Raw genomic sequence first — 144,179 nt, 5'->3', positions numbered from 1 at the left:
AATGGAATTGTAGAGAAGACTCAGTAGGCCAAATGGCCTAAATCTGCTCCTTTGTCTTGTGGGCCTCAGCCCAAAACATCAACTGTTTATTCCTCTCCACGGATGCTGCCTGACTTGCAAGAGTTCCTCCAGCAGAGTGTGAGTGAACGAGTGAGTGAGTGAGTGAGTGAGTGAGTGAGTGAGTGTGCGTGCGTGCGTGCGTGTGTGTGTGTGTGTGTGTGCGTGCGTGTGTGTGTTTGTGTGTGTGTGTGTGTGTGCGTGTGTGTGTTTGTGTGTGTTGCATCCGCAGAACCTCTCTTTTTGTGTTCTGGTACGTTCTCGAGGGTTTGTTGATTTGGGATTACACAATGATTCCCATTCTATTTGGGAATAGTGGTGTCATTTATATGTAAATATTTTGGGCAGGAGATGGTGTTGAGCAAGCAGTTCACACTTACTTAAGTAGCGATTACCCATTAAACTTAATCACTTCTAAGTGATGGCAGCTAATAGTGAAGGTGTTTGACAAATGTGTGAACAGGGGCAGTTTACATCCCTTCGCCTGTTTAATTAGTGGATAGGAGGGGATTTCACATGCTGGGGTGTTAGTTAAAGCTGCATTTTGCTTCCCAACGCAAATAATTCTGTGCCAAGGTTTACTGGTGGTAATTAAAGCTGCTATTTTGGTTCTTCTCATTTACCTGAACAGAAAACAACATGTCACATTTCACATGCAGTAAGTGAATACTGTGTCGAGCATTTTTTTAGCTTAATGTTGAAATTTATTAGCCGGCATGAGAAGCAGACGTGAAGGAATGATTTGATCTGTAGCAAAGCATTGTACAAGGAGCACAGATTATTTATTTATGTATATATCCCAAGCTGAAATAGTGTCATGCTAACCACTACACTATTGGCGCCCTTCTATTATACACTGCCCCTTCTAAAGCGTCAATAGCATTAGGCTCCATCATCCTATGACCAAGACAAATATGTAGAGGACATGCACATTAAAGCCTGCTTGCATTTGCCCTATCTGTACCCCTCTTAGAGGTATACTAAATTATCAGGGGGTATAGGTAGGTAATTACAGGCAGGCTGCTCCCACTGGGGTTGAGTGGGGCTATAATGAGAGGTCATGGGTTAAGGGTGAAAGGTGAGAAGTATAAGGGGAAAACTTCTTCACTCAGAGGGTGGTGAGAGTGTGGAACGAGCTGCCAACTTAAGTGGTGCACGCAAGCTCGATTTCAACGTGTACATGGATGGTAGGGGTATGGAGGGCTAAGATCCCGGTGCAGGTCAATGGGAATAGACATCCTAAATGGTTCAGCATGGAATAGATGGGCTGAAGGGCCTATTTCTGTACTGTATTTCTCTATGGTTCTATTAACTGACTGGATTTAACATTTTACAATTTGAACATCTATTTCTCCAAATTTCAGTAATTTCACCCTTTCCCTGCTGTCCTTTTTCATTCCCCATTCTGGCAGCCCTCACACCCCTTCCCTTCTCCACACCTGCCCATCACCTCCCCCAGCGAGCGCCCCTCCTCCTTCCTTTGCTTCCACAGTCCACCGAACCGTCTAATCAAATCCCTTCTTCTTCAGCCCTCTACCCCTTCCACCTGTCACCTCCCAGCTCCTTGTTTCATCCCCCCCACCCACCCACCTCCCCCCTCATTTGATCTCATCTATCAGCTGCCAGCTCGAATTCCTCCCTCTCCCCAACTTCTTATTCTGGCTTCTTCCCCCTTCTTTCTACTCCTGGTGGACAGTCTTGGCTCGAAACGTTGACTGTTTATTCCTCTCTATAGGTGGTGCCTGATTTAATGAGTTCCTCCAATGTTCATCTCTCTATCTAGTTAGTTAGCTGATTAGTCAGTCAGTCATTTAGAGATAAATTGTGGAACAGCCCCACTTAACCCTAGCTAATTCACAAGATGAATTACAATGACCAATTAACCTACTAGCCAGTACATCTTTGGACTGCAGGAGGAAACCCACTCCACTATGGGGAGGAAGGTACAGACTCCTCTGGAATGGAATTTCAATACCAGCGCTGAGCTTCACCAGCACAGTGCTAACTGCTATGCTATTTTGTGTCTGTTGCTTAAGATTTCCAGCATCTGGAGAATCCGAATCTCTTGTGGATTACATGTTATCAGCTGTTTGATATTGCACGCACATGTTAAACATGGCTCAACTTGTATCTCTCTTTCTGCTGCGCCAGGCCTTGAGCGTCAAGATATAGCCTGACAATCCAACACAGCACAGAGGGACTGATTTACTGTGATGTGAACCACTTGGAATCGGAATTGGTTGATTATTGTCACAGGAGATACAGTGAAAAGCTTGTCTTGCACACTGTTCGTACAGATCCGATCGTTACGCAGTGATAGATGGTAAAACAACAATTCAGAGTAAAGTGTGACTTCCACAGAGAGAGTGCAGTGCAGGACACAGGTATATGATCAGATGCAAAATCATAACATCACATTTTTTTTGACTAAGGACATAAACCGAAGCCCCATCTGCTCTTTTAAAAATTGTTTTTATTTATCACATACACAAGAAGCCCCTTTTTACTGGGCATCTCTATAGGTGCAGCCCGTTAGCCCCCCGCTGACAGCCACTGAACCCAGCAGTGAGAAAACCACCTTCCTCAGACTCCATACGTCTGGGGTAGACCTAACTGGGTCCCACCAAACCCGTGGGGTTGGGATTCTCGCCCACCCAAACCCCGGTATGTGTGATTTACTGCCCCTCTGCAATTGCTCATCCACAAGAAACAACAGACCGTACACTGCATACAATCATAAAGAGAGTAACTTTATGAACGTTAACTTAACCAAAGAGTTATTAAAGAAAAGAAACCAAATATCGCCCATTATTATTAAACATTCAAATGTGCACAGGTGGAGCTCAAATCATCCAAAAGCTGATGTGTCCAATGGACTCATGGCACCAACTCCTGTTCACCGATCCCCGGTAGAATTTCCCCTCCTGTGCTCCATTGGGTAGCGCATTCCCATCAGATTGAATCTTACGGCCAATTCTCTCGAGCTCCTTCTCTCCCCATCTCCCGCCGAAAAAGACCTCAACTTCCCTCCGTGTCCATCACAAAAACCTCTCCCCCCAGCATTCTCTAGAACCTTCTCCCAGTTCCACTCTCCTGATTGGATGACACAACATTCCTAAGCATCCTTATTTTAATGTTAATCCAAACACTGCTAGCAGAACACAGAGATTCTAAAGAAAAACCATTACATGAAATGCCCTACAACATTAGCAGTAAATTCTTCACCAGGGTGTTACCTACGTCAACACATAAAACAGAGTGAAATGCGTTATTTGTGTCACATCGAATCAGCGAGGATTGTGCTTTGCAACCTACAGGTGTCACCAAGCTACCAGAGCCAAACTAGTACCCCAGCAACCCACTAACCCTAACCTGTACGTGAGTGGGATATGGGAGGAAACCAGAGCACCCAGAGGAAACCCACACACTGTCGTGGGAAGAACATATTAACTCTTTGCAGACCACAGCAGGAATTGCACCCTGATCTAACAGCCTGTGCTTTAAAGCGTTTGCACTTAACACTAGGCTACCACATTGCCCCATTTAGGAGATGTAGAAGTTCTCATGTCAGTATTTTGAAGTGGGCAGAGTATTTTAACCCGGCTAATACTCGACCCTCGATGAACGTATCTGAAAGAGATCCGAATGACTCTGATCAGAAGGAGGCAGTGGCAAACCACTTGCGCAGAAAAGTTTGCCAACAACAATCATGGTCATGAGACCGTGAAGACCTGCGTCATACGACACGGCACATAATGCTGACGATGATGATGAATATTTGTCCCTCCCTGAAGCAGCTAAAAGAGATCTGACCGATCAAAGTAGAGTCAATCGTCACTTGCACGAGTGCCTGAGTGTGCTGATGCAATGAAAAAGTTACTGAATCACAACCGAATCACAGGCACATCACATCATTTGTAACTAAAAGGAGCGTTTGATGACTCCGGGCCTGCACTCGCTGGAGTTTAGAAGAATGAGGTGGGATCGCATTGAAACCTATTTAATATAGGAAAAACTTCTTCACACAGAGAGTGGTGAATCTGTGGAATTCTCTGCCACAGGAAACAGTTGAGGCCGGTTCATTGGCTAGATTTAAGAGGAAGTTAGATATGGCCCTTGTGGCTAAAGGGATCAGGGGGTATGGAGAGAAAGCAGGTACAGGGGTTCTGAGTTGGATGATCAGCCATGATCATACTGAATGGCGGTGCAGGCTCAAAGGGCCGAATGGCCTACTCCTGCACCTATTTTCTATGTTTCTATATAGAAAGGCCCAGAGAAGATGTTTCCAATAGTGGGAGAACTTGTGACCAGAGGGCACAGCCTCAGAACTAAAAGCTATTGTTTGCTATTTAATATTTCATAATATTTGAGTAATCTTGATTAAGCATTCTTGTTCATTTAAATAATTCATGATGGGTTATATGCATAAATACGTGGATAGCATACGTCACGGTGTTACCGCCCGATATGTACGCTTCACTTTGAAGTAAAGACGCTTTTGGACTGCTGTGTATTCCTTGAATTGATTTAATGTCTCAAAGCTACAAAGCATTATAGCCGCCCCTTTAGAACAGAGGTGAGGAAGAATTATTGTGGAATTCATTTCCAAAGATGGCTGTGGAGGCTAAATCATTGAGTATATTTAAAATAGGTCCTTGACTAGTCAGGACCTCAAAGCTTATGGGGAGAAGGCAGGAGATTGAAGCTGAGAGAAATAATAAATCAGCCATGATGGGATGCTGGAGCAGATTTGATGGGCTGAATGGCCTAATTCTGCTCCTATATTGTCTTATGGTTTTATGGAATCTGTATTGGAACTGGTTTATTATTGTTAGATGGATTGAGAAAGAGTGTAAAGGATTTTTTTATGTGCCATCCAAATAGATCAATCCACACAGAATTACATTGAGACAGGAAAAAGCAAAGAGAATGTAGAAAAGAGAACTGCAATTGGAGATGAAGAGTAATGCTGGTAAACAAATAAACTGCCTGAGCCTCGGTGCGATAGACTGGGATATGAAGAATTAATCTTTAGCCTTCAGAGGTCTGTTCAAGAATCTGATAGGAAAATAGAAACACAAACAAACAAATTGCATTTTTAAATATTTAATTTTGCATTAAAATCATCTAAATTTCTTGTACAATGAAAACTTTGCCAAAATATATAAACCAGAACCCTGTCCAACTGAGCCTGGATGAGAGTGATTTATCACTGTTACCCTGTTTGCTCAGTCTTCTCCCTTGTGGAGTAAATCCTCTCTGGGAGGTCTTTCTTCAGGGACAGACCACGGCTTCTCAATACTTCTGCAGCAGAGGATGACACTGCCTCAGTTGTAAAATTACTCTCAGTTAGTAAAATAACCCTCAGAATATGCGGCAGTTGGTAAAATCACCCTCAGAACGTGTGGTAGTTGGTAAAATCACCCTCGGAACGTGTGGTAGTTGGTAAAATCACCCTCGGAACGTGCGGTAGTCGGTAAATTCACCCTCGGAACGTGTGGCAGTTGATAAATTCACTCTCGGAACGTGTGGCAGTTGGTAAATTCACTCTCAGAACGTGTGGCAGTTGGTAAAATCACCCTCGGAACATACGGCAGTCGGTAAATTCACCCTCGGAACGTGTGGCAGTTGGTGAATTCACTCTCAGAACGTGCGGCAGTCGGTAAATTCACCCTCGGAACGTGCGGTAGTTGGTAAAATCACCCTCAGAACGTGGGGCAGTTGGTAAAATCACCCTCGGAACGTGCGGTAGTTGGTAAAATCACCCTCGGAACGTGCGGTAGTTGGTAAAATCACCCTCGGAACGTGGGGCAGTTGATAAATTCACTCTCGGAACGTGTGGCAGTTGGTAAATTCACTCTCGGAACGTGTGGCAGTTGATAAATTCACTCTCGGAACGTGTGGCAGTTGGTAAATTCACTCTCAGAACGTGTGGCAGTTGATAAATTCACTCTCGGAACGTGTGGCAGTTGGTAAATTCACTCTCAGAACGTGTGGCAGTTGGTAAATTCACTCTCGGAACGTGCGGTAGTCGGTAAATTCACCCTCGGAACGTGTGGCAGTTGATAAATTCACTCTCGGAACGTGTGGCAGTTGGTAAATTCACTCTCAGAACGTGTGGCAGTTGGTAAAATCACCCTCGGAACATACGGCAGTCGGTAAATTCACCCTCGGAACGTGTGGCAGTTGGTGAATTCACTCTCAGAACGTGCGGCAGTCGGTAAATTCACCCTCGGAACGTGCGGTAGTTGGTAAAATCACCCTCAGAACGTGGGGCAGTTGGTAAAATCACCCTCGGAACGTGCGGTAGTTGGTAAAATCACCCTCGGAACGTGCGGTAGTTGGTAAAATCACCCTCGGAACGTGCAGCAGTCGGTAAATTCGCCCTCGGAACGTGCGGTAGTTGGTAAAATCACCCTCAGAACGTGCGGTAGTCGGTAAAATCACCCTTGGAATGTGCGGTAGTCGGTAAATTCACCCTCGGAACGTGTGGCAGTTGGTAAAATCACCCTCAGAATGTGTGGCAGTTGGTAAAATCACCCTCAGAACGTGTGGTAGTCGGTAAAATCACCCTCGGAACGTGCGGTAGTTGGTAAAATCACCCTCAGAATGTGCGGTAGTCGGTAAAATCACCCTCGGAACGTGCGGTAGTTGGTAAAATCACTCTCAGAATGTGTGGCAGTTGGTAAAATCACCCTCAGAATGTGCGGTAGTTGGTAAAATCACCCTCAGAACGTGCGGTAGTTGGTAAAATCACCCTTGGAACGTGCGGTAGTTGGTAAAATCACTCTCAGAATGTGTGGCAGTTGGTAAAATCACCCTCAGAATGTGCGGTAGTCGGTAAAATCACCCTCGGAACGTGCGGTAGTTGGTAAAATCACCCTCAGAATGTGCGGTAGTCGGTAAAATCACCCTCGGAACGTGCGGTAGTTGGTAAAATCACCCTCAGAATGTGCGGTAGTCGGTAAATTCACCCTCGGAACGTGCGGTAGTTGGTAAAATCACCCTCAGAACGTGCGGTAGTTGGTAAAATCACCCTTGGAACGTGCGGTAGTTGGTAAAATCACCCTCAGAACGTGCGGTAGTTGGTAAAATCACCCTTGGAACGTGCGCCAGTTGGTAAAATCACTCTCAGAATGTGCGGCGATTGGTAAAATTCCACCTTCCCCAGAGCATTCTGATGCAATTCTACACCGCCATCATAGAGAGCATCCTCACCTCTCCCCATACCATCTGGTCTGCTGCAGCATCCTCTCACAATATACAAAGACTACAAGAAGCTATCAGGCCAGCTGAAAATACCACTGGCTACAGTCTACCAACACTGCTGGACCTATATGTGTCCAGGACAAAGAAATGGGCAGGAAGAATCATTGTGGACACTGCCCATCCTGCAACTCCCTTCTGGAAAGCACAATAGGGCTATTAAAACAAAAATTTACACCATCATAAAAGTTTCTTCAGCCAGGGAATTAATCTGAGCAACATTCCAGTTAGTCCGTCTCACTCCCCTCTATCTATTCCCTCAGTCGCTGCACTGTAAACACTTATTAATGCTGTTTGCATTGTAAATACATGCTGGCATTTGCATATTGATGTACATTTTATTCCATATCCATAGTTTAACCTCTAACTTTATCTTTATACTGTATAATTCTTTATTCTGTATGATTGTTGAATGTTTTTTTGTTGCATGTTCCACCAACACACCACAACAAATTCCAAATACATGTGAACGTAGCTGGTGAATAAAGTTGATCCTTGGTTGCTAACCTTGTCCTCATCCCGTCTGTTAGTATCTGCACCTCACCGGACGATGAGGGAGGTATTGCCCCTAATCCGCGTCGATATTGTAATGGAACAGGGATTGTAAATAAGCCTTTTTCCACAGGGAACCTCCCAGTGAGTTCCCAGCAACAACAAGCACTTGGGTAGTTTAAACTCCGGAAATTTCATGGAGTCTTTTGTTACTTTTAGCTTAGATTTGAATGGGTGCTTCTCACTAAAATAACCTACTGTTTCAGAAACTCTTTTTATCTATGCAGAAAAATAACTCACCTTTCATCTCAGGCCAGCTCACTGTGCTGGAACATATTCCTGCTGTTAACTTTGCCCTTTTCACATCTTCTGAAGCAGAATGTTTCATCGTATGATTTTATAATCTCCCGTACAGCCACAATATGTAGGTCCCACCAGCTATTTACCACTCCATCTTCCCCGAGCATTGTATCCCTTGGCAATACCTTCAGCAGATCATCAAAGGGAACCTGAGATTTGAACTGCACAGGCAAGCATTACAACAGATGTTAGAATACTGGGTCAGGGAGATGAATCCTGAGTAGGAAAATTAACATTTCTTCTTAAGGAAGCAAGAAGACAATTTTAAAGTTCAGGCAAGACCTTTAGAAATAGAACATCAAACACAGACATAGAGTAGCTCATCACAGGAACAGGCCTTCGGCCCAGAATGTTGTACCGAACCAGTTAAATTAAGATTCAAACGGCCAACTAAACTAATCCCTTCTGCCTACAATATGTCTATATCCCTCCATTTCCTTCACATTCCTGTGCCTATCGAGTGAGGACTCCTTCTAGTGAACGTTGTAAATCTCCATCTTGGGTACCAGCCTACAAAGTACCCAGGACAACTCTAGGGAGCGGTGTCTCAGAAAGGCAGCGTCCATTATTAAGGACCTCCAGCACCCGGGGCATGCCCTTTTCTCACTGTTACCATCAGGTAGGAGGTACAGAAGCCTGAAGGCACACACTCAGTGATTCAGGAACAGCTTCTTCCCCTCGGCCATCTGATTCCTAAATGGACATTGAATCTTTGGACACTACCTCACATTTAAAAAAAATATACAGTATTTCTGTTTTTGCACATTTTTAAATAACCTATTCAATATATGTAATTGATTTACTTGTTGATTTATTATGTTTTATTTTATTTATTATTATTTTATTTCCTCTCTCTGCTAGATTATGTACTGCATTGAACTGCTGTTGCTAAGTTAACGAATTTCACGTCACATGCCGGTGATAATAAACCTGATTCTGATCCTGGTCAGGGTGAACCATGGATACTGCATCCTAGCTGTCTGGATACGCGTGCCTGGGCAGTACCAAATGGAGAACAAGCTGGGCAAACTCCCCCCTCCATGTGTCTGAAGGAACGGCAGAGACTGATACAGTTCGACACCAGCAGTGTCACGGGAGTTGTCAGTCAGTGTTGAGCTCAATGTAGGACTGCCTTAGGGACTCCGGCTTTGGATTTATCCCTCGGGATTTACTCCTGAAGCCTTCCCCGTGAGCAAGACAGTGGAGGTTTGAGTTCAGAGTTTTCCTGCGAGATGAGCTGCCAACCAGGGCTGACGAGCTCCATCTGCCCAAAGCAACTACTTTTAAGGCACCAGTAACCCACCTTTGCCCCTTCTCCTGTCAGTAGAAACTGTTCCACTCTTAGTAGCTAAGCCACTCATGAAGGCCAGGAGCTGGACTCAGTTGTCAGAGGCCATTTGAGGTGCACGCCATTGGGAGCGTTTAATAGGTAGTGGGAGCTTATCCCCATCATCACCCCGACTATAACATCCTTAAAGAACTAAATGTCTCTGCTGTATCTGCCTCAACCATCACCACAGACCATGTGTTCCAGGACCTCACTACTCTCTGCGTAAAATAAACTTGGCCCTCACATCTCCTTTGAATTTAACCCTTCTTGCCTTAAATGCATGCAATCTGGCATCAGACATTTCAACCCTGAGGAAAAATACGTCTTTCTACTCAATCTGTGCCTCTCATAATCTTATAAACCTCTATCAGATTTCCCCTCAGCCCCCGCTCTCTGACTACTTACCCCACGTTTGTCCGACTTCTTGTTATAGCGTGTGCCCCCTAATCCAGACTGCACCCTGATAAACCTCTTCTTTGCCCTCTCCAAAGCTACCACATCCTTTCTTTCATGGGGTGACCAGAACTATACACAATACTTCAGACGCGGTCTAACTAGAGTTTTATAAGCAGCAATGCAACTTCCTGAGGTTTTGAACTCAGTGTTCTGACTAATAAAGCCGAGCAATGCCATTTGCCTTCTTAACCACCCTGTCAGCCTGCGTAGCCACTTCCAGATACATAGATTTATTAAAACTGGCGTTCCTCAAGAAGCTGGAATTGGAGCAAACACGAGGAAATCTGCAGATGCTGGAAATTCAAACAACAACACGCACAAAATGCTGGTGGAACACAGCTGGCCAGGCAGCATCGATAAGGAGAAGCACTGTCGACGTTTCGGGCTGAGACCCTTCGTCAGGAATTGGAGGATGCTTTGAAATGGTGGATCAAAGACTATGGAGTAGTGTGATTAAAGGATTTTACCGAGTTATGTCAGCAACAGTACACGCTGGGAAACTTACAGCGTGAGAGCTACGAACCGCATCTGCCGAAAGGGGAAACACACGCGTGCACTCGAAAGCCTGCGCCCAAAAGAGTGAGCCTCTCACGCAGAGGGGCCCCGATCAATTCATTGCAGGATTGATCAGTTACACGCACACTTGCCACCTTCTCACACCTGCTCTGACACGGTACAGATGGTGGTGAGATCGCACGGGACGTTGAAGGTTATGAAGATTAGGAAAGGCAAGGCCAGAGGAGGAATGGTTACGTTACGAGACTAGTGATCGGTAACTGGGTTAGTACTGGGCAGTACCATGCTTTACAGAGATCAGGGTTCAACTCCCGCTGCTGCCTGTGAGGAGTTTGCACGCTCTCTCAGTGACCAAGTGGATTTCCTCTGGGTGTTCGGGCTTCCTCCCACGTTCCAAATACATACGGGTTCGGGCTAGTAACTTGTGGGCATCCTACAGTACGTGGACACCTGAAGCATTTGACCTCACAGGCTTCCCCCAGCATATCTCACCTCCATTGCACCGATTGTTCACGCAAACAATACATTTCAACGTGCACGTACGCTCTCCACACAGCCACAGGCAGAGAGGACATGCAGACTCCTTACAGACGGTGGTGGAAACTGAACCCTGATCTTACAGCTGCCACCCTGAAACCAAACACTGGCCATTACACTACCGTGCTGCCCCTACCTGTAGTGTATTTAATATTTCAGTAATACTGTGAATATGTTGTTTGATTAAGCATTCTTTGTTGCTTACGTGATGCATTATTAGTATTATTACGCCACCACATCGTGAAATTAGGCTCACGCACCTGTCTCCCTGGCTTTCTCTTCAATTAGTTTTTAATGTTTTGGAGTTACAAAACATAACATTACACTTAAGGAAATCACATCCTTCGTGCTTTCTAAACAAAGACACAGTGCATTGGCTTATAACAAGTAGGCCTGCTGAGGAAAACACTAAAAATACAGCAGGCCGCTGTCATAAGGCAGGTGATATAACAGCATTTCTTGTGAAGGGGGCTGGAGTTCAGTATGCTTATAGAGGGTAGTGAATCTCTTCTCTTGCAAACTTCTGGAATTCTCTGCCCCAGAGCTGTGGGGGTCATTTATATTTGAAATGGGGGCAGATACTTTTTTTGAAAGACTGCAGGATTGAGAGCGATGGGGCAGTGACACAGGGGGCATAGGTAGGCCAGGTGTAATCACATTGACTGATGAGGCGGGCATGAGAGGCTGCGTGTTGGAGGTGGTGAGGGTGCAGATACAGCCAGCCCTCAGGCAAGGTCACTTGATTCCAAACAATTGGTTTATTGATCATTACAGAATGTCTCTCTGGTGCTTCTCACTCCTTCCCCTTTTCCCCCCAACCATGATTCCCCTCTCCCCATCCTCTTCCCACTCTCAGTCCACAGTGGAGACCCAGATCAAAATCAGGGTTTATCATCACTCACAAATGTCACGAAATTAGTTTGTTTTTAGCGGCAGGTGTACAGTGTAATACATAAAATTACCTCCTGTACCTGATAATGTGGTCACTGAGTGAATGTTCATGGTCTTCTGCTGCTGTAACTTCAAGGTTCGATGTGTTGTGCATCCAGAGATGCTCTTTAAACAGTTTTTAAACTCCTGCTGTTTATTACAGGCCATCTCCAGATTAAGAACATCCTATTTATATGTGATCAAGCTCCCATAATATTATTAAATTCTCTAGTCCAATGAAGATGCATACATTTGTTCCTACGAAGGAAACTAATTTACTCTCTCCACTTTAAGTACTTTGTTTTAAGTCTGATGTGCTATTGCTGCCATTCGTTACATTCGTGTGGAGATACAATTACCACATCGATTCATTTCCCAACGTAATGGAGAAAATCGACTTAAGGGCGCCTGCAAAACAGGAACTTGTTCACCACACGGACAGTATTCGATGCCATGGATTGGTGGCGCGTCCAATCGATGTAACCGAGGGGTCAGGTAGAAGCCGAAGTTTGCCAGAGTGGGTGGTGGAGCCTGCAGAGACACTGTCTCACAGTACCAGGGACCTGGGTTCAGTCCCGGCATCAGTGCTACTCAATTAATTTGACCCCTTCATCTTCACTTGCATAATTAAATAACTTATTATTAATTTAAATAACGGGGTTTTTTTTTGCATCTGACCGACAATGTCCTCAAACCCAGCCTTGGGTCCTAGAATTTCATTTCTAAACCTTTCCCACCGTTATTTTTGTTTTCCTCTGTCTAATTTTTTCAGTATGTCTAAATAGGTTAAACAATATCATCTCAAAAAATCCTGTGCAGATGTTCCTTTGCTGACTTCCTGAATCCTCACAGTCCCTGGTTTGTTCCTCCTCTGGGATGTGTCATCTTAGTAAGTTTATATAAAGTTAAGTTTTCTCATTAGACTGTGAAACAAGGTAAAGAAGTAGGTGGAACAACTGTTCCCTCGAAGTTGAGTGGGTGCACATCCGCACAGTGACTGAAATACTCCCACACACATACCCTTTGTTACCACGCAGCTGGCATAAGGGCAAATTAGAAAAAACTTTATGAAACGTGGAAGAATTTTGTTGTAATATATTTCATTATCTCCTTCAGTTAATAAATTAAGTCAAAAGTATTTGATTTTTTAAATCTTCATTCTAAATATTCTTAATATGCAAATTACGACAAAAACATTTAAAGAGCCACGCAGTTTTCAGGCCACGTACAGATTTCCTGTTCGGAGCAATGACTGGCGCACGCAGCTGTAAAAGAAATGGGGAGGGTTGAAATGACTCTGCGAAGATTGCAGAGCAGCAGAAAGTGGGAGAAAGTTTTTGGAATGTGGGAGGAAACCAGAGCACTGGAAGAAATCCATGCAGTCGTTGGGAGAACTTACAAATACCTTACAGACAGCGGTGGGAATTGAGCTCCTGCTGTAATAGCATTACGCTAGCAGCAACACTAAGGTGCTGCCTTGTGATCAAACAGCAACAAACAATCGGCAGGAAGAGCTCAGGGGTGGGGGGAGTCGAGCAGCATTTGTGGGAGGGAGAGGAACTGTCACACCATATCTGATAGTGGAGAGGGGAGATGGCTTACAGAAGAATGGGAAGGGGAACGGAGAAGGACAATTACACTGCTGTCCGGAAGGAGCTTGTACATTCTCCCTGCGACCATATGGGTTTCTCCTGGAGTGAGGAGGAGAGATGGTCAGTATAAAAACAGGAAGGGGAATGGAAAAACACAATTACTGCCATTGTCTGTCAGGAGTTTGGACACTCTCCCCGTGACTGAGTGAGTTTCCTCCCACATTCCAAAGATGTACGGATTAGTAGTACGGCTGAGTGTAAATGGGTGTCCCAGATTCGTAAGGCCAAAAGGGCTTGTTACTGTGCTGCATCTCTAAATAAATTAATTAAACAAAGTACCTCATTGCTTAGATAGGCAAGGGGTGCATCCTGGCCAGTTCTCATGAAGGATCTCTAACCTCAAACCTGTTTCTCTTCCAACAGATGTAGGCTGGCCTGCTGAGTGTTCCCAGCACTTCCTGGTTTCACGGTAGTGTAGCAGTTAGCATAAAGCTTTTCAGTGTCAGCAGTCCGGGTTCAATTCTCACTGCCATCTAGAAACAGTTCGTATGTTCTTCCCATGACCACGTGGGTTACCTCCGGACACCCCAGGTTCCTCGCAAATACCAAAGACGTACGAGTGAGGGTCAGTAAGTTGTGGGCATGCTGTGTTGGTGCTGGAGGCAAGGCGACACTTGTGGGCTGCCCCCAGCACGTCCTTGGACCTTGTGGTCATTGACACAAATGTCTGTATGCTTCAATGTCTCTGTGTCAAATAAAGCTAATTTAAAAAAAATAATTATCTGGGGTATATAATGTTAGGAACGAGACGTGGGGATGAAATTTAAAAGTAAACATGAGTAAAGATGTGGGAGTGAAATTTAAAAGTGGACGTGAACAGGACATTTCTTTTGGTGGGGGTGTCTAGGACCAGAGGGCACAGCCTCAGAACAGAGGGATGTCCATTTAGAACATAGTCTAGGAGGAATTTCTTTAGCTGAGGATGGTGAATCTGTGGAATTCATTGCCACAGGCGGCTGTGGAGGCCAGGTCACTGAGTATATTTAAGAGAGAGGTTAAAAGGTTCAGGGCATGAAAGGTCATAGGGAGAAGACAAGAGAATGGGGTTGAGAGGGAAATGGATTAGCCATGATGAAATGGCGGAGCAGACTCAATGGGTGAAATGGCCTGGTTATGCTCCTATGGTCTTATTTGTAAAAACAACGAGACCCAGAGGCTAACTTTTAAGATATATGCGAGTAGCCTCAAAAGATTGGTAGTCATTTTAATGCCTGGCCATGGTGAAAATGCACAATATTGAACTGGTTGCCCACATGGCACAATTTCACAACTTCCATTGACATTGGTCAAGGAAAAATTTCTAATCTTTAAATGTTATCCTTCAAATATCAGTTCACAGCAGTCAGTGCTTCGACAGTAATAGATCTCCAACAAACCTGAAGGATGATAAAAGGATTAAATTTGTACGCACAGCACTGGGTGCTGCGTCTGAAAACAATATAAAGACAAATCTGAAATTGAAGAGCAGCTAAAGCAAATTTGTTTCCAACATAGGCGAGATTCACTGAGTCACATCTCATCCTGTCTCATCTCTGTCTGGGTGCTGAACTCAGCGGGTCAAGCGGTATCCGAAGAGGGAAGTGAACAGTCGATGGTTCAGGTCAGGGTACGGGGGAGTGGGCCAGTATAAAAATGTGAGGGAAGGGCTGGAGCAGGAGTTGGCAGGTGATGGGTGGGCCAGGTGAGGAGGTGGGAGAGGGGCGAGTGGGTAATTGTGATGGAGGCTGGGAGGTGGGGGTTCAAAGGGCTGAAGATGATGGGAATCTGACAGGAGAGGAAGGAGGAGTATGTGACTGAGTGAGGCGAACAGATCAAATCAAGTTTAAGTATCAGTCAACCACACATCAATACAGCTGGTTTCCTCAGGGGCCAAGGTGCAAAACATACACAGCAGATTCAAAATAACGAGCCAAAAAAAAAAAAAACACCTATATATTTCCAAGACCCTGAACAACATGTCTCACAAATTGACGGGATGGTACAGTTCCCGGCAATTCAGCATGTCATTCCACTGATCAAACACTGGAGGGTAGCACTGACAGGCCTGCCCCCAACCGAGCATGGACACCACACTGCACCGCGGGGCAAATGGGAAGAGTGAGGGCGGGGAGCCCGAGGGAGAAGTGTGGGGGTGATGGACAGTTGGAGTGAGTGGAGGGGCAAGGGGTGATGGTGGCTGGTTGAGTGTAGGAAGAGAAAAGGGAAATAGTTTACCTGGAGAACTGTGTGCTCATGCCATCAGGCTGTGGACTAACCAGGTGGAACACGAGGTGCTGGCAATATGCTAACGTCTCAGTCCTGAAACTTGACTATCGTTGCTAACCTCCAGATAATTGTGAGAGAGAATTTCACTATCTTTTGAAAGAATATTAATCATAAGGTACCATCTGCTCCTTTACGGTGGGAGAGTAAGATCCCACTGCAGCAGTTCACAGGAGAGTTCACCTATAATTCATTCTGGTTTCCTGACCAACAACATAATCAACACAGCACAGAAGCAGGCTTTTCAGCCCACTGTGCCTATGCTCACCATCAAGTAACACATTCACTTTGAGAGGACTAGAATATAAAAGCAAGGATGTAATGTTGAGGCTTTATAAGGAGTGGTCAGACCGCACTTGGGAGGATTGTGAGCGGTTTCAAAGGTTTGGGCCCCTTATCTAAGAAAGGATGTGCTGACATTGGAGAGGGTCCAGAGGTGGTTCATCAGAATGATCCCAGGAATGAAAGGGTTAACATATGAGGAGCCTTTTATGGTTCTGGACCTGGACTCACTGGAGTTTAGAAAAATGAGGGGGATCTCAATGAAACTTATGGAACTTTGTAAGTCCCAGATAGAGATGCTGTGGAGAGGATGTTTCCTATAGTGGGGGAGTCTAGGACCAGAGGACACAGATAGAGTGGATGTGGAGAGGATGTTTCCTATAGTGGCGGGAGTCGAGGACCAGAGGACACAGATAGAGTGGATGTGGAGAGGATGTTTTCTGTAGTGGGGGAGTCGAGGACCAGTGGACACAGATAGAGTGGATGTGGAGAGGATGTTTTCTGTAGTGGGGGAGTCTAGGACCAGAGGACACAGATAGAGTGGATGTGGAGAGGATGTTTCCTACAGTGGGGGAGTCGAGGACCAGTGGACACAAATAGAGTGGATGTGGAGAGGATGTTTCCTACAGTGGGGGAGTAGAGGACCAGAGGGCACAGATAGAGTGGATGTGGAGAGTATGTTTCCTATAGTGGGAGAGTCGAGGACCAGAGGGCACAGATAGAGTGGATGTGGAGAGGATTTTTCCTGTAGTGGGGGAGTCGAGGACCAGAGGGCACAGATAGAGTGGATGTGGAGAGGATGTTTCCTATAGTGGGGGAGTCCAGGACCAGAGGGCACAGATAGAGTGGATGTGGAGAGGATTTTTCCTGTAGTGGGGGAGTCGAGGACCAGAGGGCACAGATAGAGTGGCTGTGGAGAGGATGTTTCCTATCATTGGTGAGTCGAGGACCAGAGGGCACAGCCTCAGAATTCAGGGATAGCCATTTAGAAGAGCGATGAGGAGGAATTGCTTTAGCCAGAAGTGGTGAACCTGTGGAATTCTTTGCCACAGACAGCTGTGGAGGCTAAATCTTTGGATATACTTAAGGCAGAGGTCAATAGGTTCTCGATTAATCAGTGTGTCGAAGGTTACAGGGACAAGGCAGGAGAATGGGGTTGAGATAGATAATAAATCAGCCATGAGCAGACTTGATGGGCCAAATGGCCTAATTCTGCTCTTATGGTCTACATTAATCCTTGGCTAATGCCATTCTATTCTTCCCGCATTCCCATCAACTCGTGTGGGGCGGCACAGTAGTGTAGCACTTTGTGCAAAAAATACTGTTACAGCATCAGCGATCACCGACTGGGGTTCAATTCCTGCCGCTGCCTGTAAGGAGTTTGTACGTCGTCCCTGTGTCTGCGATGCTTTCTGCCATGTGCTCTGGTTTCCTCCCGCATTCTAAGGACGAGCAGGTTGGGGCGAGTAAGTTGTGGGCATGCTATGTTGGTGCCGGAAGAATGACAACGCTTGTGGGTGTCCCAGCACCATTCCCGCTGACTTGATTTGACACTAATGATGTACTTCACTACATGTTTCAAAGTACGGGTGATAAATAAATGAATTTCAATCACAACCAACACAATCTACGGATATACTTGGGGTAGCCCACAAGTGCGCGACAAATAAATCCAATCCTTTATCTTTAACTCCTCCCCTCTCCAGATTCAACCACACATTTTTACACAGGGAATAATTTATCGTGGCCAATTAACGTAACAACTAAATTAGATGCATGGGATTTGCATGGGTCACAGGAGGAACTCACAAACTCGACCCAGGCAGCACCCAAGGTCAGAATTGCAAATCGTGCAGAAGATACAGAGAGTCTGCAGAGAGATATAGATAGGTTAATTGAATGGGCAAGGGTCTGCAGATGAAGAACAATGTTGGTAAATGGGAGGTCATTCACTTTGGAAGGAAACATAGAAAATAAGATTATTATTAAAATGGTAAAAAGATTGCAGCATGCTGCTATGCAGAGGGACTTGGGAGAGCTTGTGCATGAATCACAAAAGGTCAGTTTGCAGGTGCAGCAGGCCATCATGAAGGCAAATGGAATGTTGTCCTTCATTGCTGGCGGGATTGGATTTAAGAGCAGGGAGGTTGTGCAGCAACGGTACAGGATGGTGGTGAGGCCACACCAGGAGTACTGTGTCCTATTTCTCATGTTCTGTGTCACCAAAGACATGAGGCAGCAGCTGCCCTGTGTCACTTCCACGATCTCGTGACTCTTCCCCGAACATAGTAGAACAGTACTTGTAGCGTAACTCTAGGGATAACGTGGAAAGTTTCTCAAAGCACAACTCTTTTAAGTGCATCTCTGTTTCTCATACACTGACTTGTCAGCTATCAGGAAATCTTACTTTTTAAAATATTTTATTGAGATACAGTGTGGAATAAGCTCTTTGGGAATGCCCCGATTTAATCCAGCCTAGTCATGGGACCATTTACGATGACCAATTAACTGTGGGAGGAAGCCCAGACGTTCACGTGGAGAATATAAAAACTCCTTACAGGCAGTAGTGGGGATTTAACCTGGGTCACCTGTACTATAAAGCATTGTGCTAACCACTGCACTACCTCTCTATGCACTTGGGAAGTACTGTCGGCCCTCTGTATCCATGGGTTCCGCATCCGCGGATTCAACCAACTGCAGATCGGGATCGAAAAAAACTCGGAAGTTCTCTCTCCAGCACTTGTTGTTTGAGCATTGTTCGCCTCGTGTCTCGGTCGATCGCTACTTGTGTTGTGAGTGAGAGGAAGGAGTTTAAGGCCTGTAAGGGATGGCTAGCTACATAAAGCGCTACTGCGTCAAGAATTTAAAGATCACGGGAGAATCGAGATTGGCTGATACTGAGGCAGCATCAGCGTTCCCAGAAAAGCTATGATGGTTGCGTTCATACTGGACATGTACAGACCTTTTATTTCTTGTTATTATTCCCTAAACAATACAGTATAACAACTATTTACATAGCATTTACATCATATTAAGTACTATAAGTAATCTAGAGATGATTTAAAGTATATGGGAAGATGTGTGTAAGTTATATGCAAATACTACGCCATTTTATATACAGGTCTTGAGCATCCATGGAATTTGGTATCCACGGGGGTCCTGGAACCAAACCACCATGGACTGCCCAGAAATGAACCAACTTGGGAAGATACATGCAAGATTGTACAATCTTACCCCAGGTTAATGCAACTTCGCCAGTATTCCTTAACTAGGGGATGAAGATTATATTTAAAAAAAATGCCAGGTTCAGAGGAAAAACTTGATCTGTATGAACAGGATATAAGGCATTTCATTACAATATTCTATTGAGGTACAGCACTGCGCAAAAGTCCTGGGCACTGTACTGTATCTGTCAACATGGAGCAGAGAGCGAGTTTGTAAACCTGGCTGGAGCAAAGGATGTTGGGAATGGTGTGGGTGGAGCACCATGAGGTGAGTGTAGGACAGAGGGTTACAATTACAAGGAAAAACAATAACTGAATGCAGAATAAAGTTTTAGTTACCAGAGAAAGTGTAGTGCAGGCTGACTAAAGGCGTGAAGGCTCGATGAGGCAGATTTTGAGTCAAGAGTCCATCTTATTGTAGAGGGGACTTAAAAATAGTCTTATAGCAGTGTCCGTGAGGCTGGTGTTACGCGTTTTCAAGCTTTTATGTGATGTGATTACCTTTAGGAGTGCTATTAAACAGAATACTCGTTCTGTTTTATTTCAACAGCTCAAACAACATCTACGGAGGCAAAAGGTGCAAGTCAACATTTCAAATCTTTAGGTCCTGGTTCAGGGTCACGTCTCAGAATGTTGACTTACACCCTTTGCCTCCACTGATGCCCGTCGACCTGCGTTCTTCTGACGTTCTGTTTTTGGTGCCAGTCCCTGAAGGAAAATGACACTTTCCAAATGAGCAGCAATGCCAGTTACATACAACTTATCGTACAACGCCAACATCCAACCTCATCATCCATGCTGGGCACATCCAGCTTCCATCTTATTGTACAACCACCATCCAGGCCATGCTGTCTTCTCACTGCTGCCATTGGGAAGGAAGCACAGGAGCCCTAGGTCCCACACCACCAGCTTCAGGAACAGTTGTCACCCTTCAACCATCAGGCTCCGGAAACAGCGTGGATAACTTCACTCTCTTCAACACAACTGATTCCACAACCTACAGCCACATTTTCAAGGACTTTACAACTCACGTTCTCAGTATTATCTATTTACTTACTTTTTAAAATTATTTACAAAATGTCTTCTTTCGCACATTGGTTATTTTTTGGTAGTCCTTGTCTATAAATAGTTCTTCATAAATTCTATTGTATTTCTTTATATTCCCATGAATGCCCACAAGAAAATGAATCTCAGGGCTATATATAATAAATTTACTTTGAGGTCTGTTCACTAAACTTAAATGAGCAGGATAAGGCTGCTCTGGAACCTGGTGCTACGTGTTTTCAGGCTTCTGTATCTTCTGCCAAATTTTGGGAAGGGAAAGGGGTGGCGGTGTCCTTGATAATGCTGGCTGCTTCACTGAGGTAGTGAGAAGTCCGCCCGTGGTGGGGAGGGTGGTTTTTGCAACGCGCTGAGCTGCGTCTGTAACATTCTGCACTCCCTCGTGGTCTCAGGCAGAACAGTCGCCGTACGAAGCCGTGTTGCGTCAGGACAGGAGGCAAACACTCACTCCTTCTACCGCTGGGGTTTCATTACGCGCCCTTTGCGGCACGGTGTCTCAGGTTGATGAGGGAGCCGTCGGCTGGCAGCACAAGAGTAGCAGCAACGTAGTAAAGGCATTAGCTGCACGATGCTCTTACCTCATTCTGACTTGTGAACACACTGCCATTTCCTCCATGCCTCCGGGCCCTTTACAAGTAGCTACAACACCACGAGTACCACGGTTAACAGAAGCAATTTACCAGCAACTTTTCAAAAACAATTAAAGGGCAGGAGATAGATTGAGCCCAGTGTCAAAGTAACAGATTTCCACACCCACAAAAAAACAAAGCGTTGTCAGGCACATTTGATAAAATGGTTGCCAATGTAGTGTCCCGTTATATCACATATCCATCTTCGTGACAGTCATGGGATATCGCCCTGACAGGGAGAGAATGAGACCCTCCAGCAAATGGGAATTCACTTGGTGGTTTTAGAAGTTTATTTTATTTATCAAAAAAAAAGTTCATTGTCACCGTTTTCAATCCAGTATCTTACAGACTTAATCCCTTTATCGACTCTTGGCTTTCATGGAAATCTTTTACCTCGACACCAGTCTCTAGCTAGTATGAATTTATAGCTAATGCTCACTGTTGTATGGCCTAGATTTGATCTTCTTTCTCAATTATTTCTTTGTGTCTTTGTTGAGCTGCACCTTCCTGGGTGCTATCCTAATAATATCACAGATAGAGCAACGCATTAAATGCTCATAAATGTAGTTAATGCTAACCTGAACATCCTATTTATTGATGTACATGTGATAAATAAAGCTAATCAAACAGATTAGAATCTAAGCACAGGAGACTCTGCAGATGCTGGAAATCCAGAGCAACGCACACAAAATGCTGGAGGAACTCAGCGGGTCAGGCAGCATCTGTGGAGGAGAACGAACAGTCGACACTTTGGCCCGACACCCTTCATCAGGACTAGAAAGGAAGGGGAAGAAGCCAGAATAAGGTGGTGGGAGGAGGAGGTGGAATACAAGCTGGGAGGTGACAGGTTAAACCCGGTGAAGGGGAAGGTGGGGGGGGGGGGGTGGAATGAAATGAGAAGCTCAGAGATGATAGGTAGAAAAGTTAAAGTGCTGAAGAAGGAAGGAATCTGATAGGAGAGGGGAGTGAACTGTTATGTTTTGTAACCCCAAAAACTAATTGAAAGAATAACATGGGAGTCCGTGGAATAACACATCTACTTTGCGTTACTTTGAGAGAAGCATGCACACGTGATACAGTGGCATAATACCGTGTTCCATTCATGTCCTTCTTACATATGTGTAGGCCTCCGTTAGTCTCGATAGACCATGGATTTGCACCTTGGGAAGTTTCCAGGGCGTAAGCCTGGGCAAGGTTTTTTTTTAGAAAATGGAAGACCGGCAGTTGCCCAAGCTGCAAGTTTCCCCTTTCCACGCCACCGATGTTGTCCAAGGGAAGGGCATTAGGACCCATACAGCTTGGCACCGATGTTGTCCAAGGGAAGGGCATTAGGACCCATACAGCTTGGCACCGATGTTGTCACAGAGCAATGTATGGTTAAGTGCCTTGCTCAAGGACACACATGCAGCCTCAGCCAAGGCTCGAACTAGCGACCTTCAGATAGCTAGACAAACACCTTAACCATGTGGCCATGCGCCAACACCCTTCTTACATATAACCAATAATTAATGATGTAAAAAAGAATGATTAATCAAACATTTACAATATTACTCAAATATTACTGAAATATTGAATGCACTACCACCCCTTCTTGCTTAGCTATAAATCTAACTCAATATGGAACGTATCTCAACTCAAGCATTTTATTTATTTATTTATTTATATACACACATACACACCCCTATACATACATATATATTTTACACACACACACAGTATACTATATAATACAACTACCATATAGACATCCACAGCAACATTGTCCTAGGCCTAAAGATTTAATCGCTGTAGAGGATTTCTTACTTTGTGGGATAATATCTTTCCTGACTGGGGGTTGGGGGGCGGGGGTGTCTCTCTATGTGGCAGTAGAGACTTGTGGCTATAAAACGATCTGAGGTTCTGGGGCTTTCTCCGTGCTGGCTGTAGGAGTTGAGTTTTGGACTGCAGGAAGTGGTTCTGACTGTTCGGTACAGCTTTCTGCTTGAGGTGTTGGCATCCTGAACAGTGCACAGCTAGCTGCTCAATCTGAAGATCTATCACAGGCTAACAGACAAAGCGTTGAGCCAGCACTTTCACCTGGATGGCCGGTACACGGGACCTCCAACACTTTTGTCCTCAGCTTGGATGATAAAACAAATCTCAATCCCTACAGAAGCAACCCCCATCACAGCACTGGTGATAATGGGGGAACTGGAATCTCTGCTGCACATTCTCATGTAGACCTGAGACAATGGGGTCTTTTCTGGTTTCCCTTTGGATCATCTCTGCAGTAACAGGGAGATGCCCGATTTGCATTGGGGAGAATACATTCAGAAGAGTGTCCTCTTCTGTAAATTTTTCACTTATTTCCTTTTCCAAGGGTAAACAGAACAATCCATCAGCACTTCCATGATTTGTTGTCCTCTTAAATCCGATCTTGTAACTGTGGCCTCCAAGAAACAGAGCCCGTCTCTGCATTCGTGCTGTTGCTGTTAGTGGAACAACCTTCTGTGGATTGAAAATGGACACATATGATTGATGATCAATGATGAGGATAAACTCTTTCCCATACAGGTACTGGTCAAAACAGTTTACACCCTAAATTGGACTCAAGGCCTTTCTGTCAACCTGTGTATATTTTTCTCTGCATTGGTAAGGGAACATGATGCAAAGGCTATTGGGAGTTCACTTCCATCATTCATAACCTGTGACATAATTGCTCCTATACCATAAGGTGAAGTGTCACAAGCAAGCTTCACCAGACAATGGGGATCACAATGTGTGACTACAACATCTGACGTCACCATTTCTTTACTTTTGGAAAGCCTCCACACATTGTGAGTTCAGGGGGTGGAGCACAGTTGCCAGGGTTGGCAGGAACCTGTTATAATAATTGACAAATCCTAAAAAAAAATTATTACAACTGTGACACACCCTTTGGTCTTGGAGCACTGCTTGCATTTTCTCTGCACACTTGTGCAATTCTTGTGCGTCAATGGTGTGACCGCAGTAAGTGATGCTTAGTTTAAAGAATTCACATTTGTTGCATCATGCTCTGAGCCCAAAATCTTCACTTTTTAGCACTGTCTTGAGATTTTGGAGATGTTCCTTGTCATCCAGGTAATACTGAGTGCCTGGGCAGCTTTCTGCCAGAGTGCAGGTGTTACTCCCAAAATAAACCTATAGCAATAAAGCCCTTAGTGTGCGTGTGTATGGTGAGAAACACTTTGGACTCTCCTTCCTTCTCCATCTGTAGGTAATCCTCAGCTAAGTCCACTTTGCCGAAGTGTAAATCTCAGTGCCAGCCAGTCCTGTGTCACTCTCATTATTATCTGATTTTTCATCAACAGCATGCAGTTTAGTGCTCTTTTAGAAACTGTAACCTGGCTTTTTATCTTTCACTCTTCCCTATGCAGTCCATTTATTTTTGTCAGCCTGACAGGCTCTTTGTATATGTCTTATTTTGTCGCATTTTCTGCAAGTTTCAACTTTAAAACTGCATTGGTCTGATGTATGTAAACCCTTGCCATAACGGTAACACAACTTATTTGGCCAGGCAGGTTTCTGTTTAGACATTACAATTTTGTTCACTCTCACTTTCCTTCCTGACCGCAAATTCAATTGCATGTCTGGCTACTGTTTCATAGCGATTTCAATGGCTCTTTTAAATGTGAGTTGTGCTTCAATTAGCAGCCATTTTTGAATACTTTCTTGTAAGATTCCACAAACTAAACAACCTCTCAGTGCATCATTAAGCCCATTGCTGAACTGACAATGCTTTTCAATGCTTGACAATGAATTTCTTCATTTCAGCCATGCAAGCTGAAATGAACTCCCCTTCCTTTTAATTCAACTCATGAAACCTAAAGTGTTCTGCAATCAACAACAGTTTTGGTTCCAAATGTTCCTGCATTACATTTACAAGATCAGCAAAGCTCATTTCAGCTGGTTTGGCTGCAGCAGTTAAACTTCTAGCAAACTTTGCTTTTCCATGTATTTCACTCAGTAATACTGGTACTGGCTTTTCATTGGCTTCAAAACACTGCTCCATTTGCTCAGTGTAGCCAGCCATTTCCGCTCATTTTATTATCATCACTTGGTACTTATTGTATACGAACCCGTGAATTTCACCTGTTTTCTGCTTTTTTTTAAAAAAAAACTCGACCACCTGTCCCTTTCTGAAGAAACAGGAGATGCATTTTTTAAAAATGCATATATTGCTCTTCTCTTTTGAAGTGGTTAAGGCGTTGGTCTAGTGATCCGAAGTTTGAGCCTCAGCTGAGGCAACGTGTTGTGTCCTTGAGCAAGGCACTTAACCACACATTGCTCTGCGACGACACCGGTGCCAAGCTGTATCGGCCCTTGCCCTTCCCTTGGGCAATATCGGTGGCGTGGAGAGGGGAGACTTGCAGCATGGGCAACTGCCGGTCACCCATACAACCCAGCCCAGGCCTGCGCCCTGGAAACCTTCCAAGGCACAAATCCATGGCCTCTCGAGACCAACGGATGCCTATTTTGAAGCAAAAACAAGCTGCGCTTAAAACCACGTCATTGCCACTGTTACATTTTGTAATTCTAAAAACTGATCAAAAGAAAAACACGGGAGGCCAGGGATAAATGATTCTACTTAGTGTTAGTTTAGTAAGGCGGCACATACGACATGGTGGTTTAAGTATGGCATTCATGTACTTCTTACATATAACCTGTAATGAATTATGCAAACATATAAAGAATGCTTAGTTAAACCATATATTTACAATATTACTCAAATGTTATGAAATATTAAATACGACATGGACTATGTTTTTTGTGGCGCATCAGGCAGTATTTTTTGTCACTGTGTAGCATTTATCTGTTTTTTTTTTACGAGGCTGAGTTGTTAGCTTGATGCTCAACTCAGCATAGGTGCTAAGAGTGCAAGGGGCCAGCTGAATTTGAACCTGGAACCATTTGCCTGGCAACATGGACTAGGGCAAAAAAGGGAATGAGGGAATGAGGAGGGGAAGCAGGGTAAGATGATGGGAAGGGGTGAGAGGGGAGCCGGGAAGGGGAATGGAAAAAAGACGGGGTGGGGAGGGGAAGAAACTCTAAACTATTCGATGTGACACAAATCCAGCATCTGCAATACATGTGAGTTTAAAAAAAAGAGATTTCTCACTGTTTTTCTTTAAAGTCAAGAATCTTGGCTTTTCTTTAAGAAAAAAAAGAACAGGATTTTGTCAGGGTTATGGATTGGGTTCAATTTAAACACATATATTACATATGTTCCACTTATCTTTTTAAAAAAATATCTCTACAGAGACAGTGTTAGAGGATATTGCTGATGGGAGATAAAACTGACCACTCCATTAACACAATCCTCTTGAAGGTTTGGAAGTCTTCACATAACCTTACTCTGTTCTACAAGATATAGCTACTGGCAGTGAAATCAACAATCATAGACTATCACCAGTAGTGTGATAACTCCAGAAGATTTCTGCTTCTTATTAACTAACTGAACCCACTGTAAATATGGTTTGACATAGCATTGATGTGAAACCTGGTATCTCACTCTTCGGGTGGAACTTCACCCTAACCTGGTTGTTGTTTCTTTAGAACACACACAACTTGCAGAATGGTTCTCATCCAACTAGTAAGACTAATTTTTATCTTTATTCAACATTTCACATGGATACGTCCCAACAGGATTCATTTCATAGGAGTGGGCACTGCTTCCAACACAGTCGCTGAAATAACGACACAGAGTCGGCGAGCTGCAGTTGCAAAAAAAGATGTATTCAAACTTCGCGGCCTCGCTTTAAAGCCTTCCTGATCCTGCCCTCCCCGGGCGGGAATGCTTTCTTTCTTTCTTTTTCAATCTTTTTATTGATTTTCACATATACACAAAAAAAATAACATAGTAATAAGTAAATTATAAATACAATAGACTTGAAATCACATTGATAATAAGATAATAATATCCTACTAAACATCAACAAAAGAAAATACCTTAATCAAGTCCACATGATTATATGAAAAAAAAACAAATAACCATTAAAAAAGAAAAAAAAAATATTAAAAAATATGTGAGAAAAAAAAAATATATTAAAAAAAAATAAAACACTAAACTAAACTAACATAGGCAATAATAACAGTTTACAAGTATAAGATAGTGTCAAAGAACTCCGGAACTCCAACCTGAACATGAATAAGCAGAAAGGTCTGGAGAAGGCCAAATTAATTCATATGAAAATGTCGAATAAACGGTCTCCGGCGGGAATGCTGTAGGGGACGCATATTCACAGTCACGTCCCGCGTGTGGGCTTTTCCCCTTGCGAGTGAAGCAGACTTGGCGCCCTCTTTCGGACCGGCCTCAATGCCGGTGTGCGCCACTTTGTGAGCCGGTTTGAGTATGCTGGGAAGTGGGTCGCCACATAACACCCCCCCCAGAACCGGCGATACACCCCCCAATGTCCTCAGTCTGGGTCGGTCTCTGTTTGGGAGGTCTGCCTCTGCGCCGCGGTGCCTGAATCTCGACCGGCTGCGCCAAGTCCACATGGGCTGGTTTGAGTCGGTCCACCGTGAAAACCTCCTTTTTCCCCCCCAATGTCCAATGTGGACCTGTTGTTTCTGATCACCGTAAACGGCCCCTCGTAGGGCCGCTGTAGCGGTGCCTGATGACCGCCCCGTTGTACAAAAACGAACTTACAGTTCAGCAGGTCTTTGGGTACGCAGGTCAGGTTCTGCCCATGCTGCGAAGTGGGCATGGGGGCCAGGTTACCGAGCTTCTCGCGTAGTCTGCCCAGGACTGCTGCGGGTTCTTCCTCTTCCCCCCTTGGGGCTGGTATGAACTTTCCTGGGACAACCAGGGGTGTGCTGTACCCCAACTCGGCCTACGAGGTGTGCAGATCCTCTTTGGGCGCCGTGTGGATTCCAAGCAGGACCCAGGGAAGCTCGTCCGCCCAGTTGGCTCCTCGCAGGCGGGCCATGAGAACCGACCTCAGGTGACGGTGGAAACGCTCCACCAGACCGTTCCACTGTGGGTGGTAGGCAGTTGTGTGGTGCAGCTGTGTCCCCAAAAGGCTGGCCATAGCTGACCACAGGCTGGAGGTGAACTGGGCACCTCTGTCGGAGGTAATGTGGGCCGGTACACCAAAGTGAGATACCCAGGTGGCAATCAGTGCCCGGGTGCAAGATTTGGAGGTGGTGTCGATAAGCAGGATCGCCTCTGGCCATCTTGTGAACCGGTCCACGATAGTGAGGAGGTGCCGCGCTCCACGTGACACTGGCAGGGGGCCCACGATATCCACATGAATGTGGTCGAAACGCCGGTGGGTGGGGTGGAACTGCTGCGGCAGAGCTTTGGTGTGCCGCTGCACCTTGGCCGTCTGGCAGTGCATGCACGTTTTGGCCCATTCACTGACCTGCTTGCGGAGTCCGTACCAAACGAACCTGTTGGAGACCATCCAGACGGTTGTCCTGATGGAGGGGTGCGCTAAGTTGTGAATGGAGTTGAAAACGTGCCGCCGCCAGGCTGCCGGAATGACGGGACGGGGTTGGCCGGTGGTGACGTCACAGAGTAGGGTCCTCTCACCTGGGCCTACGGGGAGGTCCTGGAGCTGCAAACCGGAGTCTGTGGTTCTGTAACTTGGGATCTCCTCGTCTGCCTGCTGCGCCTCCGCCAGTGCTTCATAGTCAACCCCCTGGAACAGGGCTTGGATGCTAGGGTGGGAGAGGGCGTCCGCCATGACATTGCCCTTTCCCGAGACATGCCAGACATCCGTCGTGTATTCGGAGATGTAGGACAGATGTCACTGCTGGCGGGATGACCAGGGGTTGGATGCTTTCATGAACGCAAAGGTAAGAGGTTTGTGGTCCATGAACGCAGTGAAAGGCCTACCTTCTAAGAAGTACCTGAAATGCCGGATTGCCAGGTATAGCGCCAACAGTTCCCGGTCGAAAGCACTGTATTTGAGCTCAGGTGGTTGTAGGTGTTTGCTGAAAAACGCCAGGGGTTGCCAGCGGCCCTCGATAAGTTGTTCCAGCACCCCACTGACTGCCGTGTTAGATGCGTCCACTGTGAGGGCAGTAGTGACATCCGTTCTGGGGCGCACTAGCATCGCGGCATTTGCCAAGGCTTCTTTCGTTTTAATGAAAGCGGCAGTGGACTCCTTGTCCCAGGTAATGTCCTTGCCCGGACCCGACATCAGGGCGAATGGGGGCACATGATTCAGGCAGCTGAAGGGAGGAAACGGTGGTAGAAATTCACCATACCCACGAATTCCTGAAGGCCTTTGATTGTGTTGGGTCGGGGGAAATGGTAGACTACGTCCGCCTTGGTGGGCAGAGGGGTTGCCCCGTCTTTAGTAATCCTGAGGCTCAGGAAGTCGATGGTGTTGAGCCCGAACTGGCATTTGGCCGGGTTGATTGTTAGGCCGTATTCACTCAGTTGGGCGTAGAGTTGACGGAGGTGGGACAGATGCTCCTGACGACTGCTGCTGGCTATGAGGATGTCGTCCAAATAGATGAAAGCGAAGTCCAGGTTGCGTCCCACCGCGTCCATTAACTGCTGAAATGTCTGTGCGGCATTCTTTAGGCCGAACGGCATGCGGAGGAACTTGAAAAGGCTGAACGGGGTGATGAGTGCCGTTTTGGAGACGTCGTCAGGATGCATCAGGATTTGATGGTATCCCCGGACGAGGTCCACCTTGGAGAAGATCCGTGCGCCATGCAGGTTTGCTGCAAAGTCCTGAATGTGTGGCATAGGGTAGTGGTCCCGTGTTGTAGCCTCGTTCAGCCTGCGGTAGTCGCCACATGGTCTCCAGCCCCCTGTTGCTTTGGGCACCATGTGCAGGGGGGAGGCCCATGGGCTGTCAGACCGCTGTATGATCCCCAATTCCTCCTTCGCCAGTCAGAGCTTGTCCGGGGGAAGCCTTCGAGAACAGGCGTGGAGGGGTGGTCCTTGTGTTGGGATGTGGTGCTGTATGCCGTGAACTGCGGTGCCAGAACCGATGGGAAATCTGCCAGGACTCTGGTGAAGTCGTTGTCGGACAGCGTGATGGAGTCGAGGTGTGGGGCCGGCAACTGGGCTTCACCCAGGGAGAACGTTTGAAAGGTCTCGGCATGTACCAGTCTCTTCCTTGGCAGATCGACCAATAGGCTGTGAGCTCACAAAAAATCGGCACCCAGGAGCGCTTGGGCTACGGCGGCCAGTGTGAAGTCCCACGTGAACTGGCTGGAGCCAAACTGTAGCTGCACCGTACGGGTGCCGTAGGTCCTTACTGTGCTGCCGTTCGCGGCCCTCAGGGTGGGACCCGGATCTCTGTTGCGGGTGTCGTAACTTGTCGGAGGTAAGACGCTGATCTCGGCTCCAGTGTAGACCAAAAAGCAGCGTCCCGACCGCTTGTCCCACACATACTGGAGGCTATCCCGATGGCCAGCTGCCACCTGGCATTTCCCGGGAACTTGCAGGGCGGGCTACAGCGGCGGGTTTCTGTGCCCCACCGCTGGTGGTAGAAGCACCATTGTTCATTGGCTTCCTTACCTCTGCCTCTGGGGTTAGTGGGCTCTGCGGCCGGGCCTGGTCTGGTCTGTTGCTGGGAGCGTGGTCTGGTCGATGGACGCCCCACTCTCCTTTTTGGCTTTCCACAGCACGTCCGCCCGGGCCGCCACCTTCCGGGGGTCGCTGAAATCCGCGTCGGACAGCAGCAGGCGTATGTCCTCGGGCAGCTGCTCCAGGAATGCCTGCTCAAACATGAGGCAGGGTGTGTGTCCTCCAGCCAGGGACAGCATCTCGTTCATCAAAGCTGACGGTGGCCTGTCCCCCAAACCATCCAGGTGCAGTAAGCGGGCAGCCTGCTCGCGCCGTGAGAGTCCAAAAGTCCTTATGAGCAGGGCTTTGAATTCTATGTATTTGCCGTCCGCTGGGGGAGACTGTATGAACTCCTCAACTTGGGCCGCTGTTTCCTGGTCGAAGGAGCTCACCACGTAGTAGTAACGGGTGTCCTCTGAGGTTATCTGCTGAATGTGGAATTGGGCTTCTGCTTGCTGGAACCATAGGTGAGGTCGCAGCGTCCAGAAGCTTGGCAGTTTTAATGAAACTGCGTGAACAGATGCGGCGTTGTTCATCTTCGGCCCAAATATCATTTGGGCCGTCGGGGTCACCAATTGTAGCGGTGTGCTACGCGCAGCGCTGAAATAACTACACGTAGTCGGTGAGCTACAGTTGCAAAAAGAGATTTATTCAAACTTTGTGGCCTCACTTTAAGACCTTCCTAATCCCGCCCTCCCCGGGTGGGAATACTGCGTATTCACAGTCCCGTCCCGCGCACGGGCTTTTCCCCTTGCTGGGGAAGCAGGCTTGGCGCCCTCTTTGGGACCGGCCTCAATGCCGGCGCGCGCCACTTTGTGAGCCAGTTCGAGTGCGCTGGGAGGTGGGTCGCCGCAATCCCACCTACCTGACGTTTAAAGTTCAATGTGCATATGTGTCTCCATATACAACCCTGAGATTCATCTTCCTGTGGGCATACTCAATAAATCCATAAACGAATCAATGAAAGACTGCAACAACGTGGGCATTCAACCAGTGTGCAAAAGACACAACCTGTATAAAGAGAAAGAAATCTGTCTGAGGTGACAAGTTCACAATTGCACAAGACGGGATAGAGCCCAAAGGCTTGAAGTCTATTGATTAGTTTTGAGGGGATGATGGCATTGAATGCTGAGCTGCAGTCGATAAAGAGCATCCTGACATATTCTCCCTTCTTTCCATTCCGGTCGGGCAGAAGATACAAAAACCTGAAAGCACATACCATCAAGCTCAAGCAGATTCCACCCCGTTGTTATAGGACTACTGAATGGTTCCCTACTGTGATAAGATGGACTCTTGACCTCACAATCTACCTCGTGTATGATCTTGCATCTGACTGTTTCCCTGCACTGCACGTTCTCTGTTGCTGTAACACTTCATTCTACATTTTGATATTGGCTGTGAGAATGCGCAAGAGTGTTAAAGGGTAGTGAACCATTGGAATCATTACTTTAAATTTTTATTAAGTTTCTAAAAACATTATTTAAGGGTAAAGGCCCTTCTGTCCCAATGATCCTCCGCTGCCCAATTAACCTAGTAAGTCTTTGCAATGTGGGGGGAAACAGGAGAAAACCATATAGTCACAAGGAGAATGTACAAACTCCTTACAAACAGCAGTGGAATTGAACCTGGATTTTTGGCACTGTAATAGTGTTATACCAACCATGCTGCTCTGAAATGTGGAGGCCTTGCTTGTGATAGTCCACTGAATGTAGCTTGGCAACTTGAGAATAACCCCTATAATCACAGGTTTTCTATATAAAGTAATGTTCAACACATCAAAGGTACATTTATTATCAAAGAATGTATGTAGGATACAAGCCTGGGATTCGTCTTACCACAGACAGCCACAAACCAAAGAAAACATGTTCGGCACAACTTTGTGGGCCGAAAGTCCTGTACTGTGCTGTAAGTTTTCTACATTTCTATGTTTCTAACTCATTCAACGAAAACATCATGCACCCAATAAGCAAAAAAAAACAAGAATAAATTGTGCAAATTGCAAAAAATAACTGAAAAAACACCAAATATAACACATCAAATCACAGAGTCATTGAAACAATCTAGACACATTTGATTCAGTGCAGTTCAGTTCAATTAAAAACTTATAAGCTCAGACAGCGCCAGTCTGCCTCAATCAAAATCGCACAAAATAATAAGTAACCAGAAACACATCCAGACAAGATGGCACCAGCGTATAATGTTCCCTTGGTCGACATCTTCCAGACAGTTCACAAAAATGTCTTTTTTTTTTAAACTTCTGTTTTTCACCTTACATGTGTTTCTGGGATGGTGAGAGCCTACGATTTAGCTTGGAGACTGTTTGAGTGTTCCAGCACTTTGCTATCTCCAAGAAGATTCTGGAAAGTGAGTGTATTCCAAGATGGCCTTGATGTGAAGAAACTTCCGGGGGGTGGGGTGGGGTGGGTTTGATGTTTATCTCTGAACGACTTTCACGCTTTTACTTTGTTTTGTGGCTATCTGGAGAAGACAAATTTCAGCGTTGTATATGAATACATGCTTTGATAATAAATGAACCTTTGATCATAACATGAACTACGTTGATTAAACCTTGCCCAAGACTCAAGACTCTGGCAGCATTGAGTGAGCGGGAGAGAGACGGGTCAAACACAAGCACCTTCCTTTGGGGACAGCAAGCAAGTGAGGTGGAGACCAGCTCACCTTCCACTTTAGTCCTCACTGATCTCAATCTTGCTCAATACTTTAATCTGTGAGATCGGTGAGAAATGGCGAGACATGAAAAATCAGCACCCCATCTCCAGGCTTCTTGGCCTCCAGGCCACACACCGCTCAAAACCTCACCGCAGTCCCTTGGAAACAGCAAAATGCCAAATCACTCAATCAGCCTGAAAACTTGCTATCAAAATATAAATCACAGGTTCCAACGGTAGCAGAGACATATTTGAAGGAAGTAGTTTCGTGAACTGTCTCAAGGACATGGCCTTTGGTCCTGTTGTTTGCTGCTGCCATTGTAGAGATGTACTACATACAGAGCTAGAAACAACGACACGCAGTCGGTAAGTCATTTCGAGACTAGTTCATTCAAACTTGGCGGCGCTGGCTTTTAAATCCCTAGTTCCCGCCCTCTCTGGGCGGAAATGATGTCAGAGGTGCATTACCAAAGTCTCTCCACGCGCGCGGGCTATTTGTGAGCTGGTTTGCCTGCGCAGAAAGTGGGTCGCCACACCATCTTCTCTAAAGCTCGTGTTATCCAGGACACCACGAGCTCAGAGAGTCACAGCATAGAAACAGGCCCTTTAGACAACTGCTTCTGTGTCAGGATCAGGTTAACACTGACGTACATCTGGAAATATTATGGGGCACCACAGTGGCCAAGTGGTCAGTATGACTATAACAACTCCATGTCTGAGGTCAGAGTTCAATTCTGGCATCCTCTGTCAGGAGTTTGTACACACCCTGCATGAGCACATGGGGTTCCTCCCATAGATGTACAGGTAGGTAGGTTCATTGGTGAATTGTCCTGTGATTAGGTCAGTTGCTGGGTGGTGTAGATTGTTGGGCCAAAAGGTCTTGTTCTCCACTGTATCTCTAAATCAATAAATGTGTTGTTTTGTGGCAACAGTACAATCGGAGACAACAAATTACCATGTCATGAACATTTATTCCACATTCTCATCAGTACTCCCAGATTCAATCACTCACCATTACACAGACTGAATTTTAGTGGCCAATTCAGTCCCCCAAGCCTTGGGGGAAACCTACACGATCACAGGGAAATCGTGCAAACTCCACTCAGAAAACTGAGCTCAGGATTGAACCTGGTCTGTGCACTGAGGCAGAAGCTGTATGCCTCAAGTTTTGTGTGGAACTCTTCCAGTGAGATAAGAAAATAAGACCATTTGGCCCATTGACTCTGCTCTGCCATCTCCCCATATTCCTTCATGCCCTGACCAATCGAAAATCTATCAACCTTCACAGAAAGACTTGGCCTGCACAGCCACCCGTGGCAGTGAATTCCACAGGTTCCCCACCCTCTGGCAAAAGAAATTCCTCCTCATCTCCAATCTGAATGAACGTCCCTCCGTTCTGAGGCTGTGCCCTCTGGTCTTAGATTCCTGCACTATAGGAAACATCCCTTCCATCGTGGCCTTTCAACGTTCAAGTCATTTATTGTCATTTTGACCACAGACTGCTGGTACAGTACGCAGTAAAAATGAAACAACGTTCCTCCAGGACCCTGGTGCTACGTGAAACAACACAAAACATTACAATAGGCTTCATAATGGATGCCTCAAGATCCAAATATGCATCACGTGTAGCAGCTCTCCTTTATCTGCCCTGCTGGTTATAAAAATTAATAAATTTTTCAAGTTTATTTCCTTTCCATAAATCCTTCTGGCTCTGCTCAGTTCTAAATGCCACGCTGCTACCTCCTTAATAATAGATGCCAGCACCAATAGGCAATTAGTTGAAAGCAAAAGCTGTATTACTTTTCTCTAAAGTCACTTTCATTCCTTGAGGTTTCACACAGTATTTATTATGGCAAATGACAGGCTTCTGACATTGCTTTCTTGAACAAACTGCAAGAGACAACAGGCTGTTTGTCCTTTCCAATTACTGGAAGCACCAGTTCCACCCAAAGCAAAAGATTAGCAGTTGGTTTACACTTGGCGTTGTATTTTTTATTTTATTTTCTTGAGCTGTACAGTGTGGAGCAGGCCCCAGATTCCCACCAACCCGATTAATCCCAATCTAATCGTTGTACAATTTTCACAACCACCTACCCAATGTCTTTGGACTGTGGGGGGGGGGGGGCGAAGACTGGAATTTCCGGGGAAATCCCACGCATTCCACGAGGAGGTCGTACAGAGACTCTTTACAGAATGATGCCGGAATTGAATCCCGGACTCCGAAATACCCTGAGCTGTAAGAGCATCTCACTAACTGCAGTGCTGTCTGGGCTCCAATCACCACGCATTTGTGGACACTTAAAACAACATATTTCATAGCCTCTGGACACACAATGTGCAATAACAAAACTAAAATCAAGAATAAAATTCATGTACGGCAAATTTTGCTTTAAAGCATTATTGATCCACAACCGAGCCAGGTTAATTCCCATTTATATGTCACAGATCTTTTCACTTCTGAAGTTTGAAGTTTAGATTCAAATTCTGTGGGGTTGGGTCAAAGCTCAGACAGCTCAACAGTAGCTTTCAACCTTGTCCTTGAAACACAGAACATTCCAGCACAGCAACAGGCCTCTCGACCCATAACGTTGTGCCAAACGAATTAGTAATCAAACGGCCAACTAAACTAGTCCCTTCTACCTACGCAATTAACCTATCCTTCCATTTTCCCCACATTCATGCGCCTATATAAATGTCTCTTAAAAGTCCTTACTGTATCTGCATCTATCATCACTCCAGGCATCCACATTTTTTTTTGCATAAAAAAACTTGCCCCCCCACCTCTCCTATAAAATGAACCCCTTTCATCTTAGGTGCCTGCATCAAAAAAAGATGTTGCCTGTCTACACTATCTATGCCTCTCATGATCTTACAAATCTCTATCAGATCGCCCCTCAGCTTCCATCGCTCCAGAGAAAACAACCCAACTTTGTCCAACCTTTTGTTATAGTACATGCCCTCGAATCCAGGCAACATCAAGGTAGACCTCTTGGAAACGTTACATAAGATATCTATTGCTATGCTGTTGGCATTTCACTTTAGCACTTTTCTGCGCAAAACGGTCCCGCTGGTGGAATGTTTTGGTTTCGGCTAAAGGTAAGAAGCCCTGCTGTTCAACTTAGGAAGGTTGTGTCAGCCGATAAGGATGTTGGGGTCTGGAGAAAGTTCTAGACAGAGCAGGACGGAGAGAGATTAGTGACGGACAGTAGTCTGGTTTGGGTTTTTTTTTGGGCGGGAGCTGCAGAGTGGAACAGAAGGCTGATAGTGCTGTGGGACGGAGAGACTGCTGCAAGGAGGAAGGGCCAGTACTCCTCAGAGAGCCAGTTTTGAGATTGACTTTGAGGGGATGTTCCGACTGTGGAGGGTGCTTTCACGCAGACTGTGAGTTCGCCGCCATGAGTAACAGTTATACTCAGCTTTGGGAGAGATGAGCTCCAACAGTCGTATAAGAGGGAAGTATTCCATTGTTCAGACATGACCTTCCCATCATACCAAAAATAATTTTAGTTGAAGGCCTTGGCACTAAAAACAGCTAACAGCACATTGGGTGTACATAGAACATAGAATAGCACAGCACATTACAGGCCCTTTGGCCCACAATGTTGTGCCGACCCTCAAACCCTGCCTCCCATATAACCCCCCACCTTAAATTCCTCCATATACCTGTCTAGTAGTCTCTTAAACTTCACTAGTGTGTCTGCCTCCACCACTGACTCAGGCAGTGCATTCCACGCACCAACCACTCTCTGAGTGAAAAACCTTCCTCTAATATCCCCCTTGAACTTCCCACTCCTTACCTTAAAGCCATGTCCTCTTGTACTGAGCAGTGGTGCCCTGGGGACAGGCGCTGGCTGTCCACTGTCTATTCCTCTTAATATCTTGTACACCTCTATCATCCCCCTTCTCTCCAAAGAGTAAAGCCCTAGCTCCCTTAATCTCTGATCATAATCCATACTCTCTAAACCAGGCAGCATCCTGGTAAATCTCCTCTGTACCCTTTCCAATGCTTCCACATCCTTCCTATAGTAAGGTGACCAGAACTGGACACAGTACTCCAAGTGTGGCCCAACTAGTTTTATAGAGCTGCATCATTACATCGCGTCTCTTAAACTCTATCCCTCGACTTATGAAAGCTAACACCCCATAAGCTTTCTTAACTACCCTATCTACCTGTGAGGCAACTTTCAGGGATCCGTGGACATGTACCCCCAGATCCCTCTGCTCCTCCACACTACCAAGTATCCTGCCATTTACTTTGTACTCTGCCTTGGAGTTTGTCCTTCCAAAGTGTACCACCTCACACTTATCCGGGTTGAACTCCATCTCCCACTGCTCAGCCCACTTCTGCATCCTATCAATGTCTCTCTGTAATCTTCGACAATCCTCTACACTATCTACAACACCACCAACCTTTGTGTCGTCTGCAAACTTGCCAACCCACCCTTCTACCCGCACATCCAGGTCGTTAATAAAAATCACGAAAAGTAGAGGTCCCAGAACAGATCCTTGTGGGACACCACTAGTCACAACCCTCCAATCCAAATGTATTCCCTCCACCACAACCCTCTGCCTTCTGCAGGCAAGCCATTCTGAATCCACCTGGCCAAACTTCCCTGGATCCCATGCCTTCTGACTTTTTGAAGAAGTCTACTGAATGGAACCTTGTCAAGTGCCTTACTAAAATCCATGTAGATCACATCCACTGCACTACCCTCATCTATATGCCTGGTCACCTCCTCAAAGAACTCTGTCAGGCTTGTTAAGACATGATCTGCCCTTCACAAAGCCATGCTGACTTTCCCTGATCAGACCATGATTCTCTAAATGCCCACAGATCCTATCTCTAAGAAACTTTTCCAACAGCTTTCCCACCACAGAAGCAAGGCTCACTGGTCTTTAATTAGACTATCCCTACTACCTTTTTTGAACAAGGGGACAACATTCACCTCCCTCCAATCTTCTGGTACCATTCCTGTGGACAACGAGGACATAAAGATCCTAGCCAGAGGTTCAGTAATCTCTTCCCTCACCTCGTGGAGCAGCCTGGGGAATATTCCGTCAGGCCCCGGGGACTTATCCGTCCTAATGTATTTTAACAACTTCAACACCTCCTCTCCCTTAATATCAACATGCTCCAGAACTTCAACCTCACTCATATTGGCCTCACCATCATCAAGTTCCCTCTCAGTGGTGAATACCAAAGAGAAGTATTCATTGAGAACCTCGCTCATTTCCACAGCCTCCAGGCACATCTTCCCACCTTTATCTCTAATCGGTCCTACCTTCACTCCTGTCATCCTTTTGTTCTTCACATAATTGAAGAATGCCTTGGGGTTTTCCTTTACCTCACTCGCCAAGGCCTTCTCATGACCCCTTCTTGCTCTTCTCAGTCCCTTAAGCTCCTTTCTTGCTACCCTATATTCCTCAATAGACCCATCTGATCCTTGCTTCCTAAACCTCATGTATGCTGCCTTCTTCCACCTGACTAGATTTTCCACCTCACTTGTCACCCATGGTTCCTTCACCCTACCATTCTTTATCTCTCTCACTGGGACAAATTTATCCCTAACATCCTGCAAGAGATCCCTAAACATCGACCACATGTTCACAGTACATTTCCCTGCAAAAACATCATCCCAATTCACACCCGCAAGTTCTAGCCTTATAGCCTCATAATTTGCCCTTCCCCAATTAAAAATTTTCCTGTCCTCTCTGATTCTATCCTTTTCCATGATAATGCTAAAGGTCAGGGAGCAGTGATCACTGTCCCCCAGATGCTCACCCACTGACAGATCTGTGACCTAATACTAGATCTAGTATGGCATTCCCCCTAGTCAGCCTGTCAACATACTGTGACAGGAATCCATCCTGGACACACTTGACAAACCCTGCCCCATCTAAACCATTGGAACTAATCAAGTGCCAATCAATATTAGGGAAGTTAAAGTCACCCATGATAACAACCCTGTTATTTTTGCACCTTTCCAAAATCTGCCTCCCAATCTGCTCCTCGGTATCTCTGCTGCTACCAGGGGGCCTGTAGAATATTCCCAGTAGAGTAACTGCTCCCTTCCTGTTCCTGACTTCCACCCATACTGACTCAAGAGGATCCTGCTACATTACCCACCTTTACTGCAGCTGTAATAGTATCCCTGACCAGTAATGCCACTCCTCCTCCCCTTCCCCCTCCCATCCATTTGAAAGCACTGAAATCCAGGAATATTGAGAATCCAATCCATTGAGTACCTACACCTCAGGGACTGCAGCGGTTCAAGAAGGCAGCTCATCACCACCTTCTCAACAGCAACTAGGGATGGGCAATAAATGGTGGCTTAGCTAGTGATGCCCACATCTCGAAAATAAAAAAATAAAAAAATTTAAAAATTCAAGAGTTGTTAGTAACACACACAAATGCTGGTGGAACTCAGCAGCTCAGGCAGCACCTATGGAAATAAAATGAGTCAGCATTTTGGGCCGAGACTCATCCGGACTGGAAAGGAAGGGGGAAGAAGCCAGAATAAGAAGGTGGGGTGAAGGGAAAGAGTACAAGCTGGAAGGTGATAGATGAAGCCAGGTGAGGGTAAAGGTAAGTGGGTGGGAGAGGGAGGATGAAGTGGGAATCTGGGAGGTGACAGGTGGAAGAGGTGAAGGGCTGAAAAAGGAATCTTCATTTCACATTCCACAATACAGAGACAGAAGAAATGTGATACATGCATTTTAAAAAAAAAGTAGATTAAATGTACTCGCATAGACTTACAGTCACAGCAGTGATAATATACTGATGGATCTCCTAGGGAGCAGTGCTACAAGAGATAGGGCACTGATACTGTATTATGATGGACTGCAGCCATTATCTTACAGTAAGGCAGAAAATTCCATCCAAAAATCAGTTACCTATTCAATTACTTATTGGCAGTGTTGTAACTTTGCAAATAGCGAAAACAACAGAATGCTACAGGGAACATGTACTATTTACACAGCTCCACACCATCAGCTCTGGCTGATCACTGACAGTGCGTAAAACTATGCTTACATACATTACGATCAGTTCAAAGCAACGCAGGCATTTTGCAAGAACCAGAGTGATACTGTGGTGTAGAGATTAGCACAACTCTATTACGGTGTCAGTGACCTGGGTTCAATCCTTGCCACTGTCAGTTAAGAGTTTGTACGTTCTCCCGGTGACTCTGTGGGTTTCCTCTTGGTGCTCTGCTTTTCTCCCAGTCCAAAGACGTAGGGGTTAGAAGGTTAACTAGTCACATGGGCACAATTGGGTGGTACAGGCTTGTTGGGCTGGAAAGGCCTGTTACCGTGCTGTACCTCTAAACAAAATAAAACAAACTTTAAAGTTATGCTAACACAAACATAACCCTCTATAGATTGTAGATTAAAATTTCTGGGTTCTTCTGTATAGACTAACACAAATGAAGTGTTCAAAAGTGAAAAAAAAACCCTGCAGATTCTTGAAAACAGCTTTGACAGGAAACAAAAGGGCATATTTCAATTGAATGACTTTCCACCTGAAATGTTAACTACTTTTTCCATTAGAAAGTAGAACAGTATAGCATGGTACAGGCCCTTTCCCCCACCACGTGGCCTCATCAGATCTAGGAAGCCATATGGCCCATTGAATCTGCTCTGCTATTCCATCATCGTACAACCCGTTACACTGCTGGCATTTAGGGCAGCAATGAAGATCACCCATCTCTATTGGCCATCACTTACAATGCGACCAGGGTCCTCATTTCTGCCTTTATGGTATGGCTCCAAGTTCTCCCTCATTTCATGGGTCCAGTGAAGTGCTATGTTGGAGTTGGCCTCTCTACTCATCACATGTCCAAATCTATATTCAACACTTCCTCATGAAGGTTGTGGCCATGCCATTCCTTCATGGCTGATTTATTATCCCTCTCAACCCCATTCTACTGCCTTCTCCTCATAACCTTTGTCATCCTGACTAATAAAGAACCTACAAACCTCCGCTTTAATAGAAGGTCACAGGACAGGTGCAGAATCAGGCTATTCAGCCCATAGAGACTTCTCTGCCATTTCATAATGGCTGATTTGTTATCCCTCTCAACCCCATTGTCCTGCCAACACAGCTGTGGAAGCCAAGTCACAGACCTAATGACTTGGATTCCACAGCCATCTATGACAATGAATTTCACAGATTCGTCCTCATCTCTGTGCAGCCAAGGAGATGAAGTCAGATGTATCAGTATTACAAAGGGAGCAACAACACGAGAGAGGAGCTGGCCAAAGTTGACAGAAAGGGGACATTAGTGGGGATGACAGCAAAACAGCATTGGATGGAGTTTCTCAGGGCAACTCTGAAGGCACAGCAGAGATGTATTGCAAAGATGAAGGAATATTCTAAAGGGAGGGTGAGGCTGGCAAGGGAAATAAAAGGTAACATAAAGAGAAAAGAGAGGGTATATAAAATAGCAAAAATTAATGGGAAGTTAGAGGATTGGGAAGCTGTTAAAAACCAACAGAAAGCAACTAAAAAGCCACAGGGATACGATAGGGTCTTGTAAGACTTCTGGATAGATACACAGAACTTAGAAAAATAGAGGGCTATAGGTAAGCCTAGTAATTTCTAAGGTAAGTACATGTTTGGCACAACTTTGTGGGCTGAAGGGCCTGTATTGTGCTGTAGGTTTTCTATGTTTTTAAAAGATGAAATATGAAGGAAAGCTAGCCAATAAAATAAGACACCAACATTTTTTTCAGATACAAGAGGAGCAAAAGAGAGGCAAGAGTGAATATCAGACAGCTGGAAAACGACACTGGTGAGGTAGTAATAGGGGGACAAAGAAATATCAAACAAACAAGTATTTTGCATCAGTCTTCATTAGCAGTGTGTCAGATGTCAGTGAGTGTAGTTGCTGTCACCAAGGAGAAAGTGCTTGGGAAGCTGAAAGGTCTGAAGGTAGCTAAGTCACCTGGGCCAGGATGAACTGCACTCCAGGGTTCTGAAAGAGGTGGCTGAAGACATCAGTTACAATCATTCAAGAATCACTAGATTCTGGAAGGTTTCCAGAGGACTGGAACATTGCAAATGTCACTCTACTCCTCAAGCAGGGAGAGAGGCAGAAGAAAGGGAATTGGAGGTCAGTTAGCCTGACTTCAGTGGTTGGCAAGATGTTGGAATCTATTACTAAAGATGTGGTTTCAGGTAATTTGGAGGCACATGATAAAGTAGGCCAAAGTCAGCATAGTTTCCTTAAGGGGAATTCTTTGAGGAAGTAACAGAGGATAGACAAAGGAGTCAGTGGATGTGTTTACTTGGATTTTCAGAAGTTCTTTGACAAGGTACCACACATGAGCATATTACAGGAAAGAAACTATAATAGTTAGAAGATTGGCTGCAGTGCAGGTAGATAAAAACTTGCAAGGCAATAATGAGAAAGATTGTGAGGGTGAGAGCCCATCGTATTATACTAGGGAAACATTCAATAGTCATTTTGTCAGCAAGAAGTGTAGACAAAGCCCCTGAAAGGGAGGCTTGTTTCTGTGACTGTGCTGAGCTCTGTCCACAACTCTGCTGTCCCTTGCATTAAAGGGCAGAGCAGTGGCCGTGTCAAAGCTATGATGCATACAGATAGGTTGCCTTCTGTGGAGTATGGATAAAATTGGTGAAGCTCAAAGGGGACATGCCAAATTCCTTTGTCCTCCCCAAAAAGCAGCACTAACCAGCTTTCTTGGCCATGGCATCTCTGTGACTGGAGCAGGAGATGATGTCCATTCTTAGGAACTTGAAGCTTTCAACCCTTCCAACCTCAGCACCGCTGATTGGTTGGGACATCAATGTGCAGGCCAGTTGGGCTGACTGGCCTACTCTGTACTATAAAGTCTATGTAATTCTACACTGGATGTTGATACACAACTCAATGAAAACATACTTTATATGCCAATCTATAGCAGTATGGAGTCCTAACCAAGTCACGCAGACTCAGGCAATGCTTGTTTTTATACTTAGTTTATTTTACTATTTGTCACAGCACTTTTCGCTACTCCAGATCTGCACATTCCAATGCCATGCTGGATCCCAGTACTGCATACATGTTACCTAAAAAGGGGTGGGGCAGCACAGTAACATAGCAGTTAGTGCAACAATACTACTGCAACTTTGGGTAGATGGAGCTCGTCAGCCTGGGAAGGCAGTCCATCTAAGACAGGGAAAACTCTGATTTCAAACCTCCGCTGCCTCGCAGCCATACCCACTCATGGGAAAGGCTTCGGGAGTAAACCCTGAGGACAAATCCGGAGCTGGAGTCTCTAAGGCAGTCCGACGTTGCCTTCAACCTCATTCTGGCAACTCCTGCGACATCACTGGTGCCAAGCTGTATCAGCCCTTGCCCTTCCCTTGGACAACACTGGTGGTGTGGAGAGGGGAGACTTGCTGCTTGGGCAACAGCCAGTCTTCCATACAACCTTGCCCAGGCCTGTGCCCTGAAGACGACTTTCCAGGTGCAGATCCATGGCCTTGTGAGACTAACGGATGCCACACATACTACTGCACCAGCGAGCTGGGTTCAATTCTTGCCGCTATCTGTACATTTATACGTTCTTCCACCATGGGTTTCTTCTGAATGCTCCAGTTTCCTCCCACATTTCACACGAGTTAGTGCAGTAATTGGTCACGTGGATGTAATTGGTTACCGTGGGCTTGTCAGGCCGAAAGGGCCTGTTACTGTGCTGCATCTCTAAATGGAATTTTAAAAAAAACAGCCATTTAAATGATAATAACTTTCCTCACAAGTCTCCACTATCACCTTAATAATAAATCCAAAGCTCTTTAAATGGAGATGTCCAAATGTGCCACTGGCCAACTCTTTAAACAAAAACACAACAGATAAATCCTGTGCATTAAAAATGCAACACAGAACAATTTCTTACACCGATTTCATTTGAAGGACAAAGAACTACCTATGCCAGAAAACACAGAGGGCAGAACAAGTGAAAAATACAGCCTGTACAGCATACTCAACCACAGGACGTAGGAGCAGAACCAGGCCATTCAGCCCATCAAGTCTGTTCCACCATTCCATCATGGCTGTTTTATTATCCCTCCAAACTCCACTCTCCTGCTTACTTCCTGTAATATTTGCCGCTCTTGCTAATCGAGAACCCATCAACCTCTATTTTAAATATACCCAATGACTTGCCTTCACAGTAGATTGTAGCAATGAATTCCACAGATTCACCACCCTCTGGCTAAAGAAATTCCTCCTCATTTACAACCGATTTGTCTCAAAATGAATTTTAGAAGTCATATGTTTAATTATGTACATCTATTCAATTAGACAAAACAGTTGTTTCAGTTTTCTGCAAACCGACAAGATTATATGACAACCAAGGTACAGGATGAACTCAGCAGGTCAGGCAGGATCTGTCGAGGGAATAGACAGTCAACAGTTCGGGGTGATTGTTTTCATCTGCTCAGCTGAGCTCCTTCAGCATCTTGTTTATAGCTCCAGATTCCAGTATCTGCAGTCTCTTATTAAGATTATGCTACACATCAAGGACAGGACTGACATTCTGAAGCCCCAGGGCAAGGTATCAACCTGGTATTAACTAGATGTCCTGGCCATTTTGCTTCATTAGGAGTCCTTGACAATGGCAAAGATACTGAACAGTATAATAACAGTATATATAAGGACTCTTGAGTAATAGAGAGTGAACTAGCAGAACACAAGCAGGTACTTAGCATCTCAGGCTTTCAGCCACTCAAGTAGAATGTGACTTGTTCTCTAAAACTTTACCAGCCTTGGTCTTGAATACTCTTGCCTGTCATTTTTACATTATAACTGCTTCCTAAATATTAAAACAAATAACATACCCCATACTACTACATTAATAAACACACCAAGCAGTTGCTTTGGCCTTCAAAAGGGCCAAACTCAACACTTAAGCTTTAAAAGCAAACTGCTTCATATATTGCTGGTATTTTCATTCCTGACCAGCATCTTAATATCTTACACACAAAAATGCTGGAGAAACACAGCAAGTCAGGCAGCATCTATGGAGAGGAAAAAAGAATTGACGTTTTGGGCTGAGACAATCATGGCCCGAAATGTCTACTCTTTATTCCCCTCAATAGTTAGTGCATGACCTGCTGAGTTCCTTCAGCACTTTTGTTATGCACCCTGGATTTCCAGCATCTGCAGAATCCCTTGTGATCTTAATATCTTTTTTGTTATATACCAAATTTGACACATTGAAAGCACTTGGACATCTTTAACTAGCAGATTATCCAAGAAGCAGAAATAGCTATAAACAATGCAACTGAGGTCAAATTCTGGCAGACTCGCTTAGATACAAAGGTAGTAACATCAAATCTATAAGGTGAACCCTAGGGTTCAATTCAAGTGTCGAATGGCTTCAAGCTTTAAACTTTTCTTTGTATTTGGCAAAAGGATACAAGCTGCCTAATTATGACATAGAATAAAGCTTACATGAGGTTTTCCTTGATTGCAATCATGAAGAATCACACCGGTGGTTCTACTTCATGAGAAGTTGGAGAGATTTGACATGTCATTAAAGACCAACAAATTTCTCCAGATAGCTGACCTGTTGCATCAAAGCCTGGTATGGAGGTGCCAAAGTACATGATCATAAGAGGCTGTAGACTCAGCCATCACGGATTCAACCCTTCCCACCACTGAGGACATCTTCAAGAGGCAGTGTTTCAAGGTGGCAGCTTCCATCATTAAAGGCCTTCAACATCTGGGATATGTCCTCTGTGTTACTACCTTCAGGGATGAAATACAGGAGCCTGAAGACCTACTCAATGTTTTTAAGAACAGCTTCCTCCCCTCTGCCATCAGATTTCTGAATAGCTCTTGAACACTACCTCATTATTCATTTTAGTACACAACCTATTTATTTTACAATAGAGTAATTTTATGTCTTTTTCATTTTTGTGCTATCTTGTAACTTGCTTGTTTTCTTTAAAGTCTTACACTGTACTGCAGTCACAAAACAACAAATTTCATGCCATATGTCAGTGATAACAACACACAAAAATGCTGGAGGAACTCAGTGGATCAAGCAGCATCAATGGAGCGGAATAATAGTCATCATTTTGGGCAGAGACCCCTCATCAGGTTTCAGCTTGAAATGTTGATTTTGAATGTGAATAAACATCCATTAACATAGATGTTGCCTAACCTGCTGAGTTCCTCCAGCACTTTGTGTGTGTGGCTCTGATTTTCAGCACCTACAGAATCTTTGGTGTTTATGTCAGTGATAATAAATCTGATTCTGACTTTATGATCAGATCTGCTATGTTAATTCCTCACCTGAATCCAAGGCAAAGCTATTGGCTTTTTGGGTGGGGGTGGGGTGAGCATACAAATCCTATGTATTCTAGACCATGCTTGAAGGATCTAGCTTGTACAAGGTCAAAGAAGATAAGCCCCTCATCATGTTCACACTTTCAAGTGGGAACAATTAGTCTGCAACTAACTGGAACACTCTCCCAGTGTGGCAATGGACCGGAAATTCGATTATTTGCTCAGGTTTCCAGAGCAGCCTTGAAAACACAACTTTCTGATTCACTGAGCTACTGATAACACCAGAGAAAATAAAGCTGAATACAAACAGGAGAGCAGTGGGAAGATTGAGTACGAAAGAACAAATCAAACAGAAAACACATTTTTGATGCCACAGAAAATCTGCAGTGAGCATTATCAAATAGATGGTTGGACATCATTTTCATCAACAATTTCCATTCTGAAATAGGACTAAATCAGTCGAATTTAGGTTCTTTGTCAATGTTTATTAGAATGTAGAACTAGAATAATTTGTGCAAAAGTGGAAGGGGGACATTGGAGATAAATGGCTTTACTGTCCATCCTGTGATTAACTGTACTAAGGTAGGAAAGCCTATTTACATAGGTGCATATTCAATCTCGTCATCTAGCACAAGTTGACCAGAATTCAACAAGCTCTATTTCTATAATCCACACAGCCAGCATTTCTACAGCAGTTCTAGAAATGCAGAATTCTGTAAGTGATTCCAAATTAAAATTGTCTTCCATTTTCACAGGCCAAAAGAAAGTGTGTTTAATTGATTATTTGAAGCACCCGGTTTCCACTGGCGCTCGTTCTTCACATCTATTCAGCATTCAGAAAGCTTGTGTAGCTGCATGTTTCCTAATATTCATTATCAGCCTCTTGCTGTACTCCTTATGGTCCACTGGTTTCACATCCATCATTGTCGCTTTGATGCGAGATTCATCCTGCAAATATGAACCAGAAACAATTAAAATCTGTATCACAGACTTGCTCTCATTGCCTTATTATCATAGATCACTCCAGTTGTTCAACTTGCATTAAAATCTTCTTAATGCACAATAACAGATAACAAGTGGTGTTTTCTCTCACTCAATCTACTTCTAAAGAATGGCTGCTGGTAGGAAATGTTCCAGCAAGCTGCTACACTTTAACGAGGTGAACTAAATCACTGCTTACCTTAAAGTGTTATAATTTCAGCATTCTGACTTGTTCTGTTGAATCCAGAAGATACTCACCAGTAAGAAAAAAAACCTGGATCCTTCACACATTTCTTGCTTTAAGATCAAGTGTCATTAATGTCTTCTTGGACAGAGTCTCCAGTCAGCATGGGGACCAAGCCCATCCCTTTACCAGCATTTGCAGTGTTGGTACTTACACAATACTGTACATAATCACTAAAAATCACAGATAGGGATTGTGGAAAGAAGCCTAGAACTGAAAGACTATCAAATACCCTCTCTGCTTGACCATCAACAGCCAATCCTAGTACACAGCCAGGTGAAACACTTACCAGAAACTGGTTCTGATGGAAGTGTTTCAGGTTGATAATCTTCTCTCTCCATATACACTGAGTATTTCAAGCAAATTTAGTATTTAGTAACAACTTCTGAACCTTCTATAACATTAACAGCAGTTTCTCACTAAACATTAAGGATATTCTTGTCATTGTTCGGCCTGCAAGACTGATAAAACCTTGCACAGAGCTGTCCTATAGCCTGTATATGTCTATATAAACTTTCAGGATACTTATGAATCAGCATACAAAAAAATCAACTCATAACTATTATTGGACATAATGGCACGAGCGACAAGAAAGGGATTTTAAGGTCTGGCTTGAGGACTTCTGGCTCATAGCAATGATTTATTCAGCGTGACCCATCACAGTTAGAAGAGAAAAGGCCAGTCTGACAAGGTTTACCCTAATAAATGATACCCTGGAGAAATATTTTTAAAATGTTTTTATTAGTCAAATCCCTAGAAATAACTATAGAGCCTGCACCTGTCACAAAGATCCTCTAAGCACACAAACTACTTGGATTATGCAAAGAAATGCATATATGGCAGGATAGAAGAGCAGTAATCTGATTATCTACAATCAAACTTTTTAGAAATTCTGATTGTTCACTAGGTAATCGTTTCCTGATCCATTCTACTATTTGATTCCTTCTTCAACCTGTTACCTTTTCCACCTATCACCTATCCCCACTCACCCGGTCTCACCCATCATCTGCCAGATCCCCTCTTCCCACCTATTCTGGCTTCTTCCCCCTTCCTTTCCAGTCTTGATGAAGGGACTTGGCCCAAAACATTGGCTCTTCATTCTTCGTCATCGATGCTGCCTGACCTGCTGACTTCCTCCAGCACTTTTGTGTGTTGCTCTGGATTTCCAGCATCTGCTGAATGCGTGTTCACTTTCAATTCAGAGGCCTGCTTCTCAAGCTACCTTTCAACTGACCCGGGAGTGGGGGGAGAGAAGCAGCACAGGTTTCAGTGTTCATTTCAACTTCGTTCTCATTAGAAAAAATACAATATTGCATAACATTTAAAAAGTGAATCAACTACTTTGGAATATTAATAAGAGCCAGTGGTCTGGAAAATCTGCCAATCAAAGTCCCTAATGTGCCAGTAAACCAGTTTCAAAGAGATGGTGACAGATCAGAAGGGTTTCTCAAGCAGGATTTCCTAACCATTTTGGCAAGGAGCCTATTATCTGAGGGGTCTGTGGAGCCCAGGTTGAGAACCTCTGTTCTAGAGGGTAAACATACACCCAGTGGCCACCTTTAGGTACAGAGGTACAATTCAGTGTGGTTTTCTGCTGCTGTAGCCCATCCACTTCAAGGTTGAGCACTGGTGCTTTTCTGCACACAACTGTCATAAAGTGTGGTTAGTTGAGTTACTGTCACCTTCGTGTCAGCTTGAACCAGTCTGGCCATTCTCCTCTGACCTCTCTCATTAATAAGGCACTTTCACTCAGAGAACTGCTGTTCAGTGTTTTTTGTTTAACGCAACATTCTCTGTAAACTCTAGGAGACCACTGTATGAGAAAATCCCAGATCAGCAGTTTCTGAGATACTCAAACCACCCTGCCTTGGCACCAACAACTATTGCACAGTAAAAATCACTTTGATCACGTTTCCTCCCCATTCTGATGTTTGGTCTGAACCCTTGACCAATGCAAGCTTTTATGCATTGAGTTATTGCCATGTGATTGGCTGATTAGATATATGCACCAACAATATGTATAGGTATACTTAATAATGTGACCGCTGGGTATATGTTGATCAATGAGGCATACAGGGAATAAAAACCGATGATTAGAAAAACTAGCAGAGGCAAAGAACTGGGTAAAAACAGAGTTAACTTACATTGAGACCCCAGAAGGATTTGCAAGTAAAAGGATTCTGAAACCGATACATAAATAAATGAGCTGAAATGCAGGATTGCAAGTGAGTAAAGATGTGGAAAGCTTTAGTATTCAGAATGAGTTGTGTTGTAAGAAAGGGGAAACAGAGGGACTAGTTAGCAAGGCATTACAGAAACAATCTTGGTTTTAAAGCTTGGATTAGTCAAGGCTGCAGTGAGGCAAGTAGGGTGAAAAAGAGCAAAGGAAAGAGGGCTAGAGGCACAACAGGAAACTTTTTAAAGGATGTGAAAATACATTGATTAAACAGACCCGGTTAGATAGCCAAACTCCAAATTAAACAGCAAAGTCCCAAATTAACGGGCCTAGCCTAAGAGAGGCTTTCGGGATATGGATGCACTTTAATAACTGGCATATGTCGGAAGTGACAGAATAGTGAAAGGAAAGTTTTGATTTATCGACTGCATTTTGAAAGCTGAGGGTCAGCCTTTGAATTAAAAGGTCAAAATTAAAGTGGACATCAAGATAAACATGGAGCCCATTTCATGCTAATTGGGCATCACGAACAGTACATCCTGAAGCTGACAGCCCTTGTTTGGAGAGAAGACAGTACGGAAACTAGTTCCTTAATCTATATCTATGGTAATAGCATCATTCTAAATGGGATTAAAAAGTGTATAGCATATTGCAAGTTATCTTGATAGATTACTACTAATTTTAAAATTTGCTTCAATTAGCTGACTAAAGGAGGGGCTACAGGTTTTAATTTACTCAAGGGGGTGTTTTATAGTCAGCTCCCTGGAAATTTATTCTTACTTCAGCCGATTTTGTGTTCAGTGGAATAATGGGGCAGATTCGATGAGCTGAATGGCTTAAATTTGCCCCATGTCTTACGGTCAAGTTGGTCAGATAGTTTTTGTGGATGTATTAAAGCTGAAATGAACTGCCACTTTTTTCACAGTTAAGTTGGAGGAAGTTAGATTTTTAGTTATTTAAAATTCAAAAGTGTTTACTTATTTATGTTTTTGCAACAGTTTAATAAATATATGATAGTTAAAGCTGAAATTATAGACTAGTGTGGTGGTGGTGCCTTTTAGATCACTTGGGGGCATCAAAATAGAAAGGCAAAATTACAGAGAAGGATTCTTTCCTCAACTGCTCACTGTACTACATGCAATCTGGGCATGCATAAATATAAGAGGGAAAAAACTGATTTATTCTACAACAGAATAAATCAAGAATAAAAGCCTGAATTTGATACAGAGACCAGTGATGGAAACCTGGAGGTGACAGACATATGGTGACAATGCAGGCAGGGGTGCAGAAAGCAGAGGAAGATAAAACAAGTCATTACCAGTACAAGCAAGAGAGGCTGGGAAAGACAGGAGCACCTAGATGCACTGCAGAGAAGAGACGCTGTATGAAAACTGAAAGATCAATGCAATTAATTGCACTTGGGGAGATAAAAGATGTGGAGCATCAGCCATAGACAAGTTTGAGGGTAGAGTGGAAAACAAATTGCAGAATCTCAACTTTTAAATAGGTTACTTTCTCCGAATGGTTCAATATTTGAGGTTAAATGTGAGAAGTCTATTTCCCACATTTCTTTTTAACCAAGAAGCTGGCTGCTTTGAGTCTTGTGTGCCAAAGAGATCAATGCTAATCTTATAAGCTTCTTGCTCTCTTTCAAAATTATTCTGGTTCCCCTGCTATCAAAAACTCTTGACTACAGTAGTTAGATGGGGCAACACAGTAGTGTAGCAGTCAGCGCAATGCAATAGTAGTTCAGAGTTTAATTTGAACCTCGCCTATAAGGAATTTATACAACCTCCCATTGAGCGCGTGGGTTTCCTCCGGTGCTCCAGTTTCCTCCTACACTCCAAAGATGTACTGGTTAGTAGGTTAATCTGGTCATTGTAAATTGTCCTGTGAGTTGGCTAAGTGGGCTGGAAAGGCCTGCGGCATCTCTAAATAATATATGAATATCTCCTGTCCTGAAGCAGAGGATGCTAAAGAGGGACTAAATTTCCCAGTTATAAACAATTAACCTTTATTTCAAGTCTCCACTTGTACTAGGCTCATATACTTATCCTTTATGTTTCACTGAGATCACTTTGTCTTTTGGCTACCCTCTGTTAAACAATTTCAAGGACAGCTGCTGGCACAAAATATTCAGCAGGATTCTCCAGCAAAGCTAATGCAATCCAGCAGAACAGATAAGATTTCCAAGCAGGTGGTGGAAACTGCAGTTTAATTAAATACTTGAACGATAGTGCAGTTTAATTTTTTTTTAAGTACCTTCACATTTAATACTTTGTACCAAAAATGGCCTTTTCAAATCACATCATATCAGAGCTCCCTCGTGAAAAGGGTGGGGGTGGGGGATAGTAATGTGTTTAGAAGAATGGAATGCTCAAGATTCCTAGGGCTGGACAGAGAAAGTGCTGGGATTTGATTTCTTCTGGCTGGAGAATAAGGGCCGTACTAAGGGTAAAATACCATCCATTTAGGACTAGGTGAGTTTTTCATTTTCAGATTTATTCACGTGGCAACAGTGAAATGCATCATTTGTGTTAAGAACCAAAACATCCAAGGATGTGTTGGGGGGACCACAAATCCTAGCATCAACATTGCATGCCCACAATATGTGGCAGAACAACGGAACACAACAAGAAAACAATATCAAATCCAGCCCCTTTCCTTCCTCGCAATCCCCCCCACTATCCACAGAGATTTGTGAGCTCTGGGAATTCAAACCTCAGAGACTGATGGATGTCATTTAGAGCATGTTCACACTAAGAGAATGAGGCTGAGAATCAAATAACTCATACTTGAACACAGGAACAAACTAAAGCAGTAATGCAGTCTCCACTTGCTTCTAATGCTTTTGCTAAAAGGGGACAAGGTTTTTCAGGTATGAATAATGATACAACCTCTCAGAGTAATCCTCAATTATAAGGATTGGCAGTGAAGGTCAAGCAGAGAGGGCATTTGATAACCTTTCACTTCTAGGATTCTTCCCCTATAGTAGCACAGAGCATCATTTTTGGAAATAATCTTCATAGAACAATAGGAAGGCACTATATCAGAATAAACAAGTTGGAATTAATGCAATTAAAATCCTGGATATACTTCTAGCTTGTTTCAGGAGCTACAAAGAAGATCTCAGCAACAGAAATACTGAAGGAATTTGGGAAGTCGATGTACGTTAGACTTTAAAAGGAACTAGCAAAGGAAGTGAGTATTTACCCTCTATAATTGTGGCACCAGGTGTTGAACAGAAATACAATCTGGATTTGATTCAGTTCAGTCACTCCTTGTTAAAACATCACACTTAAGCATCACAGGGCTCCTTTTGCACTACTTTTTCTAAAAATTACTAACTGCGCTGACCAGTGAAGCAAAATCTAGTCAATATGATTCCAGATTAAGTCACTTACATTGTATGTTTCAAGTTTGACACGGATTCTGCAGGTGAAAGACCGGAAGTTTGCATTCTGGAAAACTTCTTCAAAGGCTTGTTCATTCTATAATGAAAACAAAAATAAAGTACAGTGAAAGTAAATCCCATCACTATGAGCTTTAATTTTGTTAAAGTGACATTCTGAGTCTTCACAGCACTGGAAAGAGGGGCTTGAGAAGGGAGAACAGAAAACAGATGGGAACCAAAAAAAATCATACATCTTGAAAATCTTCTTGATAGAAAAGTGAATAGCCATGACTCTACCAAATGAAATGCAAGGCACTCCTTCACTCTGCCAGCCTGCTGGTATTTGTATATTTGAAGGAATTTGGGAAGTCGATGTACGTTAGACTTTAAAAGGAACTAGCAAAGGAGCCGAGTATTTACCCTCTATAATTGTGGCATAATTGTATATTTCAGCCTGCTGGTAAGGTGTATCACCTGCTTAATCCAACGCCCCCGACCCCCCCCCCCAAATCATGGTCATGTGAAGCCACGGGAGCCATGAGGTAGTGGACGGTTGTATGAGCAGCTGCTGCAGATCATAAGTCCTGGTTCTGTGATCACTGATGTCAGGCAGTCTCTGAAGAATACTGATGACGACTGGGGTCACCCATCTTGTAAAGACACAGCCCAGAAGGCAATGTCAAACCACTTCTGTAGAAAAATTTGCCAAGACTAATCATGGTTACATAGATCATGATCACCCATGTCATACGACACGACACATAATGGTGGTGATGTAAGAGGGAAGGATTAGATTGATCTCAGAGTAGGTTAAAAGGTTGGCACAACACATGGGCTGAAGGACTTGTACTGTTTGATATTCTATCACCACGTGCCTATCTAAGAGTTACAGAAATGCCCCAATGTACCCACCTCCATCTGGCTGGGCAGTCCATGCACTTACCACTCTGAATTTACTTTAAAAATTTTACCGCTGATACCCTCCCCCCAATATACTTTTCTTGAATCACTTTAAAATTATGCACCCTCTTGTTAGCCTTTTCCGCCCTGGGAAAAGATCACAAGACAAAGGAGCAGAAGTAGGCCATTCGGCCCATCGAGTCTGATCCGCCACTCCACCATGAGCTAAACTATTCTCCCATCTAGTTCCAATTTCCACCTTTTTCCCCCATAACCCTCAATACCCTGACTAATTAGATACCTATCAATCTCCTCCTTAAACACCCTCAATGATCGGGCCTCCACGGCTGTATGTCGCAACGAATTCCATAAATCCACGAACCTCTTGCTAAAAAAAAATTCTCATCTGTTTTAAATGGGTACCCTCTAATTCTAAGACTGTGGCCTCTTTCCTGGACTCACCCACCAAGGGAAACAGCCTTTCCACATCAACCCTTTCAACATTCGAAATGTTTCTATGAGATCCCCTCTCATTCTTCTATACTCTAATGAATACAGTCCAAGAGCCGACAAATGCTCCTCATATGTTAGCCCCTGCATTCCAGGAATCATCCTCGTAAACCTTCTCTGAACTCTCTCCAACATCAGTACATCCCTTCTAAGATAGGGGGCCCAAAACAGCACACAGTATTCCAAATGAGGTCTCACCAGTGTCCCATAGAGCCTCATCAGCACCTTACTCTTAAACACTATTCCTCTTGAAATGAATGCCAACATTCGCTTTCCTTACTGCCGATAACCTGGTGGTTAACCTTTAGGGTATCCTGCACGAGGAACCTCAAGTCCCTTTGCACTTTCGATTTTTGAATTTTCTCCCCATCTAAATAATAAACTGCCCGATTATTTCTTCTTCCAAAATGTACAACCATACCTTTCTCAACATTATATCTCATCTGCCATTTCTTTGCCCACTCTCCTAAACTGACCAAGTCTCTCTGAAACCTTTCTGTTTCCTCAACACTTCCTGCTCCTCCAGCTATCTTGGTATCATCCGCAAACTTAGCCACAAAACCATTTAATCCATAATCTAAATCATTAATATACAGTGTAAAAAGAAGCAGCCCCTTCACCGACCCCTGCGGAACACCACTAGTAACCGGCAACCAACCAGAATAGGATCCCTTTATTCCCACCCTTTGCTTTCTGCCTATCAGCCAATGCTCCACCCATTCCAATATTTTTCCTGTAATTCCATGGGCCCTCATCTTATTAAGCAGCCTCTTATGCGGCACCTTATCGAAGGCCTTTTGAAAATCCAAATACACAACATCCACAGCCTCTCCCTTGTCAATCTTATTTGAGATTACCTCAAAAAATTCCAATAGGTTGGTGAGGCAGGATCTTCCCTTCATGAAATCATGCTGGCTTGGGCCTATTTTGTCATGTACCTCATGGTATTTCATAACCTCATCCTTGAGGATCAACTCCAATAACTTTCCAACTACCGATGTCAGACTAATAGGTCTGTAATTTCTTTCTTAAACAGCGGAACTACATTTGTGACCTTCCAGTCCTCTGGAACCATGCCAGAGTCTATTGATTGCTGTAAGATCATTTCCAATGCCTCCACAATCTCCAAAGCCACCTCCTTAGAACCCATAGGTGCACCTCATTGGTCCGGGAGACTTATCTATCCTTAGTCCATTTAGCTTCCCAAGCACTTTCTCTCTAGTCATCTTGACTGTACCTAATTCTATTCCCTGAGACCTCTGGCTTTCAGTTATGTTGCTAATGTTTTCCACTGTGAAGACTGATGCAAAATACTCATTTAGTTTCTCTGCCATCTCTTTGTTACCCATTATAATTTCTCCAGCATCATTTTCAATCGGTCCTATATCAGGCTGTGTCACTCTTTTACTCTTCGTATACTTAACAAAAAACTTAGCATCCTTTTTTATGTTAATTGCCAACTTCCTTTCATAATTCATCTTTCCTTTTCTAATGACTTTCTTAGTTTCCTTCTGTAAGTTTTTAAAAGTCATCAAGTCCTCAGTTTCCCCACTAGTTTTTGCTTCCTTGTATGCCATCTCTTTTGCTTTTATTTTAGCCTTAACCTCTCTCGTTAGCCACATTTGTGCCATTTTTCCATTCATGATTTTCTTTTTTTCTTGGAATATATTTTTTCAGTAGGAATTTCATCCAATTCTGCTCTACTGTCCCTCCATCTAGTTTACTTTTCCAATCAACTTGGGCCAGTTCCTCTCTCATACCACTGTAATTTCCTTTGTTCCACTGAAATATCGATACACCTGATACCAACTTCTCCTTTTCAAATTTGAAACTGAACTTAATCATATTATGATCACTACTTCCAAGGGGTTCCATTACCTTTAGCTCCCTAATCACCTCAGGTTCATTACACAGCACCCAATCCAAAACAGCAGATCCCCTGGTGGGCTTATGGACAAGCTGCTCCAAAAAGCCATCCCGTAGGCATTCTGCAAACTCCCTCTCCTGAGATCCAGTACCTTCCTGACTTCCCCAATCCACTTTCATATTAAAATCCCCCATAATTATCTTGGCATTTTCCTCCTGACACGCTTTTTCTATTTCCAGCTGTAACTTGTAGCCTACATCCCAGCTGCTGTTTGGAGGCCTGTAAATAACTGCTATGAGTGCCTTTTTGCCCTTGCTATTTCTTAACTCGACCCATAAGGATTCTACCTCTTCTGATCCTGTGTCTTTTCTTTCTAGTGATTTGATATCGTTGCTTATCATCAGGGCCACGACACCCCCTTTACCTCCCTTCCTATCTTTCCTATACACGGTGTATCCTTGGACATTCAGCTCTCAATCATACCTATCATTTAGCCATGACTCAGTGATGGCCACTATGTCGTATCTTTAAACCTGTAGCTATACAACAAGGTCATCCACTTTATTTCTAACGCTGCGTGCATTTAAATACAGTACATTTAAATCAGTATCTGTTACCAATTTTGCTATATTTCTATTGCACAGCAAACTATCCTGTCTATTCACCTGCCTGTCCTTCTTGCCATCTTTGCTGCACAGTATCTTTGACTTATTTCTATTTTCCATACCTCCCCCAAAATAGATCCCAATGATCCAAGAATTTGAAGCCCTGCCTCCTGCACCAGTTATTTAGCCACACATTCATCTGCTTAATTCAGCTATTCTTACCATCATTAGCGCGTGGCTCAGGCAGTAATCCTGAGATTATTACTCTGGAGGTCCGTTTTTTCAATTTTCTTCCTCGCTCCCAGTAATCTTCCTTCAGCACCTCCTCTCTTTTTCTGTCTATGTTAATGGTACCAACACATAACAAGACTTCTGGCTGCTCGTCCTCTCTCCTTAGAATACTCTGGACCCGATCTGAGACATCTTGCACCCTGGCACCAGGGAGGCAACACCCCATCAGGGTATCCTTGTCTGGCTCGCAGAATCTCTTGTCTGTTCCCCTCACTATGGAGTCCCCTATAACTAATGCACTTCTGCTGGCTCTCTTGATCACGGCACTGGCCAGAGTCCTGTTCGCTGTGGTCTTCCTCTGTCAGGTCAACCTCTCCAACAGTATCTACAACAATATATCGATTCCTGAGGGGGACTGTCACAGAGTTGCTGTCCACTATCTCTCTACAGGTATTATCAATCACCTCCTCACTTTCCCTACTTAGCTGAAGGTCATTAAGTTGCAGCTCCAGATCCCAAACACAGTCCTTAAGGAGCCTCATCTCAATGCACCTGGTGCAGGTATAATCCTTGGGGAGGCTGGGAGTCTCCCAGGGTCCCCACATCTGGCAATCCAAGCACAACACTAATCCCAGATGCATACCTCTAATGTATACTGCTATCACTAAATGAATAAATAAATAAATAAATCTGTAACTTGCCCCTTTACTATAAGACTCAACGGTCACAGGAAGCCTCTTCCTGGTTCCGCCTAAGCCCATTGAGCCAAAGCCCTATCACTGCATCCTCTCACTCCGCTGCCTGCTCCGACGCTGCCCGCTGGATATGGCGGTGTTCTTTTTAAGCCTTCCACGCTCTGAGGTCATGCGCCTGCGCAGTTGTGCCTCTTTTATCCCAAGTAGTTAAAAAAAATATGAATTTTCTCCCGAAAAACAGCGACTTACTCCGCTGCCTGCTTGCTGTGAAAAAGATCTACGTCTCTCATCTTGTACACCTCCATCAACAGCAGAAAGCTACAAAGGCCAGCTTCCGCTCCTCACGAGACAAGCTGTTTTTATGCATAGTCAGAAAGACTCCAACTGCAGCCCCAAACTAGAACACCATCACCAACCAGCTGGATATGCTTCTCCTGCACCCACTACAATACAATCATATTTCACTTTAATTGTGTTTTATTTATTACCTTGTCATTTCTGCCTCGTTGGTTTTGTATTTATACGAGCATGAGTGCTGAATGCAGAAACTATTATTCAAGATCACGCTGACACCCGTTATTCCACACAGTAATGCCACTGAGCTAAAAATAAAATCTAACTATTTTCCTGGACGCCAGAAAACATTACTGAATATTTCTTCCTGATTGTTCAAATAAATGAAAGAAATGCATTATCTAAGTAGAAAACTTTAGCCACATAAATTTCTTTCCTGTTTCTCTTAGCTATAAAAGTAACTCACTAGTTAAGCAGGCAATGTGAATTCCTGTCAATGTTATATAAATAGTCATTTTCTTATCTGGAATCTTTTCCAACCCATCACATCTCTTTCTATTTTTGCATTGTTCAAAAGCAAAGGCATATGAAAAAACAAGTCCAAGACTTAAAATGGGAAAATATAAAATAGGAAGTTGCCTTAAAAAAAACAAGTTGATATATAATTGTGGGAAGAAAATCACACGAGTCCGAAACTGTTCAATATTCACTCTACAAGATGATCCACAACAAGAATCCAGTATTGAAAATGTTAAAGCAAGTGTACAACACAGGCTGGACATTATACAATAACTATAAGACACGAGCAGAATTAGGCCTTGTCCCCATTATCTTTGACACCCTCCATGGTAGTGTAGTGGTTAGCACAACACTATTACGGCTCGGAGCATCCCGAAGTTCAGAATTCACTTCCGGTGTCATCTGCAAGATGTTTGTACATTTTCATGAACCATGCGTAGTTTCTTCCCACAGCTCAAAGACATACTGGTAAGTTGGTTAACTGGTCATTGTAAAATGTCCTGCGATTAAGGTAATGTTTGCTGGTTTGCTGGGCGATGCAGCTTGCTCAGGCAGAAGAACCTGCTCCACACAGGTTCGAAACAAATAAATGAATAATAAAGAACCTATCAGTCTCCGCTTTAAATATATCCAATGACTTGGCCTTCACAGTCATCTGTGGCCAATTAAATCTAGCCCCCCCCCCCCCCACCCCATTCTTCTAAACTCTAGTGAGTATAGGCAGCAAACACTCCTCATTTTACCCTTTCGTTCCTGGGATCATTCTCCTGAATCTCCTCTGGACCATCTCCAAATGTCAGCACATCCTTTCTTAGATAAGGGGCCCAAGTACAGTCTGACCAATGCCTTATAAATCCTCAGCATTGTATCCTTGCTTGTATAGTCTCGAAATGAACACTAACATTGCATTTGTGAAAGGGAGAGAGAAGTTGAAAAAGAACTGCATTGAATATGCTCATTCCACAAACCGTTCATTCATTAGTGCTTTTATTTTCATTTACTATTACAGTTCTTAAGAATTCAGCAGAAGAAATGTTCTCAGAAAGAATCTGGCTAGAGACCTGATTGAATTAGTCAGGGAAAAATTCAATAAATACCAAGAAAGAATACTATTTCACTGGAGGCACAGCATCATATGTGCATTGCAAGCTTGGCATCAGTGCCTCATCTGTATACCCTGAGCCTTAAAAGGGCTAATTGTAAAGACCAAGCAATATTATTTTGTTTGCACTGGTTTCCAACGTTTGAATTTTGTGGGTTTAGAAGATTAGAGTTGGCTGCTCCCGGGAGGTGAAAAGCCTGAAAGAAAGTGGCTAACGTTGTCAGCAATCCAACCATTCCAAAAGATATTCACTTTTGCCCACGGCTATTCTTCACTGATAAAGTCTCAATTAGGATGCAAATACCATTTAACATTAGCACCTTGAAAATTAATGATAAGTGTGAAAACAATGCCACTGACTTGAAACATTAACCTGCTTCTCCTTGTAGATGCTGAATGCTCTGTTGAGTAACCTCAGTACTTGATGCTTCATGGAATTCAAGCAATAATCCACAATAACAGAAGTTCAGATGAAAGCAATGAAAAGGTAATAGATTTGATTTGATAGATAGCAATATTGTCTTGAGGTTAAGTAATTTAGTGAAGTTCAACTATGATTGGTGCTCAAGAATTAACCTGAAGTCCCAGGTTAATTCTGTTCCCATCTCTTGTGGTTAAATTACTGTCTTAAGTAGATGGTGTCTATGGCTTTTAAAATACAAAAGCACAAGTGAATTGCCACATTGCTATAGAATGTTATTCACTCATTTACAAAATTTTCATGTGCACTACCTGGACTTCAGTAAATTGCAACTTGTGAAACATTTTAAAATGGCAGGGGCAAATCTGGACTAAAACCTGAGAAGCTGAAAACACTTCTCTAGAGGAATACAAGAAAATGCTTGAGGAACTCAACAGGTCAAGCAGCATCTATGAAGTGAATAAACAGCTGACGTTTAAGACAGTTTTATCAAGACTGGAAAGGAATGGGGAAGATGCCAGTATAAAAAGGCTGTGGGGGGGTGGCAATGGAGGTGGGCGAGAGAAGGGGGACAAATTAGAAGGTGATAGATGAAGCCATGTGTGTGGGAAAGGTAAAGATACACTTCTCTAGCTCAATGGAAGTAGGATTTAAAAAGCAAATATTTTAATCCAAGAATCCCAACTGTTCACCATGGACAGTCTCAAGCCTGGCTGTGAGAGATGGTGGTTTGGGCATGGGGTTAGCAACCCCATCCTGTAAAAACTCAGTGCTACAGAAACTCCAAAGACCACATCCCTGAGAGGGGAAGGATCTGTGAAGATGGGCTACACCTGGCAACAATTTGAAAGACTGGCCCAGGTGGGAGGACTCTGACGAGCTGCTGTCAGCAACCTATACCTCAGTAGGGGTGATGAATGAAGAAGAATAATGCCAGCTTTATTTTCATCACTAGAATTCACTACCTTGGAGATAGGCAGCTGGTACAAATCACAAATTATCAGTTTCTTCAGAGAAGAACAAAAGATATGGAAAAAGGAAAAATTGATATTCAGCTGATCAAGTCCAGATATTAAAACTGAAATATATTTAAGGAAACGAATAAACACTCACCGAGTCCTTCAGTTCTCCAAGATAATTGGCATTCTGCCCAAGGATTGCCTCGCTTGTCTCTTGGAAACACGTTACCCACTGATTTTCTCCAAAGTCTGCCAGATTTACCTGAGGATGTAATTGAAGACTGATTTGCACGCAGAAAGTCACCTGATATTTTAAAATCCTTCCAGAAAGCAATAGTTTAAATCATTAAATAACATTTATCACAAATTCTAAACTACTTAATGTTAAGAAAAAATAGCGAAAGACTACCTCAGTTACTGTAAGCATTTACAACTTCCAGTGCTGGTTCTATCAAGTCAACAAACTACATGGCAAGTGTTAGTGTGCTCAACAGTCATCTGTGGAGAACACCTCCACCCTACAGGTCTCAGGTGACAGCACAATCGTGACAAGAGATTCTACAGATGCTAGAAATCCAGAATAATAACACAAAATGCTGGAGAAATTCAGCAGGTCAGGTAGTATCCATGGAATTAATATTTGGCCCATACTATACACCTAGAAAGCAGAAAACTAAATATTTGTACACGAGGCTTTCTCTTCTACTCACTTGGCCATCACCTTCCTCTAGTGCCCCTCCTCTTCCCCTTTCTCTTGTGGGCTACTCTCCTCTTCCATCAGATTCCTTCTTCAATCCTTGACCTTTCACCTGTCACTTCCCAGTTTTTCACTTCATTCCCCCCCCCCCCCTCCACCCACCTTCACTGCTCACCTAGTCTCACCAATCACCTGTCAGCTTGTACCCCCCCCACCTTGCTTTGGCATCTTTCGCCTTCCTTTCCAGTCCAAATGAAGGGTCTCAGCCGAAAACATTGATTGTTTATCCCTCTCCATAGACGCTGCTTGACCTGCTGAGTAAAATCAGTGAGCTTCTTGAACTCCGCTTGATAAGTTATTCTTTCAGTTATGTGTACTCATCACCACGGAACATTCTAAAACTTAAAATTTGAGTGCTGTGCAAGAAATTATTATTTGTGAAAGAATAGAAACCAAATTTTCAAACATGCTCTCAAGAGTTCACTTACTGACAAGATCATTCGATATTTGAAGTTGGGGAACTCACGATCACATTTCTCACATCTATAAAGGCCATTCTGTTGATCCACAACCTTCTTATTGCAGTCTGCGGTGGGACACGCCTGGTACATGCAGTTTTCCTTCCTTAGGTACACAATGGTACCAACAGTCGTGTAATAATCAGGCTAAAGAAAAGATTACTTATTTAGAGATACAGTATGGAACAAACTCCACCAGCCCAAACCACATCACCCAGTAACCCAGTGATTTAACTCTAGCCTAATCACAGGACAACATACAATAACCACTTACCCTACCAACCAGTACATCTGTGGACTGTGCAGGAAACTGGAGCACCCAGAGGAAATTCACGTGGTTAAGGGGAGAAGGTACAAACTCCTTACAAATGGCTCCAGAATTAAACTCCAAACACCCTGATCTTTAATGGTGCTGTGCTAACCACTAAGCTACTGTGGCTCCTTAAATGATTAGAGCAGAAATGATCCATTGTGAATGTATACCACACTACAAAATACATTTTTGTCCGTCAATTTTTTGAGTCGTCAGCGTGGACCAATAGGATATACACACTTTCTAAGGACCATCAAGGAGCAAAGGTTTGAAATAGCAGACAACAGAAATTGTGTACAACAAGACAAGCTTGGTCAACAGTGCTGGGTTCTAACTCAAGCAGTACTGTATATACTTGGGCCTTGTTCTTGCAGAGCCTTTTCTTCAACTTCATTTCTTTCCAAAAAAAAAACAAAACTCATTTCCACTTTCTCCAGGGCAGCTGAGATGAATAAATGCAATTGCCTCATGCAGTTATCATCCATAAATGTGATGTAAGGTGTGCAGCATGGTTTGGAAAACTTTCCGATTTATCCTCTCCGCAAAGCGTGAGTACAATTAATATCTTCCATGAAATAAACCAACCCAAGTGGAAAAAGTTCAATCAGAGTTAGGGGTGCACAGCATTAAAAAAGCAATAACACTACACATACATGGATTTTCTATTTATAAAACTACTTCCCGCAGCCCCATCACTTAGCCTGCACTTGTATCAACTTCATCCATTATTAATACCAATGTCTACAATTATAGCAGAGAAACAAATACAAAGTTGTCTGTCTGCAATTTAACAGACTTCAATAAATCACACTTGGCCAACTCTTTAAGGTTAACATATGAGGAATGTTTGATGGCTCAGGACTGCACTTGGAGTTTAGAAGCATGATGAAGGATCTAATTGAAGCCCATCAAATATTGGAAGGCCTGGAGTGGATGTTTCCAACAGTGGGGCAGTCTAGGACCAGAGGACACAACTGAAGAGAAGAACATATCTTCGGAATTTCTTTAGCCAGAATGTGTGGAATCCATTGCCCTAGGTGGCTATGGAAGTCAAGTTACTTAAAGCAGAGGTTTCTGATTAGTAAGGGTGTCAAAGGTTACAGGGAGAAGGCAGGAGAATGGGGTTAAGACGGATAATAAATTAGCTATGATCGAATGGCAGAGCTGATACGATGGGACGAATGGTATAATTCTACTCCTATGTCTGTGGCCTATTAACTTACGCTTATTTATTTCACAAAGTTAAATACAAGAATATGCAGATGCTGGGATTCTTCAGCAACACGCACAGAACACTGGAGGAACTCAGTGAGTCAGGCAGCATACATGGAGGAGAATAAACAGTTGAAATTTCAGTCCATGACCCTTGATCAGGACACATTTTTTAACCAAGTTATCTGGAGGAAAGTTGGATAACAAATTTTAAGGAGCTTATTTGGAGAAGTTTTTCAAAAAAATATTTAAACTTTAATGGAATTAGAGGAGTAGGCATCTGTAAAAACTACCAAATATACTTCAGAATGTGCATTAGCCAAGGAAGCACCGATGAGAGCCAGAGGCAAAGTATAACATGCTGCAGTAACAAACAACGGCCCTCCAATTTATTATAAATTAGTTGAATTTTGAAGCAACTGTTAAATCACTTTGGTTTTATGTTGAGAATATGTAAATATCTACTTATCAAAAGCAGACTTATATAACAACCTGCATCATCATGAGCTCATTCTCCCCAAAATAAAAGCTAAACCTTGAATACTAAAAATCTCATCTTGAGTTGATAAATTTACATAGACTAGATTTTCAAACAGCTGCCAGTTATCAGATTGACAGGAACCAATTATGATCAACAAAACTCCCTCAGAATATAGTGCTGAGAGATATAGGAACCCTGCATCAGGTGCTGTCGTACAGATAATATGCCTCAAGTGAATTACCGAGCAACAAGAAATCATGAATCAAATGCCACATTCAATACCAGTTACACAAAATTTCAGGTTTGCTGCCCCATGTCAATAATCTGCTCCATGATACCAATGCTAAAAAACTTGATCACGAACCCTCAAGAGAGTTTACAATTCCATGTGCTCCCTTCTCGTTGCCATTGGGCAGGAGGTACAGGAGCCTTGGGTCCCGTACCAGCAGGTTCTGTAATAGTCAGTACCCTTCACCCATCAGGCTCCTGAATGAGTATGGATAACTTCACTCATGTTCTCAGTATTATTTATTAATCATTACCTTCTTCTGTATTTGCAGTTTTGTTTTGCACATTGCTTGCCGTTGTTTGTGTGTAGTTTTTAAAGAGCATAAGATATTGCAGCCAAATTAGGCCATTTGGTCCATTGAGTCTGCTCTGTCATCATGGCTGGTCCATTTTTCCTCAGACTCTATCTCCTGTCTTCTCTCTGTATCACTTTATCCCCTGACCAATCGAGTATCTATCAACCTCAGCTTTAAACATACATAAAGACTTGGCCTCCACATCCCTGTGGCAACAAATTCCACAGATTCACCACCCTCTGGCCAAAAAAAATTCCTCATCTCTGTTCTAAAGGGACACCCTCTATTCTGAGGCTGTGTCTTCTGGTCTTAGTGGATGTGGAGAGGATGTTTTCTATGGTGGGAGAGGCCTTTCACCATTCAACATAAGAACGAGGGGTGACCTCATTGAAGCCTGAATTATAGAGAATACAGGCTCAGAACCATCAAACGCTCTTCGTGTGACAAACTGTTCAATACTGGAATCATTTTTGTGAACTTCCTTTGAACCCTTTAATTGATTCTATTGATTTTAATTGATTCTATAGTGGATCTTTGCATCTGCTGTGAATGTGCACAAGAAAATGAATCTCAGGATGGAATACAATCTGCTCTCCAGTGCAGTCTAATCACATCATCAACTTAACCAAATACCAACACACCACCTGTCAGCTGGATTGGATTACTTGATATTACGTATCCCAAGTTCTTAAACAAAAAAGGGGGAAGAATAATCAAATGGAATGAGATTAAGCATAACAATCCATGTAGCACTTCCCTACAGGATATCCCAATCAATTTATTAGCTGAAAACTAATCTGGAAAAACTTAATTTTGATGCCAGCCTGCCAGATATCAGCACCAGGTAATGTTAAAGATGGGTGGATTAAAAAAAAAGCAGTTGAAGTAAAAAAATGATTCAGTAGGACTACAAGGTTCTTCAGACAAACATGCCAAACTGCCTCCGTCAAGAAAATAATGTGCAAGGGCATACATAGAAAATGCAGATTTAAAAAAAACCAAGTCTAACATTCAGGAGGGAAGGGCACAAGTAAAGTTGAAAGGAGAGGAAGGAAAAAAAAAGCTGGATGATAGCATTCTGGCATAGCAAAAGCTTTGAATATTTCACACAACTTACTAGAAACATTCAACAGAAATGCCAGACAAAATAACAATGACAATGGAATATTTGGAATACCATTCTGCCAAGCTGGGGCTCCTGTCAATCCACGTCTGAACTCACCTTATCTCCGTGACCCAAATTTTCATTTTTAACTTCAAGTAGTACTTTCCAGTTCGTGTTCCCCCCTGTGGAACCACCCTTCATATCAGAAATAGATGTTCCTTCCATCACCTGGCCTTCAGTATCAAACCTGCACAGCAAACATAACACACGTGAACAGTCACATCTAATCCAACAAGTACCAGATACAGACATCAACCTTTTAAAAAGAAAAACTTGATAAGAGGGCAATAAATCTACGAGAATGCTTCAAACCAATGATATTTTAAGTGGAGATGTGCATTACAACAATAAGGTAAAATTTGACTCAACAAGCAATCTGCAGGAAGCATCCAGCAGGCAGAGCAGCTTCTGTTGGGAGGAAATGCATCGATGTTTTGGGTCAAAACCCTAAATCAGGGTTGAAAGTGGAGAGGTGATAAAGAGGAGTAGCGAGGAAGGACTGGCAAGTCCTGGCTGTTAACTGCTTCTACAGTCGAAAAGATTTTTCAGAAACTGGTGGACACAAGTATAGCTGCATTTCTCTGACATTTCAAACAGTTGACCATCAGAAACCTCCTACGTAGTAACTGTAGCATTCCATTCACCCCATGGGTTTGATGTGCCACTCAATAAGATTGTGGTATAACCACAAGCTCACATTCTCTATTGGTGGCAAAGAATCCACCATCTATCTCAGCCCTGAATATGCTAAGCATTCAAACATTCTGAAGGCTTCAGAAGTTAAACATTTTATAACTTTAACACATCACCTACAGTCTTTCAAGTTCCAGATTGTAAAGGAAAAAATCTCTTATTCCAGGAATCATTCTTGAAAGCCCATGCTAGACAGACTACATGGCAAATTTAATCTACATGAAGGGCCAAGAGCAATTGACACGAGTAGATGATGTAGAGCACCATGGGGGGAAATAACACGACTTTGTTAACAATCTGCTTCATGCCCTATGACATCAAGTCTTTAATGCAACATGTCTCCACAGGCATAGCATCCTACAGCACTCTGTCCAACCAGCATTCATGAGCAAGTCTAGTTTTTGAAGGTCTACATACTGTCTTCACAATCATGCAATAAATAGGAAGACCTGCCCCAGTTGTGCCCAGAAAAATTCTTCAGGGGGTGGGAGAGAAAGGAAGAAAAGAAATTCAGTGCAACTTCAATATGAAAGATCTCCTTTTACAGATTCAAATACATTCCTCAGCACACATATCCACGAAAGACTGGTTGTTTTTATTCATATATAGATGATGGTAAATAAAAGGCAGCTTTTTATCACTGGGTACCAGTGCATGAAGCCAGTCAAGGTGGCACGCCAGTCTCATGGATCATCACCCAAACCCCTGGAATTCACAACATAAAACTGTCCACAAGTCAGCAGGAACCTCTACCTGGTTTGTTGGGTTTCATGGCTGTGGAAAACAACAGCGGGCAACGCTCCCTACAAAAAGTCAGTCATACTTTGAGTGCATCAAGCAGCAAGTCAGCATGCCAAATACGAAAATCTACCACCACTAACTTGGAAAATGTTCAGTATAAAATTTAAGATGAAATAATTTTAATTCACTTGAATCAATTTAGCTAACATTTGATCTACACACATATAATCTGTGCTTCTTTCGAAAACAGATCTTACAAAAGCCATTAGGAAAGGACACAGCTTGGTGCCAACAGCATTAATAAAACCACTAGAACCTTTCACAATCACACTTATGTTCAGTAAAGCTGGGTTCACATTAGGGTCATCCAAATTTTAAAATGTCTGGCTCCAAAATATTAATGTACTCTTTAAGTGCATTTTCCAAAATAAGACAGCATCACTTGCACATTTGATTTTTGATTTCCATGTTTACATCAATAGAATGCATTATACAAATTGCAAACAATTTTCTTACCCCCACTGTTGCTTGCAAGCAAGAGGATAAAAAAAACAGCCAGTGTTGTGTGCCTGTAAGATGAATTATTGATGGGAAACTACAGTAAAGACTTTCACTATTGACACCAACTGCTAGTTGGAGGCATTTTTCATAGACCTACGGGCCAAACAAATGGGCCAACTGCAGATCTAATCCAAAAATGCGACTCAGATTATTAAATCAATTCCCTTTACTCATTGTTTAAGTTGTAAAATTTGATGCAAAATTCAATAACTTTGCCGGTTACTCTGAAATAAGGGAGGCACATTTCTGTTCTTGGCTTTGTGTTATTCATAAAATTAGTTCCTGTGGGCAACAATAAAAAGCCAGCAAGGCAAGCACAGGTTCTTGGAATTAGAAGCAGAGTTTAAGGTAGAGATAGATAAGTTTTTGATAAGGAATTTGGTAAACATTAAGGTGAGAAAGTCTAGCAGGTTACAATTAGATCAGATACAGACTTGCTGAAAGGCAAGCAGGCCTGGAGGGCAGAGTGGCCTATGCATGCCCCTTTTTCACGAGCACATGGCTTGAAAACTGAACTCCATAGAAACAATCCAGTAAAAGCTGCTTTTAGCATCAAATGTACAAGACAATATGATGATCGTGGTGTGCCCTGATGAAGGATCTCAGCCCAAATCGTCAGCTGTCTGTTCCCCTCCATAGATACTGCCTGACCTATTGAGTTCCTCCAGCATTTTGCATGTGTAACTCTGGATGACTGTGGTACTGCACAGCTACTTCTATAAACTGTTTTCAACAGATGATGTACAGTATCAAAAGCTTCTACTTTATCTACCAGGCACAACATCTGATTACATTTTCTATTTCACAGTTCCAACTAATTCTGGACATGTAGCTTATTCCTCTTTCTTCTTTCACTTAGGCAAACATATTTATGTGAAATAGCTTCAACAGGGCGCCTGTTACAAGTTAGATACCATAACCAAAGCTACTGAATATAAACTTCTGGCTTCCCTCTTACCCCTTTCTCTTCACCTCACCTGCCTATCACCACCCTCTGTTGGCCCTCCTCCTTCCCTTTCTCCAGTGGACCACTCTCTTCTCCTATTAGATTCCTTCCTCAGGCTCTTTATCTTTTTCATTTATTACCTCCCAGCCTCTCGCTTCATTTCCCCCCCCCCACCCTCCTTCCTTCCACCTCACCCGGATTCACCCAACACCTGTCGGTGTGTACTCCTTCTTCCCCCCCCCCCCACCCCAACTTCTTATTCTGGCTTCTTCACCCCTTCTTTTCCAGTCCTGATGAAGGGTCTCATCCTAAAACATCAACAGTTCATTCCTCCCCAGAGGAATGACCTACTGAGTTCCTCCAGCATTGTGTATGCATTATGGAACATGAAAAGCAAATCACTCCAGTATCAGGTAGATTTATACTTTGATTCAGTACAAGTTCAAAGAAAATAAATATATTGCAAAGACGTTGATTCATATAATATAAACTTAGAACATTTTAATATTAACCTTACTCAAGGAGAGGGAACAAAATACACACCATGCTCTTAGTTTGAAAGCCTCTGGAATGTCAGGGTTAATCAAGACGGTGCTGGATGACAAAACAGATAGAGATCTGCCACCAAAATCTGAAAGTCTGGCTCCTTTAATGGCCACCACTGGCTGTCCTGATCCGTCAAACTTCTCAGCCTAGGGGAAAAAAAAACATAAGTTTCTAACTTTCTTTGAAGACTGTGGAACCAGGCATGTCAATGGAACCACAGTCATAGCGTAATACAGCACAGAAACAGACCCTTCAACCAAATTCCTCCAGGTCACCACAGCATTCTCCCTACTCGACCCAGTTGCCAACATTCAGTCCATTTGACATGCAGGATAAAAGTCCTTCTCACACAACGTAAAAAGAACTAAACATTTTGCTATAAAACATTTGTCTCGACGGACACGCAGATGATATGTCTTTAAGTACAGAAATCAGCAATGCAGCCCATCTTCTAGGACTGCAGCCCTCTCCCAGAAAGTAGGGGTTGTTTGTAATCTTAAATCAGGAGCTCACTAATCAGTGGAAATAATACATCAATATACAACTCAGATGTCATTTTATGAGGCACACCTATACGTTAATGCAATCTCATCATGTTGATCAACTCGGTGCACAGATGCATGCAGACATGTCCAAAAGGTTCAGTTGTTGGTTGGACCAGATATCAGAATGAGGAAGAAATGTGATGCAAGCAACTTTGACCAAGCAATGATTCTTGGTGCCAGATGGGGTGGCTTGAATAACTCAAACTGCGGATTCCTAGGGTTTTCACGTACAATAGTACAAAACAACAACAAAAAACATCCAGTGAGCAGCAGTTCTGTGGGTGACAATGCCTTGTTACTGAGAAGTCATGGGAGATTGCAGACTGGTTCAAGCTGACAGGATTGCAACAATAATTCAAATAATATGTTACAACAGTGGCGTGCAGAAGAGTCTTTCTGAATGCACAATACAAACCTTGAAGACCACAAGCATACACTCAGTGGCTACTTTAATAGGTACAGGATGTATACTGCTTTATAGGCACTCCACTGTACACTCTATTCCAAAATAACAAAAGCCTAATCGTTCAACATGACGTTCCTTACACAATTTTCAGTTTTGGGTTGCAGCAAACACACAGTTTTCCAAACTGCTCACTGAGCCAGCACCACTGTCCTACAATGCACGTACAATAACATCCACACTCCCGTGGATATGGACGATTCCTCAACTAGTGACATTTTAAAAACATTTTATTTCCCTAATTTTTCCTGCCAGAAAATTAAATCCCATTGGAATTACAATCCATTGGCCATCTTTTTACCCACAGTCTACTTGAGTCTGTCAGTTCAATCTCACTTTATCCCCCAGTTGAAATCTGCTCCATTTGAAAAATTAATGTTTTACCCATTGCTATTTCCAAATAAAAATCAGTCCCAATGAAAGGTCTCAGCCTTAAACATTAGTTGTTAATTTCCCTCCATAGATACCACCTGACTTCCTGAATTACTCCAGTAATTTGTGTTTCTTTTTAAAGCCTTTTCTCCCTTTGCCCCCTATGTTTCTCTTATTTCTGCATCTATTATGCTCCTGTATTGCATGTCAGAACACACTTGGAACTGTACTATCAATTCTGCTACATATAATCCATATTCCCTGTCTAATCCTTAAAACAAATGTCCTGATGTTGATATTCTTGCAAGCTAGAATATCAGCACTGATTGCAAAAAGGACACGTTACAAATCTGAAACTTTATTCAACAGAACCTATAATAGTATATAAACATGTGGTAAAATAATATTGAAGCAATGGTTTAGAAAAATCACCAAGTTGCTTCAAGTACCTGGTGTCAACATTTTTAAAGATCTAGCCTCAGCCCAACAGCTATTACCCTTCAACCATCAGGTTTGGCTTTATGCTTGGGGTCATTGTCTTGCTGGAAAAGAAATCTCCTAAGTCGCAGTTCTCTTTCAGACTGCATCAGGTTTTCCTCCAGGACTTCCCCGTATTTTGCGACATTCATTTTATCCTCTACCTTCACAAGCCTTCCAGGGCCTGCTGCAGTGAAGCATCCCCACAGCATGATGCAACCATCACAATCCTTCATGATAGGGATGATGTGTTTTTGATGATGCGTGGTGTTTGCCTTATGCCAAACATAGCATTTAGTCTGATGGCCAAAAAGCTCAATTTTAGTTTCACCAGACCATAGAATCTTCTTCCAGCTGACTTCAGAATCTCTTGTATGCCTTCTGGAAAACTCTAGCTGAGATTTCATGAGAGTTTTTTTTCTAACAATGGCTTTTTCTCTTTGCTACTCTTTCATAAAGCTGTGATTACTCCCCCATCTCAGCCACAGAAGCTTACAACTCCTCCTCCAGTTATCATAGGTCTCTTGGTGGCCTCCCTCATGACATGATGATGGCATCTGCCTGTCTCAAAGGACCATAAGACATAGGAACAGAATTAGGCCATCTGGCCTATCGAGTCTGCTCTGCCATTCAATCATGGCTGATTTTCTACTTTTTCCTCAAACCCAGTTCCTGGCCTTCTGCCCGTTACCTTTGATACCGTGTCCAATCAAGAACCTATCAATCTCTGCCTTAAATATTCCCAACGACCTGGCCTCCACAGCTGAATGTGGCAACAAATTCCACAAATTCACCACTCTCTGGCAAAAGAAATTTCTCCGCATCTGTTTTGAAAGGGCGCCCTTCTATCCTGAGGCTGTGCCCACTTGTCCTAGACCCTCCCACCATGGGAAACATCCTTACCACATCTACTCTGTCTGGGCCTTTCAACATTCAAAAGGTTTTAATGAGATTCCTCCCCACCTCCCCCCATCCTTCTGAATTCCATTGAGTACCTCATACGGTAACCCTTTCATTCCTGGAATCACCCTTGTGAACCTCCTCTGGACCCTCTCCGATGCTAAGATGAGGGGCCCAAAACTATACACAATACTCAAGGTGAGGCCTCACCAGTGCCTTATAAAGCCTCAGCATCACATCCTTGCTCTTGTATTCTAGACCTCTTGAAATAAATGCTAACATGGCATTTGCCTTCCTTACCACCGACTCATCCTGCAAGTTAACCTTCAGTGTGTTTTGCACAAGGACTCCCAAGTCCCTCTGCATCTCAGATTCCTGCACTTTCTCCCCATTTAGAAAACAGTCCACACATTTATTTCTACTACCAAATTGCATGACCATGCATCTTTGGACTGTGGGAGGAAACCGAAGCACCTGAAGGAAACCCACACGTTCATGGGTTGGGACATACAAGCATCTTACAGACGGCGCTGGAACTGAACTCCACGAGCTCTGAGCTAACCGCTATGCTACACCAGAACCCTTCCTTTTTTACTACCAAAGTGCATGATCATGCATTTTCCAACAATGGAGCACTGGAGTGACCTCTTCAGGGCACAAGCTTGAGTGGAAGGTATGAAGATCCTGGGACCCCCCCCCCCCCCCCCAGTCATCAAGATCTGCCTCTTGGCCTCACCAGTGCAGTCCAAAGGAAAGTGACACAATACGTTTGGCACCAGTTTGGCCACAAGGGCTGCCAGAAGGATATTCAGTGACACCCAGCCAGCTTAGTGGTGCCATTCCAGATCTTTTGTCTGGGTTTACTTCCCTTGCCTTCGTCTCTCCTGAGGCTGCCATAAGGCAGTGGGGCACTTTCACGACATAAGTCAGTGACAATAAACCATATTCTGATTGGTGATTAGTTATATTCTCCCTTGTATTACAGAGTAAGACCATCTCCGGTTGAGATTGCTTGAAGTTAACTTCCAATGACTTAATTCTGATGGAAGACAGGCATCAGCAAGAGATGCAAAGGTAAGAAATTCCTCGTTATGCCAACACTGTCCCAACCCTGCCTTGGAAAATTAGTTTAAGGTACAATCAGAAGACTGCTGCCCTCAAAGTCTGTAGCACAAAGTATGCACAGAGTTCAGTGAATATAGCTGATTATCATAAATTCAGCTGTAAGAATATTCATATCACAAGTTCTACAGAACTGATGTTCAATTCTGGAAAATAAAGATGCTTACATCTTCACCCCACAGCGTAGTACTGACAACTTTCCCAGACGTGTCCATCAGAAAAATATTTCTCTTGGATACTTCACGATTATTTGACCTCACTGTTATCTTAGTGACATCTTCAAATGACTTGCAGATTCCAATTATATCTGAAATGAGATTTTTTTTTGGAGAAAAAGGTAAAAAAAATTTTAATTAAGTACAGCATACAAACAAAAATTCTAATAAAGACAATGGAAATTGTCTAAGGAATTAATACTTCACAATATGTATTGAAAACTGTTGATTCAAGTCACAATGGTACTTTTGGTTCTCTGTTTTACCAGATCAAGCTGCCAAATTATTTCCCATCAATTTAATCCATATCCCAACCTACACATAAAATTGTTTTAACAGAGACTACTGAGATGGAACGTCCAAAGAATTTTTGTCAACTTGTTTCCAGACAGCACCATCCAGTGACCAGATGCAGAACTTTAGTGATTCATTACAAATTACTGCCCTGCACCAATATCCCCCAACAGAAAACCCTCACCGAGCATAGTATCCTTGTTCTTGCTTTCAAGCTGATTAATCGGTACAAACTCAAATTGTACTGTGGGCAAGTCATCTCCATCACTACAAGGGATCACAGAGGTTTCATTGTTAAATGTCATCTCATAATCATTCTTCACAGATGTGTACTGCTTGTTGGCCGTCTTCAGAGTCGCTTTTGACACAAAATATACCTGGAACAACAAAACGAGTTCACATTTATACGCAACTGTTTTTGCACTGCGAATAAAGTAGGATCTTACACCTCCAATTCTCAAATTTTGAAAGAATAGAAAACCTGCATGCAGGTTATAAATAAAGTCTACCTACACTGCACTTTCTCTGTACGGTAACACTTTATATTCTGCACTGTTATTTTACTTCCTACTACTTCAATGCACCATTGTAATCAATTGATTTGTCTGGATAGAATGCAAGGTTTTTCCCCCAACTGTACTGCTGTATGTGTGACAACAATAAACCAACTTAATAATTTACCAACTATCTGCACAGCACAAGGTGGAAGTTTGTTCAAGTGAGCATAATTGCTCACATCACTTTTATCTCTTGCAATTTTCTTTCCATGGGAAAGCAGGTGGAATGGAAAAAAAAATGGTCAAGCAGCTCGTCCATAACATAACATCCTCATTATCACTGCAGTGTATTTAAACTTCCTGCATTAGCTCACACAAGCAGGAATTAGTGAACACTGGATAATGATTTCAAGGCCAAAGCATTTTCCTGGTAATTGTATCTGAACATGAAAATATTTTAAAATAAACCCAGACGCCCACAAGAAAACTTTTGGGAAATAATTAAAGCAGCTCTTTTGACAAAACTCATCTTGCACTTGATATTAAAAACCATTTCTGGGTTTAATAAAGTGAATTTTTATTCAGATGGAAAACTTTCATCTTTGCTTTCTGATTTACAATAGGAAAGGCAAATTAAAGATTAATGACAAATCATTAAAGTAGCATTTGGTCTATTCCATCCATTGCCACACTAGTTTTTTCTAGAAATATATCCTTTCAGTCTTTTATTTTTCCTTTTCACATTTAATGAAATTCCTTTAAAGTGATACATACATAGTCAGTACCCAAATAGTAACTGCTGTTTTAGTAATGGCAGTGATAGATCCAATCCACCTCTGTTTTGACTGCTTCAAGCCTTACACCTCCTTTACCTTCAAGACTCAGTGAAAAGAATACCTCACTACCCTCAAGTCTCTTTTCACGTTGTAACTCATTATTCCAGGAGTTAAACTCCAAAGAGGAATCATTTTCCTAATAAATACACTAGACAAATATTACAACTCAACTTCTTGGTTGGACGAGCCAAGAACAGAGGATAACTAAATTCCTTTAAGATTCTGAAGTCACATTGTCTCATTGTTATGCTTCCATTATAAACTATGTTTCTATGTAAAGTTGAATGAAAAACTCTTTAAAACACATTGATTTATATTCTAATCTGAGTAGTGGCTCCAATGCAGTCAACTGGAGCAAGGCTTCAGAATTTAATTCTCAATTTCAGCTTCAATTCTGTTGCCCAATCATTAAACCACCATTTGTTTTTATGATGAGGTACTGGGGTACAAGGCAAAAGAATCCAAAGTCTCTACCCACCCCCTTAGACATTTAACTGTGTACTTCTGACTTTCCAAGGAAGTCCACCAACACAAACATGATGTTGGATAGAGCCAGAACCCCTCTCCCCCCAATAAATGTTACTTATAACATTTGCAATAATATTGAAATTTCCAGTTGCTGACATTTCATTTTGTCACAAGATTCACACTACTATAGCTTGGTATTTAAGACCATCATTCCTGCAGTCCTGATGAAAAAGCTACAGAAGCTGGGACCCTCTGCAAAAAGAAATTCCTACATACCTCGGTTTTAATGAGCAGTCCCTTCCCTGGTTGTTACGCCTCTTTTGTTTCAGACTCTCCCACTGGTGAAAACATCCCAACATCTACCATGTTAGGATCTTTCACGTAAAAGGTAAACACCCATTCCTCTAAATTCTAAGGAGCACAGGCACTAAACCTTTGGTAGGATAAGCCTCTCCTCTCAGGAATTAGTCTGGTTAAACTCCTTTGCACTGCTTCCAATGTGACTATATCTTTCTTCTTTACCCCACCCCTCCTTCCAAAGTTGCCTTCACTTTGGAAGTCATCCAATTTACAAATCTACCATATCTTTCAGCGGGTGTGGTACAACGATTGCACAATTTTCAGAAATTCAGCAATGATGCTATATATATATATATATTTATATTTTTTTAGAAAGTATCTTTACCTTATTCACTTCAATGAGCGGGAAAAACTTATCCACCTGGTCAGTGAAAACTGTGGCTCTAATTTCACCCTGCAAAACAAAGCAATTCAAATCAATAGGGACTCTGCATCCACTTAACAAAAACTTCTGGTTTGAATTAATTGCAAAATTAATTAAATTTTATTGTAGCCATTAATAACCACCAGCCGACTCAACGGCATTTCATCTCATTCCTCGCCACAGTGCTCCAACTGTGTGTAAAACATAATTCCTCCATCAGGAACAGTCTCTGTTTTGGCCAAGACAAAGAAATCACAGTGTGAGTGTCATCAGCACAGTGAAATCACATTCCGTTTGTGTAATAAAGTACAAACCCAACGTTATTTTTAAGACTGTTCATTGAAATCAAAATCAACATTACCAAAGCGTAGTAAAATTCCAATACTGTGATATCTGATTGTTTGGCATCTGGCTTATTTGATCAACAATTCACATCTGGGCAATGAGTAGTTCCAGCATGTTCAGCCATTTCTGTGGATTCAAAGTGGCTGGTGCTGGGATTCTGGATTGTTGGGCTGGGTGAGGGCCAGAACTTTAAATATCAGAGCGCTTTTGCACTTCCTGCTACCTTTAAACTTACCAAGTTTACTTGAAAAGCTAATTTTGCTATTGTAAAACATGTTTTTTTTAAAAAAAGTGAATAGAAGTCTGCCATTCAATAAAGTGAATCAATGGTTGCGAAACTTAGTACAGTACCAGAGACCCAAGGGTGCTAAATTATCAGTTTTACTCTACTTAAATAGTGAACTTTAAAAGAACGGCAATAACCAAAATGACATTGCTGTATTGAGCATTTAAAACAAAAACATAAAATATTCAAAATAAATGCAAGTTTTTTCCTGCTTCAAGTTCACTAATACCATAGGGCCTGAATTAAAGGTGAGAAGGGGTAGGTTCACAGGGACGTGGGGAGCAAATTTTGTTAATCAGAGAGCCGTGGATACCTGGAATACGCTGCCTGGTAAGGTGGTTGAGACCACATTAAAGGCTTTTAAGAGACATTTGGATAGGCACATGGATGCAAGGAAGATGAAGGGATATGGACTCTGTGTCCATAAGACAATAAGATATACAAGATATAGGAGCAGAAGTAGGCCATTCGGACCATCGAGTCTGCTCCACCATTCAATCATGGGCTGATCCAATTCTTCCAGTCATCCCCACTCCCTTGCTTTCACCCCATACCCTTTGATTCCCTGGCTAATCAAGAACCTATCCATCACTGTCTTAAATACACTCAATGACTAGGCCTCCATAGCTACTCATGGCAACAAATTCCACAGATTTACCACCCTCTGACTGAAGTAGTTTCTCTACATCTCTGTTCTAAATGGATGCCCTTCAATCCTGAAGTCATGCCCTTTTGTCCTAGACTCCCCTACCATGGGAAATAACTTTGCTATATCTAATCTGTTCAGGCCTTTTAACATTCGGAATGTTTCTATGAGATCCCCCTCATCCTCCTGAACTCCAGGGACTACAGCATAGTGCTGCCAGATGTTCCTCATATGGTAACCCTTCCATTCCTGGAATCATTCTTGCGAATCTTCTCTGAACCCTCTCCAATGTCAGCATATCCTTTCTAAAATAAGGAACCCAAAACTGCACACAATACTCCAAGTGCCATATAGAGCCTCAACATAACATCCCTGCTCTCATTCTGTATCTCTAGAAATGAATGCCAACACTGCATTTGCCTTCTTCACCACCAACTCAACCTGGAGGTCAACCTTTAAGGAATCCCGAACAAGGACACTCAAGTTCCTTTGCACCTCTCCATTTAGAATTTTCTCCCCATCTAAATAATAGTTTACCCGTTTTTTTTCCCACCAAAGTGCATGACCATACTTTCCAACATTGTATTTCAGTTGCCACATCCTTGCCCATTCCCTTCAACTATCTAAGTCTCTGTTTCCTCAACACTACCTGCTCTTCCACCCATCTTTGTATCATCAGCAAATTTAGCCACAAATCCATTAATACCATATTCCAAACCACTGACAAACATCATAAAAAGCTGCAGAACTCCACTGGTAACTGGCAGCCAGCCAGAATAGGATCCCTTCATTCCAGTGTTTTCTGCCGACCACCCAATGCTCCACCCACGCAAGTAACTTCCCTGTAATTCCATGGGATTATTCCACATGTCAGTAGGAGGGATTAGTGTTGCTTGATTTGCTTTTTTTAAAGCTGGTTCAACACAACAGTGTGGGCCAAGTAGCCTGTTTCTGCACCGTACTCTATGTTCCAATGGATGACATACTTCGCTTGCAAATAATGGTAGAAATTGAGGGAAAAAGAAATAATTTAAAGGAGCACAAATAACGACCAGAGTTTCCAAAAGCTAAAGTACTGATCCTTGCCATCACTAGTGCATAAAAGGACAGTATCCAGACCTGATCACTAAATTTTCCTGTTGGAAACTTCTAATTAAGATGGAGCATGTTCCTAGTAGCAATGGAATATCTCTGGATTATTCAAAGTAACATTTTCCTCTCCCTCACACAGCAGTGCCGAAGTGGTTTACAAAAATTAAAAGCAGCATTTGTGAAAAGTAAGAACATTTTAAGAGAAAAAAAAATGAAAAAGTATTGTAACACTGCTAATGTTGCAATCTGTCAGATCCATTATGTGAATGAAGCTATATAGATATTAGAGTAGCAGTTATACAGCATATTAAAAGCAACAAACGAAAAACCATTTAAAGCAAATTCTAAAAAAAAAATTAGTGAAAACTGAATGCCAGAAACATTCACCAATCAGCAACATCTGTGCAGAGAAACAGAACTAACAGTTCAGGTTGATAGAAGCTAACAATTTTTGGAAGGTTTATGAAAGGCATAGAATCTACTTTTTAAAATTATAATTCAGTTGATAACCATGTCAAAATGCTTAAATGCCGAACTCAAAACAGCAAGAATAAGTAATACATCAAGGTTCGTCACAGGGAGAGGTGTTAAACTGACTGTGAACACATTTAGAACATTAACATTAAGAATACTTCAAGCCTACTTAGATTTCAGAGGAGTGCACTATAAATGCACTGGATTATTTAGTTTCTCTATTGACTTGTAACTTGCATTATATCAGCTGTCATAGATAAAAGCAAAAAAGAAATTTGTACAAAAGCAAATTTCAAGTTAGCCACTTACAGATCATATTAAAGGATTTAAGAGGAATTTATCAGCAATGATGAGAAATTAGGGAGTTCAGTTAGGAAGAGGCTGTTTAAAGAAAGTGTCTTGGCATGGTTTTTTAAAGAGTTTAAAGGCATGACAGAACATCTACATGCCACTAGAGCTTTCCTTCAGCAGATAAAACAACTAAAACATGAACCACTTATTTTATAATATCTGCATTAAACTGCCCAAAATGCAGGTTGTTCCTGCATAATATACGGGTCGGTTTTATAGATGTCCATGTGTTCATTATTTTGCAACTCAGTTAATACACAAAGGTCACTTGACACAGTAACCATACATCCACACTACCATAATAAATGGCATCAAAAGCACACAAGACTGACGAAAACAATTACTAAAAGTGGAGAGAAGGAGCAAACTGCTTGTTATTCACAGAAACGAATCAGCGCACATAAATAGAAAAGTCTTTTGAATGTAATAATCAGGAGCTTACTCCTATTTATGGATGCCAATAAATTGGGCATTCATAACTCAGAGATAGCTTGCACTGACACCTAGTGTCCACCACACCCAAAATGGCACCCTCAGCCTGGACTCAAGAGAACTCAAAACAATCAAGTAGTGTCTATACAAGGCACCCTACCCGAATCATACAGTGAAATCCCACTGGTCAGCTAGTCCATCTGTTTTTAGGGGGAATGACTGAAACATTTCAGATATGCGAGAGGTGGTTTGATTTATAGACAAGACTAGATGTTGAAGAGAGCAGCTGGAATTAGTAATTACAGTAAGTGCAGTCTTCCTCTGAAGATAAACACCTGCACAGAACAGTTCTGGGATGTAAATTCTACGTAGCAACTTTACTTCCAGGCTCTTACCTTGTTGGATTAATCAAAACCCTGCTAATACATTTAGAATCTCATACTGTGGTAAGGATTATCAGACTCAGGTGCCTTCCCAACATGACATTTTCATTCCTCTATCTTGATTGTATTAACATTCAAATTGCTCCAGGAAATATTAACCTCATCTGTAATTTATGTTTGTTAAATATGCAATTGGAAGAACCAAAATTAGACAAATTATTTGTACTTCCTATAGCAACAAAAATAGATAACAGGATTCTCATCTAACTATTCAGATTTAAGTTTTCAATCACCATTTGACTAGAAATAGTATTAAGAAATCCCTGTAAAATTGCAGTTAATGGGAATGGAAATGGTTTGAGCCTTAGAACATTGCATATCAAGTACGGTGAAGAGAAAGATGACAACAAAGTTTGGAGGTTAATTATCTCAGCATTGGATATTGGAGATATTCAGGTTTGTGTTCTCTCCCTGATCACCTTCAACTGTTTTATCAGTAATGTTCATTTAATCACAGCATTAAACACGAGTATGTTCATTGATGAATAGTATTTGTTTAAAACCAAAACGGTGACAAAATTATAAGGCAGTTGATTACACTGGGTACGTGTCACATTTATGGCCATCCTAACCTAAAGGGGCTCAAATGACATTCCCATGATATTCAATGGCTTTATCACACCCAAATTGCACATTCTGGGTCCCTAACCACAGACCAGAAACTTAAATGATACAGCCAGGCTACACATCTGCAGATAATGTTTTGCGCCTTCTGCCTCTCCAAAGCTTTTTCACAAGGCATATCAGAAGAGGAATGTTCTTCCACTTGCCTGGATGTGTACAGAACCATTAGCACTCAACAAGCTCGACATCCTTTTGAGGAAAAGTTATTCAACTTGATGGCACACCGTTTTCCACTCTAAACTTTTACTGTAGGCTTTTGTAAATAAAACAATGCAAGGAGTTTTAGATTTATGAAAAACCTTAACAACTCATTAATTGAACTCTGAAAACTGAACATGAAGAGCAGTTACAGAATACATCACATAATACATCACCACGTCAGATCAGTCTCTTAAAGTAAAACCCCAACTTAATATCGGTGGTTGTAAAGCGTGTACGTTTTCAGTTCTAAAGCTTGCCAAGTCTCCCTTAGCAACGTTTTCCTGACCGGTTTCCACCACCTCCAGAGGACTTGGTCAGCAGGCACGTGAGAAAGCAGTTACTTCACCAATCCCCTCCAAATTGCAGAGTGCCCTCTTGCCTTTCCCTTTATCGTCACTAGGATAAAGTGCTGCTGGTACTGACCCAACTTGGGCAGCATCAATTTAAGACAATTCACCACAAAGCAAAGCAATCAGGAATAGGCAATAAATGTTGGCCTCACTAATGATCACAATCTGAATAATTAATGAAAATTACTGGAAGAGCCAAGAACAAGATTCATCTCACAAGTTCTTTCAGGGTCTAAGGTCAACTGTTTAGTGGAGACTATGTTCTTTTAACTAAGCACTTCTGCAGTGTATACTGCCTTTAAAAATAATTTAAAACTCCAGAAATTATGAGAGATAGAACTTCAATGTCACCGCAGCAGGATTCAAGACACAAAAGGAACAAACTTTAGAATAAATTATAGGACTGGATGAATAAATCCTTAGAGCATCTCATCTAGAGAAACAGGCTGCTCATTCCAAGTAACACACACAAAATGCTGGAAGAACTCAGCGAATCAGGCAGCTTAGATGGAAGTGAATAAACAGTCGACGTTTCAGGCTGAGACCCTCCTTCAGGACTGGAAACGAAAGAGGCAGACACCAGAATAAAAAGGTGGGAGGAGGGGAAAGAAGGATAGCTAGAAGGTGATAGGTGAAGCCAGGTGGATGGAAAAGGTGAAGAGCTGGACGAAGGAATCTGACTGGAGAGAGGACTAGGAGAAAGGAGAGAAGGCGGGGCACCAGAGGGAGGAAACACGCAGGTGAAGAGGCACGAGGCCAGAATGGGGAAATAGAAGGGGGAAGTTCATTCCAAGTACTTCTGTTCCACACAAGCCTCCTCCCATCTTTCCCATTAGCCCCAACAGCCTGCCCTGTTTTGTCCCTTGTGTATATTTAAGATCCCCAAATTTGTGCTAATGCCACTAGACAGTCAGCTTCTTAATGTTTACCCTATTAATTAAATCATACAATTAGCCTTCTCACTTCTTGATAAAAGGATCCCAGCCCCTTAGTAGGAGTTATAACCTCTTGCTGCACAGTTGAACAAGTTATTGGTTACATTTAAGCAGAGTTTGAAAGGCTCTTGATTAATCAGGGTGTCAAAGGTTAGTGGGAGATGGCAGGAGAATGGTGTTGAGAGGTTTAATAAATCAGCCATGCTGTAATGGCAGAACAGACTTGAAGGGCCAAATGGCCTAATTCTGCTCCTCCATCTTGTGGAACTGGGATTGTTGGGAAAGGCAGATTGTGGTCAGATAATCTGGAATTAGAAAATTTAGCTTGAGTGTGGACAGGATAGTGGTTTGATTCTAGTTCAATCATTTCATACCTTGAGCACCAAATACACTGGAAGGTGAGGATAAAGTTGGAAGAGAAGAAAAGACATCAAACAGGTTGTGCCTCGGAAACAGCTTGAGTAGCGCCTCCTGCCAAGGAAGCAACGCGGAGGCAGATGGCTGTGTTGTTCAAATTGTGGTTTCTCCAGCCAGAAGTCCCAATCCAGGACTGGAACAGCAGCAGCACCTTCTGATCTTCTGGAAGAGCCAGGCACGGCTACATATCTAGCCATGCCAGCCCATTACCATGGCAATGAGTACAACCATGGAGTCTCATCACCAGCCTTTCAAGATGCACGTTTTAATTGGAACAGTCATTTTCTTTTTAATCTTTCAGTCAGAGGAAAGACTTCTTTCAAAATAAAATTTCAATCAGGATAAATAATAAATGGAGTATTACGAGTTATTTCCATATTATGATTTCAGGTGAGATAAGCAGAGTTTACTAAGATTTACATTACTGCTCTGCCATGCGTTCTGAACAGATGCCACTTGTCAGTTAAAACATTTTCACTCAATCCACAAGCTGCCTGCAGCTGAAATCAATTTACAAAATCTCCCCCCCCCCCACCCAAAACGGCGTGACAGGCCATTATAATTACATTACTCAAAACCATTCTAGTATTAGCAGAAGGGTTAAAAGCTCCTCTTGAAAATATAGTTAGAGTTAACAACTGATAATTTTTATAGCCGTCAAAATTTTATTCTAAAGCATCAGGGATACATTAATGCAGTATGTGCACTAGCATTCAGAAACAGAGCAGGCAGGCAAAGACACTGGATCAGCTAACAAGTATTCGATTTTTTTTTGCTGTTATTTTTAGCATGGCAGTATGAAAATGATATTTGAAAGGCGGTTTGTCAAATCAATTAGAGAATAGCTCCAAACCCCTCCGTTAACTGCTATCACCAAGATGGCCTGAAACTTAATGTAGAATCAGTACAGGTTGTGCCAACCACAGAAAAATCAGATCATGGCAAGTATTCAAGAAGCCTGGGACAGCCTGGTGCCAGGCTGTGAAATTTCTGGCTTGTGCAGCCTGTGAACATATAAACAAATATTTGAAAATCTATTACAAACAATAATTTTAAACAGAACTTAATTCCACCCCTTCTGAAAAGCTTTAATGATGAATCTAACGTGGCTAATAAAAAAAAATTTAAAACAAATCAATATACAATTTTAAAAGTTTAATAAAACCCAAGTCCATCAACTCAATCAATAGGTTGACTTAGAATGATAAGTATAAACAGACCAAACAAAGATGGATTGGTTTGGTTACCATTTGAGAACAACCTCCCTCAAGCACCAACTGAAGATTGCCCCCTGCTGCCCATTGCAAGGTTGGCTGGTGCAGATGAAGCTGTTTGGCAAAAACACCCCCTATTGGTGAGTGAACAAAGCAGAAAACCGATTGAACAGAAATAGTCATGCTGGGAAGAATTCTTACACTCTCATCCAGTAACTCGATAGAAAATAGCTTTCCTTCTCCACGGGAGTTGCTCCACGTTCTAATCTGGCTTTTATTGGTAACGCGAGCCCGGATTGTCCATCTGGGGGTGGAAGAAACAAGATTTAACACAGACTTGTTATTTTGAAAGTTAAGCCAATTCAACAGAGTAGACTCTGCAGATTATACGTAACAATCTTGTTAATACTTTGGCACGGCAAATGAAAATCAATTTGTAACTCATTCTAGTCTGTTTAGCTACTTGTGAAACATTGGAAAGAACTGATGCAGCAAACTCAAAAGCAGCACCCACGTTTCTTCCAAGGAACACACTCAACATTTTAGGAATAGCTTCATGCTTTTTGCCATTAGATTTCTGAACGGACCATGAGCCCAACCCCATTTTTCCCAGTCCATCACAGGTAAAGCCTCCAATCACTGAGCACACGTACATGAAATGCTGTGGCAGGAAAGCAGCGCCCATCATCAGGGATCCACACCACCCTCTTGCAGCTGCCATCAAGATGAAAGTACAGGAACTTCAGGAACCACACCACCAGGTTCAGAATTAATTATTAACCCTCAACCACCAGCTTCTTGAACCACAAGGGATAACTTCACTGCCCCATCACTGAAGTGTTCCCATAACCAATGGACTCACTTCCAATGACTCATTTTGTTTTCTAAATTTTATTTATTACTACTTATTTTTATATTTGTAGTTTCTTGTCTTCTGCACTCTGGCTGAACACCAAAGTTGGGTGGTTTCTTTGACTGTTATGGTTATTATTCTATAGCTTTGAGTACACCCTCAAGAAAATGAATCTCAGGGTTGTATATAGTGAAATATGCGTACTTTGCTAATAAATTTACTTTGAAATTTGTACTTTTTTTAATACATTTCCTATTGCAATTTGAGCGTTTCTTTATGTATCACATTGTATTGCTACTGCAAAACAACAGATTTTACAACACATGTCAGTGATATCAAACCTGACTGATTCTTTTGCACACTGCACACTGAAAACATTTAGAGCTCCCTATAACAAAAACTCAACTTGCATTTTAAAACTGCCTGAGCTGGTTGTATTACAATCAATCCATCTGGTTAGCCAATGCTGCTTCTACTATTTTTCCCTACTTCAGGAATAATTTTAATAGACAAATATTGTTCTCCCCGAGTAAGCAACGCATTTGAAAGATATTTGTTCATCTCAATGTTACCAGGGCCAGGTCAGATTTGAATTATGGTACTCAGCAAAACTGCACTGAAAGGAAAAAAATATACATTTTGCATAGTATCTTAGTGTATATTGGTAGCCTGTAATAGTTTCATTCTCTTCTCAGGCTTCCAACTGGGTATAAGTATTGATTATAACTGACGTTTCAATGACAAAACTCTGGCACCTTCTTCCCTTAAGGGAAGGATTTTTTATTTTTGTTTTTTTTTCCCCCCCCATAAAGTCCATCCAGGCTTTGGCTCCAGACTGGTCCCACGGCGGCTAAGTTTAAACTATCTTTGAAATGGCCTACAAAACCAAGGCAATTAGTTCCGAGCAGTCAGACTGGTCTGCAAGGAATGCCCTTCAGATTCTGAAAGAGGCAACAATGGAAGCCTTTGGCAAAAAGTCTCATCATCAGATCTCTCAAACAAGCTAGTGGGAAGAAGATTCCTCCATGACAAGTCCAAGATCTCAATCCGAGTAAATGCTATCTTTGAAATGACTGCAATAGGGATCCATTTTCACCATGGATGTCCACTTCTATCCTCCAACAGGAAGACCTTAAAGCTCTCCACTTCTTTCTTGACAAAAGACCCATCCAGCTCCCCTCTCTACCACTACCCTCCTGTCTGGCGGATCTGGTCTTTGCACTCAACATTTTCCTCTTTCAGCTCCTCACACTTCCCTCCAAGCCCAAAGTATGGCTATGGGCATCTACATGGGCCTCAGCTATGCCTGCCTTTTCATTGTCCATATTCCAAGCCTTTTCTAGTAATGCTCCCCAATTGCTTCATGCACCAATGAAGAACTTAGTAATTCCCACATTGTCCACTCTCCCTTCCTTGACCTCTGTCTTCATCTCTTGGAGAGAAACTGTCTACTGACATTTTATAAACCTACTGGCTCTCACAGCCATCTTGACTATACTTCTTCCCATGATGTCACCAGTAAAAATGCCATTAATTTTTTCCAGTTTCTTCAGCTCTGTTGCATCTGTTCCTAGAATGAGGCTTTCCTTTCCTGGACATCAGCGGCTCTTCTTCTTCAAAGAATAAGGATTCCCTTCAACAACCGTTGATGCTGCCCTCACTCACATCTCCATTTCCTGGACATCTGCCCTCATCTCATCTTCCCGCTGCCCTAACAGAGATCACTGGTCTTGTCTTTATCCACCATCCCATGAGCCTCAGCACCCAGCACATTGTCTGCAACTTACACCATCAGCAATGGGATTCTATCACCAAACACACCATCTACCCCCACTCCCCACCAGCCTCTCTGCTTTCAGCATGGATCACTCTCTGTGATTCCCTTGCCTGTTCATCCCTCCCCTGCAAGCAGTTATCTCCTCTCTGTACTTATCCCTGTAAACAGAATAAGTGCTGCACCTGCACATTCACCTCCATTTAGGGCCTCCCAAACAGTCCTTCCAGGTGAGCTAATAAATCTTCAACTACGAATCTGTCTAGTGTATGCAGTGCTCTTGATGGGGCCTCTTCTATAATATTGAGACCTGGTGTAAATTGGGGTGTGGGGGGGGGGGGGGGGAGAGAAAGAGAATGCTTGCTTTATCAAGCGTCTTCACTCCGTCCACAACAAGCATGATCTCCTCGTGCCCAATCATTTTAATTCCAATTCCCAACTCCATTTCTGACATGTCAGTTCTTGGCCTCTACTGCCAAGACTGTAGGTTTTATCAAATAAAAATGTTGGAGGGGTTTACGTTTAAGAAAAATGTAACAACTTATTCACTGAATTCCAAACACTGAACACAAAGCGTGGTAAAAGTACTTTACATAATTATGTCAGATCAGCCTCTTAAAGTGGACTCCAATTCAACGTCAGTGGTTGTGAATTACATACGTTTCCACCAATTATATTACCTTACAAGGTCACTTAAGTTCGAGGAGCAACCTGATGGCATGAACATCAATTTTTCTAACAATGGTAATCTTTCTCATTCCCCTATGCCTGTTCTCCACTCCGGCTCCCTTTTACCTCTACTCACCTTTCCCGGTGCCTTTCCTCCATCCCTTTCTCCCATGGCCCACTCTCCTCTCCCAACAGATTCCTTCTTCAGCCCTTCACCCTTTTCACCAATCACCTTGCAGCTGCTCTCTTCAAACCCCTCCCTCACCCACTTGGTTTCACCCATCTTCTAGCTTGTACTCCTAACACCCCCCCCCCCAATAATTTTATTGGGGCTTCTTCAATATTCCTTTCCAGTGTTGAAGGGTCTCAATCTTAAAAGTCAATTGCTTATTCCTTTCTGCAGATGCTGCCTGACCTGTTGAGTTCCTTCATGCGTGTTTTACTCTGGATTTCCAGCATCTGCAGATTCTTGTGTTTATTTTCAACCTACGGCACCCATTTATACTAATCCCATATTTCCATCAATTCTCACTACACTCACCTCCTCCTAATTTCTAAAGCTCAAGTACCAAGGATAATGCAGTAGCAAATTAACTTAATTCACACTTTTTTGAGACATGAGGAAGAAACGCGCCATCAGAGGAAATCTACATGAGCACAGGGAGAATGGACAAACTAGCAAGGCAACAGCCTACCTTGGACATCTGTGCTGCCCAAACATTCCTGTTTGCCCAAAAATGAAAATTTTGGCAAAAGATACATTAGTGAATGAATAAACTTTTCTCAGGCTTCCAGTTGGATACAGGTATTGATCTTAACCGATGTTTCAATGACAAGCCCTGCTATCTTCATCAGGAGTGATGCCTAGGCATATCTAGTCCAATGGTATTTTTACCCCGTCACCCATCCATCTTGATTGGTTAGTCCTCACCCAATCAGGTTTCCACTGTCCTAACCTGCCTATAATTGAATTCCAGTTCTCAGTGAGATCTTTGTCTTCCTCAAAATTCTTTTCCTCTAGTTTTATTTCAATGGTTCCCTTCACCAGGTAGTTCCAAAAGCCATTTGTGCGGCACAGTAGTTTTGAGCCAAAGGCAAAACTTGTGGCTGTTACAAATGCAATTTTCTGCTATCGCCCATTTCCCTGGGCAACCTAGATGAGAGTTTCCAACATGCATCCTGCCTGGCCAATATATGCTGCTCCACATTCACGGGGAATGCTGTGAACGCCAGCCATCCCAAGTCCCAGGTCATTTCTGATCAGCATAAGCTGTGATTTGAGCTTCCTTACGCTGAGAAAGCACTAGATCCCTCTTCACATTAGTGAATGTGTATATATTGTAAGTGTTGTCAACAAATATGAGTAATTGAATGAAAGTCACACCTTGTTCCACTTAAGTATATTTTTGGAAAGCACCAACTTTGATGTTGCTGACATCCGATTGGAGCATGCCATTTGTAGCAAAGTCCAGGACAATGTACTGAAAGATGCTCTGAAGCTGTGTGCTACCATTTTATGGGGGCAATGCCATTCAAGGTCATTCTATGACAGTACAGTAAGGGTTAGGATCTCCATTAAAATTCCATAATACATATGCGTAAAAATCATAAGGTTATGCTAGCATTAATTAGAATAACATTAGTGATAAAAATATCAAATTCAAGATTCTGTAATATATCATATACATGAATGAACTAAAATAAAGCTAGTTTTGCCTGTGTGCCAATCTTGAAAATGAATAGAACAAAGATTTATTACAAAGATGAGCTTTATTGGTAATATATACATTGAAAGATAGTGAAATGTATCATTTTTGCATTAAATCAACTTAGCAAGGCTTGTGCTGGGCAGCCTGCACGTGTCACTATACTTCCAATGCCAATATAGCATGGCCACAGTTCCGTACCTTTGTGAATGTTTACGTACGTTTCCTCCAGCTTCACAAACCCACATGCTTGTCAAACTGGGAGAAAACCAGAGCAGCTAGAGGAAATCGACATGGTCATGGGACAAATGCACAAACTCCTTACAGTGACAGGAATCAAACCCAGTGTTACAACTAGCTGCTGTAAAGCATTGCGTTAACTGTGATGCTACAATGCTGCCCTAGCACAGTACAGCAACAAGCCTCTTGACCAGACACTGCACCAATGAGGCAACAAATAAAATTCCTCTGCTAATTCACGGCTGGGTGGGAGGTGTCCTTCACTTTTAGCTCTGATCCTTACCAGAAGAGGCTTAGCTTTTCCTGAAGGAAATTATTTTATAACAATACTTTCCAGCAATGACGGAAGATTTTACCTAATGTATAAGCAAATAAAAGATATATCACCCCATAAACACAATTTTACCTTGAATTTTACAAAATACCTTCTTATTAAGATACCCAAAGTGCTTCAGACCTGCATAATTTTCAATATACATCTAGTGGCCACTTTATTAAGTACATCTGCTCATGAATGCAAATATCCAAATCAGCCAATCATATGCCAGCAATTCAATGCATAAAAGTATGCAGGCATGGTCAAGAGGTTCAGACCAAACATCAGAATGGGGAAGAAACGTAATCCAAGTGACTTTGACCGTGGAATGATTGATGGTGCCAGACGGGGATGGTTTGAGTATCTCAGAAACTGCTGATCTCCTGGGATTTTCATGCACAACAGTCTCTAGCGTTTACAGAGAAAGGTATGAAAAGCTCTCCAAGAGGACCACAGCCTTGTCATGGTTTGGAGGCTTGTGTGCCTCAATGACCCAGAGAGCTATGTCGACTGAAGTCACAGCTTTATTCTTTGCTCTTGGTCGGGTCACACATGCCAAATAGGTCAAAGGGTAGAGTCCACTGGTCCTCCAGGTTCCAGCTCAGGGCCAACTAACACTGACTGGTAAAACAAAATTGTTACGGGAACAGCAATGAAGAATCCTTCTACATTTGAGTGTGATGGTATTCCTGAGTCTCCACCCAGGACTTGCATGACTGACAGCAGTGAAAACTAAGGAGGTAACTACTGACATGTTCAGAGGTTCCTTTACCACTACCAGACATGGAGGACCTTCATTGCTGCCCTAAATGCCAGCAGCATAAAGGCAGTAAGTAATAAAGCTGCAAAAAGTAACAAAGCATCCAGTGAGCAGTTGTTCTGTGGGCAAAAACACCTTTCTAACGAGAAAGGTCAAAGGAGAATGGCCAGATCTGTTCAAGCTGACAGGAAAGCAACAGTAACTTTAATAATCATGCTTTACAACAGTGCTATTCAAAAAATAATCTCGGAACGCACAATGTGCCAAACTTTGAAGTGGATGGGCTACAGCAGAAGACCACACTGGGTTCCACTTATGTACCTAATAAAGCTGCCACAGAGTCTGTGGCCAAAAGAAAAAGACTAGCACAATTTCCCTTTGGTGTGTGGTTCATCCATATTTTTTCACATTTCTTTGCATTATGCACCACTCCAAAAATAGCTGCAATGAAATACATGCAGTTCTGTGCAAGAGACAGAGCTAGGGTGCCCAAGACTTTTGTACAATACTGTAGTAATTTTATGAATTGCATTCTGCTGCTGCCATTTAAAAAACTAATTACATGACATGCGAGTTGACCAACCCGATTCTGATAGCAGTCTCTACTGTAGACTGAAGAGTGGGAAGGGGGCAGGAAGAGCGGAATCATGGTTGGGAGAGGGAAGCACCAGGAGTGACATTCTGTAATGACCAGAATCAGATTTATTATCACCAGCAGGTGCTGTGAAATTTGTTGACTTAGCAGCAGCAGTTCAATGCAATACATAATACAGAAAAAAAATAAATAAGTAAATAAATTGCAGTATATGTATATTGGAGATTAAAAATCAAGCAGAAACGATATATCGAAAAGGTGAGGTCGTGTTCATGGGTTCAATGAACATTTGGGAATCGGATGACAGAGGGGAAGAAGCTGTTCCTCAACCATTTGTTGAGAATCAAATGACTGCCTGGTGTCTCAAGGCTGGGTGCATCAGCAACCTCACCAACCACCCTTGACACTGCCTCTCTGCCACCTTTCCCACACCCATCCTGCAGCACTCCACCTCACCATCCCCCAAATCCTTTGTTCCGGTTAGATTTACAAACGCGCTCCCCACTCCACTTTAACAAATACAGTGCTATGCAAAAGTCCCTAGCTATATACATGTGCCAAAGTACTGTACATGGCAAAGTAACCAATGCAACATTTTGAAAAAGTGGTCTGTAGAATTGCAAAGGCACGGGGATGTATAACAGAGAGGTTATAGGTTTAAGGGAGGAGGAAAGATCTCCCATATAGAGATGCTGATATACAGGACATGCTGCCAGAAGTGAAGACAATCTTGGCATTTGAAAAGGCAAGGTATAGACTTAATAGGGAGAAAATGCATTTAGAAAAGAGGCACAAGGGTTAGTATGGATGTGGCCCATTCTGTGGTGTATAAATGGTAATTGATGCTGAGGAGACAAAGTATAACAGTCCTAGTTTTCTTAGTAATCTTTAAAATTTACATTAGGCAATGTTCACTAATTTTGTGCTAATGTTTCTAGCCCATTACGCTTACTTGCCATTTCCAACAGAACTATTAATATAACACCCCACTTCTCCAATCTTGTATTTTCCTCCACGTTCTCTACCTGAATTGAATGATCTTTATTGTTACAATGAAACTCTGTTTGGCTTCCTCTCAGGCAATCAAAGTGGTAGATAAAAACAAGACAGTGACAGAAAAACAGTATTAAATAGATATAATTTAATATGACTTTGACTCTATTTCCTTTGCTCCACCATTGGTGTCAACTCTAGCTGCTTAGAGACCATACATGCCCCTTCTCCCCCTGCCACCTCAGCTGGTTTTTAAAATTTGCCTCCTCAACCAACTACTTGGTCACCTGTATTAATAGCTCCTTCTGTTGTTTTGTCATTTTGTTTTTGTCTGGTCATGCATTTGTGAAGTATGTATTTCTTCTTTAGGAGCTACAGAAATAGAAGTTAATGTCACAAATGGATAAAAGAGAATTTAATATGGTGAGCTCAGCAAAAGGAAAAACTCAAAACCATGAATCAGCATTATTTAAAAATTGAGACCCAGCTAAGAAGCAGGTCATTATTTGATGGTCTTTTGGTTCAGTAGCAGCACTTCTGCATCAGAGACTGGGAGCTGTGAGTCCAAGTCCCTTTGCAGAATAAGCATAACAACCTGCATTGTACCAATATGCTTAATTGGAGATGGGAGTCTTTTGGATGACCCACTTATTTTCACAAAGAAGTAACAATTCCCAGAATAACAGCTTTGAATGGATTCTCCCTGGTGCTCTGGCCAATATTTATTGCTTAACAGAAATATAATACGACATTATCTCATTACTGTTTTTAAGTGCAAATTAGTTCTTAATTTGCCCACGTTATTACTTGGCCTGAATTTCAAAAAGTACACAACGAAGTGTTAAACAGTTATTCCTGGATAAAGATAAAAAAAAGAGAAACATTAGCTTCATCATGTTTAAACATATAGTGAAATGCATTGTTTTGGATTCAGTCAGATCAGCCAAGGTTGTGCTGGACCGCCCACAAGTGTGGCCAGCCTTCCACGGCAACACAGCACACTAACACCTAACCTTTACCTCTTTGGAATGTGGGAGGAAATCAGAGCTCTTGGAAGAAACCCAGGTTGTCACGGGGAGAATGCACAAACTGCTTACAGACAGCAGCAGGTATCAAACTTGCAGCTATTTTACTGTAAAGCACTGTGCTAGCCAATTGTAAATGATATTCTTTTAAAAAAATACTACTACTATGCTGCGTGTGATTGGAGTCTAATTTACATTTTGATTATGTATTCTTGGGCCATCGGAGCGATCTGGTGCCTTCGCTGTCTCTGGGGGAATTCGGTAAGGTTTGAGAGCAGAGTCTGCAGCCTAAAGGTGGAGTGCGAACCTATGATCAGCTCCACTACTCCTCACTGATTAAAGCGTCGAGCAAGATTGAAATTGAAGAGGACAATAGAAGGCAAGCTTACATTCCGCGCCATCTGTATTTGGCTAGTCTCCCTCTCCCTTTCTGCTGCTGGAAGGCGCAGGAGTCGCCTTCACACTGTAAGACTCGATCAGCATGGCTTGTGTCTGTGGACTTATCCCTGGATGACTCCGCAGTTTGTGTTCCTGGTTACCCTTTCTTTTTTGCCATTTTGTGTGATTTGATCAGAGTGCTTTGGGTCTATGGCCTGCAGTCCATGAATGACAGTGCTAAACTGAACTGAACTAAATTGAACTCTTCTAAACCATTTCAAGGATTTTGTGATTTGACGTTTAACACTCCACACGTTATTCTTTCACTTTGGCTGCCTGCAAGACTTTTTTTACTATTTGCACAGTGGGCGTTTGATTTTTTATTCTTTGAACAGTACCATGGTGTTTCTTTATTTCATGGATGCCTGCAGGAAGACAAATCTCAGTGTTGTATACTGTGAATGTACCTTGGTAACAAATGTAATTTGAATTTTTGGTATGTAAAGAATTTTTTTTTTTTAAAAACAAGTTTGAAAAGATCTTTAAAAAATACAAATGGAAAAGTTTCAGATGGAAGTGAGGAAAGGGCAGATTTGAATAATGAGGAATAAACTTCTGGAGAATACTGTTACATAAAACAGCAGAGATATTAATGAAACACAAATATGACTATGAAAGAATAGAGTCATCCACAGAAGGAGTAAATGCAGATGCGTAGTCACCTTTTTAATATTAATAGGTGACAGCACATTTTTCCAAAAGGACACATTCCCAGAGATATGTGGGCATCTTAAACAATTAAAACAATGCTTTCAGTGCAGTACTGCTGAAATTTACCTATTAGGATTAGGTACAAAATCCTTAAATCAGAGCTTAAAAGTACCGAAACTTTTTCCTCGCAACTAAATTATCAGATAACCATAGACGTGGAATTGCAAAGGGTATTAGATAATCTCTACAAGACTCAGATTTACCTTGGAATCAGCTAGATGAATTGCAAACTAGCTTAATTATACAATTCAGAAGGTAACAGGTCTTTATTTGCATTTTTTAAAAAAATATCAATATATTAAACTAAGAGGACTAATTAATTTGGTGTTTTCCTTTAGCTTCAACAATGAGTATATTTGGGGTCTTCGAAATAATTTGATGATAAAAGGCAGATGCAAAGGAATACTTCTCTACCAGGAGTCGAGAACAAAAAGGAAACGTGGGCAAGTGGGAGTATTGTCAACAGTAAAAAGGTTGGTGTAATGTTGTTGGCTAATAACTTTGTTTTTGTGCCGTACAACTCCACAGCTCCAAAAGAACCCAAGCCCAAAAGTTAAGAGTTCAGGTATTTTGCAAAGTTCAAAATTTATTATCAAAGTACATATATGTCACTATAGACAACCCTGAGATTCATTTTCTTGTGGGCCTACTCAATCAATCCAAGAACAATTATAGAATCAATGAAAGACCACACCTACAGCGCAATCAACAGGTGTACAAAAGACGAACTGTGCAAAAAATACTGAGAATAATGAGTTGTTGTGTCCTTGAAAATGAGTCCATGGATTGTGCAAACAGTTCAGTGTTCTGAAGAATGAAGTTATCCACACCGGTTCAGGAGCCTGATGAAAAGTAATAACTGTCCTTGAACATGGTGGTGTGGGACCCAAGGATCCTGTACTTCCTTCCTGATGGCAGAAGCGAGAAGAGGACATGGCCTGGACGCTGGGGGCAGGGGGGTGTCCAGGACGATGGATGCTGCTTTTTTAATGTTTCCGTTCCAGGCTAAACCAGTCAGTACTCTCTCCACTGCGCATCTAATAAAGTTTGTTAAAAGTTTAAGATGATGTACTGATTCTGTGTAATCTTCTAAGTGGAGGCACTGCTGTGCCTTCTTTGTAATGGCACTTATGTGCCATTCCCAGAACAGATTCTTCGAAATGATAATGCCAAGGAACTTAAAAGTTACTGACCCTCTCCAAGCTCAAAGTTACAACTCAGGTATTTAGCAGTAAAGTGCTGTGGAAATGTGGAATTCTCATACTTAAAAACCACGGATAGAAGCTCAATATAGGAGACCATCAAAATATAATTAGTGACACCACATGAATGGTTCAATTGTAAGGCACGTTCTCTTCAAAAATTACACCAATGCATGAGAGGTGGCTCAGGAAAGTAACAAGAATTTATGAATCAAGAAACAGAGAATGACAAATACATTTCATCACCGGGGAAATGCTGAGTACTGTCGGTGGGGAGGTTTGAAAAAGGCCTTCAGATTGACGGCAAAGATGATGTAGCTGCAATTACATTATTGGGTGATATGGATGGTAAACTTAAATTAGCAGTTTTCCCTTGGTGCTGTCTATACCACTTTACAAATGACAGTTGCATTGTGTCATGTTCCACATTATATAACAAAGGATATGTACGTCTTCATCATCTTTTCCCCAGCAGCATTAAAAGGCCTGTCTTGAGCAAAGCCGTGTCTGCTGCTGGGATGCTTAACTCCATTCCAACCCTTTAGGGTCCGTGAGTTTTGCATTACCCGTTTTATTTAATATATATATATATATTTTTTTTTTTTTTAAAACATAGCGCATTCTACTGCTGCCACAAAACAACAGTGACGATGAACCTGATGCTGAAATGCTCTTTGGGGTAAAGTCTGCCTATTCAGGTCAACAGAAACCAGCATAACTTATCTGCATAATTCAGGTGTGGCCAAATATCAACAGCAACACTCCAGCGCTATAAAACATAGAAATGGAAATAACATAATTAGAGGGCACTAGAAGATAAATTACACAAAAATTACCCTCTAGCAAAAACCAAATGCCAAATTTGATTAAGTGGATAAATATTTGCTAATGACAGTTAAGGTTACAGGGCCAAGTACAGACAAAGGTGATCAAATATGCCATATATTGCTGTACTGCTGCGATCATGAAAATGTCATCTACAAATGATACAATGCCATATTTATTTCCGACAGTTCTGTAAGAATATGCTTGGGGATTTGGTCATTAGCCAGACACATTGATTTTTCTAATTTTTTTAACCTATTCTTTATATCCCTTGTGAGAATAAGCTTCATACAATCCATGAAAGAGCAAATGATATCTGGTTCTGTGAAAGATTAAGCTTGATGAGGCCATCAGCCTCTTCTTGCATCTTATGTTTTCACTTATGATATAGATTTTGCAACTATTACAATACATGCTTCAAAGTTCAAAGTAAATTTTGTTATTTATTACATACACATCCCTGAGATTCATTTTCCTGTGGGTATACTCAGCAAATCTGTACTATAGTAACTATAACATGATCAATGAAAGATCAACCAGAGTGCAGAAGACAAACTGTGCAAATGAAAATACAAATAAATAGCAATAAATAATGAGAACATGAAACAAGATGGGAGTCCTTAAAGGCTGATTATTGGCTGTAGGAACATCTCAATGGATAGGCAAACAAGTGTAGTTATCTACTTTAGTTCAAGAGCCTGATTGCTGAGGGGTAATAACCGTTCTTGAACTTGGTGGCGTGAGCCTTGAGGCACTTGTGCTTTCTACCTCATGGCAGCAGCAAGAAAAAGGCATGACCTGGGTGGGAAAGGTCTCTGATGATGGATGCAGTTTTCCTATTACAGCAATTCACGTTTGATAATTCATTACAAATTGTACTAAAAGCTTCAATATTTCAAAGTAGAACAATGCTGAGAATTACATAAATAAATTAGAAGTTTAACGTAGGGAAACACAAATGAGGATTAAATTGTGCATCTGCATTAATTTATTTGCATTTAAGAGAGGGCAGACATCAACGATCATTGGATAGCTTAGAGAAACGCTTATACAATAAAGCATCTAAATGAATATCAAACCAAGTGGTTTACCAAATATACAAGTATATCTATAAGCAGAAACATGGCACAAACTCGATCATTCAACAAGCTGAATTTACTCACTTAGACTGGTAGGGGTTCAGGCAGGCGATGGGCACTACTTTTGTCTGTGATGCTCCAATAATGTTTGGTGGTCCTCTCATGCCACCAGATTTACTTGGCAGCTTGTTCTCAATTTTTGCTGGAATACTGTGAACTACAAACATTTTGTGTATTAACTTTTTCCTTATTACAGGAACTATTGCACTCCACTACTCTGAAGGGTGCAGTTGTGAATCTAATCAGATTAGCTTTATTTGTCAGGTAATATAGTGAAATTTGCATCAAATCAAATCAGCAAGGATTGTGTTGGACAGCGCACAGGTATCACCATGCTTCCGGCACCAACACAGAATTCATTTTCTCTCCCGCTCTCCCTGCCCCCCCCCCCCCCCCAAGAGTTGTTCATTTGCTTTTATTCCTTCACTTTTCAAATTTTTTTTGAAAAATATGGAATTCCTATTAATTAGGGTAAAGGTGCAAAATCTTCACTAGCGTGGTTTTCAAAAGAAGCTCCAGCATTTGCATCATTAAAATCAAAGGAGAAGAGCACATTTTAAAGTTGTACTGCACCCAAAAGATGCATTTGCAAGGAACAAGACACAACAGCCTCTTACCTGAAGCAGCATCGGATGGAGTGTCATTTTGCACAGGTTGTTTGATTGTCGTTGAGTTGGCAACAGCAGCTGACTGCTGTGTCTGACCTGTGCAAACCAAACAGTGAATGCTTTGGATCAAAAATCAATCAGGAATCAAAAGCACACAACATTTTTCCACAGGCTTAGATTACAATTAGATCATGTAACAATAATTCTGAAATTGTGGAGACAGCACATAAAAACAGAACGCCCCGGATGCGTAGCAGTTCGTGTGATGCTATTACAGCTTGGGGCAGTGTTCAGAGTTCTATTCTGAAGTCCGCCATTGGAAAGTTTGTATGTTCTTCCTGTGTGTGCTTGGGTTTCCTGCCATGGTCCAAAGATGTACCAATTAGCAGGTTATTTGGTCATTGTAAACTGTCCTGTGATTAGGCTAGGGTTAAATCAATACTTTGCTTGGTGGCACAGCTCTGTAGGCTTGTGGGGCCTGCTTAGTGCTATATCTCCAAAAACCACGACAACAGCTTGCTTTCAAGCGCTCACACCGAAATACAAACTGAACCATAAAGAAAAATGCGATTAGGCATCACTTGCCTTCATTGATTGGCACTGGATTACCAATCTTTCCATTCACTTGATCAGCCGTTCTAACAACTTTTAAGTCGACAATCACCACTGCACGTCTGGAATGAAAACAAATACAGCACATTAAAAGCCTCTTGTTAACCTGTTACATTTCTAATGTATTAATTATATGGATAGTCATACTTCATCTAATTTTGTCAAATCCAGACAAGTAGAGTGTCTCAACAGAAGATCGAAATTCTTTGGTAAGATGAGCCTACTTACAAATTATAACTACTTGAGCAGAAGATGATTTTTTAAAATTAGGCTTGACACCAAGGGAGAAAATTTCTTACAGAAAATTATGACAGCAAAGTAATGGAATAGGATCAACGTACTGGAGAAAGGTCATTCCAGAAAATCAAACGTGTGAGATATTATTAGCAACATTATGTGCAAGTTGAATTTCCTGTGGCACTGTCCAGAGAAAATGATAATACCCTTTGTTCTTCTACCTTCACACTGTGTGCCATTTCACACAAGCTTTTCGACTTTTGTGCAGAGAAATTCTACTTTATAATTGCAGTATTTAGCTTTATGTTATTAATATTTAAAATCCTGGATCCTTGCACTTAAACTTAGAGGGCAAAGCAGTGTGAGAGCAAAAGAAAGGGGGAAAGTGAAAGAAAATGTGAGAAAACTGACAGAAATCAAGGGAAATTAATAGTCTTGTTATCCATTACCCTATGACATTTAAGAACCTCTCTTGGGAGATCAGTACAAAGCAAGGACCCACAATTTGATCACCAGCAAAAATAGAAACATAGAAGATGACAGCACATTACAAGCCCTTTGGCCCACAATGTTATGCTAACTTTTTAGCCCTCTAAGATCAATCTAACATTTTCCTCCTTTTCTATCACCCATGTACCTATGGGCTTGTTAAATGTCTGCGTAGCTGCGTCAGTTAACATCAACTAAGATCAGATAAATTTGTCACACAAGCCAGGGCATGACAGTTCTCATCCAGACCACTGCTGCTTGAAGAGAAAACAGCTCATCTAACCTCTTATTGGAATTGGTTTATTGTTGGCTGCACTTGGTCTGTGATTCAAACTGAGTGCAAAAGACATTCACAAACACAAGAAATTCTGCAGGTGCTAGAAATCCAAAGCAGCACACACAAAATGTTGGAGGAACTCAGCAGCTCAGGGAGCATCTATGGAGCTGAATAAACAGTCAATGTTTCAGGCAGAGACCCTTCATCAGGACTGGATAGGGGAAGAAGCCAGAATATAAGGGTGGGGAGAAGGGGGATAGGTAAAGGACTGGAGAAGGGATCTGATAGGAGAGTGGACCATGGATGAAAGGGAAGGAGGGAGGCCACTGGAGGAGATTATAGGGAGGTGAGAGGAGGTAAGAGGCCACAGTAGGGAATAGAAGAGGGTAGGTGAGGGCAATTTTTTTTTCAACTGCAAGGAGAAATTGATGATCATGCCATCGTGTTGAGGTCACCCAGATGAAATATGAGGTGATGCTCCTCCATCCTGAAGGTAGCCTCATCGTTACAAGAGAGGCCGCCATGGATTGACAAGTCAGAATAGGAATTAAAATGGTTGGCCGGCAGGAAGTTCGGCTTTCGGGGAATGGAGTGGAGGTGCTTGGCAAAGCTGTCCCACAACTTACAATGGGACAGATGGTGAATGGACGGGTGTAGCACCTTGGCCACTTAGACATAGTGCTGGAAGGGAGATTAATGGAGAGCAACGAATGGACAAGTGAATTATGGTGGGAGCAATACCTACTAAAAGCAGAGAGTGGGAGAGGAGGAAGGTAAAGATATGTTTGGTGGTAGAATCCCTTTGGAATTGGCAGAAGTTGCAGAGAATGTGTTGGCTGCAGAGGGTCATGTGGTGATCGGTGAGGACAAGAGGAACTCTATCCTGTAAGGACTCAGGAAGACAGCTTGAGGACGGCATCAATGGTGGAGGAAGCCTCATTCTCTGAAGGAGAACATGTCCTGGAAAAGCAAGCCTCATCCTGGGAACTGATACAACATAGATTAGAAGGTGGTTAGAAGGTGGGGTGGAGTGGGGGGGGGGGGGGGAAAGGAGGAGAGAGAAGATAGCCATGAGAACCAATAGATTTATAAAAGATGTTGGTTAACAGCTTGTCTCGAGTGGAGATAAATTGGTGGAATCCTGAAGCCACTTTTCTGTCAGAACGACTGGACAGTTGTTTTCACCTCGAGTTGTTTCAGTCTCAAACGCAGGTAATTTAGTTTATTTTCTAGCAATCAAATGTTTGAAAGCAGAATTGCCAGAAGAGCTGGCCTGAAGAGTGTCACCTGAAGTCTTGCATGAATACCAGCACGCTTTTGTTTCCTTGTGCATGCGCTTCCAACGGCATTTCCCCTGGGTGGCTGTAGCAGACAACAACACAGAACGCAACAAGCCCATGCAACAGAGTTCAACTGCTATCCAACAACTCGCTAGTGAGGTAGTCTTGCAATACTTGTTCTTAATACCCAGCAGTGTCTTGTGATCATAAGAAAGATGTAAAGGACGAACAATTGCAACATTAGTTGAAGCTGAAGTGGCTGCTGCAACTGGATGTGCCACTATCTTCAACAATTAAAATGAATTGAAATTTGACGTTTTTGCAGTGTGTTGTTGCTGCAAAGCAAAAATTTACTGTAAATTACACAAATGAACAAATAGTGCACAAAGTGTGCATGGATGTTTCTGAATCATTCAGTGTGAGACTTCAGGCTTCTGTACCTCCTCTCCGATGGAGTAAATAAGAATCAATAGTAAATATATGAACAGGGATCAAACAGCAAGAACCAAGGAAACAGCTCACTCTTAAGCATGGCATGTTGTGGCGGAGTCTTACAATTAAGATTGGGCATGTCATTCACCTGTGGCTTGCTCTTCCTTACAAAATCTTAGAAAAAAATCTAAATAATGATTTCTAAATTAAAAAGGCAATATGCAGCAAATTAAAACTCAACCAAACCAAAAACAAAATCTTGTCTGGTGTATCAGAACCAGAATCAGACTTTAATCGCCAAGTACCTGTGCACATACAAGGAATTTACTTCCGGCAGATGTTGTCTTTCAGTGGTACTCAATAAATGCTATGTTGATTGTCTGCTGCAATCTGCCTCACCTTTCACTGAGCTGGCATCGAACAAAACCAAACTCCACTCTAGCACACCAGAGAATTTCAAATTCATGTGCTCAACTATCTCTCTGCCTTTGCTACACAGCTCGTCTGAGAAAATATTCACAATATACATGAAGCTGATGATTGCAGGTTGTTACCCATACTTAAAGAAAGATCATATAACCCAAGCCATTAGAACACAGGAGATATAGCATAGAAAACCATTTCCTTAATATGTTCAAACTGATAAAGCAAGTTGTACAGAGGACACCACTGACATATTGATTTCCAGATTTAAAATAAATTATCCAATTTATTCAATGACTTGAATAACTATAACTGATCTACTTTTCTTTAAATACTTATTTATTAGACAAGAATTTGTTAGGCAAAGCTACTATTTAAAATCATCCTTCAGAAAATGGTGATGATGCAAGCTCGTGCTAAAAACACTGTTGAAACTGAGGGATACTCAGCATTTGAAACCACTTTTTTCATTAAATATTATTAATTCACTTAATCAGCCGGTCGACAATAACTTTCATTACCCTCAGATGTTAATGATTGGGTACTTAGTGATAAGAGCACAATTACCTCCACTTTATTCAACAATATCTCCACGCAGAGCACAATTCCTGGACACTTCAGCAGCAAATAAAGTCTGTACTACACATCAGCTCTTGGCTCAGTGCTTCCCAACCACAATATGGTATAATGGAATTTGCATATGGACTTAATGAATGGCAAACTATGTCAGTGCATACAAATGCATTTGTATCTCGCCATAAAACATTATTCCACTATATAATTTTTGACAACAAACAAACTAACCTTTGAAGTTACACTTGGGAAGTTCTTCCAAGGCTGAATCGTGGAAATAACAGAGACATGATGCATCTCCATTACCCAGAATTTGAACAATTGTGTTATTTTACAGATCAGGTCAAAAGCCTCAATTTAATTTGGCTAGCTGTATTAGCACAAAGCTTTTTTGAAGTAATTTGGACAAGTGCCCACTGAACAGTGTTAACATGGCAGACCAAATGGCCCATTTCAATGTTACATGACTCTTCTAGAACTTAATACATAACACAGGCTGATGTTTCAATGCAATATTGAAACATCAGTGCTCAGTGGCAAAGTACCAGTTAAAAGATATTAAACCAAATTGTTTACTAGTGCAATAATATTATAAAACTACAGTTCTGTTTAAAAAGGAAATACCTTCTTATATTTACTAACAAAGGCTGCCAGAGTAACCTTTCCTTTGTGGAATTTAACCATGTACAAATCACCTGCCTTCCTCATTTGCTTTGTAATTTATGCTATTTTCCCTCAGTAAAGTAGCCAAAACAAGTTTGTATAAATACAAGGACCCCACGAACACCAGCCATTCTTTCTCCCCTCTCTCATTAGGAAGATGCAATAGCCTGACAGCATGTGTCACCAGGCTCAAGGACAGCTTTTATATCACTGTTATAATTACTGAAAAGCCTCTTGCATGATAAAATGGACTCTTGACCCCACAATCTATCGTGTCACAGCCTTGCATCTCACTGTCTGCTTATGTTGCATTTTCTTTGCAGTTGTTATCACCATATTCTGTCCTGTTACTGTTATCCCTCAATGCACTATTATTGATGAACTGATTAGTATGAATGACATGCAAAAGTTTTCCCACTGTACCGCAGTACATGTGACAATAATCAATTTACAAGTGCATCTCAAAATCTTAAAGCCTTCCAGATTATATTATCGATAATTAAGTACTTGAAGTGATGTGGGGAAATGCAACCACTTTGGACACAGCTAGATCTCAGCCAAAAATGAGAATTGCATGACGAATTGTTTTACTGAATGGGTTTGAGGACAAATTTCATGCCATGACATAATGGAGAATTTTATTTTTTTTAAACTAGTGTTAACTTAAATCCATTCAAATCAGCTGGCATGACTTTTGCCTAATGCCTCCAACAAAACTTCCTACGTAGACCATTCCCTCAGTACCACATTGAGCCTAGATTATGCACTTGTTCCAGCTACTGAATTTAGAACCACACCACCTGATTCAGACGCAAAACTGCTACCATAAAGCTTTGAGACAGAGAACTTGAAAGAGGCTACAAGTGGGCAAAATTATGCTCCACTTGTCCACGCTAGATTTTCTTTGAAGTTTTTGAATCAGGCATTGGGAAGTACAGTAACTTTACTGTTATTCAACTGAATACAAGTATACTGCCAATGTTCCTCTGGACCAAGGTGCACAACTCAGTATATTTAACTCACAGCACAAAGTAATATTACCACAAACAATAAAATGTGTTTCAGAAGATTGATATTTATAGCCTTGGGTACATTAATGACAGAAGTCAAAAAGTAAACACTATAATGAGACTGGTACTTCATAAGTGAAGAGAACTGAGTGGCAACGGGCCCGGAGGAAGAAGTTACCATCTCCCCATACTATTCAGCATCAATTTTCACCTCTCCGCTTAGCTTGAGAAAGGCCCCTTTTTAAAGGTCTTCATCATTTTAGTATTTCTGAAGTTTTTCATTGCTTACAAATACTAGAAAATCTATGCTTTGTACCTTCCATCCTTCATTGTGTTACAGATGAACCTGTTGATTTGGCAGACGCAGTTTACTGCAATAAGGCCGTCATCTCCCATGTAGTTCAGCTGAGTTGCAAGGAGGAAAGCTAAAAGAAATTTTTTTAAAAATTTACACCCATATTTCAAAATGTAATGTTATCTTATCTTACAAATCTATCACCTCACTTTTAGGATATCACAGATAACTTAATGCCTCTAATGTTGATTGACTTTACAAAAATGTTCAGCAAATATGTTAGTAAATGAGTTTCCTATGGTAGTTACAAAACTGAATATCATTTAGAATTGTTAAAAATCTAATTTGCATATTGGCAGACAAACACACATGCAACTAATTAGATAGTTTTCTAGCAATGCAAATGAATGTCTATGGCAATTCCAACAAAACATTTTAATGATCACCCCACCTTTCTTCAGGATTTTATGAAACATCAATCCTGTAAATTTTGTTCATCTTCATAAGCACTTAAAATACACAACTACTCAGACACTTCACAATCACACGAAGTCAAACCCTTGATTAAAGAATTGGACTTTAAATCAAGAATTTAAATTTCAATTTAGAAGCATGGTGTAGTTAAAACAGAAAGCAACAAATTCTGGACTGAAACGTGTTGTATTTGAATACACGTAGCATAAGAAATAAAATGGATGATCTTGAAATTCAGCCACAGATTGGCAAGTGTGAAGTTGTGGCCATCCCTGAAGCTTGGCTAAAGGATGGCTGCCATTGGGAGCTGAACATCCAAGGATATATGGTGTATCGGAAAGATAGGTTACTAGGCAGAGGTGGTGGTGTGGCCCTGTGTTTAAGAAATATTAAATCATTAGAAAGGGATGGCATAAGATCGGAAAGTGTAGAGTCTACGGGTTGAGTTAAGAAATGGCAAGAGTAAAAAAGACCCTAATGACAGTTGTCCAAAGGCCTCCAAACAGCAGCCGGGATGTGGGTTACAAATTACAGCAGGAGATAGAAAAGGCATGTCAGGAGGGCAATGTCATGATAATTGTTGGGGGATTTTAACATGCAAGTGGATTGGGAAAACCAGGCCAGAAGTGGACCTCAAGAGAGAGAATTTGTAGAATGCCCAAGGGATGGTTTTTTAGAACCGCTTGTTGCTGAGCCCACGAGGGTTTTGGCTGTGCTGGATTGGGTGTTGTGCAATGAACCAGGGGTGATAAGAGAGCTTAAGGTTAAGGAACCCTTAGAGAACAGTGATCACAATATGATCGAGTTCACTTTGAAATTTGAGAAGGAGAAACTAATTTCCAAAGTGTCGGTACTTCAGTGGAATAAAGGAAACTTCCCTGGCACGAGAGGGGAGCTGGTTAAAGCTGACCGGAAAGGGACACTAGCAGGAAGGACAGCAAAGCAGCAATGGCTGGAGTTCCTGTAAAAAAAAATGAGGGAAGTGCAAGAAAGATATGTTCCAAATAAGAAGAAATTTTTGAATGGAAGAAGCGAACTACCGTGGCTGACAAGTCAGAGCCAAAGTAAAAGCAAAAGAAAGGGCATACAAGGAAGCCAGAGCTAGTGGGAAGATAGAGGATTGGGAAGCTTTTAAAAACTTGCAGAAAGAAACTAAGAAGCTCATTAGGAAGGAAAAGATGAATTATGAAAAGGAAGCTGGTGACCAATATCAAAGATACTAAAAGCTTTTTTTTTAAGTATATAAAGGGTAAAAGAGAGTCGAGGGTAGATATAGGACCAATAGAAAATGACACTGGAGATATTATAATGAGAGACGCAGAGATGGCAGAGGAACTGAATGCGTATTTTGCATCAGTCTTCACTGTGGAAGACATCAGCAGTATATCGGATATTCAAGAATATCAGGGAAGTGAAGTATGTGCAGTAAAAATTACGACTAAAGGTGGTGCTCAGGAAGCTTAACGATCTGAGGGTGGATAAATCTCATAGAGTGCACCCTCTGGTTCTGAAGGAAGTAGCTGGAAAGATTGTGAAGGCATTAACAATTATCTTTCAAGAATCGATAGATTCTGGCATTGTACCAGATGACTGGAAAACTGCAAATGTTACTCCACTATTTAAGAAGGGTGGGAAGCAGCAGAAAGGAAACTATAGACCTGTTAGCCTGTCATCAGTGGTTGGGAAATTGCTGGAATCAATTGTTAGAGATGAGATTACAGAGTACCTGGAGGCACATGACAAAATAGGCCAAAATCAGTATGATCTCCTGAAAGGAAAATCCTGCACGACTAACCTACTGCAATTTTTTGAGGAAAAAATGTACAAGCACGGTACAGAGAAGATGCAGTAGACATGGTGTACTTGGATTTTCAGAAGGCCTTTGACAAGGTGCCACACAAGGTTGCTTAGCAAGATAAGAGTCCATGGAATTACAGGGAAGTTACTACCCGGGGTGGACCATTGGCTGGTCAGCAGAAAACAGAGTGAGAATAAAGGGATCCTATTCTGGCTGGCTGCCAGTTACCAGTGGAGTTCCACAGGAATCAGTGTTGGGACTGCTGCTTTTTATGATGCATGACAATGATTTGGACTATAGGATTAATGGATTTATGGCTAAATTTGCCAATGATACAAAGATAGGTGGAGGAACAGGTAGTGTTGAGGAAAAAGAGACTTAGATAGTTTAGGGGAATGGGCAAAGAAGTGGCAAATGAAATACAATGTTGGAAAGTGCATGGTCATGCACTTTGGTGGAAGAAATAAACAGGCAGACTATTATTTAGATGGAGAGAGAATTCAAAATGTAGAGATGTAAAGGGACTTGGGAGTTCTTGTCCAGGATTCCCTAAAAGTTAAACTCTAGGTTGAATTAGTGGTGAAGAAGGCGCATATAATGTTGGTATTCATTTCTAGAGGTTTAGAATATAAGAGCAAGAGATGTGATGTTGAGGCTCTGTAAGGCATTCGTGAGACCACACTTGGTATATTGTGCGTAGTTTTGGGCTCCTTATTTTAGAAAGGATATACTGTCATTGGAGAGGGTTCAGAGAAGATTCACGAGAATGAATCCAGGAATGAAAGGGTTACTATATAAGGAACGTCTGGTAGCTCTTGGGCTGTATTCCCTGGAGTTCAGGAGAGTCTCATAAAAAACATTCCAAATGTTAAAAGGCCTGAACAGATTAGATATGGCAAAGTTATTTTCCATGGTAGGGGAATCTAGGATAAGAGGGCACGACTTCAGGACTGAAGGACATCCATTTAGAACAGAGATGTGGAGAAATTACTTCAGTCAGAGGGTGGTAAATCTGTGGAATTTGTTGCCATGAGATGCTGAGGAGGCCACATCATTGAGTGCACTTAAGGCAGAGATAGATAGGTTCTTGATTAGTCAGGGCATCAAAGGGTGTGGGGTGAAAGCAGGGGAGTGGGGGTTACTGGAAGAATTGGATCAGCCCATGATGAATGGTGAAGCGGTCTCTATGGGCCAAATGGCTTACTTCTACTCCTATATCTTATGGTCTAATTCAGAGAGAAGGCAAAATAATAATTAGAGCATAAGACTGCGTTTAGCACGCATTAAGGAGAGTGGCAGAATAGAAAGAGCTTTAAGCTCAAGGATGATACTTTGCAATTTGAGCTACATGTAAACTTAATGACCAACACAAACAGGAAAAACTAATAATAGTGAATTGGACTGTTTAGGAAAGAACGTTAATGTGGACTACGTTAAAGAGGTAGAAAAAAAACGTTTTTGCGACAATATACTGTGACAGAAATTCAATTCTCAGTCAAGTAGAACAAGCAGCAAATTATCTTATTGAGTCTCAGACAGCGAGGAAAGGGACAGATTCCACTGTGAGAACAGAGGCTGCAAGCAGGAAGCAAAATAAAGCATTCAGCCTTCAAGGTGTGAGTTGTCAATATGGACAACAATCACTGCTGGATATCATTTACTACACCAACAGATGGGATGCAGATTGATCTCATCAGTACTGTGAACGTGATGTTCCTTTCCACATCTACAGACTCGGTTTACAGTCCAAAAGGACTCCATTCTAGGGCAAGCCACCTAGTCCTATTGAAGGGCCTCGGCCTGAATCATCAACTGTCTATTCCTTTTCATTCTGAACTTACAATACGCTTTGCAGATCTAACAACCATCAATAATCAGGAATGAATAATAGTGAGAGAACAAGATAACCCCAGGAGCCCCTCAAGCTACCCACATGTTCCATCTCCTGGCCATCACTTATTCCTGCTCTACTCACACCCTAGAGCAGTGCAGTGACCATCTCTCGAAAGATGTTATCTACTAACATGGCAGTTAGTGTGACACTATTACAGTGGCAGCGGCATTTCCTAAACTCTCTACAAGGAGTTAGAGTGTTCCCCCCACGACCACGTAGACTTCCTCCTGTTTTCTCCCACGTTCCACAATATCCTTGCAGGCTGGTTTGCTAGAGCTGCTGGGAGCTAATACGACAGGGGAAGGGAACCAGTATAATAGAGCTGAGGATGGGCCAGCAAGTTTTACAAGTAGTGATGTAATATGAATGTAAGGAAGGACAACCCCATGATTGGGTACAACTGAAGACAGAGCAGAGTTAAGCTGTACCACAGAGGCAAACGTCGCAAGGGCAAAGAATGCAGGACTGAAGGTGCTATATTTAAATGCACGTGGCGCAATAAGAGATCGGTTGGTACGATGTTGTGGGCATCACCAAGTCATGGCTGAAAGGAGGCCAGAGTTGGGAGCTTAACGTCAAAGCATTTGCTTTTTATCAAAAGGACAGGCAGAAAGGCATAGACAGTGGTGTGGTACTATTGGTAAGAGATGGAATTACATCTTTAGAAAGACGTGTCATTTTTTTTGTGGGTGGAATTAACAAGCTGCAAGGGTTAACAAAACCATTATGGGAATCCTATATCGGCCTCCAAATAGGAGTCAAGGTGTGGGGTTGAGATTGCAAAAGGAGCTGGAAAGGGCACGTAATAAGTGTAGTGCCACAATTGTGATGAAGGACTTCAATATGCAAGAGGATTGGGAAAATCAGTTTGAGGTCAGATCACAAGAGGGGAAATTTGTAGAATGCCTCCAAGATGGCTTTTCAGAGCAGCTCGTTCTCGAGCCTACTAGGGAAAGGCCATCTTAGATAGGGTGTTGTGTAACAACCACGATTTTATTAGTCAGCTTAATGTAAAGGAACCCTTAGGAGGCAGTGATTATGATTGAATTCATACTGCAATTTGAGAGGGAAAAGCACAAGTCACATGCATCAGTATTGCAATGGAATCAAGGGAATTACAGAGGCACTTGCCTAAGTGGATTGGAGGGGTGTACTGGCTGGGGTGACGGCAGAACAGAGTGGCTGAAGTTTCTGGAAATAGTTCACAAGACAGATAGACATGTCCCACAGAAGTTGTTCTCAAATGGCAGCATGGTTGACAAGGGAAGTTAATGACTGCATAAAAGCCAAGGAAAGGGCATACAAGGTAGCAAAAGTAAGTTGGATGATTAAGAAGCCTTAATCAACAAAAGGTAAAGGGAAAAGATCAACTACAAGCCAAACTAGCTGATAATATAAAGCTTGATACTAAAGGTTTTTTCAGTTATACAAAGAATAAAAGGGAAGTGAGATTTGATATTGGACCACTGGAAATAGACACTGCTGAGGTAGGAATGGGGACAAAGAAATGGCAGGTGAACTTAATAAGTACTCTTCACTGCGAAAGACACTAGCTATATGCCAGAGGTCTATGAGCAGGAGTGAGTGCCATTACTATAACAAAGGGAAAAAGTGCTAGGCACACTCGAAAGTCACCTGGACCAGATGGACTACATCCCAGAATCCTGAGAGAGGTTACTGAAGAGACTATGGATCTTTCAAGAATCATCTGATTCTGGCATGCTACCAGAAGACTAGAAAATTGCAAATGTCACCCCACTCTTGAAAGGAAGGAGGATGACAAAAGAGGAAATTATAAGTTAGTTAGCCTAACCTCAGTGGTTGGGAAAGTGTTGGAGTCTATTATTAAGGAAGAAGTTTCAGGTACTTGGAGACTAATGATAAAATAAGTTAAAGTCAGCATGGCTTCTATTAAAGGAAACAATGCCTGACATCTGTTAGAAGTAACAAGCAGGGTGGACAAAGGAGAGGCAGTGGATGTCATTTAGTTAGATTTTCAGAAGGCATTTGATAAGGTGCCTCACATGAGGCTACTTAACAAGATAAAATCCTATGGTGTTCCAGGAAATATACTGGCATGGATAGAGGAATGGCTGACAGGCAGGAGGCAGCAAGTAGGATTAAAGGGGGCCTTTTCTGGTTGGCTGCCAGTAATTATGGTGTTCCTCAGGGGTCAGTATTGGGACTGCTACTTTTCACACTGTTTGTCAATGATTTAGACAGTGGAATTGATGGTTTTGGGGCAATGTTTGCAAATGTTACGAAGATAGGTGGAGGGGTAGGTAGCGCTGAGGAAGCAATGTGATTGCAATAGGACTTAGACAAATTGGAAGAATGGTCAAAAAAGTGGCAGATGGAATACAGTGTTGGGAAATGTATGATAATGCATTTTGGTAAAAGAACAATGGTGCAGACTATCTAAATGGGGAGAACATTCAAATCAGAGGTGCAAAGGGACTTAGGAGTCCTCATGCAAGACTCCCAGAAGGTTAATTCACAGGTTGAGTCTGTGGTAAAGAAGGCAAATGCAATGTTGGCATTTACTTCAAGGGGAATAGAATATAAAAACAAGAAGATAATGCTGAAACTATAAGACACAAGTCAGGCTGCACTTGGGAGTACTGTCAACAGTTTTGGGCCCCTCATCTCAGAAGGGATGTATTGTCATTGGAGAGAATCCAGAGGTTCACGAGGATAATTCCAGGAGTGAAGTGGTTAACAAACAAGGAACATTTGGCATCCTTGGGCTTGCACTCACCGGAATTTAGAAGAATGCTTGGGAATCTTATTAAAACCTACCAAATGTTGAAAGAACTAGATAACGTGGATGTGGAGATGTTTCCTCTGGTGGGGGCATCCAGAACTAGAATTAAGGGCTGACCTTTTAGAACAGAAGTAAGAAGAATTTTTTTTTAGCCAGAGTGGTGAATCTCTGGAATGCTATGCCACAGTCTGGGTGGAGGTCAAGTCTATCATTACATTCAAAGCTGAAGCTGATAGATTCCTAATTGGTTGAGGCTTCAAGGAATACAGTGAGAGGATAGGTGTATGGGGTTGAATGGGATCCGGGATCAGCCGTGATGAAATGGCAGAGTGGACTCAATGAGCCGAAAGGCCTAATTCTGCTCCTGTGTCTTATGATTATAAGGGTTAGCAGGCTAATTGGTCACATGGGTATAATTGGGCAGCATGGGATTGTCAGGCCAGAAGGCCTGTTACCAGGCCTCATCTCAAAATAAAATGCCATCATCACAAAGGGTACCTCAGCAACAACAGTAATAGCACATTCCGCAGAACCAAGAGCCCAAGCTGATGCCACTTCCTGCACAAGGAATAGGTATTCAATAGTTCTGAAAAACCCTCTTGTTCCTCCATTTTTACACAAACTTGCTTAAGCATAGGTAGGAAATAATATTCTAATTGACTGAAAACATTTAATTTTCACAAATGATCAGACCAACATCTGGGAAAGTGTGATCACCCAAAACCAATGCTACAGTTTCAAAACTTCTGTTTAAAAACAAAACAAACCTTTCTATATTTTCAAGCAACACACAAAATATACTGGAGGAACTCAGCAGGTCAGGCAGCATCTATGGAAGAGTCCAGTTGACGTTTCAGGCCAAGACCCTATATTTTCCCCATTCCATCCAAGATCTTTGTCTTTTAGGTTTAGGCATCTATACTTCTCTTCTCCCATTTCCGATGTAAACCTGCCGATCACTGAGGGGGACAGAAATTCCACACAGCCCTCCATTTAAAAGCCTACTCAATACCCATATCCTCCACTTATCCCTAATCCCTGTTGTGCAACTGTGAAATAACTTTTCATTACATTAAGAGCACCATACAAGTGGCTGTAGTAGTTCCTGTGTAAAATTGGAATATATCCATAATCCATAATTAGTATGCTAATACCTTGCATAAAATTCCATAAATTGGTTGAACAATTAAATCATTTTTTTTTACTTGGCTAATGCAAGCAACAAAATTCTTTCTTCAATACTTACATGACAGTGTATGGATTCCATCACTCATTAGCACGCGGTACCTTGGGGGCCCATTTGTAATTTTTCGAATACTCTATGAACAACAAAATGAATTGCTTACAGTGCAGAGGCAATATTGTCCATTAATAACTATTACAATAAATGCAACGGCACACAAAAGGGACCCTTTCCAGTGCAGTCACCCAAATGGACTGTGACCATTAAAATTTAAGCAATTCATCGTTGCAGTCACAACAGGTGTGCTGCACCTCCATACAGTGCTTACAGTGAAATATAACAGGATAGATTACATATTACTTTTGTTGCAATTCACCTTGATTTACCATAACGACACTGCAGATTCTTAAGTGCAAATTGAATTTCTACAATCTTATGTGCTAGTTTATAATATGTTTAGCTGAAAGGCAGCACCACCCACAAATATGGCATGCTCTTGAGAGGAATTAATCACCACAGCGAATTCCTGTTAATTATGTTTGCTGTTTGTTTGTGGGTCTTTGAAGCAGCTTTAAAAAAATTAAGCTGCCTCTTTCTGGCACAAAGACTTGAAAAGATAGGTTTTAGAAACAACCTAATTTGAAAAGAAAATGACAACTGGACTCCAACAGAACTGGCAAATGGATATACATTTTTAAAAGTACTGTTTTCAACAATACAAAATTAAATTACATACAAACTATTTTCACTTGTATTAATCAAAGTGTAATTAACCATAAAACATATCAAGGACATTTAAAAAAATATTTTACTGCAGTGGCCATCACCAGAAGTTTTGCATGTATCAACTTGCAAGTAGGTCTGAATGGAAAGTGAGGTTTAAAAAAAAGTACTTTAAGGCTTGAAATTTGCAACTTGATTCCATCGAGATGTTCATGAAGGAATGCTGCCGACTGGCACATTCATTCCAGGCTGTACATGTTGAGGGACAAACTGAGGCTTGGCGCAGCCATGGCAATGGCTTGGTGGGGAAGGACCAGTATGGTGTTCTTCTATCGGAAATGGTGGGGCCAGGTTAAGCAGCCTCATGTGAGGCTCCTCAAGCATTGTAAAGTTCGAAGTTCTAAGTAAAACTACCAAAGTACATGTTCGTCACCATATACAACCCCGAGATTCATTTTCTCGCAGGCATACTCAATAAATCGAAGAACCATAATGGAATAAATGAAAGACTGCACCCAACAGGGTGGACAATGTGCAAAAGACAACTAACTGTGCAAAGACAAAAGAAAAAGAAATAATAAATAAGCAACATCTAGAACGTGAGATGAAGAGGCTTTGAAGAGAGTCCATAGGTTGTGGAAACAGCTCAGTGATGGGGCAAGTGATGTTGAGTGAAGTTATCACCACTGGTTCAACAGCCCATTGGTTGAGGGACAATAGCTGTTCCCAAACCTGGTGGCGTGAGCCCTGAGGCTCCTGTACCTTCTTCCTGTGGCCGCAATGAGAAGAAAGCATGAGCTGGGCAGTGGGGGGAAATCACTGCTGATAGATGTCATTTTCCTGAAACAGTGCTCCACGTAGATGGATCAATGAAGGACTGGGCTGCATCCACTACTTTTTGTAGAATATGCTGTTCAAATGCATTGGTATTTGCATACCAGGCTATGATGTAGTCGGTCAATATAATCTCCAGTACACAAATACAGAAGTTTGTGAGGATGATGGTATTGAATGCCAAACTATAGTTGATAAAGAACATCCTTAAGTCTGCACCTTCGCTATTCAGATGTTCCAGGGATAAGTGAAAAGCCAATGAAATGATATCTGCTGCGGACCTGTGGTGCTAGTAGGCAAATTGAAACAGATCCAAGTCAGACAACAGCTGATGTGTTTCAGAGGTAGAAAAATTTGCATAGGGAATTCTATCCAAGTTCTGGCAGGAGAGTGCACAGCTGTAATGAGTAATAGGTTGTAAGTACAAGAAACCACTCAGAATGCAAGAATGCACAAAACCCTGAACTTCTGATTGAGCCTATTAAATCCATCATGTCTCTGGACCAAATACTGTATTCCCTTGCAGGGTCCCCAGTAGTTCTGCTGAAAAATCTGGCTGCTGATCACATGTCATTTTGACATGGTGCAGGTTTCACACCACCATTGGAGAGGAACGGCTGCAAAAGATGTAGTTTTAAGGCAATTTATGTTGTTTTCTGAATTGAATAAATTCTTTCCAAATAGCTTGATCCTCAAAATTCTTTCAATTTTAAAAATTCCATTAGTTTAATTTCATATTCAAATGCTGCAGCTGAAAATATTATTCTTTCGGCTTCTTTAATGTAACATGGCCCCACCAGCTGTCAAGACAGAATTATTTTTTTTAAATCAGAAGGTTATCAATGTTCAGGTCAGAGAGCCTTGCAAAACAAGTCGCTGATCCCAACTCAAGAGGTTATTTTGTGTAATTATGGAAGCAAGTTTCCCCACAGGAAAGACGAAGGCAATTTTTGCACTCCACTTCAGTGACTTGTAAGGTACATGAAAACAGATTTGTGTTCATATGTTGGAGAAATATCTTCCTATATTACTGATATTCTACAAATATGCAAAACAAGATTTGTGAAAACAAATATAGTTCCCTTCTAATCTAAAAAATGGAGAATTTATAATGGAGAACAAAGTAGTAGAATAATTACACCAAGAGGGCACAAGTTCTGGGAAATTTATGGAACGAAGGTTCTAAGGCAAAGAAATTAAAGAAACTTAGTATCAATTAATAAATAACACTAGAAAAATGAATGGCACAGAAAGCTAATGCATCTTCAGAGTCTGATGATCTACATCCAAGCACTTAAAGTGCCATAGAAATAATGGATGTATTGGCTGTCATCTTCTAAGGTCCTATTGATAATGTAAGTACTCCCACAGAATGGAGTAAATGGAATGTACCTACTTTTTAAAAAAATAAGAAAACGGGGAATTACAGACATTAGCTTAACATCAATAGCAAAGAAAATGCTACATTCTATTATAAAGGGTGTAATTTTGGAAAACATCAACAGGATGAGAACCCAAATAGATTTAAGAAGGATATGGCGTTGACTGTAACTGGTACAGAGAATAGGGATGAACTAGTGGATTTGGACTATTTGGATCTTCAGGATGTCTTTGTTGAACATTAGAGGAAACAGCACAAAATTAGCATATAGAATTAGGGGTATATACTGGTACCCAATGAAAATAGCTTGACAGACAAAATAGAGCAGGAGATTTTTTTTCATAGCAGCAGATGGCGACTAGGGTACGGTAAAATTCTCTGCTCGGGCTCTATCTATGCAGACATACATCTCCGATTTGACAAACGTCACTGTATGCAACAACACAAAGCTGGGTGGTTTTGAGATGTGGGATTGACACAAACAGACCAAGGTGATTAGGTGGCAAAAGTGGACTAAAGCATGGCAGATGCAGTATAATGTGGATAAACATGAAATCACCCAAGTTTAAAAAGAGATCTAATAGCAATAGTTTGGGAAATATTGGTGTACAAATGGATCACAACATCCTTGTGCATTAGTCAGTGAAAACAAACAGGTTCAGTAAATCATTACAGTAGCAAAAAGTATGTCAATCATTGCTCAAGAGCAAATACAGGAAAAATGATGTTTTGCTAAAATTGCACAAGATCTTGACAAGACCACAGGGAAGTACAGTGCAGTTTTGCTTTCCACACTGAAGGATATATTTGGTCTAGAAAGAATACAATGCAGGTTCACCAAATTCCTGGGATGGAAAGACTTGAATGAAAAATATAATTGAAATTTCAAAAATCTGACATGTTTGGAGATGTTCTCTGGCTGGGCTCTAGATTCAGTGAAATATCCTACAAAAGGTTGTGGATTCTGTCTAGTACACCATGAGTGAAGCCCTCCCAACCACTGAGCACATCCACATGAAACACTATTGTAGGAAAGCAGCGTCCAGCAGAGATTCTCACCACACAGGACTTGCTTCCTTCTTACTGCTGCCATCAGTTAGAAGGTATAAGAGCTTCAGGACTCGCACCACCAGTTTCAAGAACAGTTATTACCCTACACCCATCAGGCTTTTGAATAGAAGGGGATAACAATGCTCACTTGCCCCATCATTGAAATATTCCAACAATCAATGATCTTACTTTAAGTTTTCTTTATCTCATCTTCTGTTCTTGTTATTTATTGCTATTTATTTATATCTGCACTTGCAATTTGTCTTCAGCACTCTAGATGATCTTGCTTTAATTACTATTCTACAGATTTACCAAGCATGCCCATAGGAAAACTAATCTCAGGGTTGTATATGGTGACATATTTATTTTGATAATTAAAATTTACATTTTGAACTCAAGGAATCCCTATTGTCACTCAAGGAATAGTTAAACTGAAATACTCTAGCACAAAGAGGCATTTAGGGGGATGAACAGAGAGCAAGAATATGATATTGAGAGAGTAGCCAACTCATTTTTCCACGTTCCTATCACTGCAAAACATTCAAAGTGTCAAAATCAAAGTGGTATCACACTTTATTAAAACATACAGTATTGAATGTTATATTATTAAATCTGTCATGTTCACTTTACATTGACTTTAAAGGGATTGCATATCATTATTAATATAGCACATTTCAAAGAGATCCAAGGTTTTTTTAAAAAAGACATCTCATAAGTATACCAAGCTCCTCAAAATGCTCAGTAAATGCGTTAAGAGCAATACCTTCTTCCCTCTTCCCTCCCTTCAAAATAAATCATATAATAAAATATTAGAGTAAAACTAATACTCTGGCACACTTGTGGTGGTGCTACAGAGGCAGATTTCACTATCAGATGTTACTGATATATATGCAATAAAGCACTTACTTTCAATAGAGGATGCAATAGCTATCATTCTATGGAATTTCATTATTCGAAGGCTATACTTGCTTTTATTAAAATATACTATTGTGGCGGCCAACGGCACCGCAAAAGGAAGACAAAAAAAAGCAAATACAGTCCTGTCATCCTGATGTAGTTAACAAAATTGCCAGAATCTATTAAGTGCTGAGAGGGCAGCATAACTAAATAATACAACAAAGGAGAATCATGTGGATTTATCAAAAGGAAATTAAGTCTGACAAATCTTTGTACTTTCAATAAGGCTGGGAATTTGATGCACTGGAAGTCCAAAAAGCCTATACAAGAGATTATTAGTGAAATTAGAGCACATAGGTTTGGAGGTAACAAGCAGTAAATAGAGTACGAATAAATAGTCACTTTTCAAATCAGAAAGCTATAACTGGTAGTGTTCCATGGGGATCTGTACCAAAGGCCAATATTTGGTGAGCAAGTCCGTGTGTAATAGATTAACGTTCTGATATACAAAAGTTCATTGGGTTTTCAGAAAATTCAGAGGCTTCAAGAGAATAGGCCAAGTGAAAAATATGAAGTCGTTCAGTAACGACAGTACTTTTTACATGAATAGGAAGCATCTTCCTGCAGATCTCACATGGTTAGTGATTGAAAAATGTTAACTATCCGAGGGACTCGGGCCCCTTTGTGCATGATATACTGGAAGATTACTTATTGTCATGGCATGTAATAAGGAAATCAAACCGTTGCTGATGCAGTTAATGTTGAAACTCCACTCTGAAAAAGACAGAGCAAGGGCAAATGTGGTCATTGGGATAGGTAGAAATGCAAAGTAATGCATTATTATTGGGATCCTAAAGGGATTCAGTGGCTCTCAATTCCTTCACAAATGCTCCTTCTCCATTCTGTGCAGTACAAGGCAAGGATCCCCATGAGTCAGTGGGTATGCCAATGCTTCCTTTAGGCAGTTTTCAGAACTTCATTGATATAATTTCTTTGCCCTCCCTCTGGCAATACCTTGCCAAGACAGACCAGGGAGTGCTTAATTCAGCAGTCTGGTGTCCGGCATGCGCAAAATACGTATGCGCTCCCCATTGGACTGGACCAAATACACTTTAAGCCTGAAGGCTAGGTTTATCCACCAGGCAGAAAACTTAGATATTGCGTCTCATATCCCGACACTGGGTCTACCAATGCTTTTGAAGTGCCTGGTAGTTTTCCTTATTTCAGAAGGCAAGAGATCACTGCTACCAGAGGAAAAACAAGTCAGCTATGCTCAAATGGCAGAGCATACACTTGTGTTGGGTTTGATATCCTGATCTTCTAATATCTTCCTTTGTTGAAGGGTAGTTCTAAAGAGATGAACAGTCCACACTTCTCAGGATCTTTTGGACTTGCTATAAACATCCACATTCTTGAGTATGCTTCACTAAAAAAGTCAATGACCAAATACCAGCATGCACACACATCATCTGCATACACCAATTTGATGATGATATTTGCATTGGAAATACCACAGGTTGAATGGTTCCCCATACATCCTGTAGTTTAGCTCCATTGTACTGGCAAGCTTGTTGGAGGTGAGCTACAACGTTATGGCAAGACTGAGAAAATATTGGGACAATGAGCAGCCTTATTTGACAGCACTCTGTGAAGCTATGTTCTATTATGATCTCTTTGGGTAAAATTAGCTTCTAGATGTGGAGGTAAGGGCAACAAATTCAAATGGAATGAAAAAATAACCTGGTCAAAAACAACTACATATAGTGGCTAATGTCACAGTCTGCATTTCTTGTGGAATTGTTACATAGAGAAAGTAACGTGCTTTGTGTCTCCAGAATCCATGAGTTAGGGAGCGACTGTTCAGTCACTGGAAAGAAGCAGTCCAGGAAGATACTGAGTCATCACAAGCCCTGGTCTTTTACACCATAAGATATAGGAGTAAAATCAGGACATTTGGCCTATTGAGTCTGCTCCACCATTTGAACTTCTCTGATTTATTGTCACTCTTCATCGTAAAATCCCTTCACAAGTAAAACCGCAAAGAGTCTCTTCACAAGTACTAAACCATGGTGGACATTAGGTAGACTGAGCAATGGAGACAATCCACCAAAGAAGCTTAGTTAAATTTTACAGGGCCATATCCAGAATCGCTTTCTGGTCTTTCTGCATATGCAAAAGGGTTAGTGTTATTAAGGCTCACCAGATAATGGAAGCCTGAGTATTCATCTTTATCCTACAAAACATTAAACATATTGGACCTGTGTCTGGTTGATTCTGGCATGGTCCTGGAGGACTGGAAAATTGCAAACGTCACTCTACTCTTAAAGAAGGGAGGAAGACAAAAGAGGAAATTTTTCGGCCTATTAGCCTAACTTCAGTGGTTGGGAAAGTGTTGCGAGTCCATTAAGGACGAGGTTTCGGAGTACTCAGACGTAAAATAAGTGGAAGCCAGCATGGTTTCCGTGAAGGGAAATCTTGCCTGATAAATCTGTTAGAATTCTTCAAGAAAGTCACAACCAGTAACATGAGGCTGTTTAACAAAGTAAAATCCAGTGGTGTTACAGGAAGTATACTGATATGGATAGAGGAATGGCTAACAGGCAGGAGGCAGCGAGTGAGAATAAAGGGGGCCTTTTCCAGTTGGCTGCCAGTGACTAGTGGTGTTCCTCAGGGGGTCAGTATTAGAACCCTTACTTTTCACATTGTTTGTCAATGATTTAGATAGTGAAATTGATGGCTTTGTGGCAAAGTTTGCAGATGATACGATGACAGGTGGAGGGATAGGTCTTGCTGAGGGAAGCAATGCGATTGCAGCAAGACAAATTGGAAGAATGGTTAAAAAAGTGGCAGATGGAATACAGTGTTAGGAAATGTATGATAATGCATTTCTGTAAAAGAACGATGGTGCAGACCATCGAAATGGGGAGAACATTCAAATCAGAGGTGCAAAGGGACTTAGGAGTCCTCATGCAAGACTCCCGGAAGGTTAATTCACAGGTTGAGTATGTGGTAAAGGCAGCAAATTCAATGTTAGCATTTATTTCAAGGGGAATAGAATAAAAAAACAAGATAATGCTGAAACTTTATAAGACACCAGTCAGGCTGCATTTGGGAGTATTGTCAAGAGTTTTGGGTCCCTAATCTCAGAAAGGATGTACTGTCATTTGAGAGAGTCCAGAGGTTCATGAGGATAATTCTAGGAGTGAAGGAATTAACATACGAGGAATGTTTGGCAGCTTTGGGCCTGTACTCACTGGAATTTAGTAGAATGCTTGGGGATCTCATTGAAACCTACCAAATGTTGAAAGGACTAGATAACGTGGATATGGAGAGGATGCTTCCTCTGGTGGAGGCGACCTTTTAGAACACAGGGCAAGCAGAATTTATTTAGCCAAAGACCGATGAATCTGTGGAATTCTCTGCCATGGACTGTGGTGGAGGCCTAGTCTGTGGTTATATTCAAAGAAGTTGATAGATTCCTGATTGGCAGGCGGCATTGAGGGATATGGTGAGAGGGCAGGTGTATGGGGATGAATGGGATCCGGGATCAGTCAGGATGAAATGACAGAGATTTGAATGGCTAAATGGCCTAATTCTGCTCCCATACCTTATGGTCTGATACAAGAATGGGAAGGTGATCTCATTGAAACATGCAAAGTTTTTATAGCACTTGTTAGCTTAGTTGCAAGGGTGATGTTCTTCCTAGTTGAGGTCAGAGATAGACAATTCAGGACAGAAATGAGAAGAAACTTTCACCATTTAAGAACAGTGAATCATGAGAATTCTCAAGCCAACGGCAACAGAGGATCAGTTGTGAATACATATTAACTATAGATTTTGGATATTAAAGGAATTAATGGATATGCAATCTATATTGCAAAATGGCACTGATGTCATAGATCAGCCTATTATCTTACCTATTGCAGAAAGGTTCCAAGGAGCCAAAAAGTATTTATGTTATTTCTTAAATAAGAATTTTATTGTTTAAAAAAAAAAGAACAAAAGTCCCTTGCAACAAAGGTGGATCAAGTTAACAAAGGGAAGACTAGGCAATAGATTTGTGTGACAGTTACTGCTATGGGAATTATTTTCATGCAAATATACTTAGTGCAGGGAATCATATTGTACAAGATATTTAACTTCTATAAAGGCTAATCAGTGGACTAGCCAGTCATGAACTAAAAAAAATAGGTTACTTACAATTACTTGTAAAAGTGGCTGTGAAGGAGTTCCCCCTTGAACTATTGACTGCAAAATACAAGTGAAAGAGTTATTATTAAAGAGAAATGCATTAGGAACACTTGTGTAAAAAAACAATCCAAGGCCTTCTATATGCTACAAAGATGAACATTTGGATACCCAAGTATTGTTGTCGTGCCCTTCCATGCCTTGTGGCACTTCGGGGGGGGGGGGGGGGGGGAGGAGAGAGGCAACTTTGCTGCTTCTTCAGCATTTGTCTGGGTAGTTGTTTTTTTTTTGAGGACAACTCGCTAGCTCAACATTCAACCCAGCATAGATGGAAAGCTTGCAAGAAGCCAGCTGGATTCAAACCTGGGTCCACTCACCTCAGAGAATGGTGTGGATGCCACTACACCATCAGCCAGCTTCAAGTACTCTGTACTTAAATTCAAAGAGATTGTGCAAGAGAAGATCATCCACAAACATTGCACTTCACTGCTCCAGCTGTTGCAGCATTTCTTTATATTGATAGAAGATTGTTCTATTTAGCAGCTCCCCAACAAACATTTTGAATTCAGATTGCAGACAAAAATAAAAGTCACTGCACAGGCATAATGTGACTGAACCCTTTCCATTTAAAGATAGTCATATTGTGATTACATTACTGGATTAATATCTAAAGCCTGCACAATTGATCCAGAGACACGTTCAAATCATAATACAATTTGAAATTCAAGGAAATAAATTGACCTAGAATTGAAATAATGGAAGTACTGGACTGTTATTGAAAACCCATCCAGCTCATCGACTTCCTTCAAGGAAGGAAATTGAGAGCAAGGGTGCAGAAATGTGTGTTTTTCAACCACTATTTCTGCCAATCTCAATCTTGGTTTCACCTTTGGATAACCTATCCCTGAATTTTCCTCTGTCTACTTCATTAGCGTCTCTACCACCATCTCAGAGGATAGTCAGCATCCAATACTCATTACTACCTCAGTCTCTCAGTTATATTCCTCTAATGATCCTAGTCTATTCTCATTCTTCTGGCTATCTATTCTAATGACTGCAGTTTCCACAGTCTGAGAAACCAGTCTCTCTTTTAAAAAAAATAAACTAAATATCTTTCCACCAAGTTGACTGAGATATTACCCACATCTGGTCCAATAGCTAGGCTTCTTTCTCATCCACTTTCCTCTCTCTGTGATCAAAGACACAATATTGTAATCTTTACTTTCCACTCACCTGGCTTCATTAAACATCCCCTTAATACACTCAGACATTTTCAATCTCTCATCGCTACAGTCAGAAATTCCCATCTGCTTCAAAAGGCAACAAATATACCAGTGCTCAAAAAAGGGCAGTGAACTGCCCGGACAACTATTGCCCAGTAACACTCACGTCTAGTGATGAAATGCTTTGTAAGGTTGGTTATGGCTAGACTCAGTTCCTGACTCAGCGAGGACCTGGACCCACTACAAGTTACCTATCGTCACAATAGGTCTATGGCAGACATTACAACCTTGGATCACCTGGACAGTGCAAATACCTATGCCAGGGTGCCATTTATTGACTACAGCTCAGTGTTTAACACCATCATTCCTACAGACCTGATTGAAAAGCTACAGAACCTAGGCCTCTATACCTCCCTCTGCAACTGTACCCTCCACTTCCTAACCCGAAATCTACAATCTGTGTGGATTAGAAATAACCTCTCCACCACGTTGATAATCAACACTGGGAGGTATGCTTAGCCTGCTACTCTATACTGATGACTGTGAGACTAGGCATAGTTCAAATGCCATGTATAGATTTGCTGATGATATAACCATTGCTGACAGAATCTCAGATGGCGACGAGGTGGCATACAGGAGAAAGACCAGCTAGCTGAATGGCATTATAGAAATAACCTTGCGCTCAACATTAGCAAGACCAAAAAGCTGATTGTGGAGTTCAGAAAGGGAACACAAACCAACTGTCAGAGGGATCAGAAATGAAGTGAGCAATTTCAGGTTCCTGGGTGTCAATATTTGAGGAACTAACCTGGTCGCAACCTATCGATGCAGCTATGAAGGCAGCAAGATTACAGCTACATTTCATTAGAAGTTTGGAGATTTAGTTTGACACCTAAAACATTCAAATTTCTACAGGTGTACCATGGAGAGCATTTTGAGTGGCTGCATCACCGTCTAGTATGGGGGGGGGGGGGGAAGGAGTAGAAGATAAGGGGCTACTACAGAAGATCAAAATAAGTTGCAGAAACTTGTAAAATCCGTCAGCTCTATCATGGGTCTAGCTTCCATAGTATCGAAGACATCTAAGGAAGGTGTCATCCATCATTAAGGACCCCCGCTACCCAGGACATGCCCCCTTCTCATTGCTACCATGAAGCCAGCCTGAATGCACACTCAGTGACTCAGGAACAGCTTCTTCCCTTCTGCCATCCAATTTCTAAATGGACACTGAATCTGTGAACACTACCTCACTCTTTTCGTTTTTGTACTACTTAATTTAATATACATATCATACCGTAATTCAGATTTTAAAAATACAGTACCTATTGAAACCTATACCACTGCTGCAAAGTTCACAAGTTTCACAACATATGCTGGTGATATCAAGCCCAATTCTGATTCTGCTGCCTTCAGCACCATACTACCATGAGACATTTTCAGTAGTCTAAGATAATTTTCTCTACAAATCTCTGGTTCACATTTCTGTTCCTATGAACCTCCACTCCTTTCTCTCAGCGCATTTTCTTACAACCAGATGTGGTGCACAGATGCCCTTTTACCTCATCCAAGATACATACACACCTGGTGCAAAAAGAGCAGAGAGAATCAAAACAGTAGTGGGATTGTGTGCATGGATTCATTGTCCGTTTAGAAATCCGATGCAAGGGAAGAAGCTGTTCCTGAAATGTTGAGTGTGTCTTCTCTGCCAACGAGAAGAGAGCCTGTCCTGGGTGATCGGGGTCCTTAAAAATGGATGGCACGTTTCTGAGACATCACCTTTTGAAAGTGTGCTCGATGCTGTGGAGGCTAGTGCCCACGTTGGAGTGGGCCAAGTATACACTTCCTCCAGTTTTTACCTCAATCCTGTGGAGTGGCCACTCCATATCGGATGGTGATGCTATGGTGTACCTATAGAAATTTGAGTCTTTGGTGACATACCAAGTCACCTCACACAAAATGAAATACAGCTGTCGCCCTGCATTTTCTGTAGTTTCATCAATATGTTGGGTCCAGGATAGATCTTGAGAAGTTGACACCCAGTAACTTGAAACTGCTCACCCTTCCCACTTCTGATCCCTTGATGAGTACTGGTATGTGTTCTCTCAACTTCCCCTTCCTGTAGTAAACAATCAATTCCATGGTCTCACTGACCCCGAGTTATTGGTGCAACACTCAACCAGCTGATCAATCTTGCTTTTGTATGCCTCTTCATTATCATCTGAAATAGTTGCGTCATTAGCAAATCTACACATGCCATTTGAGCTGTGCCTAGCCATGGGTGTAGCAAGAGTAGAGTAGTGGGCCAAGCATGCATCCTTCAGGTGCGCCAATAATGACTGTCAGCATGGAGATGTTATTTCTAATCTGCACTGATTGTGGTCTCTCAGTAAGGAACTCAAGGATCCAGTTGCAGAGAGCAGTACAGAGCCAAAGTTTTGGAGCTTGTTGATTAGAAATGAGGGGATGCTTGTGGCCAACATGAAAACTGCATACCCTTTTGCAGTTGGGGGGAGTGAATGGGTAGTTATGAAGTGGTCCATCCCTTTATGCAGAGACTCTGTGCTACTGATACATTGCTTCCATATCACTGGAAATACTCCCTCTCTGCTTTGAGCAGTTATGAACCAGAAATCCCCAGGAGTTAATGGGAATGTTGCAATTCCAAGGGGCTTTGTGAATACTCTTGAACAGTTTCCTTTATTTGCCTGGAATCTCTTGTCATGAACAGGCTTGTAATAGAGAGGGTCATCTACAACATGCATCAAGGTAATGTAAAAATTGCATCAATACCAACTCCGCAAAAGTTTGTCAAATTCCACGTCCTACATCAACACCCAACTTGACAACCCCAGTACTGAGACACTCAGTTGATGATATTGAGTGACAATATTATTTTACATGCCCAACAAGAGACTCCCAGAATAGACTGAAAGTCTCACAATTATGTCTCCTCTACACCAGAAGCCAAATGCAGACTTGGTGATCATTCTGCAGATCGCCATCTAGACCACAACAGGAGATCCTGGGCTTGCATTTTAATTCTCTTCTCCATCACATTCCCACTTTTGACTTCGGTCTTCTATGCTATGTGAATGAAGCTCAAGTCTTTCAGAGAACAGCATCTCAGATTCTGACAAGGAAGATTACATAAATAGTACTTAAATATTATAACCAGCTTTACTAATTCTGCTGAAGGGTACCAATGTAACATTAACTGTGTTTCTCCACACAGGCCCCTTGATCTGCAATGTATTTCCAACATTTTTATTTGTTTCCATCAAGGAAATTTTCCAACCTTTCCTAGTATGTTGTTTATGGCACTGGACCCACCAATGCATTGTCAATTCAGGAGCAATTAGGGATGAAGAACAAATGCCAGCCTTCCCAGAGACAAGAGACAGCCACATCCAATGTGAATCTTCTCCATTAATAGGTAGCAGAAAACGCGGTAAAAACATTTTCCCGGCAATAGAATGTGCCAGAATATTTGAATTAAAATTCAAAATTACAGGTATAGTTTTCTTTACAGTTGTATTCCCTATTGCATTATTGTTATTTTCCTACTGAAATGTCAGGCATGTACATATTGTTTTTTTTACATCTGACGTACTACAGAGCAAATAACTGCTCCCTAAGCATACATCAAATGTTTCATAAATCAGTGTACTTTTATCTACAATGTCTAAACAAAAGTAGCAAGACATTTTGATCATAGAATTCTTTTTATTGCATAGCACCTCACTGAAGTATTGCACATTCCACTGAGCATCTTCAAAAGACAAATTTGTTTTTTCAAGTGTTGGCACAGTAAGCATAATGCCCGTTTAATAAAAACAGAACTATGTCCCTTTAATTGCCTAGTTCAGAATACATGTAATATTGGATTATAGATCCAATATTACATGTATTCTGTAGATCAGTCCTATAGATCAGAAACAGGCTCTTCAGCCCATTTAGTTTGAGCCAAACTGTTACTCTGACTCAAACCCAGATCATAGCCTTCCACACTCCTCCCATGTACAGTGGAGCTGGAAAGTTTGTGAACCCTTTAGAATTCCCTTTATTTCTGCATAAATATGACCTAAAATGTGATCAGATCTTCACACGTCCTAAAACTAGATAAACAACCCAATTAAACAACAGAAAACATTATATGTTCATTTATTTGTTGAGAAAAATGATCCAATATTACATGTATTTGTTGGAGAAAGTATGTGAACCTCTAGGATTGATCAGTTCATGTCAAGAGGAAATGAGAGTCAGGTGTTTCAATCAATGGGATGACAATCAGGTGTGAGAAGAGGAGCCCTGCCCTATTTAAAGAACATAAACCTGGGTCTTCACTATCAAAGTCTGATCTTCACCACACAGGTTTTTGGAAGTGCGCCATGCCACAATCAAAGAAATTGGCAGAAGGCCATTGGAAGAATGTTCGGTGGGCGGATTTGTCCAAAGTAGAACTTCTTGACTTAAATGAGAAGTGTTATGTTTTTCGAAAAGCAAACACTGCATTCCAGCACAAGAACCTCAAGCCATCTGTGAAACATGGCGGTGGCAGTGGCACGGTTTGGGCCTGCTTTGTTGCCAGGACAACCTGCTGTCATTGATGGAACTATGAATTCTGAATTATACCAGCAATTCCGCAGGAAAATCAGGGTATCCATCCGTGACATGAAGTTCAAGAGAAAGTGGGTCACACAGCAAGACAATGACCATAAACACACAAGTCAGTCTATCAAGAATGATTAAACCAAAAAATAAAATTCCCATTTTGGAATGGCTATGTCAAAGTCCTGACCTAATCCAACAGAAACGTTGTGGAAGGACCTGAAGCAAGCAGACATGAAAGGAAGTCCACCAATATCCCAGAGTTGAAGCAGTTTTGTTACAGAGGCTTAATTCCTCCAAGCCGATGTGCAAGATTGATCAAGTTACCAGAAACATTTGGTTGAAGTTATTGCTGTACAAGGTGGTCACATCAGTTCCTGAAAGCAAAGGTTCACATACTTTTTCCAACAAATACATGTTGTTTATCATTTTTCTCAATAAATAAAAAGTATGTTGTTTCTGTGTTATTTATTTAATTCAATTCTCTACCCAGTTTTAGAACTTGCAGGAAGATCTGATCACATTTTTGGTCATATTTATGCAGAAATAGAGAAAATTCTAAACGGTTCACAAACTTTCCAGCTCCCCTGTATTTAACCAAATGTTGCAATCAAACCTGCATCCATCACTTGCACTGGCAGTTTGTTCCACTCTCGCATCACTGAGTGAAGTAGTTTTCCCTAATTTCCCTTATATATTTCATCTTTCACCTTTAATCTATGACCTTTAGTTTTCATCTAATCCAACCTCATGGGAAAAGCCTGCTTGCATCTACCTCTCATAATTGTGACCCTTCTATCAAATCACCCATTCTTCTCTATTGCTCGGGGGAATAAAGTACAAACCTATTCAACCTTTCAGTATAATTCAGGTCCTCAAGTCCTAGCAACATCCTTGTAAATTTTCCTTGTACTCGTTCAATCTTATCAATAGCTTACCTGTAGGTAGGTGACTAGTATCTAGACTCTGGAATTTACTCCCAAGTTTACCCTTCTTGCTCCCTTAGACCACTCAAATCTTCCTCTGAGGAATTTTCTGGTGAACTGTTCAATATCAAATTTAGCTCAATCATATAATAAGAGGAATCCAGTGCTCAACGAAAATTAACAAAGTCCAATAAGTTGAGTACATCCAGGAAATTTTAGATCCAAGAATATCATCTCACACACCTTCAATTATGAATAGGTATGAAGGGGAAACCTTTAGTTAAAACTTTGCAAAATTTCATAGGTTCTGACAAAGTCCCAGGGGTTTGGAAAATCACAAAGCAAGAAAACTATAGACCAGGCTGAATGAGAACCTGAATTATAGTGAAAGGTTGAATATGAGGAGCAACACCTTACATTCCATCCAGGTAGCCTCCAACCTGATGGCATGAATATCAACTCCTCCTCCTGGTAAAATTAAATTTTCCCTCCTCCTCCCCTCTTCCCCACTCTAGCCTTTTACCGTTTTCACCTGTCTATCACTTCTCCCGGCTCTGCTCCTCCTTCCCTTTCTCCTATTGTACACTCATCTCCTATCAGATTCCTTCCTGTCCAGGCTTCACCTTTTCTACTGACTTGGCTTCTATCACCTATCTATCCTGCTCCCCAACCCCTCCCAGCTTTTTATTCTGGTGTCTTCCCCCTTCGCTTCCAGTCCTGAAGAAAGGTCTCAGCCTGAAACATAAATGCTGAGTTCCTCCAGCATTTTGGATTTGCAGTATCTGCTGACTTTCACCTGTCATGTATGTTATTAAGGATATGCTGGAATTATCATAAAAGATATAATAGGACATTTAGAAAATTAGAAATGACAGTCATCCTACATTCACTGTCATACCATTTGAGATACTGTATGAACCTTCAGCAACCAACCAGTCCAGTCAAGAAGCTGCAGAGAAGCAGCCGTAGCTCAGGGAAACTGCAAGTTGCATAGAAAACATTGCACACCAGGTTTTGGAGCACAAAATTTTGTAATCAAAGATCAAGACAATTCAAATGTTCTTGGATTTTCCCCCCAAGACCCCTGCTTATTCACAGTGGAAATCTGCCACTGGAGTAGATCAAGCCTTGTATCACAGTCAATGGCAAGTACGGTCTCATAATGCTTGGGTAAGCTGAAACAAACCGTGATGCAGTTTTATACTGCAATTTCAATCACTAAACATGGCTTTGAAGATTACAGCCATTAGTTAGTGCAGTGCCAAAAGCATTTGCAATATGTTGCAACTTCAGGTAACATTACCAAGATGAAGTGCGTGTGAATCGTTTTTGCTGGCGTGGCTTACCCCACTTCAGTATCTGCTGATGGTAGTCGTTCATCACTCTGGTCGGGGGCAACAAAGGTTGTTTCGACCTGGGTGCTCTGCCGAGCGGAAACATCTTTATCACCAAAGACATTCAACGATCATATCTACTTTCCAGCAGCTCCCATTGGTCCTAACACCACCAGACCAATTGTCTGGGCAGTGAGACATCAGAAAACTCCAAATCATATCCAAACCATTGCAGATGGAAAGGTCTCAAGAGCCCAGGGTTTACCTTCTGGAAAAAAAACCTTTCTGTATATTGCAAGCTGGCATCAGCTTGCTCAGCCTAGAATGAAGTCTCTATGATCCAAAGTTTTCATTAGTCCTATACCATTTCCTAATCACTATCCCCCACCCAACTATCTCTGAACGATATGCATTGTGTAAGCCTTCTGCATTGTCAAGTTTCAGCACTTATGTGCTACATGAGCTGTGTGCAATTCTGCCTTTACCTTATGCACAGAAAATGGCAAGGGCTCTCCTAGAGTTTCATTATACCATTGGTAGGCTAGTCGTCACACACAAGTTCCATTGTTCCCTTTACCCTACAGCCCCACAATCAAAAAGCCAGGCAGGCCAGCATCCCATAACCTCTTGTATTTTGGAGGTTTTAAATGACAAGCAGGAGAATCTGCTCATACCATTAACCCTGGATGAACTGACAATGTCAGTGCATTCCAACAAGGCATGCAAGGCCCTTAGCATTTCAGTGATCCTTCCCATCCATTCAACAATCACTCTGACAACCCCCCCCCCCCCCCCCAGTGAACACTGGGAGCATGCCACAGACAACCTCTGGCACTCCAGTGGAGTGCCAACTCCAATGTTCCCCCCTCAGCGGTGGCGGTAAACAGACGACATCGCAGCTTGATGCTTAACCCTTGCTAAGACTAGAGCCACTGAGCCTTCCTGTCATTCGCCAATAAACCAATGAATTAGACTTGCAGTATTCCACACCAAAGTCCAATAGGGCTTTGCAATCACAAGAAAAGCAACTAAGACGATCATTCATGATCAGACTGCACACCTCTCTGTCTCAGCGCACCATGTCCAGCTGCTTCAGTTTCTCCACCAACGAACAATTTTGCTGATGGGGTAGACCTGCAGTGCTTTACGTTCTTAATGTCCAGCAGAGTCTTGGGATCGTAAAAAAATAAGTTTAAAAAACAGACACCACCTTTGGTCGATCCCATAGAAGCCACTGCATCTGAGTGCACCACACACCTTACCAGACAAATACTGTGTTGTGCACCTTGTACAGAGGAAAATTGTTTCACTTGTTGGTATACATGTGTATGGCTGAATGACAATAAACTTGAACTTGAAAATTATAGCTTGCTAGTTGGGATGTATTTGGCTGCAAGTAATGGAAACATAGAACTACACTCTAACTGGTAGCACTTCAGAAACTTTAGAAAAAGGGAACCATCATTCTCTGCTGCCAGTAGAAGGGTCAAGAGGAAGACGTTTTGCTGTTTTCTGATCAAAGCAGATCACTAATTCTATCCAAGATCTTGCCAATCCAATCTAATCTGGGTCCATTAATTAACCCAGCTCAGCCAAACCATACTGATCAGGAGGAGCTCCAATAACCTTTCACTATGGAAGAACACAATTACCTGCACACAGGAAAAAGGGGGTGGACTTGCCTCATATTTTCCTCTTTATTCACATTGACAAGTGCTACCAGAGGTCTACAGGTCAAAATCAACACACACAATAGAGACCAAATCACAAACAAGAGATAATCTGCAGATGCTGTAAATCCAAGCAACACACACAAAAAGTCAGGTAGCATCTATGGAACAGAGTAAACAGTCAACCTTTCTTCAGGACCTGTACAGGTCAACCTTGCAGGTTGTTAATATTCTTACTGCAGTTTATGGGATCTTGCCATGCAAACAGCTCGCCAACTGGTTTCCCACAACGCAAAAGTTAATATACTTCAGGAGTGGAATCTTTACCACAAAGCATTTCCAAATTACTTAAAAGACACTAAAGTAATACACATTTTCTGTAAGGGGTAGGGGTAGGGGTTAGGCGTTACGCAAATTCTCCTTTCTAAACAGAACATTGACCTGAAATATTTCTCCCTTAACAGAAACTGTTATTCATGTTCTATTTATTCTGCGTGAAGAAACATGGCAACTCCAGGCTTGCATTGCGTTTTATTTCAGTGAGTTGAGTCTGGGGCCCAGTGTGTAGGTTTGATACCTTTCCATTCCTTACAACAACATGCAGGGAACGTCACTCCAATTCTAAAGGCTGTTTTACATTTCACTTCTCTTTACCCCCAAACTACCCTTAAAGAACGGCAGTAAAATACAAACCAGTAAAAAAGCAACTACGCACGCTGATGCTGACAGGTTATGCAAGAGGCAACGGAGACACGTTTCGGTGAGGTTAGTTTGGAAAGATGCATACGTACCGAAATGGCCCCCTCGGACAATCTGATCGCCATTCCCCCGACTTTGGAACAGACTTAATACTCCAGCAGCCGCTTGCACTGGCAGCGTGGCGCCAAAAATACCTCCGCAATTCGCGCGCGCTCTCTCTTGCCCCCACGACGTCAACGTCGCCGGTGCCGGTCAAGGCGCAAGCGCACTACCATCACCGCCAAAGGGTCGCGACTTCATTCTCCTCCCTGCGCATGTGCAACGTCCTCACCCGTAGGCTGCGTGATGACGTTCGGGTCCCGGGCGACGACGACGCTTCGGGAGAGCGGTCATGGCGCTTGCTGGGTGGCACGCAGTGTTATCCCACTAACAGCAAGCTGGCACCTCTCCGGTGAGTTTGCTGTTGACTACACTGGTTGTATGATCAATAAGAACCAATGAACTACGGTAAACTCCCTCGCTCTTTTAAATAGCCCGTTCGGATGTTGTACTTGCCACCTGCAAGAGCCTGGCTTGATCAATCCCAAAGGAAAGAAGTACTTATGGCAGTGCGGCGCGCTGTCTGTACTGGACATGGAACTGGGTACGACTCAGCGTTATGCATTTTGGAAGCTCACAAAGTAGACAGAATTTAGGGCATAAACAAGTTTACATCAATTTAGGGCTTATTGTTCCAACTGCTTTGTATGGATTTTTGCTGTATAGTCCTCAAAAGTATCCTCTCACTTGGAGTTGGTTCATTATGGTCACTGTGGTAACTTCTACTTTACTAAAGGACCACTCGACAAGTTCATGGCCAAAAGAACATCTGTATCTGGGACGGCAAATGATATTTACAATACAGAGGCTTTCAGGTACCTCGTGCGGCATGGGTGGTGGAACTATATACAATGCAATCCGGAAGTAAAAGCCTGCCAACCCCGGAACCAGCTTCTTGTTACCAATGGCTTCCCAATTAGTATTAACTTACTTTTAATAATACATTACAACAGTCACAAGTACTGAGAGACAGTGAAAAGCTCATCTTGCATAATGTTAGTACCGAGCAAATCATTACACGGTGCATTGAGGTCGAGCAAGGCCAAATAAGAACAGTGGTTTGAGGTACCACGGCTAGTGTAGTGCGATGCTACTACACAAGAGTTCAATTCTGGCGCCATCTGTAAAGAGTTTGTACATTGTCCCCGTGACTTCACGGGTTTTATCTGGTTTCCTCCACAGTCTAGAGTCATACTGGTTAGTAAGTTAATTGGTCATTGTAAACTGTCCTGTGATTAGGCTGGGGTTAAATTCAGGGTTCCCAAATGTTTTTATGCCATGGACCAACACCATTTAGCAGGGGGTCTGTGGACCCCAGCGTGGGAACTCCTGGTTAAATAGGTGTGTTGGCAGGTCTTGTTGCTCATTGGGACAGGCGGCCAGTTCTGAGCTGTTTCTCTAAAATAAATAATGCAGATTTAAATAAATAAATAATGCAGATTAAGGTGTAACAGCTATAGAGACAGTGCAGGTAGGCAGTGAGGTGCATATTCTTAACAAGGTAGATTGTGAGGTCAAGAGTCTAACTTTCATACCAATGAACCACTTAATAGTCTGTAACAGCAGGGTAGAAGCTGTCTGAATTCTGTGATAAGTGCTTCTGTATCTTTTGCTCAATGGAAGAGAAAATGTTTGGAGTGGGTGGGGTCTTTATGCTTTATTGGCTCCCTTCGTGTTAACCCTGTATACCTCAGACTTCAGATACTACACTGAGCCATGTCATCCGCAGAAATTCTCTGACGACTCAGCAATAGTTGGGTGTATAATGGGAGGATAAATACAGGTCTCTGGTGGAGGACTTTGTCAAATGGTGCAAGCTGAATCATCTGCAGTTCAACATCAGTAAGACAAAGGAGATGATAATGGACTTTAGGAAGACTAGGCTTGAACTGCTCCCTGTTACTATTGATGGTGAGGACGTGAATGTGGTGAGGACCTACAAGTACCTGGACCACACCTGGATGACGGACTTGAGTGGGGCACCAACACAGAGGCTGTGTACTAATAGGGCCAGAGTCACCTCTACTTCCTGAGGAGACTGAGGTTCTTTGGAGTACACAGGCACCTCCTCCACATTTTCTACGAGTCTATTGTCGCCAGTACAATCTTCTATGCGATGGTGTGTTGAAGCAATGGCATCAACATGGATGATGTCAACAGGCTCAAGAAACTGATTAGAAAGGCTGGCACTGTTATAGGAGTCAAACTGGACACACTGAAGCCTGTGGTAGAACAAAATACCCTCTGGAAAATCCTGGCAACTCTGGACAATGTTTCTCACCCACTGCATTTCACCTTGGCTGAACAGAGGAGCACCTTTAGTAATAGTCTAAGACAACTGTGCTGCTCCAAAGAGCACTATGTGAGGTCATTCTTACCATTGGCCATTAGACTCTATAATGAGTCAACCTATAGCCAGGGAAGTATGACCCCATCCTGTTAGACTGTTTGTGATAACTTATTTTTTTATTCCTTACACTTCTAATATTTATATCTGTGGACTTATAATGCACTGTGACACTGTAATTTCCTTTGGGATCAATGAAGTGTCTATCTACCTATCTATCTTTACCGAGGCAGTGAGAAATATAGACAAGATTCCAGTGATGTGGTCAGTTGTGTCTACAACTTTTTGTAGATTCTTGCAGACATAAGGAGCAGTTGGGCATCCGGATAGGATGCTTTCTATAATACATAATTAAAAATTGGTAAGGGTCAAACATGCATGACAAATTTCTTTAACCTTGTGAGGAAATAAAGTTGTTGGTGAGCTTCCTTGGCCATGGCATCTACATGGTTGGAACAAGACCTGATATACTTTATCTTAAGCCTTTTCAGCATTATCTTTGATGAGTTCTATCAGGATTCTAGTGGAAAATGCTTCAAATTTTCCAGTAATTCACAATTTCCTGTTCACAATTACCGTTCCTAGATTTACTAGCTATGCCCACAGAAGAGGAAACTCAGGGTTATATGTGGTCACATGTATGTACTCTGATAATAAATTTTACTTTAAACTTTTGAACTTTGAATTTCTGATCCCATCATTGTAAATCTATGATCGCCAGAATCAGAATTAGGTTTAATTTCATTGGCATATGTCATGAAACACTGGTGCACCAGTAACAATGCAATTAATAGAAAAAAATGGAATTGTATATATATATATAAAATAGTTGAATTAAATTAGTAGTGCAAAAAATAGAAACTTAAAAAGTAGTGAGGTCGTTTTCATGGGTTCAATGTCCATTCAGACAGCAGAGGGAAAGAAGCTATTCCTGATCATTGAGTGCCTTCAGGCATGTCCTGGGCGATGGTGATCCTTAATGATGGATACCACCTTTTTGAGGCATCGGTCCTTGGAGGTGTCCTGCATACTGCGGAGGCTAGCACCCATAATGGACCTAATTAGTTTACAACTCTCTGCAGCTTACTTCGATCCTGCGCAGTAGCACCCACACTTCCACCCCCACCCCCCACCGCCATACCAGACGGCTTGATCATAACAGAGCAAAATACTCTTGAGTGTGGTATATTCAGATATCGGGCTAGTATCACCTACACATGATGTGACGTTTGCAGTTTTATCCCAGCAGTACAGAGCAAAATGTAAAAGTTGCTCTAAGTTGCACAGTAAATAGCGCAACAGACTTCTCCTGCATTCGCAATTCCAAAATAGATTCTGTTTTTTATGTTTTATTAGAACACTTGATTTTCCGCTGCCTTTGTCTTGCATGATGCATTGCTCAATCATAAACTGCTCAACCTGTTCTACATTTCTTCAATGATCTGATTTGCAAATATCATTGGCTCTTTCTAGAGATTTCAACAGCTCACTTTCTGCCTCGAGTCATTCCCACCTGTCAAGCAAATCATTTACCCAAATCTAATTATTTCTACAAGAAGTGAAGTGTAAACATAATGAAAGAAAAAAAATTTACGGCACTGTGATTTTATTTTCTTACACTTAATCAATATACATGAAATTAATATTGAACTCCTGAAGAGGGCAAGACTTAACTTTCAATGTTACCTTTAAATCTTCCATGTCCATCATTTGTCCAACTCGGATATACTTTTGTGCTAGGTACGATTCCAGCCAGTGAAGATATTTTCCCTGATTCTTACCGACTTGAGTTTTGGTTACGCTCACTGATGCCACATATTGAGCAGCAAAGGAGCCCAATGCAATGGTGAGACCTCTACAATGGTGAGACCCATCACAAATTGGTGGACCACTTCTTTGAGCACCTCTGCATCAACCGACACAAGCAGGACTGACTGGTGACCATACATTTTAATTCTGATATCTATTCCCATTCCTACATGTCGATCCACGGCCTTCCCTTGTGCCAAGATGATGCCACCCTCGGGGTGGAGGAGCAACACCTTATATTCCGTCTGGGTTGCCTCCAATTTGATGGCATGAATATCGATTTCTCCTTCTAGTAAACAAATTCCCTACTGTGACCTTATTCTTACCCGCCGATTACTTCCCCTTAGGTCCCCTCCTCCTTCCCTTTCTCCTATGGTTCACTCTCCTCTCCTAACAGATTCCTTCTTCACCAGCTCTTGAATTTTACCACCTCCGTGGCTTCAGCTATCACCTTCCAGATATCCTCCTTCCCCTCCCTCCACATTTTTATTCTGGCACCTTCCCCCTTCTCAGTCCCGAAGAAGAGTCTCAGTCCGAAATGTTGACCATCTATTCATTTACATGGATGCTGCCTGACCTGCTGAGTTACTCTAGCATTTTGTGTGTGTTGCTCTGGAACAGCCTATGGTTAAATACTGCTGAAGATGGTCACTTACTCCTCACTTCTGCAGGATGATTTTGCAGAGGTGTTGACAATGAAGAGCAGGAGTGCAGTTAACAGAAACAGACAACATAAAAACAGGCTCTTCCACCCATGATGTCTGTGCTGACCAAGATGTCAAATTAAACTCAACCTGATCCATATTCCTCCCTAGAAGCTAAATTGTAAACACAAAGAGACTCTGCAGAAGCTGAAAATCCAGAATAACACATGCAAAAATGCTAGGGGAACTCAGCAGGCTAGGCAGCATCTGTGGAAAGGAACAAACAATTGATAATTCAAGCTGAGACCCTTCAGGTCGTGAAGGATCTCAGTCCAATATGTCAAATCTTTATTCCTTTCTCTGACTTGCTGAGTTCCTCCAGTATTTTGTGTAGAACCTAAGTTGTTTGAAATGTTTTTTTTGCCTGGCTCTTTTATCTCAGAACCGTTATTTTGCAAGTGTCAGTCTTGCTGCATACTTCATTTCCCACAAAGTTATGAATATTTTTGTGCTGGCTTTGCAACGTCAGCAAGGTCTGGAGCCAAATAATCTTAGTAAAACCCAAAATGAACACCAATTGTTAAAGAGCAAAAAAAAATGGTGAAATGATGAAATAAAAATGGGAAATACTGGAATAATTTAACAGGTTCGGTGGTATCTGTGGAGAAAGAAAAAGAATGAACATTTCATCAATAAGATCAATAATTTAAGGGGATTGATCCAAAAACATGACTTTTGTTCTCCGGTGATGTTGCCCAACCCGCTGAGTATCTCCAGCATATTTTATTTTTATTTCTCAGTGTCAGTAAGTAGATGTTAATGAGTAGGAGCCACTGCAAGCATTGCCAATGACATTTTCTGTCACTTTGCTGATGATTTGTGAGAAGATGGATTGGCCATAAAATATTTTTAAACTGCTGATATCCTAAAGTTCTGAAATAAAAACAGAAAATGCAAGAAAACTCAGCAGCTCAGGCAGTATCTGAGGAAAGATCAGCAGTTAACTTTTCAAGACCCCTCATAAGAATTGTGAGGGTGGTGAAATGGTGCAGATTGAAATGTTCTGCTTTCTCATGAACAAGAGAATCTAGAACAAATTTGTACATTGTAGACATAGTGTTGGAGTTATAACCAAAATCTGCATGTCTGGAGATCCGGTTGGTGCTGGAATATATCTTCATTATTGCACCCAGAATGTTATCAAGACTCTATCCATCATTACATGCTGCACATACAACTGTTTTTGATATAATAATTTAGTAAAAGAAATTACCTCTAACACTGGCTTCTGAAATTACAGGGCCTGAGAAGGAAGGAGATAATTTTTCATTCAGTACTTTTGAAATGACGATAGTTGCAAGCACTGTTTTTTTGGAACAAAGGTGAGAGACAAATCTATCTGTTCGAATTCTTGACGTGAAATTGATCATTATCCAGTTAGTCTTTGGATTTCTGTAAATTCCCTAGACCCATAATTTAAGATAATTTAAAGATGATCTGTCAAGTTGTGCTATTTGTTCAATGTAAGGCACAAAATAAGAAAACCCCAATGGTTCTACACAGATTGCTCTTTCTCTATTATTACCCATACCCTATCTAATTAGAGGGGAACCTTTTGCTAAATTCAATTACTGTGACCACAACATCCAACCTGCATTATCTATTCTCAGTTGATTGTCTTTTATGAGATGACATTGAGGTATGGGAGCCCGAGGCTGCACACACAACGTTTGAGGAACAGCGTCTTTCCCTCCACCATTAGATTATTGAATACTACCTCACTATATTGCTTTATTTTGTAGTATTGATTTTTTTATATATTTCTTACTGATACATAGTCATTTGATGTATTGGATTGTACCGTTGCCGCAAAACAACACATTTCACAATGTGTTAGTGATTATAAACCTACTCCTTTCTGATTCTGCACAGTCCTACTTTCTCTTCGGCACATATTCTGGCATCCATTAATTCTTATGTTCATTATTTCCCCTTTAGATTTTCTAACATCTCTCACATTGTGTCATAATGACTGGGTTTGGCTATGCTGTCTTCTCACTGCTGCCATTGGGAAGGAGGTACAGGAGCCTTAGGTCTCACACCACCAATTTCAAAGTACAAAGTATTCAAGGTATATTTATTGTTATCAAAGAGTGTATAAATTACACAACCTTGAGATTTGTTTGCTTACAGGTAGCCACAAAGCAAGAAACCCAAAAGAACCCAATTAAAGAAAAAAAGCAAAAGACCAACACCCGATGCGCAAGATGTTCTCCGATGTTTAAATATTGGCGTTTAAATTGCCTAAACAATGGATCATACGTTGTACTAGGACCCAGTTACTGTGAATGGCTCAGGGCCTAGACCTAGACCACGCTGCCCAGCAACTCACTCCGGTCCATGATTTCACCACCTGACCTGAGGCTGCTCTGAAGATCTTCAAATTAGCTCGGTACCCAGAACAATCCAAACTCGCACCTGGGCCAGTTGTACAGGCAACTGCCCCAACTTCTCCTCTGTGTGGAATACTTCACTCACCTCAACTCTGAACTGATTCCACAACCTATGGACTCACTTTCAAGGACTATACAACTGACATTTTCAGTCTTTTTTTTATTCGTTCATTCATTCATCCATCTATTTATTTATCTAATTGATTATTTATTTATTTTGTATTTGCACAGTTGGCCTTTTTCCAGTCTTTGTTGGTGTATAGTTTTTCATTGATTATCTTGTATTTCTTTGTTCTACTGTGAATGTCTGCAAGAAAGTGAATCTCAGGATAGAATATATGTTTTTTGATAATAAATTTACTTTGAGCTTTAAAATCTGTCCATTGTTGTGAAGTAGTGAATGTCATGGGTGGGACAGCAGAGGCAGTTCCTTTGGTTTATCAATGAATTTGCTACTTCTTGGTCATTTGATCACTGATGGGACCACTCTGCTACCAGAGAGGGGAGACTGCCTTTTGATCACTGATGGGATCGCTCTGCTCTGGAGAGGGGAAACTGCCTTTTGATCACTGATGGGATCGCTCTGCTACTGGAGAGGGGAGACTGCCTTTTGATCACTGGTGAGATCACTCTGCTCTGGAGAGGGGAGACTGCCTTTTGATCGCTGATGGGATCGCTCTGCTCTGGAGAGGGGAGGCTGCCTTTTGATCACTGATGGGATCGCTCTGCTCTGGAGAGGGGAGACTGCCTTTTGATCACTGATGGGATCGCTCTGCTCTGGAGAGGGGAGACTGCCTTTTGATCACTGGTGAGATCACTCTGCTACTGGAGAGGGGAAACTGCCTTTTGATCGCTGATGGGATCACTCTGCTCTGGAGAGGGGAGGCTGCCTTTTGATCACTGATGGGATCGCTTTGCTACTGGAGAGGGGAAACTGCCTTTTGATCGCTGATGGGATCGCTCTGCTCTGGAGAGGGGAGACTGCCTTTTGATCACTGATGGGATCGCTCTGCTACTGGAGAGGGGAAACTGCCTTTTGATCACTGATGGGATCGCTCTGCTACTGGAGAGGGGAGACTGCCTTTTGATCGCTGATGGGATCACTCTGCTCTGGAGAGGGGAGACTGCCTTTTGATCGCTGATGGGATCGCTCTTCTCTGGAGAGGGGAGACTGCCTTTTGATCACTGATGGGATCGCTCTGCTCTGGAGAGGGGAGACTGCCTTTTGATCACTGGTGAGATCACTCTGCTACTGGAGAGGGGAAACTGCCTTTTGATTGCTGATGGGATCGCTCTGCTCTGGAGAGGGGAGGCTGCCTTTTGATCACTGATGGGATCGCTCTGCTCTGGAGAGGGGAGACTGCCTTTTGATCGCTGATGGGATCGCTCTGCTCTGGAGAGGGGAGGCTGCCTTTTGCTGTTGCCAGAGAGAGGAGAGGTTGCCCTTGTGCTTGGAGAATGTTACCCAGGTTTTCTGCATTTTGGATATAGATATTTGAATAGGGACCTGGATTTGGACAATGGATATGGACTTTTTTCGGTCTTATAGTTTTTTTTTGTTTGTGTGTGGGGGAAGAGGGATTTGTGGGGGCGTGATGTGCTTGTTCATTTTTTTGCTTGGGAGGGGAGATTTGGGGGTTCATGATCATGCTACCTTTTTTCTCTTTCTTGGTTTTGTGGCTATCTGGAGAAGAAGAATTTCAGAGTTGTATACTTTGATGATAAGTGAACCTTTGAACCTTTGATGATATAAAGAGGCTTTCAGAAATGTGAAAGTATCCAACTTCCTGAATGCCAGTCGAATGTTCTACCTTTTTTAAGTAGTGTTGAGTTACATGAACTGAGCACTTCTGAAACGAAAGCACACCTAAAGTTGTCTAGTAGTACCAACAAACAAACCATCCCACCTATCATACCTATGTCAGTTCCTAGAGCAGGCTACTCCCGATTAAAACTCTCAAGTCTGCAGCTTCCACCATCAAAGGCAAGGGGACTCCACCAGATGCAGACACACCATCCAACTGGGTGGGGAAGTTGCCTTTTCTTCATTATTGCATGATCTAAATCCTTGAACTCACTGATCAAAAAAGACTTGCAGGTTTACTTCACCAGGAGGTCCACACACCAGTGAGTTGATCATAAGACCATAAGACACAGGAGTAGAATTAGGCCATCCAGTCCTTCGAGTCTTCGAGTCAGATCCCACTCAACCCCAAACACCTGCCTTCTCACCATATGCTTTGACCAATCAGGAAACGATCAACTTCCACCTTAAATATACCCATGGCTTGGCCTCCACCACAATCTGTGGCAGAGCATTCCACAGATTCACTACTCCCTGGCTAAACAAATCATTGCAATCCCAATTCCTCCACTGCACCAAACCTCTCTTTTCCACAAGTTTCCCATTAGCAGTTTATTTGTTTCCCTTTGTATGTTTTGTAGTGCCTTTAAGCATACAAAGAGAATGAGCTATTCTCATTCTCAACCTATGCCACATACCAAAAAAATTTGGCACACGGCTTGCAGTGCCACCCTGAGGTTATTTAAACCCCACCCAGAATAAGAAGTTATTTTGGAATAAATAACTCGCTGTCCTCTTCCAAAAGAGGAAGAGGCTTTGAGAGGAAGTGCGGCGGCGGCCATTTTCAAATTGTCCAATTGCGTCTCAGATCGGAGTTCTGAGAGGCGGGACTGCGCAGGTGCGTGAAGGAGGCCCGGGAAGGAGGGAAGATATATAAAGAACGCAGCCTTAAGAAGCGGGCAGCTTCGTTTGCGGGCAGCAGAGTGAGCCGGGAGCACAGGGCTTGGGCTCAGAGGGCTTAGGCGGAAGAGGGCACAGTCGGCTTATCTTTTAGTTCTTGTTATTTTCAGTTATTCGGGAAGTATGAGTGTGAGGGCAGCTTGTTGTTCTCGGTGTCGGATGTGGGAGGTCCTGGAGTCTCCGAGCCTCCCGGACGTCCACATCTGCGCCAGGTGCGCCGAACTGCAGCTCCTGAGGGACCGAGTTAGGGAACTGGAGCTGCAGCTCGATGACCTTCGCCTGGTCAGGGAGAGTGGGGAGGTGATAGAGAGGAGTTACAGGCAGGTGGTCACTCCGGGGCCACGGGAGGCAGATAGGTGTGTCACGGTCAGGAAGGGGAAGAGGCAGGTACTAGAGAGTACCCCAATGGCTGTACCCCTTGACAATAAGTACTCATGTTTGAGTACTGTTGGGGGGGAACAGCCTACCTGGTGGAAGTGACAGTGGCCGGGCCTCCGGCACAGAGGACGGCCCTGTAGCTCAGAAGGGTAGGGATAGAAGAAAGAGGACCATAGTAATAGGGGACTCGATAGTGAGGGGTTCAGACAGGCGGTTCTGTGGAGGTGATCTGGAGTCCCGGATGGTAATTTGCCTCCCTGGTGCCAGGGTTTGGGACGTTTCTGATCACGTCCAAGATATCCTGAAGTGGGAGGGTGAGGAGCCAGAGGTCGTGGTACATGTAGGTACCAATGACATAGGTAGGAAAGGGGAAGAGGTCTTGAAACGAGAGTATAGGGAGTTAGGAAGGCAGTTAAGAAGAAGGACCGCAAAGGTAGTAATCTCGGGATTACTGCCTGTGCCACGTGACAGTGAGAGTAGGAATAGAATTAGGTGGAGGATGAATGCATGGCTGTGGAATTGGAGCAGGGGGCAGGGATTCAAGTTTCTGGATCATTGGGACCTCTTCTGGGGCAGGCGTGACCTGTTCAAGGAGGACGAGTTACACTTGAATCCTGGGGGGGACCAATATCCTAGCGGGGAGGTTTGCTAGGCTACAGGGCGGACTTTAAACTAGTAAGATGAGGGGGTGGGAATCAATTTGAGGAAACTATGGGAGAGGAGGTTAGTTCACCAGTAGAGCAAGTAAATAGACAGTGTGTGAGGGAGGAAAGGCAGGTGATGGAGAAGGGATGCGCTCAGCCCGAAGATGTAGGGGAGAAGAAAGAAAAGGATAATAAATTTGAATGCATTGTTAGGGATGGAAAGAGAGGAGGAGATGGAGAGAATCTTAAATGTATCTATTTTAATGCTAGGAGCATTGTAAGAAAGGTGGATGAGCTTAAAGCGTGGATTGATACCTGGAATTATGATGTTGTAGCTATTTGTGAAACATGGTTGCAGGAAGGGTGTGATTGGCAACTAAATATTCCTGGATTTAGTTGCTTCAGGTGTGATAGAGTAGGAGGGGCCAGAGGAGGAGGTGTTGCATTGCTTGTCCGAGAAAATCTTATGGCGGTGCTTTGGAAGGATAGATTAGAGAGCTCCTCTAGGGAGACTATTTGGGTGGAATTGAGGAATGGGAAAGGTGTAGTAACACTGAAAGGAGTGTATTATTGGCCACCTAATGGGGAGCGTGAGTT

General features: G+C 42.1%; 1 protein-coding gene across 1 annotated transcript; it reads right to left on the bottom strand.

The window, feature by feature from the left end:
• Positions 1-47,024: 47,024 nt before the first annotated feature.
• On the bottom strand, positions 47,025-132,733 carry rpa1 (replication protein A1). Its single transcript, XM_059973582.1, has 17 exons — positions 132,537-132,733; positions 121,997-122,044; positions 112,975-113,047; positions 104,820-104,928; positions 99,093-99,181; positions 98,517-98,603; positions 97,924-98,056; positions 84,855-84,957; positions 76,805-76,873; positions 74,503-74,695; positions 73,977-74,116; positions 69,928-70,076; positions 66,501-66,630; positions 62,659-62,835; positions 61,628-61,735; positions 53,381-53,467; positions 47,025-47,523 (listed from the first exon to the last, which is right to left on the bottom strand). The coding sequence occupies exons 1-17, from the start codon at positions 132,567-132,569 to the stop codon at positions 47,410-47,412; spliced, it is 1,842 nt and encodes a 613-aa protein (XP_059829565.1). The 5' UTR covers positions 132,570-132,733; the 3' UTR covers positions 47,025-47,409.
• Between the last annotated feature and the right edge of the window lie 11,446 nt (positions 132,734-144,179).

Source organism: Hypanus sabinus, chromosome 6, assembly GCF_030144855.1.
Source record: "Hypanus sabinus isolate sHypSab1 chromosome 6, sHypSab1.hap1, whole genome shotgun sequence".
NCBI lineage: Eukaryota > Metazoa > Chordata > Chondrichthyes > Myliobatiformes > Dasyatidae > Hypanus > Hypanus sabinus.
Note: the sequence above shows the minus strand (reverse complement) of the source record. Positions and strands in the feature narration are given on the sequence as shown.

Bases quoted from the DNA above. Each gene is read 5' to 3' on its own strand.
- rpa1 (XM_059973582.1), bottom strand. From the start codon at position 132,569: ATGGCGATCAGATTGTCCGAGGGGGCCATTTCG. The intron at 99,182-104,819 runs GTACAAAGCATA...TTTTCATTCCAG, and splicing joins AACACAATGAAGGATGGAAG to ACGTGCAGTGGTGATTGTCG. The intron at 98,057-98,516 runs GTAAGAGGCTGT...AAATGTTTGTAG, and splicing joins TCCATCCGATGCTGCTTCAG to TTCACAGTATTCCAGCAAAA.